A 144,179-nucleotide genomic window follows, 5' to 3' on the forward strand; every position below is an offset into this window, starting at 1 on the left:
TTCTGTAGCTATAATCAAAGAGTTTTAGTTGCTTTTGCTTTTAAATATTGGGCTTCATTTATTTAAAAAAAGAAAATCTAAACATTGCATTAGAACATAATCAGCTACTTTTTAGTTTCCTTTTAAAATCACAGGAACGTCATGTTTGGGAGACAGGGTTGCAAGCAGGAATTAATGAATTGAACTGCTTTCTATATATGTAAGATTAAAATTTTTTAAAATAATGGGTCATGAAAAAAAACATTTTAATGTTTATTTTTTGTCATTAATCTCTTTAACATTAACATTATTTAATTTATGAACACCTTTATAATGAAATGTTACTTGTAACTGTTTTTGTGCTTGTTTTGTACCAATGTAAACTTACTTGTTAAGAGTTTTATAAAACTAAAGGTAAGTTACTTGCTCTAAATTAAGCTATAGTTTTCTGTGTGTCTCCTTTTTTGTGTTTTATTGCTTGCATACATATTGACAGTGTTCTGTACTTACTTGTGCGAGGCCTGTTCAAACAAGTTCTCCAACCTATGTACGCTATTCACAAAGAGTTGGGGATACTCGACTTTCGGGTGAGATGAATGGAAAATGTAAAAAGGTCATGCTACAGTGATATTATATCATGAAAGTAGGACATTTAAAAATAATGCAATGATAATTTATTCATCTCAAACAATGTATTAAAACAAAAGCTAACAACGGGGTTAGGTATTCCACAACAAAAATGTCTCAATAACTTGTCAATTGTTAGGAGTCTTGTGATGTCAAAATGTGAACAACATGATGAAGAGTGCTGTTTAGATACAGATTGTCTTTGAACCAGAACATTTAGTGGTCGATTCATGGATCAGACATCGATTTTTGCGGTTAATCACCTTGTTTGAGAACAGCATGTTACGCAATAAGTACTAAAACATTGAACAGTTGGACATGTGCATTCAAAAGTTTAGATAAGGTCAAATTAAAGGCTACTGTGCATTTTAGGTGGATTCTGAAATTTCACCTGAAAGTGAAATATTCCAAACTTAGTGAGTAGTGTACTTTAGTGTACTTCCTACCTTCTTAAATGACTAACAGGACCATCTGTTGAAATAGCGCCCCCACATAGGGAGGCAGGTGTCTGTTGAAGCTGCACCTCTTTTGGCTCCAGGCAGCAATATGGTTGATAGTGTGACTTACCTTGGCGGCAAGTTGAAGCCAGATTTTCACACCAAAAGACACAAACACACACACACTAAACTGCAAACATAGATGTTTGGTTATGGTTAGGAACAAAGACATTAGGGTGAGGTTAGGATTAGGTACTGAATAAACATGGTTAGGTTTTGTATATGGTTTGCTTCAATTCACTGAAAAGTCAGATATCATGTGTTACACCCTAAAAAACACCATACGCCAAAAACTGTGGCTGCAGTTCAGATGGTAAGGCAGTCATCCAAGAAGCACAGGGTCAGTGGTTCAATCCCTGCTCCCGGCTACATGTTGAAGTGTCTTTGGGCACGATGCTAAACCCTGAGTTTCTCCTGGTGGGTCTGGTGAGCACCTTGCATAGCAGCCACAACCATCAAGTGTATGTGTGAATGGGTGAGTGAAAAGCAAAATTGTAAAGTGCTTTAGATAAAGGTGCTGTAAAATACATTGTTGGTAATTTCTTCAGTTTGTAACAGTCATTTAACCACATTTGTCCATCTTGTCCGAATAGACGTGCATATTAACACTTTCACTTCGCCCTCTTTCCCTCAATGTGCCACAGTTTGTCACGTATTCACCTGCTCTGTGTTTCCCGGCTGAGATAGCAGATGGACATCACCACGTGTCTGAATGGAAAATTAAGATTTCAATCAGCCATGTCGCACAGAGGACAGTGGCTGTTTACAGAATTTCACTGATTGTTTATAGTTTTGCAACGTGAGTCGCATATGCTCCTTGAGCAGCTATCACTATATCAAGTGAATATGTGCATGGACACAAAAGAAGATACGATGACAATCTAGACGCCCTCCAGTACAGGCATGTCAGCAACGTTGTATTAAAAAAATAAAAAAAGGCTGTTTACTGCAAGAGAAGGAATGTCTGGTAGTCTGGCTCCATTATAGGCAGAAAAATTACAGACAGGTCATTTGCTTCAGGAAATCTTGACTACATGCAGTACACGGTTAAATATACATAATTCAACACTTTGTCTTTAAATTGTTATGCTGCAGCTTAATGGAGTTCACCTTTGCACTTGGTGAGGTGGCACTCAGGAATGCCAGCTATTCAAAGAGTTGTTTTACTGATTCGCTACAAGGGAGATCTTTGAAATTGTGACACTTGCTCTGAAATCTCTAGAACGTTATCCATTTATGCAGTAAAAACAGCTTCTCCTGTTGTCACTGACCAAGCCGGTTTCCTTCCTGCCTCTCCTGGCTGTTTGGTTACGGCTAGACTTCATATTGTGGTATCAGCAGGCATGTTTGGACCAGTGGTGCTGATAGGCCAGTCTGTCCCCATGCTGCTCCAGTCTTTGAAAACAAAACCTGGAAGAGGAGGAATGTACCGACACTGGCCTTTAGTGTGATCGCAACCAGTTTGGACTGGAACTGTTCAACAGCAAGGGCAAAGACAAAAACAGTTGATGTGGCAAGACACTTATAATGAACAGATAAGGATCTAAGACATATCGTACTTTTTTACGTCTTATTTGCAGCAGGACAAGTTCTATCTAGTCCAACTTACAATACCATGTGCCTAATGAATTTGTGTGATGCTATAATGCAACAAGACACTGTACACAAATAATAATCCATTATTCTGTTGTAGGATATGTACAGAGTTATCTGTTGCACGGTGGCTTATAAAAGTCTATTTGGACTCAAATAAAGAGAAAAATCCCAAAGTATTTTTTTCCTTCACTTTCTTCTGCAGCTTATTTTAAAAGTGTGTCACATATTGTTATAATCCAAGTTTTGTTATGTTTGCCTTAAATTTGGGGCTAGCTAATTTATATTATGATGTGCAAATTGGTTTCTATGGTGACTATTACTTAATTAATATTATATTAAATTTTAACTATATACCTCAATACCATGAATGTCAAATTATAAATTAAGGTGTAAATTAGATTACACTCAAATTCATTATGCTCTGCTTGAAAATGTGCTCCTGGCATTGCTCGACAGACAGCAACGTCAGTCGGTGAGTCTGTCAACCAGTATGATCCTGAAGGAAATATATCACAACAAGTGTTTGTTGGATTATTGTGGATATTTTCATGTTGTCTATTCATCTTTCCCAGTTTCTGAGAAACACCTTGAGGCTGTTTTTTTCTAATATATGACAATTTGTACTTCAGTTCATGATAGTAATGGTAACTGGTAACTTCTCACCTATATTCAACATTAAGTCCAATTTGACTAATACTATAGTCCACAGCCAAATACCTGGGAATGAATGAAGCTTTAGATTTACTCTATTTCCAATCTGTTCTATTTAGTGCTCATTTGTCCAACCATCTTAGTTCAGTATTTGCATGCAAACTGGTTGCAGTTACTAAACATTATACATACTTGCCATCAGCATGATATAAGCAAGAAGAATGGCAGTATTCATCTTTAATTATTATGGTAGCATGAGGAGCAAATGAATATTTTTAATTATTATTTTTAATAATTTTAATATATATGGATGAAGGTATTTGAGTTGTTAAAAAATTATTTCATTTCTAAATTATCTGTTCAATTGCAATGGATTAGTCAGGTAGGTAAGGCTCACTCAAGCACGTTTAGAAGTGAATATCTCTGCACTACTGTCAGTGTTGGTCAATGATTCTTATCAACATGAGGCTTTGGCAGCAGCTCTTCATATCAGGATAGATTGTGGCAAATTTTAGTAAAAACATTTAGTTTTAATCAATTAAATAATTAGGCTCTTGCAATTTCAGAAGCTGAAATACGATGATTTACTCTCCATTTCCACAAATTTTAACACACTCACTGAGTCGATTACACATTAAGCAATTAATTAATAATTGATATGTCTGAACCCTACAGTAAATGTGTCCACGGAAACTAACAGGCAAGTGTCCGCATAGACCAATCAAAACATCATCCAACATCTTGAAGACAAAACAGGTAATAACATTGTCTATGGACTAAAAGCAAGCAAAACAAAGCAACTAGTGTTATGACAACAGTGTGATTAAGGTAGCAATCTCAATCCCTCATCCAGCCCATATCAGTTCCTTAAGCGAGCAGCAGACATGCTCCTGTTTTTCCTTTGTTTCTTTTCCTCTGTCGGTTCTCTCTTGTACTAAAGGAATTAGAGAGGAATGCAGAAAAGGCATCCTGTTTTCATTCTTAGTCAGCTAGTCGCACTCTGTAGCGCACAGTTGGGGGTCTGAGAGTTCATACTGACGTCAGGGTAAATAACTAGGAAGTCACTACGTGACACAGGTGTTTTTTGCTACTGTATGGCATAGTTTGCTTTTCATCCTACAATTTCTCCACTCCTAAACCTATGCAAATTGGATTCAGTTTCACCCTACATGCCATCATATTACTCTGTGATTAATTGCTAATGCCTGACTTATTGTTCTATCAGTAATTCTTTAAACATTTGACCTGGGATGTCCTGTAGATAACCATAAGTCAGAAGTCTCCAACATCCTCTTTAATAAACATTTTCTGAGCTCACGTCCCCGCTGCAGTAAGGTCTATCTAAAATAAACATCAGCTTATGGAGTCAAGGGGCTCCCTCCCAGGAGGAGACAACCACGGCACGTTACACTTTAGAGACAGAGAAACCCTATGGGTTGTTACCACATACTTGTTCTTATGGTCCTGTCACCACTCCTCTGCAGGTTCACTATGTGCCTGCTGAGCAGTAGTTAAATGTTTAAAACCTTAAAGAAGATACACATACTGTTTTTTATTTTGTATGCACATGGTTGTAATAAAGCCTTAAATGTCTTGCAGGAGGTTAATGTGGCCATTAAATCTTAAAAACATTTTAATGTATAGTGTTATTCCTTCAAACCATTATTTTGGTTTTCCATGCAGCTTCATTTCAAAAGACGTCAAATGCAAAAACCTTCAGGAAGTATCTCTATTTATATCGCAGCGTTCAGCTTTGAAATTGGCACCAACAGGACCTCTGCTACAAGAACAATCTAAAACTGTGTCTTATTTTGGTATTTTCTAATTATTGAGAATATAACTACTTGATGGACTGTCCACAAAGATTTTTTATTAAAAAATGTAAAGTTCACAGCAAAACAAGAAGAAATAGAAATAAATTATGGCAGCATTTAGTGTTGTGGAATCATTAGAAGTTGTTTGTGAGGGCCGATCTTAGTAGAAATCCTTCTTGATGTTTTCACTTGGCCATCTCATATAAGTCAAGTCACCTATATTTTTTATGTTCTTCTTGTTGCCTACTGGTTTGTTAAGTGAAACTCTGGCTTTGCTGCAGACAGATTCCCTCTGCCTGCTACTGTAGCTGGTGAAATGAAATTAATAACTTAAAAATAGGAAATAAAAATAATGCTGTAAGATAATTATATTAATAACATGAGAACCCAGTAGGATAAGCTGTGACAAATAATGGGAGGATAATAACATGATACCTTCGTTCAATACATTTTTACTGTGAATTAACCTGGTAAAGATGGTTTGGCTTTCTGCCATTAGTTCTGAGGATAGAGACAATCGAACGGAGAAGGTATCATGAACATATGGTGAACCTTTTAGATATACTGTCATCAAAGTAGCTTTGTTTATTGTAGCGCAAACTGTCTAATCAGTGTTCAAATAATAGTTCAAATAACTCAGTGAAACATGCAGTTTGTAATAGAAGATCCAATGAGTCACAGAGCAATAAATAGAGGAGCTAAATACTATATTTGTTCATTAAAGAAATTCTGAAAAGTACACTTTCTTGCATGTTTATTGTGTCATACTTAAATCAATGCATCATTCATACAAATATAAATACATCTCTTAATAAGTTAGGAATAAATAAAGGCTTGTACAGTATACTATGTACAATAACTGATATCATTTGGCATTAACAGTAAACCTCTAAACTGGTAAACAATCTGGCATATACAGCAGTAAGATACGAATATTTTTTTTGTTCCAATGATATTTCCCTTTTCACCACTTCCTGGTGACTGCAGTGAAATAACACAGATAGACCGAATGGATCCATGGCACAGACAATGTGCAAGCTAGTTAAATAGCTTTTGAAGTGCATAATACAAGACTCATCACTTCCCGACGGCTAATTACAGAGAAATGAAGTGGACGAGAAAAACAACTGTTGCATTTTTTTTGGCAAGCTGCACTTCATTGAAATCTTCTGGCTTATCTTCAATTAAAACATGAAACAGAAGCTGTGCTAAAAACAGTCCAGCCAAAAAAATAGTCCTACTGTAGTCATTGTGTCCGGAGAAAGTAAAAAGTATACTGCATATGTGAGTGTAGAGGAGTTGACAATTATTTGTCAAATAAATCCCAAAAAGGTGACCTTCATTTCACTTTGTGCCAAGAGTGAACAAGCTGCCATTTTCAAATAAGACTGTAAATTAAAAAAAACAATTTCCTAATTTGCCCTCTGATACAGAGGATTATTACAGACATTGTTTGACTCCAAAATGTGTAATGATCTTATAATCCTCAATGTAGGTGAGTTGGGGATCTAAAATTGTCCGTGTGGATGAGTCAAACTCGTGCTTTACGCCTAAGGACCTGGTCACAATCTGGTAACAGATTGCTCGTTGAAAGGTTTCATGATGAAGTTCACACTAGTCCTGAAGTCAGTTCCCATGTGCTTGGCTTTGAACAATCCCTACTTGGGTTGTAGGATCTTGTTAAGTTCAGTTAGGTTCATGGAGAGTTTCCAGCCAACATTGCTCCTGCTGTAAAGTTTCTGCCATGGGGTAACTGCCGGTGTTTCAAAGTGAGGTTTAGTGGATGAAATGCATGAACCAGTCCTCCTCCTTCTTCCATCTGTAGACCTCTGCATCCCCAAACTTATGGCTTTATTCTAAACCCTTGTGCTGGCATTGAAGCCTGCTTGAGGACTCTCCAGTCCATGAGGTTGAATCCATAGTGACTGAACCGCCTCTCATTTTCACCTGGTCCTCTACCTCCTTGTTCAGCTTTTACGTCTGTTGACTCCAGTCTTTGGATGACAGAATGGCCATGTTGGACTTGAACATGGATCTATACAATTAGAGGAAACAAAAATAGTTACAGGTGCTTTCTCATCTTAAAAATAGCCATCAACATCATCACAGCACAACAGGGACTTAAACACTAATTCTTAAGTTCTTCTTCATTTACCTTAAAGATGAAAGCAATTTGCTTCTGTTCATGTTTTCAGATTTTCCCAACGTGCCCACAACATCAATCTCTGGATTCTCTGAGCTGTGGACATACAGAAAAATATTATTAAAACAAGGACATTACGCTCAATGTGCTTAAGGGAGTTAAACCCCTACAAACAAATGATGTGTAAACCTTCCAAAAATAACACCCCTGCTAACAAGCATTAGCGAATTCTTTCAAGGTCTCCAAGGAAATGCTGGTACTCTGTATTCTCAGTATGACTACCCTCATACATTTATCATTATCACTGACTGAATCATTTTGCCTCCCTGCTGACTCATCCTCTACATCAACATGCTTTTCTGGATCGAGACAAAGAAGCTACTTTAATACTATCTAGCATACTATCTAAAGGATGGCACATGATGTGAAGAATTTGCTTGGCTGTAGGTCTAGGTATAAAAAGAAAATGCTGTAAGGGAAGAGCATTTACCTTTTATGGCAGAAAGTGGAGCAGGTTTTATCGGCTGGGTTGAGGCATTCGCAACGGCCTGCTGAACGACGGCGACGAGACGAGGGGTTACCAAGACCATATGGAAGAAGTTTACTGCAAAAGAAAATGAAACTTTTTAAGACACTGATGGTAAAGACAAGTGTGATTAATTTAGAAATAGTCCCTTTTTACTCTTGGGAATAAAGGTGGGACCGGAGGATTTATGTAATTTAGATCTCCCACTCTAGACCCTGAACTTAAATGTACAAAACTCTGAAACCTTACCTCGGTGTGTTGACCCATATAATATCTAGATGACAGAAGTAGATGCATTCTTTATCATCCCAGCTGTTACAGGAGCAGCGTTTGGTCCTAACATGGAGTGGATGTGGAGCCTGAGCTGGCAGCTCTGCCCGCTCGGATAAAGGGAGCCCAAAACCTATAGCACAAAAAAATGAATTCCAAAATTTAAAAAAGAACCAACTAATCCTTTGGAGTGTGACTGTGCAGTTAGGGATTATCACATGCAAATACAAATAAATCCACCCATCCCTGGTTTTGTTCTGTTGAACCTATTTATCATGTAAAAGATCAGGGAGCTGATCCAAGTCAAACATTTCCTCAGGTTTGCTACAATTGATTGTATCAATAATGCAGTGGTAATAATGTCTTTACAACCACAAGGCTTACTTATCAAATGAAAATATTATCTGGAAAGTTGAACCTGGCTATTGGGTTGTTGACAAGAACAAGACATGTAGTATAAGTTATGTAGTACATTGTTCAAAGCCTGCAATACTAATTTGCAGTATTTTGACAGTTTTGAGTTTAAACCACACAGCCTGACTGTACACCTACAATCTTCTTTTAAACAAATCAAAATCAAGGAAGAACTGGTCATTTACTGCATGTACAGCTAAAAAAAATATTTTCTATTATACATTTTAATTGGATTTTACTTTGTAACTAATTTTGTAAACACCACAAACATAGTTACAGCTGCTTTCAGACTATAAAATCCTAACAAACAACAAGAAAAAAGTTACCTACCATCCTGCAGAGCCATGCACATGATGAAAAAAGTCAAGGTCTTGCACATGAAAGAATCCATGATCATCATCTGTCTGTGTGTGTCTGAAGACCTGGTGTGTAACAGCAGCAGCAGCAGCAGCAGCAGTAGTGGTAGTGTGAGTTGATGCTGGAGAGCAGCAACAGGTGCTTTGTGTTCAAGTTTCTGGCAGGACGTCTACTTATACCCCCCAGTGGGTGATACCATGAAGGCCCCTCCCTCCTCTGTTTACTTGTCTGGCTATGCAGAACAGTACAGTTACTCAAAACACACACACTCCACCTGCCCTCCTTACATTCCAGAGAGGATCTTACGTGCAGCACTGTTAGCGCCCCCAGTCGGCCAGCAAGAAAAGAAGTAAGGACATGAAAGCAGGGTTTGACAAACAAATGAAGATCATTGATTTTTTATTGAAGTGGATTGTGCACAACATTCTTTTCTTATCAGAATGCAAAAGCTGGATATTAAAGATAAACTTTAGTAAATAAACCTAAAAACAAATACACAGATAACACTCAGAAAAGCACTACCTGAGGTAGGATGTAGTTTATATTCTTGGTTGTGTGAACTGAAGTTTGAAAAAACTAATAAAGATCCTGGACAGTCAGATACTGTATAAGAACAGTTATGTAACAGGTATGTGAAAGGAAAAAAAGTGAAATTCAGTTAGTTTGTTCAGTTCTGTGTATCAAATTGCATGTGTGTATGTGTGTTATCTGCCAGTGTTTGGACATGTCTAAGGGAGAGAGAAAAGCAAAGCAAACATAATGTAATGTGGTAAGGTAAAAAAAAAAAAAAAAAGCAAAATTACATAATAGAAAAAAAAGCCTAGATTTAATATAGTCCATGTAATATAGTCCTAGCCTATCCACTCAGGGTTGACACAGCAATTCGTGCGCATTTGTTTTTACACCAGACATCCTTCCTGATACAACCTTTGGGATGTGAACTTAGCAGTTGGGGTCAGGCAGCCTTGGGGGATTCAGAGTCTTGCACAGGGACACTTGAATATATATCCAAGTGGAGTCGGGCCATGAACCGTTGACCTTGTAGTCGACCGGTACCAGCTCTACCAATCGAGCAACTGCTTGACAGTAAGTTGCATTGCTTTAAAAACTAATTATAATATTCCCAATTCTCTTAATCTCGCTCTAAATAGTAATAAAATGTATTTAACATTTATTAGCAATATCGAAACATTACAGAGTTGCAATGTGGTTACAAGCAGTCCCAATCTGAAGAATGACAGCTCTATTAATTATAATAGAGCTGTAATAATATATAACAAGTTATGAACAAAGCCTTACAGTTTCAAGGAAAGAATGAATCAGTTTATACACAACAGACATTGTCATAGCAGGAAAAAGCAGAGGTGTAATGGCAATGAAGCTTTAAAAACAACTGCATTCCATTCAGATGAATTAGTGATGTGGTATTGTGCAGACTTACTCATTGTGAATGTTTTATTGGGACTCTTGATAGACAGGGAGTTTTTGTTATTTTGTTTCCTCGTACTCCTCGTGAGCTTAAAATCATTTCATACTTTTTTGACAAAAAAACCTCTTAAGGTCCACTCATGATATTATCTGTACATAAATATATGTAACAAACAAGTAAAAATTAATATTAATAGAAAATGTGAAATGTCATGTGATCACAAAGTCAGTACTCATTAATTATTTGTTTATATGTGGTGGGACAGTTGATAAGTATAATAATAAATTATCCTTACTTACTTAGATATGTTTACAGCTACGTTATAATATGTTTATCTAATTAGGTATTTATTGAATTTTGATATACACTACATGGAAACTGAGTTAAAGCAGCAACTGTAGCTGGTGACACGGAATGAAGCTGCTTTATTTGTCTGTTTTTGGGACAAGAGGAGGGAGGCGGCATTGGAAGAGCTGAGCAGCGACAGTAGAAATAGACAGAGGGTTCTGCCTGTGCCACACAGCTGATATCTGGTGATGAAGTCAAGGAGCGCTGTCAGCAGCACCCCCCATAGGAAGTTGAGGTCATGGCAAGATCGTCCCACATGTCTCTATGTCACTCAGACTGTATCTCAGCATGTAACACGCTTTGACCTTCGTAAAAAAGATAACCAGTCGCCTGCCGCATCAGCTTTCTGCTACCCACACACACGCCACTGTGAACTTAGTGCAAGTCTACAGACACAACACATTTGTCATATATTAGGAGAAATGTAGTATAGAATAGAGACCTGTTTAAAAAAATGTCTATTTCTTGTATATAAATTGTTTATAAAGTATTTTTTTATGGAATTGAAAATTATCTGTTTTTCCTGTTTTTTAAACGTTGTAACTTAAATCTGATGTCATTGTTTTTTGTTACATTTATTTAAATGCTGTTTCTGTGGTATTAAAGATAAAAAACCTTTCATGTCCATCTCATCTCATCAGTCTCATAAAATGTTTCATAATGTAATAAAGTTTACTTTAGCAAAGTGATTCCTAGTTGTCCATATAGGACCAATATAAACTTCTATTTCATAAATTTTGCCACTTTTGCATGTTTTGTGTTCCAGAAAATAATCATTTCTTTTATCTATATTATTAAGCATTAGAAGAATTTAAATATTTTAAGATTGTGCAACATGTTAACATGTTTACTAGTACCGTACATAAGAAGTACTAAAAAAAATAGAACAATGTAGTAAAGAGCAATGCATTCCAAACTTCATACATTGTCAATTTTTAGTGACAGTTCAATGACATATATGAAGACCAGTATGCCACAGTTGAAAACAGGAAGGAGTGCAATTGCTTAGGTCAATGAAAGGCTTTAACTGAAGCATGGAAAATCTAGCGAATGTGGAGGAATTTTACATCAGAGCTCCAGTGAAACCCCAGAAGACAGAAGCAGACACCTACAGAAGCAGGAAAAAACAGTGCTGAAAAACTCATATTAGTGTGTGGTAATAGTTTATAGCAGTCAATGTGTAAAGGAAATGCCAAAACGATGTCACAATGCAGAAAGATTGGCATTTCACCAACTATTTGTTACAGTGAAGAAAAAAAACTGCTCATCTAAAGCAAATATTTGTCCAATTGTGCAGTGTGCAGGAACGGGCTCAATCTAAAAGAATCCCCCCTCCTCCTCATTTCCCCTTCCCCATGTCCCTTTCCCCTGTTGTTTTATCCAGACAAGGCAGTGGCAGTGTAAAAAATGTGCCCTTATCTGTCTCCCACTTCCGGCTGCTGCTAAGGGCGACAGAGGAATGTGAGGCAGTGCAATGACAAACAAATAGTGGAGACATGACTGCAGAATCCTTTGAAATTCCTCTAAGATGAGGTTGAACATATGGTCCTTGACACAATAACACACAAACAAGTCTCCACATTTAGGACGGAGTGTAAAAGTCCAACACGGCAATTTATGCAAATTCAGGAATCATGATGTGAGACAGCAGTAGTCTGTGTCATTCAGTGCTTAACATAGCAAATTTATAAGCTAATAAACAAAAAAGATTAGAATTTTTTTCAGGGGCTTCATAGGAATATGCTTGTTTGATTTTCAAGTTTAAAAAAGTTCCTGTTTATTTTATAATGGCTCTTTTCGCGACAGCTCACCTGGTCAGGTGAGGGAAATGGTTTGTTTCAGGCCACACTTTCTGTTATTGTAGTTAGCAGGTATAAGAATCTAAAATGCTGGTCCAGTTGTAGACTTCCAGGATTGCCATTCTGCTAGGCATGTAGAAAAAACTGATGCCACCGACCGAAAGCTGGGCTTTTCACTTACAGCGAGCATGTTGACACACATTAGACACATTCACTTCAAGCTTTGGGCTTTTGACTATGTGTAATATTTACAGCCAAGTTTATAGAAGTGTATATGTTCCAACAGCCTAATCCTTGATATGACTAGCACATATGCTCCGTAGCTGTATAGTGTGTCCATATACAGTACATCTGTAATGTCTAGATAACTAGTTTAACACCTTAAGTAGCAATCAATCGCAGCAGCTAACACTAAGCTAAGTATTAGCTAACTATATTTTGAAGTTTACATGAAAATAAAACCCCTGACTACATATATAATTATGTTACTAACTTGCTGTGGAAAAAAAAACAGCGCTGATCATTTCTTTCCATTTTTTCTACATTGACATTTAATGTAAATTTGAATTTTGTGTTAACTTCATAGAAAGCTCCATCCGCAAAAAAACAGTCACTTTATGATTTTGTTAAACATTATTAGCCGAACAGGACAAAAACATCGTTTTGAACCAATACTTGATCAAATTCACTTAATCACTCTCTAGCTGTCACAGACCTGATATAAGAAACACCTTAATGTTTCATAAGTTATTAAGAGGTTTAAGAGGCCTGTGTGTCACTGTTCTCACAAGCACATCTGCCAAAAGGGAACAAAAACATGTGCAGCAACAGTGTGTTCATATGGTTTATAGTTATAGGCCTGAATTGGTTTAAGCTGAATGGAAACATTTGCATCAACCACTGAGTTGTTTATAAGACAGGCATAGGTGGGATTCCTCAACGCAACGATTTCGCTCACAGAGGTTAAAATAAAGTATCAATACATAGTATGTCTGTATCTGCTTTCACTTTTTAAATTTGTAGTTGGTTTTAAATACACAATTCCACTAAGGTAGCTAATTTAGGCTTTAAATGTGTCTAGAAAGCTAGCTGGTTTTCTAGTTCTTCCCACTCTGTCTTGCTTGTGCGAATGAAGCATATAGAAAACACGTGACAAATAGCAAAAAACACGTTACTGTTTGTTTTTTAATTACAGGGGACAAAAAAAATAAGCAAATTTACCTATTGTTAGAGTTTAAGGTAAATGCACTGAACAATGACACACACACACACACACACACACACACACACAAACACACCACCCTGATGTTGAATCAGGTGAGGAATGTGGGCCAAACCTCACTATGAGTAGATGGCTAGTTTGATAGCAGCATCAGCATGTCATACAGACCAAAACTATAAAACTACACAGACAGTTTCTGTCTGAGGGTGTCTGTTACCTGTCTGCAAGTCACATGAAAGAGCTGATACATTCCATTCAGAGCAATTAAAACAAAAAACAGAAGCTCTGAGTCATTTGATGTGTTTCTTCATTCTTTCTAGATGAAAAATAAATATTTAATCTTGCAGCACTCCAATAAACTAAAATTATTATGTTATATTGAATTCAGATTAAATATACTACTGAGGTTTATTCTGATCTTTGGGAACAAAAACCTTTGAAGAAAATAAGATTTTTCTTCGTACCCTAACTGATAAGGCCACCAGTCTCTTACAGGAACTCCATGATCACATGCCCCTGATGACATAATCGGAACTTCTAATAATGAAAAACTCCTCTGGGTGATGTCATCTGGAGGAGTCTTTTAGCTAGAAGCAGAGAAATATTTTAATATAAGGAATTCAGAAGGAAGTTTAAAAGCATTAATTAAACTAAAGCAATAGAAAGCAAGTTGAAAATTGGTGAAGTCGCGGTTCAAGTATATCTCACCTGATGTTTTATGCAGCAGTTAAAAGCTAAAAATGTGATTTACTATTATTAAAAAAAAACATATTTAGTTTACCAATGATTGTGTTAATACTTTATTAATGTGTTTAATTTATTAAAGTCCTAAGATAAACAGTGCTGTCCTGGTCTCTCTCTTTCTCACCCACAATAGCTGCGGTGCCCATAACTCATTCTGTGGCCAGCAGCAGTGTCACATGATGAATTGCACACAGATAGCATTGCGTCGTTTAAGTCCCACCATCAGCCATGTACCTTGAATAAATTAGGTGAAAATTATAAACCACACACACACACACACACACACACACACACACAAACACACACACACACACACACACACACCTTGGTATGATGCCTGCTAAATGATTACCGGGACTCATTATTTCCATGCCCTCAGGCTGTTCTTTCTCTTTTCTCTTCTGGGGTGACTATTGCACAGGAAAGTAGAGCAGTCATCCACCAATCCCGCAGTTGTTGGTTTGATCCCGGGCTCCTCCGGTCACATATCAAAGTGCCATTGAGCAAGACACTGAACCCCAATTTAGTTGCTCCTGGTGAGTGTTGGCCAGCTGCACAGAAGCTCACCAATTGGTGGGAGTGTAAATGAGTGAATGAGAAGCAGTGTAAAGTGCTTTGAGTGCCAATAGGTAGAAAAGTGTTATATAAGTGCAGACCACTTATCATCTTCTTTTCTTTTTTCAGCAGTTTATGTTTCATTCTGTAAAAGCTTTAGAGGACATTTAGCAATATGATGTTACAACATGAGTGTGTGTGGGTGTTTCAGTGCTGGGGACATGTCCCTGTTATCTTGTCTTTCTTTGAGATGTATTATAATACCAGTATTTTATTTGTTTGTTTGTTTTTAGAACTACATTTTTTATTTTTTATTATTTTTTTCATACCAGGAAATACAGGAGCACTCTGTTCTGACTAACATTACAAATAAAAGAAAATGGTCGTCTATAATATACTAACAAATAAAATTTGATGAAACGTAAAATGTAACAGAACAGCCTGGTTCTGTCTGAGGTTTTATACCTTAAAAAGAGTCACCTAGTTGCTTGCTTATAGGGGAACTGTTTGATTTTGTCTATAACTCCGTATAGTCTTGACTTATTGTGTAAAGTTTTAGCTTCGTTGTTCACCCTTGGACATGTTTCCCATTTCGACTTTGAGACTTCCAGCTTGGCACAGATGTTTCTGTACACTATGCTAACCGTTTGGTTAAGGTGTTTCATGTTTACCCTGCTTGATAGCATTTATATGTGTTATATGCTGGATTGTCTCAGGATCATCGTTGCACAGGCTTCACCTGGTAGACCCCAGCCTATGATGCCTGACAGAAGCTTCCAGGTTGTGCGGAGGCATGTGAAGGTGGAGCTGATTCTAACAGGTGGTTAACCCATGATAATACATAAGCATTTATTCATTCATATTATATGAATATTTAAAAAAAAACACCAGGTGGTACTAATCTTACCAGTGTATGTGTGTTTTGTTTTGTTTCATGGTAAAGAAATTAGAAATATTAATGACCCTTTTGTACAACGTAGAAATTATTAAACTGTAAACTATGGACAGAACCTCAGTTTCAAATGAGAGCATTTGAATTTTAATGATTAAAAGAGTCTTTCATGTTTGACCTGTTTTTCCATGATCTTTCTGCCTACTTACTTTGACTTAAGGCCAAGTTTTGTTGATATAAAGCAGAGATAAATGATACTGTAACAGTTTATTTGCCATCCCATTGTAATTCTGTAATTTGCGGGTCTTTCCCATCATGTCCCCTCTTTTCTATCTCCTCTTCTAGTGAACTTCCAACACAAATCTCCTACAGTACCTTGGAATTTTATCAGTTACAACTGGTTTATATTTTCTTTTATTCTTTTCTTCACATCATCATTGTGTAAATTACACAACAACTTTGAAGGAAAATACCCTGGCATCCAAAACATTCCACTTCCTCAAGTATTAGAGGGAAAGTTGCAAAGCTGCATGGTGCTGATAAAAGGAGGAATAATAGCAACTAAAGAACAATATCTTGCGAGTTGAAAAACTGTCTCTTTTTTCCCCACATTTCTGTTTTAGTTTCTTATTGTTTGGGGTTTTCAAAACAAAATATAGAAAATATATAGAAAAACTGTGATACAGTGTGGAGGGAGAGCTGACTAATAAACAATGAATAATAGGCCAGGAGTTTACGTAATACCAGTTTATCAAAGGTCAAACAGTTACTTGTGAAGTACCTCGAGGCAGATGTTTGGCTGTTCATTTTGTTTTTGTGTCTTAATTAATGGTCCACCACTAGGAGCTCACACAGCTATAAATGAACTACATACAGTAGGTCACTGTGCCATTAACAAATTAAGCTACAAGAAATGTTATACACTATGTGTGTTCTGATCAAGTTTACCTAACTGACCCTGATCAGAGTATTTGGTGTCTGTTAATACTAACAATCCAGTCCTTATTGGTCACTAATGCATCTAACATAGTGAAACAAAAGCGTTTTTTATAGTTAACCTGTCACACTTTTTTTCAGAAACTACTTGATACTAGTTCAAAAATATTAAGATTATAAGTATTGATATGATGTGAATTAATAACTGGGAGAATTCAACATCTGAAATTGACAAGAAAGGATCCTGTAGAGTGATGTCATTTAACACATCTAACAATACCGTATAACTTCGTTAAGTTGTGCAGTGTTTTCTTCTTTTTTTTTTTATCTTCTCTCACAAACAATCTTTGACTATAAAGAAAAGAACTTTAACTCATAACTAGTAAATGCAGCATCAGCACTGCGTAAAAAAACGGGGAAAACAGCTAATCCATGCATTTTGCTAACCTTAGTCAACCCTACTGTTGTGCACAAATGATTTAACAATTTACTAGCTGGCAGAATGCTCCACTGGGAAAGGGAGCAGCAGTGCATCACCAACAGGTTGAAATGAAAAAACACACAGATCGGAGATTAGTAAAGAAAGGAGGGCATTTGGATCAGCTTTGTTTGAGCTGATACCAATACTTTCAAATGTGGCTGAATTGGTGCCAGTAGCCTTAGGATACACTGAATACATAAAAGTTAGATCACTGGGTAGAAAACAACAATTTGGAGCTCAGTATAAACAGTATGATAACAGGATCAAGGTATCAGATAAAAGCTAAACTGACACTAACTCTGATTGATGCCCCTACTGAGCAGGTACAAGGGACAAAAGATCTTGGTATAACCTCAGATTGCACATTATAATGGTCTAAAGACATTGAGAGTTTAATGATTACATTAAAGAGGGGTCTGTCAGTCCTGAAAGAGTTTAAAAAGGCCAATACAACAAATCATACTACGTGAAAGAATATTCTCAGTGTTGTAAAAAAACGTGTGCAACAAAGAAGAAAATTCAAATGAGTAGGGTGACAGGTGGAACTTATTACCAATGAATTTTGATTTAGTCAAGATGGGTTTAAATTGTTAACACAATACTATCAAATACAGCAAAGACAAAACTGGTGACAATTTGTGAATGCAATAAAAATGAAATTGTAATTGTGATGTTTATTAAATGTATTGTTGATGTCTATAGATTTTAATAAACATCTATATATATATGCTTGTATGCTTAAGTCAAACATGTATATAAATAATGTGCATGTGCACTACTGAGCATGTATGACCAGAAATGTGGTGGAAGCCAGGAAGAATAGTGCATGGTTAAGGGGATCTAAAGTTAGTCGGAAAAAAAGAAGTTTCAGTTTAATGTCCAATACCTTCACTGATGTCATACTTGTAACCACACCGGCTGCATGATCCATCATGGACGGAAATTTGGTCTCTACTGCCACCCAGTGATTAGACATCACATCTTCAGTGCTCAGGACTAAAGAACATCTGCTGTTTTGCCAGACAGGAGAACACAAACACATTTTAAAAAATATGGAATATATGGAATGTAACCAAATAATAACTGTGTATACGATAGGTTTTATGTAAATAATACTGTTTCCAGAATTGCAGTTTAACAATAATTCAATATTCAGCACGACATTACCAAGGCCACAGGGTGGTGCCACATTCCCCAGTAACAGCAGGATTCAGTAGAAAGAAAAAAACTGGCCTCTCTCGTGCATTATGAAAGAACACAGTGTACCATGAGGAAAAAGACATGGAAAAAAGTCTGTTATATAAACAAAGAACAGCATATATAACACATATCCAAGTAATACTGTTAATACTGGAAACTTGTTTGAAATTGCATTGACAATTACATAACATTTTGTTGAAACCGTTTAAATGACCAGACAGGTGTAATAATGTAAATAATAATAATAAAGAGCAGTGTGCATGTTTTAAGAAATCTGTCTCTCTGACTTATTTTTGAGTGGCATAAAAATGTCCTAAAAAACTTAATATACTAAGAGGATTTCTTAATCAACGTAGCTTCACTTCTGTTGAGACAAAGTAACCTACTTGTACAAACACCGTAGGCAACTAAAAAACAGTATGAAGAACAGCAATAGAAATAGTTGAAAATATTAGATAACGTTAAAAGCAGAGTTATATCATCACTTTATTACAAATGTATCACATTGTGACATGAGTTGCACTTAATGGGTAAATAAAACCTGAGGTCACATCCTTTAGAGTCTTATCAGCACTAATTTATTCCAGTGCGTGGTTTTAAGCCACAATGAGGAACATTTCCACCAACTGTTCTCTCTTTAAATGTCACTTAATTAAAATTAAATTAGACAACAACCTCAAATCTGTTAAATAAAAACAGTGCTGTCACCATATGGAGACTGTTATGTCACAATCTAGATGATAAACTTCTGCTTTGTTATCTATATATATCTATATATCTATATATATCTATATCTATATATCTATATATATCTATATATCTATATCTATATATATCTATATATCTATATATATATATCTATATATCTATATCTATATCTATATATCTATATCTATATCTATATATCTATATCTATATATATATATATATATATCTATATATATATATATATATATATATATATATATATCTATATATATATATATATCTATATCTATATATCTATATCTATATCTATATCTATATCTATATCTATATCTATATATATATATATATATATATATATATATATATATATATAGGCTACCCTGTGACCGTCAACAGTGCGTATGTGAGCATGTATCAGCACTGTGTTTTAACAGCATGTTAAACTTTGTTTCTTTCCCTATGAAACACTTCAGTGCATGGTTCAGTTTGTTCAGCTAATTCACCTGAAGCTTTTCCCTGCAGTGCTATTTCGTGCTGCATAATGTTAAGCTATATTTGTGCGAAACCCAAAAAGGTTCAGTGTAGTGGATATGGGTTAGAGGGTAAATATCCAACAATGAACCCAATGGGTCCTATCAGGACCTATGTTGTGGCACGGGTTCAAACAGAAATTTACAAATTATGTTCAGGTCAAGCTGGTTGGCCTGGTGGCATTTTGTTACGTTTGACAGTTTGGCCAGTTCAAAATACAACTACAACAAACAAACAGACAGCTAGAATACTCAAATGTCTGCTTCTTTTGGCTTAATAGTCTTCATCAGAGTTCTGAGCATATGGAACGAATAAGCCAGACTAGAATAACACTGTACAAACTAACCAGTGGCCAGCTCGGTACAGACATGAAAAAGCTGTCAGACTTGGGTATGGGCAGAAAGATCTGGCATACTCTAACATTGGAAACAGAAATTATGTTTTATTTTTTTTTTCCATTTGGGTGACCTGACCCTTTAACAAGTCATACACTTTGATCCAGATTTCCTTGCCTTGTTTTGAAGAGGCTTTCCTACTTTTCGAACATTTTAAAAAATGGATCAGTAACTCTACCTGACTCAAAAACCACACACGTCACGGTTTTAATATAAATCTGTAAAAATGAGAAGTTTAATGATAAACATGAAAATGGCGAGTGATTGTATTATTTAGAAAAGCAACAACACAAAATACATGTATCTGTTTATGAAAACAACTGCTGCTACCGTGTACATGACAGCAGGTTTCCTCTGGATATCAAATCAGCTGTCAGTGCACTCCAAACGTCTTGATCTGAAACTGCTTTTCTTAAAGATCATAGAAAAGGAGGTGATCATAACCCTGCTTCTTAAAACACAAACAAGACAACAACAACAAAAACAGACAAATAATAATCATAATAATCATAATCATAATAATAATCAGCCTTTAAGAATGACATTTCAAACCACAATCTTGACATAAAATTGCACTTTCAAATACTGATCAGGGCGAATAAATATTTGCAGTACCTTTCTCTATCCATTTTGGTAATACAGTACATTAACATAGCAATAGTATATGAGAGAGCTGTCAAAAGGGTTAATAGTGAAAGTGATTAAAACTTTATCTATTTTCATTCCAGCTGCTTTTGCATATAGTACAGAATTTGCATAATAGCACATAAATAAATAAACACCGATGACATCAAACAAGAGGGTAAAAAAAGATTTACAAAACATACTGCATATCTAACATAGTGTCTATATAGATTTTATTCATATAATTACATAACAGCATCATTCAGAAGCGGTGCTCAAGTGCTTTTTGCCTTTTGTCCTTAGTCAAACCAGTGTTGTGTTTTCAACCACAAACTCTAGTTTTTTGTCGTTTGCACTGTCCCTTCAGACTCTCCCCTATCAGAATTGTGTCTGGTAGGAAGGAGCCTTTTTTGGCCTTGGGTGCACTCAGAGTAAACACACCTCTCCCTAACATCTGTGCTCACCTCCGGAAGCCTTGTCTCTGTCCCAGGACTTGACAGTAGTCGAACGTTGATACATTCTTGAGTCTTTTTGTGTAACAGAGTGTCTGATTGGTTGCTTCCAACCCCTAACGCCTCAGGGACCGGCAGGCTAGTTCGGCCGCTGGCTGTCATCTCTTTGTGAGTATCTTGACGCTGCAGCAGAGAAAACCTTGTCTTCAGAGGATCGCTTAGTCTCCAGGATGCCCCTGCTCCTGCAGGCTTAGCTGTGGTTGCTGTGGGACTGCTTACTAGGCTGTAAAATGGGAGGGGGGACCTTGGCTGAATCATGTGTATGCCTCCAATGGGAATCAGTTGGCTCGGGGCCCTTCCTAGCTGCTGGGAGTGCAAAGGGAGGTGACTCAGGAGGTTGTGGGCTCCCCGAGGCCGTGTGGGATTTGCAGGGATGTGGGTCAGACCAACCTCGTTCACAGACTACAATAAAACAAGATAAGATGAAACTTGAAAGGTTCTGCTTGTAAAACTAGGTCACTAAACCTTGAACAATAACAGAATACAATATAGAAAAGACAGAATGGCATCAAAGCAGATTGAACAAAAAAGAAATACATTTTAAAGCATGCTGGCACAATATGACCAAACCTGATGATGCAAAAAAGAGTTCTGAAAGGAGTTAGAAACCAATGGCAAATGTCTTTCTCTTACGGTCCTAAGGCCATGTTCCCCAGCAAATATCCACACACTGAACATTAGTTCAAGTTTCTAGTGTATTATGCTTTTACTCACCTTCTTTCCTTTATAAAGTGAGAAATTGTCTATGGCCATTATGTGGTAATTATAGGATGCTCACAAATTGACTATTCCTTAGTTTGTTGTGAATCTCTTGAGTCAGTTACTTTAAAGAGCATCTTAACAACTTGGTAATCATGTTTTTCTTGCCGTAATGGTTTAATGCCTTATCTATGTGCACACAAGGACCTTGTTACATCACTACTGGATATGGTCAGTGATGAAACAACCAGACAAGGCAGTGAAACACTGTTTCAACCTGCTGTTACGGTATGTTATTCATTATAGGATAACTTGACTGAAAGCGAGTGGAATGGGACAGCAGGCAAAGAAAACACAAATGTCACTTGGTGAGGTACTTTAATTGAATCTAAATACCTGGAATTCTGTGTATTCAAAATTAATGAAGTTCCCTGTGGGACAGCAAATGCAAGGGACTGTCCAAATCTAAGTCCATATGAGGACTCAATAAGTTTACCAACTTTATAGCATTCATAGCTTGTAGACTAAATGTACCAAAGTTGACTTTGAATACCTTTTATATTAACAATAAAACCATTTGGATTTGACGGTTTAAATCTGAAGAGTTGCAGGCATACATTGAGATTTGAATGTCAAGCATTAATCACATACTCAGATAATGAAAAGGGACATTTTATTGTGCATGGTAATATTCACATATTATCTACTTTATGTAATTTGTGTCTGCCATGTTGTGGAAAGCAGCGCCATGTTCTCAGCTATAAAATGACAACGTGTAGTTTTCTTTCTGCTTTTTACTTCTGCTTCAACCATTTTTTAGTAGAGTAACTTGTGCTTTTAGGGTCATTGTTTTGCTACATGATCCACTTTCTGTTGAGCGTCAGTTCTCAGATGATTACCTTGACAGTTTCCTGTAAAATTTGCTTATACAACTCAGAATTTATAGCTCCATCAATGACGGCAAACAATCCTGGCCTACAGACAGCAAAGCAGGCCCAAATCAACCACCAGGTTTCACAGATGTTCTTATGCGAAAGATACATGGGCATTCACCACATTTGTTCAATGCCCTCCTGATGGTGGACTTCTGGACTAATAGATGCATTGTCCTTGGTGTGATTTTTGTTGGCCGACCACTCCCGTGAAGGGTAACAGTTCACCATTTGGTAAATATTCATCATTTGTACATGAGCTGTCTGAGAGACGTCCATTGACTGACAGAGAAATTGTTTTGTAACCTAACCATGCATGGTTTAGCATTACCAACTCTTCACGGTAATGTCCTTTGTTGGAGCCATGACAAACTTCTACAAACCTGCGTTATCAGACTCCGATAGTAAAGACGGCAATTGCTTTATCTTTAAATAAGGCAGGGCCTCCAGTACTCACACCTGATTTGCAATGTATTAATGGGAATATGTGACTAATTTCCATTTGAAATTAATTGTTCATACACTTTTGCCACACAAAAATATTTGTGATTGGACAATTTATAGGGTTTTATCTTAGTAAATACAACACTTTGTCTTGTTTAATTGGATTCTGTATCCATGCATTCATCCATCAATCTATAAGTTATACAGTACTTAGGCAGAAATAGAGAAAACTGTAAAGGGTTTACAAACATTCAAGTACCAGTGAATACCTCATAACTCATACATATTTATTTGCTATTTCTGTAGTGCAATACCTGGAGTACATATTGTATATAAAGTTATTACCATTGTTGGTCTGCCTGAGTAATTTGTTTACATTATAATATGTAATAGTAGTGTACAAAGTAATGCTGAATTATAATAAACTAATGCTTTTTAAAAATGTACAGTAAGAAAATTTATATAGGGATATATAAAGAAAGTCAATTAAAACAATGTATTTCTAAAATGTTTAAATGCAGTAGTAATGTATTTACATAAGGTCAAACTGTTTGCATCAAATATTTACGCCTAGAAAAATGACTTCCTTTACCAAATACATCAGTTTACATATGTAGCTATATGAACAGAAATATCTATGTGTGCAAAAGTAGAAAACCTGTAGAAAATACAAATGAGGAAAAACACCTGAGAACGTGGAGAGGATAACCACAAGTTTAGAGAAGATATATATATATATATATATATATATATATATTTTTTTTTTTTTCTTTTTTTTTCTTTAATTAGGGTGAACTGAGATCTTCATCTACGTTGTTTTCGTTGTTGGCATGTGGTTCCAATCCCTGGTATTTAACGATCGGCCTGCTTCTCATTTTATCAGCGGCTGCCCAGAGAAAACATGTTGTGCCTATTTGGAGTCTCCTTCATTATTTTAAGGTTGGGAGATGCAGGTTTGGTTTGAGTGATATATAACAAGAGTTGCCTTTCCTTACTTTTCCAATAAATGTGTGACTTTAAAATAACCTCATATGCAAAAGCCTATCTATATTTGTTCTAGATGTTGACTTACTGGGATTAACCCAGCCACACAAAATGTACTTTGCAAGCCAAAACGCTGATTTATTTAAAACTGTAAGCTAAACTAACAGATGGATTAAGTCACAGTTGAGTGAAGACTGCGGTTTGAACAAAGGCCATGTTCTGACCAGTGTTAATTATACGCATGACCAAAAACAGCAAAACTCAGACTGAGATACAAGCAAAAAAAAAACGATGAATATGCTGAACGAGGAAACAAATGAATATGCTAAACAGATGTTATGTAAACCTGTTTGTTAAAAGGAAAGCCTGAAGTGACTCACCAGTCTTGATGTAGACAGTGGCACCCTTGGGTGAAGACAGCTTTGGCACTGATCAGAGGTGTCTGCCAAAGAGCCTGGAGGCCCAGAAGAAAGGCCTCTAATGGGGGAGTCTGGTCCCAGTGGGGACACAGAGACATGACAACTGGAAGGGGAGAGGGAGGAGGGGGGACCTGGAGACTGTTGAGGCCTAAGCGACAGGCTGTGAGGTGGAGATGGCTCCCTTTGTGGAGTAAGGGACTGAGCAGTAGGAGAATGATGGTCTCTGGCAAACACTGATGAAGCACTGAGGTGCCTGCGGCTAAACAAGGCACTCTTAGCACTGGTCGAGCTCTTTTGGCTAGAATCCTTGCAAGTCGGTGGGAAGGATCGACTGGATTCAGGCTTCATCAGATGACCTCGTGGTTGGGGTTTCTCAGTGTCAGAGTAGGTAGCATGAGGATTTTCAATCACTTTGGACCTGTGGCTTTCATCACAGCTACTATCCTTATCCTTCGTGTTGATATCTGCATCATCTCCACTTTTTCCTGGATCAGAGTACTGATGTTCTTTATCTTTAACTGGGTGCACAGCTGGATCTTTACACACTTCTAGGATAGGAGAAAGACACGTTTCAAGACATTTTGCTTGTTTTTTTTATTTTCTCCAGTTCCTTTACTCGACTAATTAACTCAAGTTTCAAGTTAAATCAGTTAAATATCCATTGCACTGGGAAAAAAATGAGCGGTCTTCTGCAACACATATAGTACAACTGATTCCTTCCTAAACTGGCCAATTTTATATTCCATGTGAAGCATTTAATTATGGTAGAAACACTTGAAATGTTTCCAACAATGTCAATGTATAGCAAATAAAGGCTCTCTAGTCAATCATCACAAATAGAGTACATTTCTTTTCTAGGTGTAAAGTCCCTTGTTTTCTATCTCAAACCCTCGCCCATGTATGTTCCATCAAACCTGCACAAACAAATTATGCAAGTTGACCATTCATCAATTTAAAGTCTTCCAAAACAAAATCTTGACAGCACACTTCTGATAATGTACATTATTTTTCTACTTTGAATTTTTAATCCATGGTGGGTTTATCATTTTAAAACCTTCTTAGCACCTAGAAAAGTGAGTTTTATTTTCTCATTATATAGTAAGGATATAGCTGTGACTCAATTCAGGGGCTACCTATGTATTCTTTAAAAGCTGAGACCTTCATAGGCTGCAAAGGCTGAACAGAAATCAGATGAACTGATCTACAGAGGATTCCCTATTTGCATCACCAGTTGTTCCAAGTTGGATGCAAGCAGCTGAATGGCTGCGCTATAGGCTAGCCAACCTAGTGGGTGGCGATAACTAATGCCACACAACTTAAAATATTTCATGAAAACTTGAGGTTTTGATGCCCTTACTGTAAGTTATTTCAACATTGTTCTCATATTGCTCTGTTGGAGAATTCTTTGTACAGTGAAATGAAGAAGGAAATCAGTGAAATCTGCCATATTTGAAAAAGCCTTCAAAATGAGCAATGCAAACTCTTCATTGCTGAGACACAGTCTTCAAATGGAGCCTTTAAAGTGGGTGACCACTTTATTGAGACAGTCTGTGACAGGGGTATTTAAAACTGGAATCCAGGTACCACCGTCCTGCTTGTTGCCCTTTGTTTCATGTTTGTTTCATTTCTGCTTTTGTCTCTTAGCCTCCTGTCACTAACTGGTCAATAAATTAAAATAGAAATTATTAGTGGGAGAGCTGTAAGCACAGCTCTCATAAGTGTGAGAGCTGTAAGCACAGCTCTCACACTTATGAGATCCTTTTCTTTATTATTATTATTATTTCGCCGTTTTTCGGTCACTATCTCCTCCTAGACGGTTTGTCGTAGAAACTTCGTTCCACTTCCTAAACGTAGGTCTCTTTTAGGAGATCTATGCTATTACTTTTCTCATTAATAACTTTTATACTTTTTATTATATTTCACTTTTTATGAACTTTTTTTCCCATAGAAAATGAATGGAAGGCACTTAAAATTTCCCTTCAACTTGCCACTTTTCATCTGCCTCTTGTGTCGTCATACTTTGGAGTAGAAACTTCATTTAAACTTTATACGGGTCTAGTCCCTTTCAACTTTTTCTGGGTGGATCAGCTTCTTTCTATCTTTTATACTTTTTGAATAATCGCAGTTTTAGTTTTAGGCAACTTTTGGAGCTTTTTCAACTTTTCCATTAGTGTGTATTGCGGAATGTTGGAGCAGCTAGAGTGGGTGACATCACACGCACTCTAACTTTTCAGCTTCCACTTTTAGCAACTTTTTTCCTTCTTTTCCTTCTTTCCTTCAGTCAACTTTAATCTTACATAAACAAACTATACATCAGAATGTAGGTATTTTTGTCTTCTTTCAGTAAATGTAACTCTCATAGTGACAGGACTGACGGTTCTTTCTCCAAGTGTCCAGAAGCAGAGAGAGTGCCGTCAAAACTCCCATTGGAGCCCATTATAACAGAGGTTCTTAAATTCTAATCAAATCACAAACGGGGGGCTGTTTTAAAATCGCCACCACGCCTTCATTTTATGGAGTATCTTCAAATAAAGTACATCAGTGTGTTCATTGAAGCCTTTTGTCACTCACAGTTTTTGAATTGTTTCGATAGGACTAATACTTTTTCATATTTTGAGCATTTTGCGAGGCATAGTCTCAGTACTTTTCCAGCCTGCCTTTGCATTTGGCTCACATGACTCAGCAGGCAGGCAGCAGTCATTGTCATGGTAACGGACACAGCTGCATGACGTCATGTAATCAGCCTCAGAGCTGTGTCCACACACTTTACCTGAGTTTTTCTCCCTCAACAGACACAGTGGAGACACACACAGACACACACCCTCACAGACAGGAAATACCCTTTCAAAATAAAAGCCTTCCATAATACTTTATCCACTTTTTAGCATTTAAATGCTAAAATGACTTTGTGGTGAAGTTTCCCTACACACACACCCTCACAGATAGGAAACACACTTTCAAAATAAAAGCCTTTCATAATATTTTATCCACTTTTTAGCATTTAAATGCTAAAATGACTTTGTGGTGAAGTTTCCCTACACACACACACCCTCACAGACAGGAAACACACTTTCAAAATAAAAGCCTTTTATCATTCTTATTTTAATTATTTAGCATTTAAATGCTAAAATGAGTTTGTTTTGAAGTCTCCCTACAGTGGACACACAAACTACCACACAGACACAGACAGGAAACACACTTTCAAATTAAAAGCTCTTTTCAACTTTTTTTTCTCAACAGTTTTTCAGCATTAAAATGGTTCCTTCATTTCTAAGTAGTTACTTCTAGCTTTTTTCTTTACACTTTAATAGCAACTTTTTTACTTTGCTTCTTTTTTTGTTTCTTTTAACTTTGGGAATATTTACCTTTTCCTTTGTTTCTTACTACTTCTTTCCACTTTTGTTAATCAAGTTGTTGCTTTTTCACTTCTTCCTTTACACTTTTAATAGCAACTTTTTTACTTTGCTTCTTTCTTTGTTTCTTTTAACTTTGGGAATATTTACCTTTTCCTTTGTTTCTTACTACTTCTTTCAACTTTTGTTAATCAAGTTGTTGCTTTTTCACTTCTTACTTTTTTCTTTACACTTTCAATAGCAACTTTTTACTTTGCTTCTTTTTCTGTTTCGTTACACTTTAAATATCAACTTTTTACTTATTTACTTCCTCCATTGTTACTTTCTACTTTTTTTTTCTTTTCTGAATTCAACTTTTCTTGGGATTTTGGATTTTTTCCTTTTATTGTCATCTTCTTTCTTTCTCTTTTTGTTCGTATTTATCTCTCTTCAGCGTTTGCGGCTTTGAACGTGCAAACGCCTCTGCTCTCAGCAGCTTCTGAGCGGTCGGCCTCTACCGGGCGACTTAACAGCTCTCCCACGTAATTTCCTTGGAAATTGCCTTTTCTAGTTAATTCTGATAGCTTCCACGGCTTTTGACACATTTCTTTGGGATCCTAGATCCAGACTTTTGAGGTGATCATTATGGCTAAAAGTTGATCTAAACATCAACTAACTGTAACAAAAAACAAGTTAATAGATTAACTTAAACACAGGAACATAAACATTAAATGACTTTGTTTTATTGCTCTTTAAAGAGCAATCAGCAATGAAAAGGATTCATTTAAGAATGTGCAATGCAGAAATAGTACAGGCACCATCCAAGTAGTATAAGAATTAATTAGCAATCACTACACCTTCACCTATGTCATCCTGGTAACAGTGCGTTTCTTTTCCATGAGATTTAGCTGTCCAGTGTTCTGTGAGGCTTCCTGTACATCAAATGACAAGTTTAGCTCACACTGGATGCACAGTGAACACAGACATTAAAAAGATTATTAATTTGTTTTCATTTTATTTCCTTACCTTTGGCTGGGAAAGTGACATTGCAGTGTTTGCAGTTCGTGGATTCTGTGGAGTAATGGGTGCACTTGTGCAATTCACTGGTGTCTTTAAAGTGGCTTTCGCAGTCTTCGCATTGGCACCATTTTGCATCTCCACCGTGCACCATGCCATGTTCCTCGCTTGATCTGTAGGTGTAAGGAGAGCAAGAGGTTTGAGTTCTCTGTCATCCCTCAGGATGATAGTGACAATAAATATGAGTGTAACTGGGGTTGACAGACAGGCTACATGCCCTTTAGCACCTGTAAGCTACATTTAAGTGCCTGTATTTATCCAGAGTAAGTATGCTATCTGTTTTGCTACACAGTGAGCTCACACTGTGTCAGCTGGGCCTGGGGTCCACCCTTCCATGTACACTGAGGGTCTCTCTGAAAGGCACCCACTTCAGCTTCAACAGAGCAGCTTTCATAAGTCAAAACCAGACCCCACCTCCCACTGCTTCAAAACCCCATCACAGCTCACACCACCACTGAGTCCAAACATGGGGGGAGCCTGTGATATGGCCCAAGTTGCAGGGTTTGCTATAGCTAGCCAGTACAAACATTTCAGAGAGGGAGGGAAACCCATGCCCAGACCAGCTGCTGCTCCAAATAAGCATGAAAAAACAGGGGGAAATTAAAACACTTTCCTATGCCAAACAACAGCGCTGATTATAATCAACTGTTTTTTCTTCTATTTTCACTACAGGCTTCCACAGATATCATAAACGATGGCTTTTACGGTCTTGAAAAATGTTTACAGTAAATTAATTTAAGAAACCCACTTTGCTGTCACCTTACTCTATAAATCATCTATGTTCACAGGTTTTTTTTATGCAAGACCCATTCACACAAGGTTTTGAGTTACCTTTCCTTCCCTTAGTGGTGGGCGATATCTCAATTGTTCTGTGATGTAGTAAATGACTATATCGCAAACATGAAGTATAAACTGTCATTTGATTATTAAAGCTGCCGGCATGAGACTTGCTTTGGTCTTTGCTTCTTTTCCTATTGCAGACTCCTGCTCTTAAAATCCCAGAAGTGTTCAATTTTGAAACATTACATCTCCACTTCAGAGCCTATTCCGGTAACGCTGTGCCACTGTCAATCCACATTCCACTTGTTTTACATATGACATTGCTGCTTAAATTATTGTCTGATGTGTTTTATACAAGGTGGATGAGACAATAAGGAGAGAAGGTCACGGTGCTACATTATAAAAGTAACCTGTAAGATTAGCAAAAAAAGAAATAAAAAACTGTTACCCTTTTTTTAAAAATCATGTAAAGTAGTAATGTTTTTAGTCTCAAGCATCTAAATGTAGGTCTAAGCCATTATTGATTTTTATTCATTTAAATTCAATTCAACTTTATTAATATAGTGCCAATTCACAAGACAGTAATCTCAAGGCACTTTACAGAATAAAGTCAACACTAAAAGATGTATAGAGAAAACCCAAGAGCTGTTAACAATTTGCTGTTGTTAATAAATTATAATGAATATAAACAAAGATGTTTTAATCCAAACATATATCCCAGGGACTATTAGAATCATTATATTGTTGTGACTGTATGCATTAAGTTAAGTTAAAATGAGCATTTATGAAATGCTATACATTTATAAATTGTTTTACAGGAGATTTTTGTTTGTTTTGCAATATAGCCTGAAAACATCATGATATTATTCATAGGACATATCACCCAGCCCTAACGTCCCCGATGTCAGCAACAAAAACATCTACCTTTCCGTCTCAGTTTTGTTTCTCAGACAGACTTAACAGGCGGGGAAGAAGAAAGCAAGCAGGCGTGAGGATGACTCACTCTTTTAGGAAGGCTGTGATGAGCGTCAACATGAGTCACAACAGGGATCTGTTCACAGACACACTCCCAAACCAAAAAGAGACACACAGATGGCACCTCTCTGCACTCCCCTGCAGTATTTATTTCAAATTGGTTTGAAAGTACTGAGCATGTCGGGCTTACCCTGGTTGCAAATTAATTTGAGAAAACGTGTGCGTTTTTCAGTTAAGACAAACATGAAGTGTCCTTTTACAAATGCCTTTGAACATCAAAGCTTTTAAAATTTTGTTCTGGGTTGTGTCTACAGAAACATGGCGCCACACAGTAAAGAATTGCCAGTGACAGTATAATACCTATATATCGGCAGCCCTTAAGGGATCATTTAGTATTTCAATAATATTCTCAATGCCTTAGTGTTCTTTAAAACTTCATAGATGATTATAGACACAGTCTTTTCAAAATCTTAAACTGGCTTCTCATAATAACATCTAATATTTTGCAGAGGAATTTAGGTGGCAAAATAGCCACAGGACTGGCTAAGAGTTGGAGATGTGTTATATTGTCAAGTAATTTTGGCAAATTACTGTGAGCTATAGTGACAAGTTTATGATTAGAGGGCATCTACAGTATACAAGAGGTGTTTTTAGATTATTGCAAAAAGTCAATATCCCAAAGGTGCTATTCAGAAAGGTGAACCTCTACACAAATATAGGAAGTCAGTACTATGAGAGAGTCAGTGAGAATAACCACTCTTATTGGCTGTTTAGCTCACCAAATTAGTGCGTGAGAAGAAAAATGGAAGTAACAAAAGCAAGCAAATGACAGTCAAAAAGGCACACATTGCTCAATCTTTATGTTCATCTCAACTGAACATTGCAATACAAGAATATTTTTACAAGATGGCCAACTGTTCGGCTGATTGTATATCATAAAATAGTTTAGCTTGTATATCTGCAGTCCTATGTTCCAATTTACTCATTTCGTTGACAAATACAAGCTGTGTCCATGGGCTGCATCCTTTGAAAGGCTGCATTTAAAGACCACTTGTGTTACAGCTGTCCCATTTCAAAAAAATCCATCAAACGCTGCAGACAAACGTAGCTTACTTTGTCCTAGCAGCGACCTGGCAATAAAGGCTCCAACAGGTAGAACCCAAAATTTCCCACATTGGTGGCATTACATTAAATTGGTGGCTAGCTTTCTACCTAACCACTCTGCAAGCAAACCAACGGGCCTAATTCCTCCGATTTTTATAAAAGAAGTTATATGACGTTAATGAAGTTAATCGCATCCCTCCGGGAGAAACCAATGACATGAATAGACCAGTTCAGCCTTCGCAATGTACAGAGGCAACATGCCACTGAAGACCGCATAGTCCATTGTACGTAGCTGTGTCTCAATGTAGGGGCTGTATTCTTCAGACTACTGCCACCTACTGACATAAAAATGAATTTCCTCTCATGCAGGCACAGAACATACAGTATGTGCTAGTTATCTATTTGCTGCAGGCTTTGCAATGTGTTCACGTGACCTCTTTTGGTCCACTTTGGTAAAAGTAACATAAGTCATGTTGGGCTGCGAGTTAATATTTTAATTGTTATTACAGAACAACACACACACACACACACACACACCTACAGTATGCTCCAACAATTAATCCATTGATAAACTCAGAAGAAAACATCAAATATCCAGTTTTCCGACAGAATTTTCCCCTTCACCGACTATACATTGTTTTAATAGTTAGTCAATTAATTGATCTATCAATTGACAATATTAATCTGCAACTAATTAGATAATAGATCATTGTTTAGGTCATTTTTTAAGTAGAAATGCAAAATATTTCTTAGTTCCACATTCTCCAATCTGATTATTTGCGGGTTTTTTTTGTTTGTTTTTCCTTTACTTGTGTATTTTTTGTATAAACTAATATACAAAAAATACAACTATATAATACAAAAAAATAATACAAAATATGTACCAATCTTTTCTTAAACATTCAGCAAATTTGTAGTTTCCAGCACTTATCCTTTAGAGTTTGTCTGTTTTCATTCCATACAGTGGGATCCCTTTTAATGACTAATGTAATATTGATATATGTTCTACCCATTGGTGTCAATGTCAGAGAATGAAACATGCTTTTGCTCCATGTGAATGGTTGTAATGGTTGGTGTAAATTAATCTCTGCAGGAGCAGAGGAAGTTTAGTATTTTTCTGGCTTCAGCCCCTCAACAGACGGGCTCTGTGCGTGCAGACAGCAAACCCTTGGCCTCAACAACATGTTGGACAGACAACAGTAGGGCTGGGCGGCATGACCAAAAATATTACCACATCATATTTTTTCAAAATGATCGATAGAGATAACTTAGTAATGAACAGCACACATTTAATAAAATTAACTAAAAAATAAAACACATTCTACATGTTTATTAAACATGTGAAGTACCACGGAATGTAATGTGTTGACACCTTTCACCTTTCACCGTTCAAGAAGTATATACAATTTCATACTAAATTCTACATTCATCAAATAGTTCAGTTGTAAACACATATTTATGAAAGAATAAATTACAGTTTATAGTTGATACTCTACACAACCCACATACCATTATAATGCTATTGCTTTGTAGAAGGCAAAGCAAGCATGACGGAGCCATAGCAGCATCCCTAGGGGTCTGTGTGTGTTTACATTGAAACCATTCAGGTAAAAGGTCAGAGTGTAGGTCACTGCACATTTAGGCTTAAAGCCTAATACACAATCACTGTGGCTACACACATTGATCGCAGGAAAATATACTTGAAGTGCAATAAGCTTTGGGCTGCTTCACTTGCTCACAGCTAGAATGATTAAAATGTTAGTGTACAATAGAGACAAAATGCATTCAGTATACACACAAGTGGACAGCACTGATTTGAAATCATTATGTCAATGACTTTCAATACAACTGAAAACATTTTTTTTTTCATGGTTTTGTTTTTGTGTATACACTTTATTAATCCCATGTGGAAATTGTTGTGGACAGCTGCTCTTGTTCAAGGCCACAATATGTGGCCAGAAGGAACCAATGACCCTGGTGATTTGTGGATTGCAAAAAAACTGCTGTTGGGGTTTGAACTATTACACAAGAGCCTTGTTTGTTTGTTAGGCTGCTAGTCTCACATAACATTTAAGCTATAGTGCACCACGTTAACTCTTGGTCATTTTGATTGAGTGTGGGAATCTTTAGCGTGTACACTGGCAAAAAAAGGTTTGTAAACACCTACACTTTCATTTATTTCTATCTACTATCTTTTGTTGTCTTGTAAATTGATCAAAAAAGACAAAAACATAAAATACAATTCATTTTTAAGCATATTTGAGCACAAAATAATGGTCAAATTAAATTTGCATGTTAAATTTTACTTACATGAAAAAGACTGATCCCAGAGTATTCTAGCAGCTACCACTGAAACCTTTTCTTCCAATTTGCCAACTCTATGTTTTTTTAGCAACTTTGCTTATGATGCTAGCTGAACTGAGTCTCCAACACACAGTGTATGTGCACACCTGTTTCTCTCTTGTTTTATTGAATGATGCAGCCAAATCAGGAGCAGTAAGGCATCTGTTTCTCACAGGACACTCGTAAGTTTATGCTGTCTTAGGCAACATTTGGTCCGTCCACTGCATCTTCTGTCCTGTTTGGATCCAGTTGCAGCATGTTACTGGAGACTATAGTGTACACCTTTAAAGAAATCTTTCTTAGCTATATCTCATAGAATATAAACTTATTTTCTTAAAACAAGTATAGAGTTATTGAGATAAAAGGAGATAATGAGTTTCTAAAAAACTGTTTTTGTTTGGCCATTTTCATTTCTAATTTACAATGAAACCTACACTCCACTCTCCCAGTGTAGGAAGAGACAAAAAATAAATCCTATTATTGGTTTACTGGACATAAACTTGTCTTAAGACCAACACTGGAACAAGAACAAGACACTTGGACAAGAGATTAGAGCAGGGAACTGCTTGGATTGACTACAAGAAATTTTATGACTCACACATGGATCCTGGAATGCTTAGAACTATACAAGATCAACAGGACTCTAAGAGCCTGCATTGAGAACTCAATGATTAAGTGAAAAATATCCCTAAAGGCCAACTTCAAGCGAATTGCGCAAGTCAACATCAAGTGTGGCATATACCAAGGAGATGCTCTGTCCTCGCTTGTTGTTCTGCATAGGCCTGAACCTCCTCAGCCAGATCATCACCAAGAGTGGTTACGGATATCGACTACAGAATGGAGAACCCATGAGCCACCTCCTCTACATAGATGATATGAAGCTGTATGCCAGGGGTGAACAAGACATAAACTCCCTGATTCATACCACCATTGGACTGGATAAGTGGTGTCGGGTGGTGTGTTTGCGTGTGTGTGTCTGTCTGTAGATCTCTCTCTCTCTCTTTCTATATATATATCTATATCTATATCTATATCTATATACACACACACACACACACACACTAAATTGCCAAAAGTATTCGCTCACCTGCCTTTAGACCCATATGAACTTTAGTGACATCCTATTCTTAATCCATAGGGTTTAATATGACGTCGGCCCACCCTTTCCAGCTATAACAGCTTCAACTCTTCTGGGAAGGCTTTCCACGAGGTTTAGCAGTGTGTTTATGAAATACATAATACACAGTGCTCGCAGTCTTCGCTGTAATTCATCCCAAAGGTGTTCTATCGGGTTGAGGTCAGTCAAGTTCTTCCACACCAAACTCACTCATCTATGTCTTAATGGACCTTGCTTTGTGCACCTGAATTCATTTATTTGGATGGGTGAGCGAATACTTTTGGCAATATAGAGTATATCTATCTATCTATCTATAGCCAGTTGAATCTCTTTATTCCAAGTGCCAAATGCTTGATAATGAGTGCATGTTTTGTTAACAGAACCCTAAAGCCAAATTTATTTTTTACCTTTATTTTATTTTTATTTTTATTTTTATTTATTTAGGATATATACAATTTTTGGTCTTAAAAGGTCCGTAATATAATCTAGGGTGAATTTCTGAGACAATATGTCATAAAAAAATTGTTATTGTCACAGGCCTACTCATCAGCTTATCATTGTATTAATTCTTTACAATTAGAGATCATTTTATCACATAATCCTAGACACCATTACCGAAACATGCAACACTATATGATAAAAGAGTACAATTATAAGTAAAGATGTACATAAATATAAAAATGTTATTATAGACCTGTCAACAGTGAAAATGTTCCTAGCACATTTCTTATATAGCATAAAGTGTCGAGCTTTCAGAGGGTCATACTCACCGGTTATCGGAAAGACAAACTTTGTGAGATTGTTTATACCTGGAGCATGACACGACTTTCGTGACCTCTCTCTTTATCCCGTCCTGATCTTTTGTGTTAGACTTGCTGTCATCTGCTGAATGCTGTCCTTTCCTTATTCCATCATGGTCTCTGAAGTATGACAGGCTGTTGTATACCTACACCCGAAAGAGACATGGGCAAATTCACCAACTCTGCTCCAACAAGCCCATGGAGACAAAAATTGGGAATTTTCATTGAATGGTGGGTTATAGCATGTGTTAAAACAGATTTGTTTTTTTAATTGTTTTTCTCGTAAATGCAAGATGACCTTTGCATAAACTTTTTCAATCTATTCAACAAAGGATGAAATAGAAGTGCTTGTTGTACTACTGTGACAAGAATGTTAAATGGCCAGGGAAACCTCTGAATATTTGAAGCATAATTTTTCACATTCTTGAAATTAATAGTATTTTTAACACTCCCTATACAGATACTAAAAAATAGAAACAGATAAAAAATGACTGTATGACTGTGCCAACCACTAAATGGAGCAACCAATATTTGAAGAAGAAGATGGGAATTGTTGAATATATGAAAATTTTACTTCAACCACAATTTTGGGAGTAAAACAAAATCAGTAACATTTGTTACATTCAATGTCTTCCATGTCTTGCTACATTTAAATTTAATACAGTACATTATTAAACAAATTTAGGCAGCATTTACTGTTGTAATTACCTCAGTAGAGGATGGTCTTTTGTTGTCCTCTTGTTCCACTGACTCAGTGGTCTTTACTGACATGGGGGATGTTGTGTAGATGGAGGGACTTAGCCTCTGCTTACAGTGCAGCAGAGCGAGAGCTGTCTTGCTGGAAAGGCCAGGTGGGTTAGGGTCATATCCACTAGTGGACCATGATGAATACACCGAGGGCTTCAGCTCATCCAGAGTAGAAGGGTTTGGTTTAATGTAGTTCAAATAGCACCAGCTATTACAGGTGCTGGACAGCAGGCTGGGGAAAGAAGGTCCAACATGTGTGATTGGAGTACAAACATTTGGTGGACACGACTGACTCTCAAGTTTAAGGTTCTGCTTGCATGTGTCCACTGCCTCAACACATTCCACATTCCTTTCCTCTTCCTCTTTTACTCGTTTCTGCTGCTGTTGTGACTCGAGGGGGAGCTCTATACTATTTGAAGGGGAAAGCATACGCTTGTTGCCCCCTGAGCCTGATAACCTCAGGCCATCATCAGACCACAAATTAAAATCTGGACTCGTATTGCTTTGGTTTCTGTATTCAGCAGCTGGGATCGCTAGATTGTATAAAACAGCATCACATGCTTCCTGGGGTCTGCGGGCGATGGACTGAGACAGTGTTGTGTATATGGCGCATGCTGGCATTAGGGTCTCTGTTTGGAGACGAACTGCTACTGAAGGAGATGTGACTGGCCTTATTAATTCCATACTGGAAGTGATGTGAGGACCAGAGAGTTGCATATGGGAGTGACTTAATCGAAAGTCTGAACAATTATCATGATGTAGAGGAATCTCCAACTTCAGCCCTGTAGGCATGGGGAGATAGTGAGCTCTAGCTGCCCCTGATGGTCCATGTGTAGGAAAGGGCTGTGGTGCTTGAGGATGGGGCTGCCCTGTATGGATGTTTGAAGCCTCACTTTTTACAGGATGCACAAGTGGACCATGAGCAAGTGAGTGTTCTGTGCTGCCTGTTATCTGAATTTTCTGACTTAGTTCCCACTGAGTGAACATCCCTTGGGATTGTAATCTTACTGGATTCTGTAAAACTGTATCACCTGATAAAGGAGAAGTAGGGGACCTCCTGCAGTCCACAGATGTTAGGCTTGCTTTAGAACATGTGCTAGTGGTAACATGTTCAGGGTTACGATTTAGAATAGTACACTGCTCCTCTTCCTCCTCCTCCTCCTCCTCATCTGGATCTTTTACAGCAGTGTGTCTCATAAGGAGACATTTTCTTCTCTCCCTCCAGCCAACTGCCGAGCGTTCAGGGGACAGACAACTATAATCAAAAGACTTACTGCGAGTCTCAGCCATTAGGACACTAGGTTGTGGGTCATGAGGAGCTTGCTCAGATGCTGAGCGCCTCATCTCTCTATGCTGATGGACCCTAGGCACTGTTAACATGTGCAGAGCTCTTGATCTTCTTAGCGGTGTTGTTATTTCCATGTCAAGTCTATTTGACTCCTCAAAGGATGTGGAACGACTAGATGCATAAGATGCACTGCTGTCCTGACTAGGGCTACGGGGCAGGGATATAGAGTCAAAACTAGAGTCCCCTGAGGACTGGGCAGCCTCAGCTAGACGCAAGCGCTTCTTTTTCGGGGGAAGTTTTTCAATAGGGAGCTGGGCTAAAGAGGAGCTTCTCTGTGGCCACTGGAATTCATCAGGTTTCTCTACATGTTTGGTGATGGAGGTTGACTCTATTGAGGTCTCTGTGCTTATGTTGGAATCCTCTGTCACCAGTATTTCTGGAACGTGTACACTATGTTGGCGAACCAGCTTTCGGGTTGCTACTTTAGTTGGCTGATGCTGGGGTTGTTTCTGAGGCACCAGTTGATATTCTTCATGGGGTGAAGAGCTTCTTATTGCCTCTGCACCTTCACTGTACAAAGAGTCTTGTTTTTCAAATGAACTAGTATGTTGGATTACTGAACAGGTTTGCAGCATAGGTCTTCTGACGCCCGCATAAGCTACATTGCTTTCGTCTCTGCAATGTTCTGACAAGAGGGCAGGGAAAGATAAGGAAGGTGAAGAAGGATCATCAAATTCAAAACTCTCCTCTTTCCTCCTCTTGCGCATTGCTGAAGCTCCTGCTCTGACTGCGTTGTTAATTAGCTGTGAGCATTCTGTCTGACTATTTACCACCTCATTTCTGGGATGGTGTACTAAGCAAAGGCTTTGTTTGTGTTTCTTATAACCTTCCCAATCATTGCATCCAGTGCCACAAGCCTCACACTTGTATGGCTGCTGTTGACCTTGCTTGTGGTCCGCCACAGTAACTGACAGTACACTATCTGGGAAAAATGAATTAGAACCCTCATGTTCCTCTTTTGTAAATTCAGCACCAGGTGGGATTTCAATAGCTGGTTGTCGTCTTAGCATCCCATAACGACGGGATGAATGCGTTTCAGAAGGCTTACGTTCGTCAAATGAATGACTTTGTCGGAATTTGCTGGGGCAATGACTGGAAGCTTCAAATGCACTAGCTGCAGATGGTGTCGAGTGACTTCTTACCAACGGCGTGGTGGATGTTTGGCTAGCTGGCTGATCTAAATGTAGAGATGGATTTTGAAATTTTTCACATGGAACTCCCATGGTGATGGAGCCACTGGTTTTATAGCCAGTGTCACCAGCTTTAGGGCAAGTTATAGGCGTTTCTTTTAAAGATGTACTCTTTTGGGACTCTGAACTATTCTTTCTGGACAGTGAAAATCGCCTTGGTTTAACACTATCAATTTTACTTGTGTCCACCACAGCCTCATTGATGGTGATGAGTTTGGTAATATGGTCAATGACCTGTTTTTTGGGCACTGTGAATGGGATGTTTTTGTCCTCCTGACCAGAGGGCTGCTGGTTATGACGACACATCCTCTGAAGGTGTCCAAGACGTCCATATTTACCGAGGATGATCTCTGCATAGCTTTTGGCACTTGTGTTTGGGGGACTGTCCTGTGACTGCTCAGTACTTTCTGAGCGAGAGAAATAGCCAGATTCTGTACTGCCTTTACTACCTAAAGCCAGAGAATTCTTTTCATCAGAGGACTCTTGAGTACCTTGCTTTCCTCTGCTTAGACGCAAGGCCAGTCTTTTTTTCACTGCATAGGAACCATCATTTCCTGCAGTACAGTCTTTGGCCCTGTCTGTTTCATGATTACTAATTGAGGCAACAGTGCCCTCTGTATGGCAAGAGACTAATGATTGCTGTCTTGTTTCGTCTTCTGATTCAGTGACTTGTTCCTCTGCAGATCTTAGTTCTCCAAGTGCTAGGCCTGCCTTCACTCTGTGGGTATGTGATTTGCGGTGCTTGTATAGGTTACTTTTGGTCTTAAAAGAGAATCCACATGGGGCACAAGGATAAGGCCTTTCACCTGTATGTGAGCGAATGTGTTTCTGTAGGACACTAGGTTTTGCACATGCACGACCACAATAAGTGCAGACATATTTTCCTGGTCTCTGAGGCTTACGCTCTCGTTTCTGTTTCGGGGTGCCTTCCTGTGTTTCTAGTTTAGACTTGGTGGGGTCACCTGCTGTGGAAGATGGGACCCCTGGTGAACGAGAAACTGTAGTTGTTTTTGTAGCTATTGTTGCTGCATGTCTGTGTTCCAACCCTGTATCTGAGTCAATGCTCTGTCGCTGGTTCCTAAGACGCTTACGTTCAGGATTCTGTCTTCTGGACTGTTTAGTGCCATGGGGCTTAGGGGAGTCAATTTGTTGTTGTTGAGAAGGCTGTGTGGGAGACTTAGGTGGGCCTCGGTGAGGAGACTCTGGTTGACAATGTTCTTGATCTCCAGACTGCTCCCCAGTTGTCAGGCGACTATGCAGGGCCTCCATAAAATGGAAGGACAGCCTTAGGTAGACACGTAAGGTGCGTCTGCCTGTTCCAGGGTATAGATTTCAAACCAAATCATAAACTGGATAATGGATTTGATTTTGGGCAGATCTTATCAGATTAAATCCACTTGAGTTCACTCTCAGGCTTCATAATTTTCACTTTTATTTCTTAAATGTATTGCTAGACAGCATGATGATGCAGTCAATTGTAGAATGGCAGCATTAAATAATGCCGCTGCGATATGTCATGAACAATGAAGGAAGCCCTCAGCCATCTCGGTCTAAAGTATCCCATCATGAAGTACTCAGTCTTGCTGTCACAAACTAATAGTCAGTTGAAATTGGCTGAACAAGGCTTCTTCTTATCTTGTCAACATGAAGATCTGGAGGAAAAAAAAACTCATTACATAGAGTAGTGGATACAGTTGAACACAGATAACCTTCTAACCCTCTGCTTATCAAATATAGATATTTATGTTTCATGGGTTACATAAGAAGTGTATGTGTCAACACGCATATTCAGCTTTAAATTTGCCCTTACTGCTGGATACTTTTAATGATAATGCTTAATGTAATAGTTTTGGTGTAAAAATGTATTAGCATGCAGCATACAAGGGACACCTGGCTGAAGGAGATGGCATGTTATAATAAAAGCAATATTTTTGTTACTGAAAATGGGTAAACTAAGGGGCTGTCAACTGTGACAGTATTTATACTCTAATTATTGCTTTTTATCCAACATGTCTTGTTATATAAGATCAGACCACAATTTTCATTGTCCAATCATCATACTGCCATACTGTACAATGGTGCCACATTAGAATTGATACCTTAACCATTTTATTGCTTTGTATGTTATGGATAATTTTATATGATTAACTGTTATTTTAGTTACCCAAAAAGGTCAAGCCAAGTGAAGACCAGGGGTGACAGTTAGCTGTGAGTATATACACAAGGCGACTTAGTAGAGATACTGAAGAAAACTCCAGTGATTTTTGTACCAGCATACTGAAACAGTAAACAAGGCATCCCACGCACTGACCAGCTGGTTTCTACACCCACATTCTGGTGCAAGACAGAAAAGCTGCTGGATTCTATCCAAATTACTGATAACAGGTTGATAACCATCTTTGGTTTAACTTGTAGGAACAGTATGCATGTCAGTGGCAATATTCAGGGATGCATATTAAATCAACATGGCCGTTCTTTGTAAAAACTAAAAATCATATGCTATCAGCATATGATTTATGCAGAGGATGTCAAAGCCCTGCATATCCTGTGAGACTAATAAGTGCTAAATATAGGTCAGACAGGTAGTTTAACTGTAGTAAAAACTTTTAGGGTGCTGAGAGACATCTTAGTGAAATTGGAGTTCAGACATTCAGATCACCAGCATACTCTACACGAGGGTAACAATAACGCGTGAAATAAACTTACGATGGCGCAAGAACTGACACCTAAAACTAAGTCACATTTTTAAACTTAAATGCTTTTGCTTTTTTGACTATTCAAGTGCAAGTGAACGGTCCCATATTCGCTTGCACCTTTCATAGCTGCTAGTGTTGATACTTTATCACTTCTCTCCAAAGAGATCCCCTGGCCCGTCTGAAATTCTCTCTTGGTGAACCATGGCAAGGCTCTGCTAGGAAACAAATCTAGGTTTCATGTTGTCAGTGTTAAAGTCAAACAGCTGTTCCCTAGTGCATTAGCAAGAAGTCAATAACAGTGAAGTGTTTCAAACATATACAATACAATGGGCAAACCCCCCAATATAACTACTGCTACCCAAGTATATTTTTCCACTCGTTTCTTAAAATCTGTGAGAAACAACACCCACAATCAGTTAACTTGAGGAAGATTTTCGCTTTGCTGTACCACACCTGTAAACTAGGGTTAATTCCATAATTGAAATTGAAGACAGGATAACAAAATGTGTTTGTGTGTTGCTACCTGTGCCAAAGATATACAAGAATGATAATTGGTCAATGTTCTGCACTTATATAGCGCTTTTCTACCTATTGGCACTCAGAGCGCTTTACACTGCTTTTTATTCACCCATTTGCACTCACAATCACCCACACATTCACACACCGATGGGGGGAGCTGCTATGCAGCTGGCCAACACTCACCGGGAGCAACTAAGTTGGGGTTCAGTGTTTTGCTCAAGGACACTTCGACACGTAAGCGGAGACGAGGGGGATCGAACCAACAACTGCGGGATTGGTGGATGACCACTTCCTGCGCCAGTCGCCCCTGTATCACCATGTATCACTATGTGTCAACTCTGCAAATATGTCAATAACAGGATGGTTATTTTATTTTATACTGAGTGCGCTTAAAGGTGCTATATAAGTCTAAGTTGTATATAAACTATGTGGTAAAGAATTGCAATCATTTTCACTCATTTGTCAGTTTATTTGGGAAACCTACAGCTAAAACAAATGTTAATTTAAGTTCAGCATATTTGTCTCTCATTTAATCAGACCACAAGGGGGCACAATCCAGTGTCTTTTGGTTTCAGTCCCTAGTCTGAATAAATGCCAAGGGCTGTGTCAGGAAGGCCATCCGATCGTTAAGACTTCCATACCAAGTCCGACTTCCATACCAGATTGGTCGTGGCCCAGGTTAACAATGACTGCTACCAGTGCTGTTGACCTACAGGGTGCCAGGTGAAATTGGGCAACTGTCAGTTGAAGAAGGAGAGTAGGAAGGCGTGTTCATAGGCAGAGAGAGAAGAGGAGAGCCAAGAGTGTAGGACTGACAACAGGGACTTTAAATGTTAGGACTATGACAGGAAAGGCTAGAGAATTGGTTGACATGATGCAGCTAGGGGAGAGTGCAGCCAGACAACACAGGATGGATGTGTGTAAAATTACTCTGGTGGTGAGGAAGATGAAAATGATTAAGTCAAAGCAGAGGATGAAGTGGTGGAAGCTGAAAAAGGAGGAATGCGGTGAAGTTTTCAGGGAGGCGTTAAGATACACTTTGGTCAGTCAGGAGGTACTTTCAGATGACTGGACAGCTACAGCTAATGCGATCAGGGAGAAATTAAGGAGGGTACTCTGTGTGTCAGTGGGGAAAGAAGAAAGTGGACAAGGAGACATGGTAGTAGAACGAGCAAGTTCAGGAGTGTATACAGGGAAAGAGGTTAGCTAAGAAGAATTGGGACACAGAGGACTGAAGGGAGTAGACAGGAGTACAGGGAGATGCAGCACAAGGTGAAGGTAGAGGTGGCAAAGGCCAAACAAAGACCATATGCGGACTTGTATGCAAGGATGGACACTAAATAGGGAGAGGTGGATTTGTACAGGTCTGCCAGACAAAGAGATAGAGATGTGAAGGATGTGCAGCAGGTTAGGGTGATTAAAGATAAGGATGGAAATGTATTGACAGGTGCCAGGAGTGTGATGGGAAGATGGAAGGAGAACTTTGAAGAGTTGATGAATGAGGAAAATGAAAGGGAACAAAGAGTAGAAGAGGTGACCGGTATGGAGCAGGAAGTAACAAAGATTAGTGAGATTGAAGTGAGTAGGACGTTGAAGAGGATGAAGAGTGGAAAGGCAGTTGTTCCTGATGACATACCTGTGGAGGTATGGAAGTGTCTAAGAGAGGTGGCAGTAGAGTTTCTGACTAGCTTGTTTAACAAGATCTTGGAGAGTGAGAGGATGCCAGAGGACTGGAGGAGAAGTGTACTGTTGCCAGTTTTTAAGAACAAGGGAGATGTGCAGAGCTGTACTACAGAGGAATAAAGCTGATGAGCCACACAATGAAGTTGTAGGAAAGAGTAGTGGAAGCTAGGCTAAGGGCAGAGGTGAGCATTTGTGAGCAGCAATATGGTTTCATGCCTAGAAAGAGAACAACAGGTGCAGTATTTGCTTTGAGGACGCTGATGGAGAAGTACAGAGAAGGTCATAGGGAGTTGCATTGTGTCTTTGTAGATTTACAGAAAGTGTATGACAGGGTGCCGAGAGAGGAACTTTGGTATTGTATGAAAAGTCTGGAGCTTCAGAGAAGTATGTTAGAGTGGTGCAGGACATGTATGAGAGCTGTAAGACCGTGGTGAGGTGTGCTGTAGGTGTGACAGGGGAGTTCAAGGTTGAGGTGGGTCTGCATCAAGGATCGGCTCTGAGCCCCTTTTTGTTTGCTCTGGTGATGGACAGGCAGACAGATGAGGTTAGACATGAATCTCCGTGGATTATGATATTTGCAGATGACATTGTGATCTGTAGTGAGAGCAGGGAGCAGGTGGAATAACATCTAGAAAAGGTGGAGGTCTGCTCTGAAAAACAGAGGAATGATACATGTGTAAATGAAAGGGACCCAGTTGGAGCGGTGAGGTTACAGGGAGCAGAGGTGAAGAAGGTGCAGGACTTTAAGTACTTCGGGTCAACGGTTCAGAGCAAAGGAGATTGTGGAAAAGAGGTGAAGAGGCGAGTGCAAGCAGATTGGAATGGGTGGAGAAAAGTGTCAGGTGTGTTGTGTGATAAAAGAGTATCAGTGAGAATGAAAGAAAAGGTGTTCAAGACTTTGGTGAAACCAGCAATGTGGTTAGGCTTAGAGACAGTGGCACTGATGAAAAGACAGGAGGCAGAGCTGGAGGTAGCAGAGCTTAAGATGTTGAGGTTCTCTTTGGGAGTGACGAGGATGGACAGGATCAGGAATGAGGCCATCAGAGGGACAGCTCACGTTAGATGTTTTGGAGATAAAAAACCGAGGCCAGAGAGGCCAGATTGAGGTGGTTTGGACATGTTCAGAGGAGAGACTGTGAATATATCAGTAGAAGGATGCTGAGGTTGGAGCTGTCAGGCAGGAGGTCTAGAGGAAGACCAAAGAGGAGATTTATGGATGTAGTGAGAGAGGACATAAAGATAGTTGGCGTGAGAGAAGAGGATGCAGAGGACAGGGTTAGATGGAGGCACATGACTTGTTGTAGCTACCACCAAAAGGGAACAGCCGAAAGGAAAAGAACAAAGATTTGTCTCTCATTTGTTATTAAATTGCATTTTAAGTTAGGCAAAAAGGGAACGAGTAAAAAAAAAAACCTATCAGCCTCCCTGGTCTCTCAATATCAGCATCACTGACAAACCCATGTAAGTCCAACCTGTTCTCTCTTCAGAATCTTCGAGTTAAAATTTTCATATTATGTCAAGAAATCAATAAATCAACACTGAGGATCTTTGACACTCCAGCAAGTCACAGCTGCCACTGCAATTCTGTGGGAAACACGGACATCAACAACACCTCTGGAAGAATAAATGATCATTAATACGAGTTTCAGAAGTTCTTGTACACAAACTAAAAGAAATAGTGAACTGCCTTTACAAAGAGGTAATTTCCGTAAGTCTATACATGGATTAGTCTGTGCCATAGACCCCAGTTTTTTTGAATAAATATTAAAAACACATCTGAGGGACACAATTGTCCACTGGGTGACATGTGCCATTTTCAAAAATGCACTGTGGAGAAAAAATAAAAACTTTGTTCTAAATGCTTCAAATCACCATAAATCCACTGGACATAATGATCCTTTAGAACCATGAAGAACCCCACATAATGAGCCGTTTTACAAACGAGTAAAATAATGCCACTCTGCTTTGTTTTTGTTAAATCTGTGCACATATCTACCACCTGCAGGCCCCATGTCTAACTCATGTCCGGGACAAGATAATCTCCAAAGCCTATACAGTTCACTGACTGGCCATAAAGCACGCACGAGGCACGTTCCAACTGTGTCTCTTTTCCTTGCCTTACTTTTTTAATCCAAATACAGGCTAACTTGTACAGGTCTGCCAGACAAAGAGATAGAGATGTGAAGGATGTGCAGCAGGTTAGGGTGATTAAAGATAAGGATGGAAATGTATTGACAGGTGCCAGGAGTGTGATGGGAAGATGGAAGGAGAACTTTGAAGAGTTGATGAATGAGGAAAATGAAAGGGAACAAAGAGTAGAAGAGGTGACCGGTATGGAGCAGGAAGTAACAAAGATTAGTGAGATTGAAGTGAGTAGGACGTTGAAGAGGATGAAGAGTGGAAAGGCAGTTGTTCCTGATGACATACCTGTGGAGGTATGGAAGTGTCTAAGAGAGGTGGCAGTAGAGTTTCTGACTAGCTTGTTTAACAAGATCTTGGAGAGTGAGAGGATGCCAGAGGACTGGAGGAGAAGTGTACTGTTGCCAGTTTTTAAGAACAAGGGAGATGTGCAGAGCTGTACTACAGAGGAATAAAGCTGATGAGCCACACAATGAAGTTGTAGGAAAGAGTAGTGGAAGCTAGGCTAAGGGCAGAGGTGAGCATTTGTGAGCAGCAATATGGTTTCATGCCTAGAAAGAGAACAACAGGTGCAGTATTTGCTTTGAGGACGCTGATGGAGAAGTACAGAGAAGGTCATAGGGAGTTGCATTGTGTCTTTGTAGATTTACAGAAAGTGTATGACAGGGTGCCGAGAGAGGAACTTTGGTATTGTATGAAAAGTCTGGAGCTTCAGAGAAGTATGTTAGAGTGGTGCAGGACATGTATGAGAGCTGTAAGACCGTGGTGAGGTGTGCTGTAGGTGTGACAGGGGAGTTCAAGGTTGAGGTGGGTCTGCATCAAGGATCGGCTCTGAGCCCCTTTTTGTTTGCTCTGGTGATGGACAGGCAGACAGATGAGGTTAGACATGAATCTCCGTGGATTATGATATTTGCAGATGACATTGTGATCTGTAGTGAGAGCAGGGAGCAGGTGGAATAACATCTAGAAAAGGTGGAGGTCTGCTCTGAAAAACAGAGGAATGATACATGTGTAAATGAAAGGGACCCAGTTGGAGCGGTGAGGTTACAGGGAGCAGAGGTGAAGAAGGTGCAGGACTTTAAGTACTTCGGGTCAACGGTTCAGAGCAAAGGAGATTGTGGAAAAGAGGTGAAGAGGCGAGTGCAAGCAGATTGGAATGGGTGGAGAAAAGTGTCAGGTGTGTTGTGTGATAAAAGAGTATCAGTGAGAATGAAAGAAAAGGTGTTCAAGACTTTGGTGAAACCAGCAATGTGGTTAGGCTTAGAGACAGTGGCACTGATGAAAAGACAGGAGGCAGAGCTGGAGGTAGCAGAGCTTAAGATGTTGAGGTTCTCTTTGGGAGTGACGAGGATGGACAGGATCAGGAATGAGGCCATCAGAGGGACAGCTCACGTTAGATGTTTTGGAGATAAAAAACCGAGGCCAGAGAGGCCAGATTGAGGTGGTTTGGACATGTTCAGAGGAGAGACTGTGAATATATCAGTAGAAGGATGCTGAGGTTGGAGCTGTCAGGCAGGAGGTCTAGAGGAAGACCAAAGAGGAGATTTATGGATGTAGTGAGAGAGGACATAAAGATAGTTGGCGTGAGAGAAGAGGATGCAGAGGACAGGGTTAGATGGAGGCACATGACTTGTTGTAGCTACCACCAAAAGGGAACAGCCGAAAGGAAAAGAACAAAGATTTGTCTCTCATTTGTTATTAAATTGCATTTTAAGTTAGGCAAAAAGGGAACGAGTAAAAAAAAAAACCTATCAGCCTCCCTGGTCTCTCAATATCAGCATCACTGACAAACCCATGTAAGTCCAACCTGTTCTCTCTTCAGAATCTTCGAGTTAAAATTTTCATATTATGTCAAGAAATCAATAAATCAACACTGAGGATCTTTGACACTCCAGCAAGTCACAGCTGCCACTGCAATTCTGTGGGAAACACGGACATCAACAACACCTCTGGAAGAATAAATGATCATTAATACGAGTTTCAGAAGTTCTTGTACACAAACTAAAAGAAATAGTGAACTGCCTTTACAAAGAGGTAATTTCCGTAAGTCTATACATGGATTAGTCTGTGCCATAGACCCCAGTTTTTTTGAATAAATATTAAAAACACATCTGAGGGACACAATTGTCCACTGGGTGACATGTGCCATTTTCAAAAATGCACTGTGGAGAAAAAATAAAAACTTTGTTCTAAATGCTTCAAATCACCATAAATCCACTGGACATAATGATCCTTTAGAACCATGAAGAACCCCACATAATGAGCCGTTTTACAAACGAGTAAAATAATGCCACTCTGCTTTGTTTTTGTTAAATCTGTGCACATATCTACCACCTGCAGGCCCCATGTCTAACTCATGTCCGGGACAAGATAATCTCCAAAGCCTATACAGTTCACTGACTGGCCATAAAGCACGCACGAGGCACGTTCCAACTGTGTCTCTTTTCCTTGCCTTACTTTTTTAATCCAAATACAGGCTAACTAAACAATAGCCCTAATGATCTGAACATTCTTTAAGTCAATTTAAATAGAAAAGAAAATGGGACGTTGAAGGATACAAATTTAGCTTCACACAAACCCAAAACATCCAGGTTTAGACAGAGTATATTGAATTTAGAAAGACATCACCTCAGACTCTTTTTTAATTTTAAAAATATATCATGTTTCTTTTACCATAAGGTAAATCCTTTTGGATTACAATTCCTAATGGGTGGAGCACTTTTAACTAGGACCTTTTCCTCAGCAAATGTTTTGATATATTACATTTTACACACATTTATGGCTTGATCCATTTGAGGGTTTTCAGTAAGCCTTGGCAGTGAGTCAGCATACACAATAACAGGTTCATGGAATAGGCTCACATTATTAGAACACAGCCATTAGTAGTGCAACTAATTTGACCTTTGCTTAATAATGCATGCTATGAACATAAGCCTCAATGACAAATTAATGTTGACTGGGTTTTATCAGGTATTATGTAGTGATATGAGTAATGGGTGCAATATGGTTAACAGGCTATAATAGCATACAGTGACAAATTTCAACCTGAACATAAATGCAGTGTGCATACAGTTACAGTCTGAGGAGTGCACTCAAAATCTGCAAGTACTACAACGAGAACCTCAAGTTAAAACAACTCTCTCGGATAAATTTGTGAATTATTGTATCTATTCTCACGCCACACAGAAAGAGAATATTGTATAAATGGCTTTTAAAAAAATCTTGTCAATTTCCTTTTCTCACACTAATGGGTACCCAGCGGTGGTTCCTATGGTAACGGCCCTAAACCATGTGGTAGCAGATGGAAGGAGAGCTGGAGGGCTAAATTTATCTTCCAGCATCCTCACTGACTACACACACACACAGAGAGAGAGACAGAGAGACAGAGAGAGAGAGAGAGAGAGACAGAAAGAGAGACAGAGAGAGAGGGAGAGAGAGAGAGAGAGAGCCGAAGGTGCCTCCCTCTCAGAACATTTTTTGGGATAGAGAATGGTACATATCTCCAAAGAAAATCGATACTTTGGGGGTCTTGAATTCAGACTCAATGGATATGCTCCTATTCTTTCAGTGGGAACAAGAATAGAAAATGCCTCCATGAAGATGACAAAGAACACTGCATGAGTCTACATGAAAAACCAAGCAAACCAAGCATTATTCTCACTGATTCAACTATAAACACTATTTTAACTCTACTTTTGTTGTTACTGTGGTTCTTTCCTATTGAGAGTGATATACAACTGCAGTAATCCAAAAAGCAAATGCGACAGCTTAATATGCAAATATATTTATGCTGCATTAGTACATAGGTGATTTCTAAAATGAGGTTCAGACTAAGACAGACAGGTATTTTATTGAAATTTTAAGATGAAACACAATGAAAACAGCATGCAAATTTGGACATATTTCACCATTATCTGAATTTATCACCTTGCAGACTCTGTTCTAAGCAACACAGCAAATGCCCTCATCTGTTGTTGTGTTTCTACTGTGATGTCAGCAGAGTATTTGCAATGGCGTTGTGTCAGATAGCGCAGCTTCATCAGCAGCCTGATAGCGGCGCTCTCTGGGGACAGAGGAGGAGAGCCCTCTGGGAGAAAGTCCATACACAGCCACAGTGTGTGTGTATGTGCACCTCAGGAGAGCCCTCCAGTCCACAGGAGGACATGCCAAGCATAGGAGGTTTGATGCACAACACAGGGAGCTCATTCACTCCCGGTCTGAGCTGTGAGCTTTAATATATACACAGCCCACAAAACACTCACAACATGCAATCTCCCTCTCCTTCATTCACACAGAGACACATAAGCACAAACACCTTCACTGCAGAATTTGCACTGACTGCACGTTTTGAACAACTTAAATATTCTCTATGTCTCTATTGCTTAGAATATGATTCCACTAATTATTCTTTTTTCCCCCAGCACTCACTGTATCATCAATGTAGCAACCTTTTGCAATGACAAAGACCTGAACGGAGTCCTGGCATATAAAAAATCACCTCACACACATGAAAATGCAGATGACAAAAGGATATCAATGGCTTTTTTTTTTTTTTTTTTTACCTGGTAGCAGGTGGTGCTGTCCTCTGGTTGTGAATGACTAGAAACGAGGAGAGTAGGGAGAGCTAGAGAGAGGTGAAGGGAATGAGGGAGAGAGAGAGAAAGGATGAATGAGAGAGGGGTAATCGAGGCTCCGTTCTACGTGCACTGGGCTGACAAACAGGTAGCTGAGTATATTATGCGTATGAATGAGGAGGAGGGGACACTTTCTCCCTGTCTATCTCCACCTCTTTCATATACAACCCTCTCTCTTAGTGTCTCTCTTTCAGGTCAAAGTGAAGTAGAAGCTCCTTATTTGGAAGCTGACGTAAGCTTGTGTTTCTTTTGGCAGCGGTCTTGGGCTGCACAGCTGGGAAAGCTGTGAGAGCAGAGGGGTACGGTGAGTGGTCAGTGTTTTAATTTGACCGAGAGAGGGGATGGAGGGGTTTTATTTTATATTTTTTACACTGTTTCGCTGCTGCATTCTGAAAAATCCTGGACATTTTGAAAACATATAAGGAATAAGTTGAGAAAAAAAGGCACATGGATCTGGTTTTTAAGAGCAGCTCTGGAAAAAGTCCACAAACCATAGCACAGTGTTCATGCTCCTGCCAGGGGTCTATCTGAAATGAGTCCAGCCAACTCTGACATCACTCTCGGCTCTTTTTTACCATGTTTTTTTTCTTTTTTTTTGCTTCCCTCTGCCAACTGAGCATGCTAAAAGCTTACAGACGAGGGGATACCAGCCGGTGGTATGAAGGCAGGCAGTCAGCCACTCCTCTGGCCGAGTGTGAAGAGGGGAAGCTGAGAGGGGAATGGAAGAGTGCCCAGGGTGTCCATCCTGCACCAAGCAATAGAGAGTGCTTGTGACTATCTCAAAATATATAAATGGTATGTAAATGCAATCTCTGATGCTAACATTTTTGGATTAAGGACAATTTAAGCTTCAATAAAGTATTTGAAATGGGATTTAGACAATTGCAGGAATGCTTTCCAATATCCTCATGTATAAATTTAAGTTAAAAAATGGAATTAAAAAAAGGAGATGTTCTAAAAAGAAGCCTCCACCATGTTCCCCCAACTTCCTGGATTTTGTGAACATGAGCGTGCACACGACACTCTTTTCCCAACCAAGATGGCTGAGGGCCAACAAAACCAGTTGACTTCCTGCTGGATCCCAACAGTCATGAATATGATCAAATAGATAGATATACGGCTCTTCCTCACTACCGACATGAAATAAATGAATGGGTGATGACTATAGGAATAACTGTGTGGGCTTTGAGTTGGTCAGAAAATGTTTCCACTGTTTGGCACCATTTTTTTACTGATTGTCTAGAAGCCAAAGAAAAATTAGGACACTGAGCATCACATGATGAACAGTAAGTAATGTGGTTTGGCCACTACACCAAAACCACTTCTCAACCCATTGCTGTGCCTGTGGGTTAGGCTTGAAAAAGTCTGGTGAAGTCATGTAAGTATTCCATTGTTTACATTTTTGAGTTTGCACTTAGCTCACTGCTGGTGGTAATGAATAAGAAAATAGAAAAAGCATACAGAGCATATCATAAATATTTTGTTTTTGGGAGTACAGGAAGAGAAAGGGATAAAAAAAAAGAGAGAGAGACAAGGTCTTACAATATAGCCCTTTTTCACTAAACCCAACACCAAATTCATTTAGTGCCTCAAGCTATACAATACATTAACACTTAGCAGTGGGTGAACAGACATGATGAGCTATTTTAAGGATTTAGAAGGTAAATCTGCTTAATTTCGCTTTAGCCATCATTTTATCTGTAGAATTGTTTTAACTCTGCTTCTAAAGCCAAAAGGAAAAATAGCTTTTCTGAAATTATTTTTTGTATTGCTACCTTTTGAGTTATACCAGTCATCTACAGGAGAAAGCAATGCAAGCCACACAGGAAAGCAGTTACACATACACAGCACACACTGTATCTCCTAAACAGAGAGGAACTGGTCAGGTCTTTTTTAGGGGTATTGATAATGAGCAAACTGCACACAAGATGAGAATACACAGTCATGATTACACATTAAAATGTTTAAATCAATCGCAGCTTTTTAGGGGTATATAATCACACAGGCTGACACTGCAATTAGATTAATTTTGCAGGACTAGTTTACATAGTTCATTCTTTTATCCACTAATCTGATCAAAGATCCTTAAAAGCAAATGTTCTACTTAAAATTTCTTAACAGCACCATGAAATATTTTTTCTGATAGAAAATTGTTGTCAGAGATGAACCTCCATTAAACTAAAAGAAGGCAGCGATAAGTCAATGTAACCTACAATGCTAATTTAAAAGACACATATAGTGGCCTGATGCTGGTTAAGGGGGTAGTGTCAGCAGCTGGACAGTGCTGGCTCCATTATGCAGCACTTCAGATGAAGTTTCCAGCACTGTGCCACCCGTCAGAAGAAAAAAAAACCCCAGCATATTATGTATATGTATAAAAATATTAATGTTTTGGGGTTTCATATATGACCCTTGACACTGAAAAGCCAGCAGAATCTGTCATTGCGGCTTCAGTAAAGGTTGTTCTGAACTTAGCCTGTAGCATTATCATTAGCTGTTTAAAATGTGGGACTGCATGTCAGTAAAGACACACAAGCCCACTGTGGCAGTGCAGACTGTAGTTCTCGAGTTTAGGAGAAGAAGAGGGCTCTTTTGTAATGTACCTGGCTGTAAAAATAACATGGTGTCTGCATCTACAAGCTTGATGTACTGTTTGCAGCTCTATGCATATGTGTGTAAACTCCCAACATATAACCATAACCGCAGGTCCCCTGGACTGGAGAGCCCTCTCCACCATACAAGGAATGACCAGAAAAAAACAGATGCTCCTGTTAACCTGAACTTCTGTGGCGCTGATGACCACAGAAAACAGCAGTGTGACCAGTACACTGTAGGCCATGATACCACAACTTAAGACCGAATGAAGAAAAACAGCAATGTGAGCTCAAAAAAGCATCTGAAAAAAAAGGCTGCTCTTGCTAAACGACCTGGCTTCCCATCAGTAAACCATGTTGACAGACATTGTGCATAGCTCCGCTGTAGTGGGTGGTGCTGGTTCTAACCCTACCACCAAATGTTCTAATAACATTTGGGATGTAATGCTTACCATAATGTTTACCTGATACTCTGCTCTCTCCCCTGACTGACTGGATAAAACACAGCCAGAGAAGTACCCAAACCTTTCTGCCAGAAAGACTTGGACTCTTTGGTCCAAACACAGACTGGAGTACGCCATTGACCGCTGACCACAAGAATTGCTGTTGTAATCTTTCTGGTTTGCTTAATTGGCTTTTGGTGTAATAAAACTGCCCGACAGTGTGACAGGTTGCCAAGAGCAGGGGCAGCTATAGAAACATTTCATGGGGGTGGCCAGATTGGCCTTTGGAAAGTGATTTAAAAATTTGAAACTGTGTATTAATAGGCTACTCGTGTGTTAATAAAATGTTCATTGTCAAGAATATTAAATATGTAACTTATTTATCAAAACAAACAAATACCATCTTAAATGACACCACCTTAAATTTTGGTCAGTTGTCCTTGTGCTGACAGTTCTACAACAGGTACCTACCACCAGGATGAAGTTTTTCATCCTTGGAAGACATAATATTAACTGAAATTGAAATTCAATTAATTGGACAGTTCTACATATACGTATATTCTCACATGTGCACATACAGTCACAAGCAAAAGCAATGTCAATATTTGCAATTTCCTGGTTTTCTGCATATAGTGCTCATGAAATTTTATCAGATCATCACCAAAATACCAACAACCACGTTATTTCTAAAGAAATAATATGCAATCATGATCTTTCGTGTTATTATTAAACACACCCATTTATGGTTGAAAGTAAAACAAACAAAAAAAATGATTCCTGTAAACCTTCAGAACATTTTGGAGGAATTTTGTAACATCCTTCTTTACAGAACTGCTTCAGATCAGACATATTCTTATGTCTGGTGTAAAAAGTTTGACGTCATTCCACAGCATCTCTATTGGGTTGAGGTCTGCCCTCTGACTGGCCCAATCAAAAATGTGGATTTTGTGTCTCCAAACCATTCCTTAGTATAGGTTTACTTCTGTGTTAAGGATCACCCAGCTGCGTCTTCCAGCTTTTTCTGAACTTCATCTAGCAGACAGCTACCATGAAATTATCATATAATATATCTTGATAAACTTGGGAATTCATTTTCCCCTTTACAAACGCAAATACTCTAGATCCAGAAGCAGCAAAGCAGCCACAAATTCTGATTTTTCTCCCCTGTACTTCACTGTTAGGAGGATGTTTTCATGTTGGTACATGGTTCTGTTTATAGTGCTGTGTGTTCTTCCAAACAATTCTAACTTGGTTTAATCTGTCCACAGGGTGGTCTATCACACACTCTGGCATGCTGCAATGTTTTTGGAGAGCAGTGGCTTTCTTCATGGTGTCCATGTTTCGTGGACGGTTGACTCATGCAGAGAGATGTTAAACAACTTCAATGAATCATTCGGGTCTTTAGCTGTTACTTAGTGTATTTTTTTTTTTTTTTTTTACCTCATCGAGCATTCTGCATTCTTTGTTGATCTTGGCTGGGAACCCACTTTAATGGGCAGTAGCCTTAGTAATAAATCTTATTCATTAATAGACAATATGTCTGTAGATTGATGAAAATTTTTGAGATTACTCTGTAACCCTTGCCAGCTCTTGAATGTAGGTCATCTGAGATCTTTTGTGGGACATAGCTCACATTACCTGTTGCTTTTGACACTCTAAGTGTTTAAATAAGTCAAGATCATTTTAAACCACACCTCCATTTTTGTTTTATTGTTTTATTATTGGTTATTATTTACACCAAACTCCAGGTTCGGTAATAACCGAACCGTAAATGGATAGAGGAATAGATACAACTTTAACATCATGGTCTTTTAAAAGAAGGCTAAGTTTTGGTTGCATTTTCTGTGATTGTTGTAGACTACAATTCCTAATTTTGTGTAATTTTTTCTGAAAAATGAAAGTGAAAATTGAAATAGCAAAAATCTTTGACATGTAGTCTCTGTCACTGCAGTCCCCATGTTTGAGTTGTGAAGAACATCAGGAAAAAGCTTTGTACTGTCTTTAGCAGTAGGTTTTTTAGACACCCCACCTCTCCAAATTAATATTAGTATACATAGGATATGTTTCCGATTCCATTTTTTTAAATATTTCCATGCTTCAACTGGGAAAGCAGATGGACAACATACACAGCAAGATGTAAAATTAATATTATTATTGTATTAATTTATAATTTATTTAAGAAAGTTGGTGTGTACATGCAACAATCCCTCCCTGTCCCCTCTCCAGTTACTGAAACAAATAAAAAAAAGGTTATTTTAAAGGTTGTTTCGTTGAACTTGTGCTTGAAGACAGTATGAGGACAGAAAACACGTGTGAAGCGTTCCAGTGACAGATTTGATATAAGAAGTGTGAACACAGCAATTTAGGTATAGGCTACTTTACTATGTGCTCCTAGATAAAAATCATATCTGATCTCTGACAATGTGTCCATAAGGTCAAAATTCAAATGGTTCTAATAATGTCCAATTTCTTCGTGCCTGCACATATTTCATCAGTCATCATCGGTCAGTGTCAGCATTTCAAAGACTGGTCTAAATTTTTAAAAAGGACTGCAGAATCTGCATGATTTGACCTTTGCATAAATTACGTTGTTGTTATTTTAAGCATGTGGCTGACATTTGTGGATATCTCAGTTTAGGACCACATCTGCATTCATACGGGATTGGGGAACATCACTTACAGGTGGAAGCTGTTCCAGCCAGTTGGTGATGTTGCAGCAGTTTTTCAGTCAGCAATGAAGGCGTTTAAAAGCCAATACTTCATGACTTTATGCGTAAATATAAAAGCAGATGTTATTAGAAGAAATTATATGAATAACTATCCACATGCTGTGGATGTGATATAGTTTAAAATAATCATGCTGGTATTTGTATGACTGTCACAAAGGCAGAATTTGTCTGTCTGACAGAACAGAAATACTATTTATGCTATATCTATTTCTGCTCTTTAAACCTTCCAACTTTGATGTACATCCCAGAGCCAAGCTAAGGGCAATCAATTTATAAATAAAATAGCTTTGTATTGATATTTAGACACCAAGGCTCACTGAGAGATTCATTTATAGGAGTATAAGTGTATTATAAGTATAGAAATTATATATTTAAAGCAGCAGCAAACCAAATCAGGAAAGAAAAGCAGCACAAAGCAGCATATAATGCGGGTCATTGTGCAACCAAAGAAAAAACAAGTTGAGAGGAAATGCTAAATATAGGAAAAATTACCAGCCATTTGCTATATTCATCCCCGCATCCAAGTTTGTCTGTCTCTGTGAGTGTTTGTGGTTTCAGGGTGTGAGCGTGGGTTTTGGCACAGCTGCTGACAGAAACTGTGACACTGTTTGCTTACACTCATCAGCATTATGATGATAAAGGCATAATGCTGAAGGCAACACCTGCAGTCAATATTATTACATATCTGCGTATGAATCAATTTTTCTGGACTTAACAGTTAATTTGTGGTGAAAGCAAACAAGAGAGATTCAAACTACACTACCTTACATAGGGGAAAAATGAGCTAACAAAATTCATGTTTGTGTGATTCATTCAAAAGCAATAATATCAGTTCTGTTTCAGGAAACCCCCACCAACGCTCTCTCCAAAGCTTTTTCCCACTCAGCAGCTCCAAACTTTATATATCTGAATGGTTCTGCTTCTGCAGTTTCTTGCTCTTTTATTTTAAACTCAAACTACTTGAATTCTACCTGACAAGCACAAAGGCATTTTGATATTTGATACTGGATTGATGTGAACTGTGTACTGATACTGTAAGTAGCTGCTTTTGACAAAGCTTGCCTTAATGGAGAGCTATGAAAAAAATGGTAATCATACCATAAGTTGAGATTGTTTTGTCAAATTAGAGCTCTGTGATATAACCAAATTTTCATATTGCAATAACAATATTTATGCTGATAGTGTTTTTATTTCCATATATTCTATGAAATAAACAATTATTTCACACTTTTGTGGTTCTCCTTTCATTGACTCTGTACTGTAACAAGATTCTTGCATAGCAGCTGTGGCTTTGCAAATAACATTTTGTATGTACTGTAGCAATGTTTAAACTAGGCACTGAAAACAAGGCTTGTTTTCAGTTTTTGCTGCACACGCAATTTTCACTCTCACCAAATATTTTGTTCTATTTTGTAACATTTTAACCCCATTTGTTGTCAGGCATAAATATCACTTAAAAAAACAAAACAATAATTTTTTGGCAGAAATGTTTTGTAAAATAAATGTTGACTAAATGCAAACATTATTTCAGTGTATACATAGGAAATGTGTAAATAGTCAAGGTGGAAGATATATCATTACTATAGTATAGAAATACTCAGAAATAGGAAATATAGATGTACAAAGGTACTATCACTACAAATATACTGAAAGAAAAAAATATTTATGATGCAGAATTGCATGCAATTCTGTACGAAAGAACAGTACTTGCACTTAGCTGCTGCCACTGGTAAATAGAATATAAAAATAAAACTCACACATATGTTTATATGTTTAGTTATTTTTTTAAAAGTCTGCTTACTTAATTAATTAATTAAAGTTGATTAAATAACAAAGCTGCTTTAATCCATATTACTGCAGTATCAGTGCAGCGAGACTCCATGGTACATCATTACATTAAAACAGCCAGTGAGAAAAGCTGGATCAGGAAACTAATGGAAACCAGTGAATAGCTGATAACAACCACATGCAAAGTCTTCATGGGAGCCTGAATTCACACAGTGGGCAGCAACTCTGCATGATGTGATATAACTCTGATGGATCAATACTAACACTGTAGAGGCTGATGCATCTGGTTGGGCTGTGTGCGGGGTTAAGCAGGATACAGAGTACAAAGTACATCCCTGCCTTCTTTAACATTATACTATAAATGCAAACCAATCTGCTTGGTTCTCAAGGTGATGTAATGCTGGGAGAGAGTAGTCACATGCTATCTCATTTCACTAACAGTGAATCAAGAGAGGCATGAGGCAGTCTGCCAAAGAGCCTGCCTGTCCAGGAATCTATAACATCCACACACAGAGAGACACGGAGAAGCTAGTGTTACTGTAGGCAGCAGTAATATTGTGACAGACACTCATGATGCAAAGCAATAATTGGCATGTGGATGCCATAAGTATGGAGGTTTACCTAGTCCACCCAGCTGAGTCTGTGGTAGCTCTGTGTGTAACCGGGCTATCAACCAGTGCTGCAGTCGGTATCACAGCTGGATCATGGACAAAAGATCTGCAATGGGACAAATCTAGCAAAAGGGACAACAATGCTGTTACACGACACAAAAGCCCATGGTCTAGTACCTTATGGTCTTCTCTCGATTCAGAGGAAACAACCTTCATTGACAACAACAATGGCAACAGGAGTAAGCAGAGAAGAGGAGGAAACGCAGTGTGGTGTTGATGTCATTGTAATGTATTCACACAGTTTCCTTGCTCAAACAAACTTACTGGAAAGAATAAAATATATGCACATATGTTGCACATATCCACAAATTAAGAGTATTTTCACCAATCTCCATGTAAAACAATAGATGTCTTTGTGCCACAGGTTGTATATAAAAAAAAAAAAAAAACAGCTGTGCAAAAATACAAAGCTGATGTAATTCGGAGCATTTAGGGCATCATACTTTTCTAATTTATCAATTATGCTATACACATTTTGGAATGAAGAAAGGTGAGGAAATATCAATAAACAAACCTATGCAGGGTAAAAGTTATATTAAAAGGCATAAATTCTATATTACTCTAACATGTCATTCAACATCGATGATTGGCTTCTGACACTCCGTTTTCTGGTTCAGTAATAGGTTCAGCTTGTAAAGAAACACACACGTACTGCTGTCAATGAGGAGGCACAACTGGTATTCATGACCGTGATCTAAAACTGAAGTACACTCAGTAAATGGTAGGGGAAGACAAAATAGCAATGTATTATATCCTGTTTATTGGGGCTTTATATACAGTACCTTCAATACCCAAATTCAATTAATTAATATACATTAATATAAAAGCAGTAAACAAACATCATAAACCATTAGGGATTTGTAATGATGACAGCCAAGTAACTTAATATAGCTTGAATGAAATGTTTCAAGCATGAATGTGAGCACATTTTGTGTCTTATCTGTGCGTGTGTGCGTGTGTGTGTGTGTGTGTGTGTGTGTGTGTGTGTGTGTGTGTGTGTGTGTGTGTGTGTGTGTGTGTGTGTGTGTGTGTGTGTGTGTGTTTGTCCACCCTAGGTGATTTCTGAATGAGAACTTCAGCTGACAGGCCTTCTGCCTGACAGGCTGCTCTCTCCACAGGGGTCACAGAAACCAGAGGCCCCTCCACCTCGCAGAGCAAACCAAGCTGAGTCCATATGCTCGCCTCCAGGGTCACTGACGGCATCCAACCCCTTCCAGCAGAGGGCTGTAGCTCAGCCAAGGGCTTTACAAATCACAGCAAGTGTACACATGCTCTGATTCCCATGCACCCCCCCTACACACACACACACACACACACACAATGCAAACATGACACTTAACACCCAAGCATACGGCGTTCACAAAACACACGTGCAAGTTTTTATGCCAACCCGGTTTCCTTTGCACAAGAACATGGCCAAGCAAATACGTAGGCAAAAATGTAAACACACGCATACAAACACATGCAGAAGCGAGTATATTCTTTCCATTAACAGGGATGAGAGTCAATTTCCGCTCCCGTCGTTTTGGGCCAGTTGCTGGCAGGGAGGAAGTCTGTTCACTTATGTTCACTTTGACATTAAGGAAATTGCTGCAAGTGGGGAAGTCCTCCTGACTGATGACTAGGTGGGTGCCCTACTGCATGAATAGCTGGAATACTGTCACCCTTAACTACAGTTAGTGTGGATACAGTATATGTGTGTGTCTGTGTAAGAGCGAGAGAGAGTGAGAAAGTGTGTCTTGGTTACACCTTTGACCATAAACAAAAGGTTTTGTGCAAGGAATGTACTTGGGGAGATCTGTAACAGTATACAATGCACATTCAGCATTATGCACTGTACCCACTATAGGAAAATAGAGAATGGGGTCTTTTCCTTCTCCCTATCTAAACCATAGTAGAGAGTCAAAATTAACAAAGTGATATTCTGAACTGCCTTCTTAATAAAACAATCGGAGATTTTTCAAGGTGGTCTTAATACAACCATCATTATCTGTAATGGCTTATCCTATTCAGGGTCACCGGGGAGGGGAGCCTATCCCATGAATGGATGAAAGGAAGGATACACCTTGGACAGGTTACCAGGGTCAACACAGAAAGACATACACAGACAACCATTCACACCTACGGGCAATTTAGAGTCAGCAATTAACCCAACATTTGAACTGGGGACCTTCAAGCTGTGAGGCAGCAATGCTAACCACTCTGCCACCATGCTGCCTAGGGTTTTTATATGTCTGACAAAAACTTACTTGCTACTTTACTTGCATTCCTGCCCTCCACAGTGTTTGTGAATGTTTTCTGGCAGAACACAAGTACACTGTAAAAAAGAAGGGCCACAGAGGAAAGCCCACTTTATATAGCTTTCAAATTATTCACAGTGACACATTAATAAACATTATTACAGACATTGTAACTGTAAAGGCCACCACTACAGTAATGTGATTAATCTGATTCATATTTTTCAGTGATTTCAATATAATAGGGGTCCAGATTGGCAAAATAATCACGTTTTCTTGGGTAAATACTGCCTCGCCTGAAAGACTGACCTATTGAAGTAAAGTCAGAGTGAATGTTTGCTTGGTATTTTCCCTTCCGTCTCACTGCCTGGTAGTGTGATATGGGCAACATCAACGAAGGTAGATACAAGTGCCCTCACTTCACACCTGCTACCAAGGACAGTGCAATGATTGACACTTGAGGGATGAGGCTCTTGCCGGTGACTCTATAAGAACAAGCTGTATGAATATCAATGTTGTCCTCTTCAGCTCTGCTGCCCTCAGCTAAAAAAAAGGCCTTTGACAGGGCTGAAGAAAAAAAAAAACAAGATGCAACAGCATGCTCTGAGACATTGCACGTCACAAAATATTTCCTACACCACAACTATAAACTATTAGACTTGTTGTTCAAGTGTCAAGAGACCACACATATTACTCTGGCTCCAGTGTCAAACAGTGAAAGCCTCCAAGCCACAATATGACCATGATGTTGCCACTTTACCATAAAACATCAAGCTCCTCAGGAGTAACTCTAACCTATAGCCATCCATTAGACAGTCCATAAGGATGATGTCAATGATGATTTTGTCTATGACTGATACACTGGAAGTCAGATCAAGAGCTTTGTAGATACAGAAGTAGTTACAGAAAGTGCTGGGAAAATGAATTGCAGTGGTCATTAACAACATTTAAGTGCATTTTGCTTGTAGGGGCAGCAAAATTTTTTGTAATTTTTGATACTGTTCATCACCCCCGAATGAAAAACAATAATTATTCAACCTATATCAAGGTCACAAGACCATATCTAAGAAATGATTTAAAGCTACAATTAAATTTTTTCGTAGCAAACATCTGAAATTATTCCAATCAAAGAAGCTTGTTCATTTGAGGAACAAACCAGTGGATTTGGTCTTTGTTTTTTCTTAAAACATAACTGAAACAATGAATTGATCAAAACGTGTGCCAATCCACTACATTATTTCCACTGTAAAAACAATGAATAGGCTGCAAAACTGACCTAAAAGTTGCATAGCACCATTTTAGATGGGTGATACAGCAATTTAATGTTGCACTCTGAGTTAGAGTACTCGTGTGGGTTGTAATATAAAAGAATTGTATAAACTGATTCAGCAGAAGCTGTTGACTAAAAGTTAGATTGTCTTACCATGCTGGTATCTTAGCATGCTGGTACCAACAATTGACCCGATGCAACTTGACTGTAATTTGTGAGAAAAGCCTTGTTTCCAGAAGAATACCCAGGAATTGTAAACTTTTACTGTAACACATGCTTTCCATTGAAAAGTGCGGTCTCCAACCCCAGGCTGGGATAGCCCTGATGACATCATCCGGTCTGTTTTATTCAGAATGCTCACACGGGACATTACACAAATATTGTAACAAGCTGAGTAGAGATCTTCAAGATCATTAAATCAATCAATTGTACGTCTGTGGTATAGACAATTTCATGATTTAATGAATATATTCTGTTTCATAAGTGCTGCATTTTATTTCCAAACACGGCCACCCTATAACAACATATGACAGGCACTGGGCTCTGTTTGCCATGGGGGTGAGTGACTGGTGCAGCCTCACAGCATCACACCTAACTGCTGTAACATACTGTATAGTGGTGAATTGTTATGTCCCCTGTACATCAGCCCTGAGGTGAAGGACAATGCCGAAGGAAGAAAAATGATAACAACCAACCAAAGCCGCTTGGCTTTTCCATGCAGCATTTGAAGAAAGAAATTGCCTGTTGAGAAAGCTGTCAAAATTCTGACGTGCTCACTTTGAAGTGACACAGCAGGACATAATGAGATGAACGAGTCAGCCCTCGGGTATAGGGTGAGAAGACCTTAGATGCTGCAAAGACATGTCAGAGACATCACTTTACCCAGGCCTGAGTCATTATGTGCATCTACAATTATCTGTGGTGTATTATTACTTCCTATCACTTCATATGAAAGGAACAGAATTACAATAAACAGGCCTAAAATGATCAATCGAAATTCTGCTCCATTGATTACCGTTGACTGAGAAAAACTATGTGAAATACTGATACTACTGTAAATTTAATACATTTAGATAATGTACACTTGGTCAGAAGAACTAGCCATTTTAAGCTTTAATACCTTGGGATCCGAGGTCTTGTAACGGCCATGTTTTTTTATAGGCTGAATTAAAATCACAGACAGATAAATCTGTCATGAAAAAATAATACTCATTATTGTAGGTCTATTCAGAACCAAATTTCCTCCACACTTCTAAGCTGTACTAAACAATTTATTATAATGATCAAACACCCAGACAGTCAGCAGTCATTGTTTCCACTGAGCCAAGAGATTGTATTTGCCTTAAGGAAATGAATTGAAATCTATGATACACTAGCCACATTCATATTGAGGAAATGAAAATATGCCCTGTTCTAACCAATGCTTTTTGCAGCAAAAAAAGTTGCAAGCCACAGCTGTCCTCAGATGCACTATTATCTAGGCAACAAGGAGTGTTTTAGAGCAGCAGAGTTGATGTGCACAGTAGGTCATTCTCTTGCCCTCTGTAGGCACATATCCTCATACAAAATTATGGATGCCTGTTTCTGCCACTAAGGGAAAAAAATCCTGATCTTGCATCTTAAAATTAGTTACTAAGTCCAAATATTGAGAAAGTAAGTCAAAGTAATGAGATACCACCAGGAAGTACCATGAAAATCTTTTTAATAAATTAGCTCTCAATAATGGTATGCATTTCTCTCACCCATTTGCTTGTGTTGCATATGAGGATTAAAAGAAAATTTTAAAAGCGCTTCTTACTCTGTTCAGTTACCAAGTCCAGAGCCGGCTGTGGCCATTTTGTTACCCCAGGTGAGATTATGGTTTTTGGCCCCCCCATTAAATGAAATAATATAAACAAAACCAGAGTTCCTGTTTAGGTTTAGGTCCAACAATAAAAACACTAAAAATGTGTTATGCTCAAACAATCCAAAACATTGCAATATAATATAAAAACTGAATACAAAAGATGCAGTGCGGGTTTAACTCCAAGTTCCAGTGACAGTAAATATTTTTTCATTTTCTCCCCCCAACAACATAAATGGTGCTATGGTCAGTGAATACTTTGTGCTTGTATTTGGTAACAATGGGCCTTGTAAACACTGGGCCTTATAGAACCAGAACGTGTGAACAAGACAAAATAAAACTATAATGTAGCACTAAAAATTTACCAAAAGTCTCTGATAGCTTTTATTTAAAACTGCATACATCTAAACTTCCTAATGGCAAAGGCATCTATGGTAACATCACATGATACCTGAAACCTTACGAAAACCACACTTGAAGGCTAGGGCAGCCTTTTTATGATGACAATATCAATATGAGAAATATTAGATAAGATCAAACTTTAATGATCCCACAGCGGGGAAATTCCCTCGTTAAGCAGCTCACAGGAAAGGTAAAAGTGCAAAAAGCATTTTTAAAGTATTTATAAAAATTTAAAAATTAAATATATAATGCATATCCAAAAGCATTTAGAAACAAACACACAGCCAAGAGAATTTATAGTATTCATGCATGATCAGAAGTATTCAGCTGAAGTGTTTACAGGGTGGGAATAAAAGACCTGCATTAATGCCCCTTCCTACACTGAGGGTGTGTCAGTCTCCACTGTCTCCAGTGTCTGATGCAGCGGGTGAGAGCTATTGTCCATCCATCCACAGGTACTGCAAATTATTACTATTATTTATTGATTTATTTTGATGGCTTGCAGGAGTGCCCCCTCCAGCAGGTGGCGCCCTAGGCGACTGCCTATATAGCCTGCAGCTTTGACCATGTCAAAATATCGAGCACGTATCTCATTATTTTGACTTAGTAAATCAAAATATTGAGATAGTATCTCATTATTATGACTTAGTAGCTCATTATTTTGAGATACGGGAACATGATTTTTTTTCCCCGTGGCGGAAACAGGCTTCCATACATAATGCTGTTTTATTGCAGCCGGAACAGAAATAGCAAAACCCTCAGTGTAGCCGAAATCCACAGTAACATGGGGACGTTGAGGCTTCATCCACTTGGCCACTACACTGACATCCAAATCAACCCACCAATTTAAGCTCTGTTGTGGTTATGTAATATTATCGGCGATTTGATCCGCCCCGAACGGGAAGGTTTCTCACGCATGATGTCATGTTGTATTTTTTTTTTCCCTGTGTAAGCATCCTATCCAGAAATGACCGAACATCAGGGAGACATTATGTTGGCTGTGTTGGGCATCGCTAGCTTTCATTTTCTGCTGCATGTGGGTAACGGCTACGCCAAATTAACAAAAACATCTGTGCTTATTAACAAGATGCACACATTATATAATTTTCTACATACTTAAGGTCCAAATGCGTGTTTGGCTTTCATTAAGTGAGTAAATGTGGACCTCAAGCACCGATTTACAAGATGAGCTCACCTCCAGAAAAGAATAAAGAAATACAATGGAGCATGATCCAGCACCAAACAAAGACAAGTAATAGTTTGTGGATGTGGCAGAGTTTTTACCAAAAATACCAACAATTTATAAAACGCCTCGCACAAGAATTCATTAATTTTTAAGTGCCAGATTTATTTATTTTTTGGAATGGAGATTGGATTTGAACACAAAACGCTCTGCCGAAAAAAAGATCAGCAAAAACCAAACACACACCTGTGTCAAAGTGCCTCCTCCTCATATAGAGGGTTATAAAATCGAGTAACTGGGTATTGACGTCAGCTGCTACTATTGCAGACATACACTACAATAACAGAGCTAAGCAATGTGAGTTAACCAAACCCTCAGCTAATGCAGAAGCAGAACACTTTCTCTACATTACGCCACGGACGACACCGTACGCTTGTGCTACTACAACCAGCGTCAAGCTACAAACAACAACACAGCATTCACATGAGGAGTTTTCAAAATAAAACTCCATCACTAAAGAAGGCAGTGCTGCTGCTGCGTGTCAGTCACACTTATGTTCTGTATTTTAAGTATCTCATTTTAATATCACTTCGGCTCATCTACACGCGTGCTTTGCTATTTTACTGCGCACGACTAAACAAACAATAATGTTTATTTTGAACCTGAAGTCAGCACACTTCCTGGCTCGTCATGGGCAACTGTGGCTCGCTTGCCGCAGCTCACCACCGCCTCCTCCCTCTCCCAGACAATGAATGAAGCCAGTTTTGGTTATGGACAAGCCCAGGACCGGTTCAGGTGGCTCACCGCCGGTCTAACATTTCAGGCACAAACCATTCCAGGAACAGGACGTTTCCTCTTAGTCCTGGTTATGCTTTCCGTCTTGACGTTAGCTAACGTTAGAATTTATCTTGCCATTCTTCAACCTAATAACGCTAAGAAAAACGTGCAGAATAACAACGCCAGTCCTGTCACACAATTAACAATGTTATAGTAAAGCAAAGCAACACAACACTGAAAAATGTGTCAAACAGCGCCTCAGTGACCCCCTGTATGAGCTGACATTACCTGCAGGATGCTCAACTTCACTTCTCTGCGGTGCGGCGGCCACGGCTCCACGAGCTGCGTCAAGTAAGAAGAGACGCTTCGCGACGACGCGGGAAATGACTAAATGGCTAAACACTGCTTTCAAAATAAAACTTTTTTTTTCTTTTTTTTTAATCAGAACATCCTTTTATGCGTCGTTTCTTGGCTTTTGACTGAAACGGCATATTTTATTGCAGCTAGCTTGACATTACCAATACCGCCTCACGCAGCACGTCAGTTAGCAATACTAAATGATGTATTATCTTAACATCTCCACCTGCTGACATATTGGCCCCCTGAGAACGCATGTGCATAGCTTTAACTTTCTACCTCCAATCAGACTCTTTTTACAGAGAAACGATGGAGCTGGTACCGGCTAATAATGTGTGCGGGCCCATCCTGGCGGGAGCGGGATGGAATGGATCCTCCTGGAAGTTGATGCTGCAATTTGCCACGGTGCTAACATCACAGCAGCCCATAGACTTTAACACAAGGCATGTAGCATTTCCGGCTAAAACCATATCAATAAAAGCCGATGACCATTGCAAGCACATCTTTCAAAACATCACTTAGCGCGTGCAGTAAAAACGTAAATGTGAATGTCGCAGCATGAATACAAAAAAGGGGCAAATGATGACGGAACGGTTAAATGAGCAAGTCTAAAATCGTTCTCACTATAAAATCGGGTATAAACAACATTGCCAAGCCAAGCCAACTATTGATTTAAGAATCATTCAATTCAATTCAACTTTATTTATATAGCGCCAATTTACAACAAAGTAATCTCAAGGCACTTTACATAATAAAGTTCAGACTACACCAGTATGTAGAGGCAACCCAACAAATCCCCCTTGAGCAAGCCCTAGGCAACAGTGGAGAGGAAAACCTCCCTTTAACCGAAGAAACCTCCAGCAGAACCAGGCTCAGGGTGGACGGTCATCTGCCTTGACCGGTTGGGGTGAGTGGAAAGAGAAGAGAGAAACGGAATGAAAAGAGCAACAAAAAGCAACAACAAAACATTATACAGGCTGTTAGGACGAGTTGCTGTACATTGGAAACACACAGCTCCAAAGCCAAGGACAACTGCAGGAAGGGACAAAGGGAGGGAGACAGAGGGGGAGAAGCACAACTACAGGAGAGAGAAGACACAAAATTAATAGCGTGCAGTGGTGACAAATAAATGTATAGAGAGAAAGAGCAGAGGAGCTCATTGCACTTGCGGGAGTCCCCCAACACTCTAAACCTGTAGCATCTTAAGTAAAAGCTAATTCTAAATCATGAGAATTCATAAAGCCTATCAATGAATAGTGATCAAAATAGTGATCAGGCGCGGGCCGAGCCGCAGCCTGATATCTGATCACGCGGTTGGAGGAGTTTTTAATCTTTTTTTTTTATCATCGCGGAACTTTTTGTGCTTCTAGCTGTCATCAGCGCGCAACAGCTGTACTGTCGGGAACAGCTGATCGGGCTGCAGCAGACCTGCACTGTGGATTTAAGTTTCGTTCGGACTTTAAACATCCCGTAAGAAATAAGGAGGAAAACAGCGAGAAGTCGCAGAGCTGGTAAAAAGCGGAGGGGTGGGAAAGAAAACAGGCGAGCGAGGGAGAGAAGATTCAGGCCGCAGGACAGTATGTCCGAAACATGCATCAGTATTGACGGCTTCAGCACAGTGCGGGGCGGATTGAAGAGAGAGGAAAGGAGGCGGCCTGGCCATGTACATCAACAACAGGTGTCATACTGTAAATGTTACTGTGAAAGAGGCTCTGATATGCCCAGAGAGTTCTCACACTCAGACGGTGCAATGTGGCGTCATACACCTGGTCGCAGCCAGACCCGACATCCTGACGCCGTCGTTATGATCTCAGGTGACTGAGATCATAAAGTATACCTTCAAGACCCTCCCAACCTTCACACATTATGTGGATCGTCACACAAGGCGGGAGAAGACACTGGACCTGATGTACTCTAATGTTAAAAAGGCTTTCAACACTTCTGCCCTCCCCTACCTGGGCAGGTCTGACCACAACCTGATCCACCTCCTGCATGTGTATAAGCCCCTGGTTCATTTATTTTTACTCCTCTGGCTAGGTTTTGCCTTACTTATCTTGGTGCTTTTCAATATCCAAGATTCAAAATCTTGATCCAAGATTCAAAATCTTGAATCTTGCATCTTGAAAAGTACCTGTCACGTTTTCGCAATTATCATGAAGGTACAACCGCCTTCTTTCCGGTTTGTTTGTTTTATTCGTAATAGCTTGACTACTGCTACTGTCCCGCCACAGCTGGAGCGCGAGACAACACGCTGCTGCCTCAAACCCACGCGCACTACCGCGAGACACCGCCCCCTTGTATTAACATTACAAACACGCATTTTGTAAAATACCTGTTTACTTTAGAGATTTAGGCCATACATAGCGTTGCCACATTGATTAGAAATATTAGGATCTCTTTGTGGAAACAAACTGACAAAAAAAAAAAAAAAAAACGTTAATACTGTAATTTAAGATGTAAAAAAAATCTACTTCCTTATTATGCTGTCATCATATTCCTGTAATGTTATTGTGTCCTTGTGCATGTAAATCTGTGTGATTTGAACATCATACTGCAGACTAATGAAGACATCTGGGACCTTCGAGTGTCAGGGCTCCGTTTAACTTGTTTTTGCACCTGTGTTTCCAGGTGTGTCAAACCTTTCGCGTTGAAGGGGTGCGGTTGCTGGTGGTTATGGCGAAGCCCTCTCAGGGCGAGGAACAAAATAACAAACCATGACAGGCACAGGGAGCATTGTGAGCGAGAGAAGTGAGAGAATGAGACTATAACTGGCTTAAGAAACTGATCAAGCATTCAGCATTATGTAACAGCATTAGGTCAGCCTGCTGCTCACAGCTGGGCCAGGGACTACCAGCTCTCATGAGAATGTGGCTCAAATCACAACGTAAGCCAGAGCTATAGTGCTCAAATTTGGCTCATAGTGTGTGGAAATCATGCCGAGGTGCTGCTGGAGTATCATCGTCTCTGAGTGACTGTCATTAGGCCCCAAAATGCTAAGTGTTATGTGAACGTGCAGCAGGCCGAATGTCTGGACAAATGAGATGAAGAGCGGATTAGTGACATAAACGGTCACTGTCCTGAATTAGCCTGCTCGATGCTCTATATGTTAACGAACCCATCACCCAGAGGGCAGTGGATTGTGAAGTACAGACTTCACCTTCTTCCTACTTCGCCCTGTTCACCGTAAACCAGTGAGAAAAATGTATTAATATAATCTCTAATGTAAAATAACCAAAACTGTTGCGTTTTTGTGTAGGATCCCATTACTTGTCATAAGAAGCTGACAGTCAAATGTTTCATAATGTGGAGCTGTACAGGAGCTTAAAAATAGCTGATAGGCCCTTTAAAATGGAGTAGAATAGTTTGAAAGCAGGCTGTTAAGGCATTATGGAAAATGTAGTATCCAAGTCTTTGAAGCTTGACCAAGAACTGAAAGTTAGAACATTTCAGTCTCTGCCGCTTTGATTTGATCATTTTTCTATTTAGCTATTCTGGGAGCATATAGAAATTAGCACACAAATGTAAAATAAGTTTTAACAACTCAAAACATTTAATGCATACGTTAGTTTCTGTGTTTCTGAAGGGATATTTTCTAGTTATTTCATGGCCAAATACGCAGATTGACTTACTATTGTAATATGATGCCAAGGGGAAGTTACTTGTGTAAAGAAATGAGATATTACTCCTTGGAACAAACTCTTCTACATTTACTGCATCTGGCATTTGCCACCAGATGTCCAAGTACGACTTCAGAGTCCGGTCGCTTATTGTTCCTCGTCTAAATCCTTGACTGAATATTCTGAAATATAATGAAAGTGTTGTGTTTAGCCAGCTCATGCTGATCTTGTGATAGGGGAAAGCACATTCCCTCTACATTACTTTCCAAATGTGTGTGTGTGTGTGTGTGTGTGTAAAGAAGGAACACAATAAATCACATTTTAGCACAACCATGTGATTAATGCAAGGAGGGCATAGTAAAGCTGTGGAAATCCCTGCTGATCAGACTTGAGGGCATAGTAAAGCGTGTGGAAATCCCTGCTGATCAGACTTGATGACACTTGAAGTGTTTGCAAGTACTGAAGAACATATGGATCAGTTCAGAAGGTATCATGCATAAAAAAAACATATTCAGGTTTAGAAATATTAAAAAACATGTCTAAAACAATTGTAAATCTGACTGATTTGACAGACAATAGCCCCATCTGCAGGGCAGAAATGTCACCTACACTCTGACTAGAGAAACAGCCACCTTTATTGATTGTATGAAAAAGTGCACATACAGTACAGCGAGGAAGTAACTTCACACTGAAAACATAAAGATAGCAAAAATGGTCCCTCTGAATAACTTGTGTGCAAAAAAAGGCACCTTTGTTATAAAAGTAAAAACAGACCAAAGCTGTTCAGTAAAAATACAAAACTAGAAAAAAGAAATCTCACTAATTCAAACAGTTTTTTTCATGACATCAAAGTTATTTTGAGAGTACGATTAAAAAACATTGGACAAGTGCAGTCAAACAATTTTTAATTTTCAAAATTTTGTCATTCAAGATTGATTTGGTCTTAGCCTTTAAAGGAATGTAGTGTTCTGTTATTCCATTATACATATTTGTAACAGTGCAGAGAAAAAAAAGAAAAATAACCTGAGAAGAAAAAAAAGGTGTGTGATTAAAGCTCATCTCCAACGTGTTTTCTGCAAGACTGCGCTTCCTGACTGGAAGGAGAAATGTAGTTAACACATACAGCTTGTTTTGTGGTTAAAACACTCATTTCCATTTGATTGTCTAGTTTTTAATATAGAGAAAATTAAACATTTAAGCAGAATGACAGAATCTTCAAGATTGGTTTCCTCAAAGCGCAGACAGCAAGAGACTAGCAAACAGACGGTTTTTAGCTGAACTCTCTGTTGGGAAGCACCAGAGGGGCCACCAGTGTCCAGAGATATAGGGCCAGGCCGAGCCAGCTGGAGCTGATCTTCACCCAGACAGCTGACATGGAGGTCTGCATGAGCTGATAGTTTGTGTCGGGCCTAGTGAGCCAAGAACAAAGTCAGAGGAAGTCTGCGCTGGGAGGCAGGAAAATTGTACTTGTGCAGGCATCAGACGAGAACACCAAAACATGGTTACTTACATGTACCAGTTGGTGAGAGTCATCATTATGTAGAGAGAGGCCAGAAAGAGGCAGAAGTGGAAGAAGGAGTAGCTGTAGGTTACTCCCTCCTCTTCATTGTCCACAGCCCGTCGGACACCGTTTTCACCTGTGGCTGCATCGTATTCGACTGTCAGACCCTGGCCCTCCTCAGTCTGCATCAGCTTGTTCACCTGGGCGTTGTTGGAGGAGCGGATGCTGGTCGAGGACATAGCATCATGACAGAACATGACCTTGTCTGACATATCTTCCTCAGACAGTTGTTGTAATCACACATGACAGTTAACGCTCTTGTTTTTTTCTTAATCTGTTTGGTTATCATTTCCTCAGAATTCCAATGTGTTTTTAGATCCAACACATATCCAGAATTTTAAGGTAATGAAAAAAAAAGACCAATGATATTGTTTTTCTCACTTTGCTTTTCTAAAGCTTGAGTAAGTGAGGTATAGTATTGATGAATAGTAAGTAGAAAAGGGGAGCTGCTGAAGCATAAGCACAAGGTGAAACTAAGCAGCTTCATTTATCTCTTGGCATTCACTGGTTTCTTTTTTCTCTTTTTGGTCTGTTTCACTCAAAAGGACTTGACCAGCAATTCTCCCAAGAAACTGTTCAGCTTCTAGAATATTCAACTGAAAGCCTTCCCTAAAGCTTTTCTTTTGCAATCTCCCTTCAGTGACAGAAAGCAGTACACTAAACTCAACTTCAATGCAACATGCCCTCAGTGATGTATGCAGTTCTGCTTCAGGTCATTTGTAAACATGTCTATATCAAGTCATAATGACATGGACAGCGACAACAATAAATACCTGGCATAAAGAGTGCAGAACAAGAAAATGATCAATCCCACAATGCCCTGTGCATCCCACCACTGAATGTTTCCAGGGGCAGAGGTGGGAGGAGCCAGTCCTGGTGCTGGAGTTGGACTGCTTGGTTGGACCAAACTCAGCAGACTGGGGTTACACTGATGGTCTAAGGCGAAAAACACGCACAGACGTGACAACAGTTAAAAACAAGAGAAGTGTCTGTTAAAGCCATAGAGGCTTGTTGTCTTTGCCCTTTTTCTAAATTCAGCTACCCTGGGTGGACTTACTGGGGTTGTTGGTCATGGCTGACCAGGTGACATACATGGTGTAGACAGAGATGACGGAGGCCTGCAGCAGGCCTGAGGTGGGCTGAGCCTCCTGTGGAGACATAGGCAGAGTCATAACAGAAAGTGAGGTGACCGATTTTTTATTTCATGACAACATACTGCGCATACATTACCAGTTGAGTGTAATATACTGAATGTAATAGTTAGGTAAAAATAAGTAGCTTAGGTAGCTTTAGTTCATAAATACCTACAAACATATTTCCAGAAATGTTGGGACGCTGCATAAAATGTATATTAAAAGAGAATGCAGTGATTTACAACTAATTTGAAACTTCTATTCAACTGTAAATAGTACAAAGAGATATCAAAAGTTCAAACTGAGAGGTTTCTGGAAGATTATTTGCTCATTTTGAATCTGATGCCAGTAACACATGCCACAGAAGTTCAGATGCTGTTTAATAGCTAAATAAAAACAATGCAAATAATTTAAAGCCAATATTAGATTAGGTCCCCAGGCCTCAACAGTTTTTAAAGCAGACATGGATTCTGTAGCGAAAATCACTGCATGGGATCCGGAAGATCTCTGAACACCACTAAATTATCATGCAAAGATACAACCATACATAAAAATTATCCCATTTAAAATGGACTGAGGTGAACTTAAAAACCCTCCTGGTATCTGATGAGTCAAAATCTGAAATTCCTATTAGTAATTATAGGCACTGAGGCCTCAATGCTAAAGACAACAGGAACCATCTGTCTTAATATCAGACCACAGCTCAAAAGCCAGCATTCTCTTTTATTTACATTCTACACAGCATCCTAACCTTTCTGTTGGGGTTTGAATATTAACATATTTCTCATTGAATCTACATTACCTGGACTTTGGGAAGAATAGAAACAACAGACACGATGATGCAGAATATCAAGTTAAGGCTGATGAAGACCTTGTGCTCTGTGCAGTCATGAACTTGGGTGTAAAACACGTAGAAGATCACAACTGCAGTGAACGTCAGGGCGTAGTGAAGAATGGTGAAAGACAACAAAGCTGCAAGAACAAATGTTACAAAAAAATAATGGATATTGCGTTGGTTGAAGAAGAAGAATTTAGAAACTGAGGTCTGAACAAGAGTTTGTACCCCCTTATTTTAAAATAGCAAAAATAGAAAAAACTGAATAAAACAAAAATAAAACAGAATCTTCTTTTATCAACAAATTTTAATTTAATGCATAGCTGCTATAGCTATAACTGTCTATTCATCAGAAATTACTTTTTGATTAGTTGATCATTTTAATTTTCATTTTTTTACTATATCTTTTTAAATACACTCCTTAACCATTTTGTAACTGATCTAATGATGAATGAACACTGAATATGCATTATTATTATGATGTTATATGTGTATAGTTAGTGAAACATCCTATTTGGAGTTCAAAAGCAGGAGAAAATAACTTCTAGCAAGTACATTTCAAAAACACACTAGATTTTATATGGACTTTGTTTGTATAAATACAATATATGTGCTGCCTTTCTAAACCACCTGCAAACCAGCATTTGCTGTTTCCGTTCTCTGCCTTCTCCAGCCAAGCCTGGTTCCAAGAATGGACAAAGTCCACCAGCAGGACAAGTTGGATGACGATGAAGATGAACGAGCCAACCAGGCCGAAGTAATACCACACTGAAAAAAATACCAAGAACCTTAATAGAAGAGCTCTGTGCAGTGCCAGAGGTTTCAGTTCCCAGCACCAAGTGGATTCTAAGTACAGTGTGTTTAACAATTTCAATACTTGAGGTTAAACAGCAAGCCCTAATCGTGACCTGACTCACAACATTTGAACTCAAACCAAGTGGTGTAGCAGCTGTGTGTGTGTGGCAGTGAACAGCTGCTAGAGGGTTCAGTTAACATATAATCTGGCAATAAAAACTAGATCAATTCTGGCCTTACACTAAATGAGACACAAAACATATCCAGGCTTCAAACCTGTATTAAAGGTGCCATCTGGAATGAAGAAAGCTCCCACAGTTATGCCAACCAGCAATAGGAACTTGAAAAACCAGAACCTGTGAAGAAAAAAGTAAAGTTATTCCAGGTATGTACAGAACATAATCTTAGATATGCAGTGCCCATGTCTGGCCAGAAGAGCACAGTGTTCCCACATTGTTCAGTGCTGTGTGCTGAGGCTGCACTACAAACCCATTTTGGATTGAGGCCCGGGGGTCCTTGCTGCTGCGCACTCTGATCATAATGATGGAGAAAAGGAAGAAGAAGCAGGCCATGGCGAAACACATTCGGTACACGGACTTGTAGCCAACGATGATGTCACAGTTTACCTTGTTCTCTATGCCAGGTATGGTTGTGCCACCCGTGCAGAAACCTGGAATCTGATGGTGTGAAACCAACCACACAAAGGAAATAATGAGTGGAGTACAGGCAAGGATTCAACTGGGTCAACTGGAATGGCTTTGGAATATCTTTGAAAAATTACTGAATCCTCTGAGATTTCTGGAAGAAAAACAACAAACACATAATCCAAGTATCCTGTGCTGCTGCTCTACCAGACCACTGTTGCTGGGTTACACCCTTATGAAACCAATCTGAATTATTTCCTCATTGTACTCGAATTGGAAATGATATGTGGGATGAGAAAATGTAGTGACACTTGGGCCCTATGAGATGATGGTAGTGCTTCCATTTGGATCATTAAAATTGATCTAATCTACGCTTATCTGATGTACCTTTTTAAGATTCTCCTCCATGCCTGGGAGAATCATAATGACAGAGACCAGAGTCCCGAGCAGGAGCAGGAAAGAGAAAGCCAGCCGGCTCATGGTTGAGTTGTTCGTCGAAGGGCAGCATGATGAAAGGAGGCAGGAGGCTGAGCCGCACAAACATGATGCCTAGAGAAAAGGCAATGGAAAGAATTAGCAGTGAATATACGGATTTATTTTTTATGAGGCTCTGGGGTGTCGGATAATTAGGGTAATGCATGCATGGCTTTGTTTGACTGGCCGGGATAAAAAAAATAAAATAAATAGCAGTATTTCTGCTGTCAGGGCAACCACTTTCCTTCTCCTGCACAGCTCAAGAAAAGCAGAGACAAATGATGATTTACAGTGATTTAGAGGGCAACTGTGGTGCAAGAGGTAGAGCGATCGTCCACCAATCCCCCAGTCGCTGGTTCAATCCCCGGCTCCTCCAGTAACATGTCGAAGTGTTACTTCAACCCCAACTTAGTTGCTCCTGGTGAGTGCTAAATCTGCCATCACAACAAATCTCTCTCGGTCTGTTTCTTATCCAACATGGTAAATGAGCTCACATAGGATTCCTACATGATCCAGAGGCAGACTGCTGAGAGGTGTGTGCAGCACTGAAGCAGAGACTATGGCTGAGATCAGCCATCCTTTACTAAATATGATCATGCACCAGAGCACACAAGCTTTGGGTATGAACACTGCAGAATCTGGTTTCCATGGTCATAATGGTCTGTACCTTACTACCTTAGAAATACATGACATTCATCCTAAAAACAGTGAAGGAAAAAAATCACACCATAACAAAGCTCTAGGTTTACTATGGAATGCTAAATGGAACACTCAGTGTGCCCCTATTACACTTAAGGGCGTTGTCAGTATTTGACCTAATACTTTATACATGCAATAAAAAGCTCTCCATTCAACTATGTAGTTGTAGAACTACTCCCCAAACAAAACACAGTTACCCTGACAACTGGCTAACCAAACCTTAAAGGCATATACTTCAAAAGTGGTTATGTGATGTCACTGATACAATTATACATACACATCTTAATTTACCTAACCTTTCAATACACAGCGACTACAGAAAAAAAACAAAGCAGAAGAAACACAGAAAAAACTTGCCGTTGGCTCATACAATAGTCTTTGTCATCACCAGGATGATTCAATGTTGTCACAAATAAATACTAAAAAATTCCAATGGAATTAAATAGGATACACAAGAATTCGATTTAGTATAAGGCAAGCATACTGACAGTAAGTACAATGTCACTACAAAAAAAAAATAAACACAAACAGTGACGGGTAAAACGCGGAAATAGCGTCTTTTGGAACAAATTCTAAAACATTAACAGACTCACAAGTCAATAAGATAACTGAAAGACGCAATAAAAACAGGACCCTATCGATCGAACCACCCTTCAAAGATCTGGCAATTTCTCCTTACTTGTAATGTATATAATTATTTACATTTGCCTGAGGATTTTATAACTTGTTTATAACTGGGTTCAAGTGCATCTAAACTTTAAAAAGTGACACAGATGTCTCAACAAAATGTGGAATACATGCTTTACTTTTAACTCTGCACAATGGCAGAATTAAAATACTAAGTCAGTAAGCACCAGAAGACTGTGATTTTAAAGCTAGTTTCACATGACGTTACGTCGTCGATACTGAACCGACGCATGTTGCGTTAACTCTGCTAAGCTAACGTTAGGTTAAACAAGCCTAACAATTAAGAAAATGTGAGAAATATTAAGTCTACATAGTGTTGTACAGTAACAATATCAACGGTAAATATATACTCACACAACTAGCGAGGGAACCTAGTGCTAAACAAGCCCCCATGTTGATTTAAGTAACAATTCCGATTAAAGTCGTAAAAACTTGACAAGTTCAGGAAGAAACTATTAAATAGCTGCGTCAATTCGGTTAAAAAGGACAGACGGAAATCCGCCTACATTCTTCACAATAAAAGATTGAAGGCATGCAGAACGTTGATCACAACGTTAACAGAAACAGGTTATCCTAAAAATCTAGTTCTTAATTTTAAAGATATTGCATTTTCTGGTCTAAACGTCTAATAGAAATAAAAAGTATCAGATGACTATTAAGTTAGGTGTGTTTTGTTTGTTGTTGACGTCATCGCCTACGTTAACGCTATGACATTTATTTTAATGACCCATTCACTTAACTTCCGACATTGGTCGGTAAAGTTTTTCCAAAGCTCATCCGTGAGGTCATCAAGGGCGTTGCTTGGTGGGAACAAAAAACAAAAACAAAAAAACACCACACTGTGATTGGTTTAGAGAGTCGTCACTCCGGTTTGGCCAATAACACGTTGATGCGCAGTTGAGAATCCAACCCTTTCTTGTGGCCTCATTATTTAGTAATTCAACACTTATGATTATAAATATACTGCACTTTAAGTTCAAACAGGCTTTTGTGATTTAGGTAAATAATGCATTTTCAATGCTAATTATAAACATTTTTAAAATTTCTACAAACGTTATGTTTCAACACTTGTCACCTATGGATAGAAAACAAAATCTATTAACTTTTAACCAATAAGACTGTCGAAAAACACATAGTGGCTGTAATGCTGTAGAGTATCTGAACTGTAAACTACAACTGATAACTACAATCATATTGAAATCTATTTTATTTATTATAAATTTTATTGTAGCAATTTTATTTCCAAATTATCATTATAATGTTCTTCAAGACTTAAAACAGTAGCTATTGCTATTGTATGGTACTTGGAAGAGTTTGTTTCTCCTGCATATTACATTTTTCTAATCTAAAAAATGCAAACTGCTTCATATTGGAGCCTGCAAATCAGTCTTGGCATGCTATAATATACCCCACCCCACCCAAATATGTGTTGTCATTCCTAAAAAAACCTCAGTGTCTAGTTCTGTTTTATTGCGTGGTTTACACAAACTGCAAGTCCTCAGACCTGGGACATCCATGAGTCTGTTCAGAAATCCATGGTGACAACCACTTCACATCTGTTCTGTCATTTAACACCCTACCACACCCACCCTCTCCTCCCATTGTGGAAGTAGTATTCAAGATTCTCGCTTGCATGTGTTATGAACATTTATGAAGACATTAAGCCTGAAAACGATTAACTATACCTGATAAATGTAGTAGAACTATAGTATAAAGTGCATTTAAATTGTGGATTCGTTGAGTAAATTTACTTTAAAATATAATACATCTGTTCTCACACTGGCCTTGGTGGTCTAGCCTGTTTTCTAGTTCTAGTCTTTACTATCAACATAAGTGGAAGTGTGATCTGTTTGAAAAACCAGGAACCTCCCTGTTTTGTCTGTAGGGAATTTCCGATTGTTACACTAGAAAGTTATCTTTTCCAGATAAAAGCAACTTTGTTTAATTAAATCCACTCAGAGGTTTTGTTGCTACTGGTCTACAAAGTCTGAAACCTGCTGAGCTACCACTGTATCTGTATCTTCCCTGCTGCTGTAATTCTTCACTGTCTCCAACGTCAATTGTTAAGAGCAAATGTAAAAGAACCTTCATGACTGAAACAATTGCAGCTTTGTTGACATTGCTATTTCTACACCACTGCTTATCATGACCTACTGTTTTAAGCAGGTAATATTGACCTGTGATTTATAGCTTTATTATTACTCCATTAAGACTGGTCAGAGGACACAAAATAAATTATCTGCAAACCTGGGATTGGAGACCATTTACTGACTGATCCAATTACAGGTAATAAGGTGAGTCCATTTGTAAACATTTCATCTGTCGATGTGGTGCACCCCTAACTAAAAAGACAATGGTATAAACCTTTGAGCGGCAGCAGCGGAGCAAATGGGAAGCAGTATCATGATTTCAAAATAAAATGCAGTAATGCAAATGTTCAGAAAGAGATGGATAAATATATGGATTTATATATTGGATGGAGTAATATACTAAATAATATAATCCAAACTTAAATACTACCTCGTCCTCCTACTATGACTACACCTACTGTAATAATAATAATAAAAATAATAAGAGCCAATAGTAGGAACATTAAAATTGTTATTAACTGGGCTTTGTCACACACTTATATTCACAAATAATATACTTAAAGTTAGTGCAAGTTGAAAAAGATTGTGATATGATACACTGGATTTACCAGACACCCAGGCCTTTTACCAGGCCTTATTTTATTTCTGATTCTGATAATCAATACCGTGTTAATGTAGCCTAACTTTTGGTATAGAATAAAGCAGTTTTATCATTTGTATTTAGTTTTCTGTTATAACCTCATACAATTTTAGCGTCGTCCTTTTCTCTCTACGCATAGTTTCTTTCCTTTCTTCTATTACGCGACAGATGTTGTGCTTTTACGTTGAAGGCCACAGGCCCTCTTTTCCTGTTTGCTCGTGGCTAACTGTTGCTGGCTGGGAATGCGCGCACCGTCCCTGTGCTGTTGCTGCCGTGTAGTCCGCGCCGCCGCCGCTTCAGCGGTGTCCTCTGGGATGAAGCCGTGTAATGTGTCGCCCCTGACGGACTCATCGACACTCCGTATTTTCTCTTCTTCGTCGCTCTACAAGATGGTGCCTGGCGGCTAGTTCCAACTTCGGACTCATTGTTTTTTTTATTGTCTGCTTGTGTGTGTCCTCGGCGAAGCGCACTGAAATCAGCTGGTGAGTGACCGTCGTTGCACGCGCTCACTGTCACCTGTTCGGCTCCACAGGTAGGACATGACACTGGCTACTGTTGCTGTGTACATCTCCAAAGCTCCGACACTGGCACAAGGGTGACTGCTGGAGGAGATTAGAGGCGAGCTGGGAAAAACCCACGAGGCGTGCTGGAGCCATTATCTGCACTGAAACCTATTTTTAAAAACCAAACAAAAGCGGCTTAAACAACAAATCCTCATGTGATCATCTTCTCCGCCAAAACCACCCATAGATCATACACCATCCGACACAGTCTCGTTCAAATTTAACAGCATCACATAGTAAGTGTTAAAAGCAGGCCGACTGCACTGTCAGCCTACCTGTCACCTCCATATGGGCTCCCAGCATTGTGCGGATCAGCTGCCTGTGGCTGCTCCTTACACACAGCTCTGTGGCAGCTGCATTGGCCGCTTTGCTTTGTTACAAGGTGCTTAAAGTGTGACCTTCACACGGTTTTCATGATGTGCTCAGAATTCATTATGCTGTACCCAACATGTAGGGCTTGAAATGTTTGTGTTAGAAAGCAGAATCTGGAATAACAAATGAAAAATGTAGTTTTTTTATTACTTTTCATGATATGCAATAGGAAAGTGCGTTGGTTCAGTGAGTCACTGTCAGGGGTTTAGGGCAAAATCTAAGCTGTTTTGTGTCTTCAGGGTTTCAAGTGTGACATGCTTTAAAAAACAGATATGGTAGCAGCTTAAGGTATTTATTGGCTAAATGTCCTCCCAAAAAAGTGCAGAACTACAGTACACTTTTTGGGTCATGTGTAGTTGCTGTAAAAACCTTAACCTCTTAAATGTGCCCTTGGATGTCAAGCAGGAAAAATGAAGCATGGTTCTGCCGGAGTACCAGGAGCTTCTCCCGAGTTTTAATATTTATTTCTTTACTTGTTAAAGGACACCTTCACTGATTTTGAAGTTGCTTTTTTTGGTTCTGGTTTGGGTAGTACATGTACATAAATGTCATTACACTTCCCTCTGACTTCCCTACATAAAAAAATCTCTCTACCTTTGCTGCAAAATGCCTCCAGATGACATCACTTGGAGGAACCTTTAGTTCAGATTATGTCATCTTGCTTCTCACAATATGGAGTATGTTATCAAGGTCTACCTGCTTTTCCAGTGCTCCCCCAGATGACATTATCTGAACTCATAATGATGAAAATCTCCTCTGGGTGATGTAATCTGGAGGAGTTTTTCAGCTAGAAGCAGATAAATAAGCCAGTGGGAAGTTAAATGCATTATTGTACATTTACATTTAAACTAAAGCCATGGAAAGCAAGTTGAAAATTGGTGAAGTTGCCCTTTAACCCTCTGTCAAAATATAACAATGAAGTTATCTTTGATAAGAAGCTTGGTTACTTGGATTTGGTTTCGAGGAGTGGTGCAGTAATTCCCGTCACAGAGTGAGAGTAATATGAGGACTTTCCTTAGATTCTTTGAGATTCTTTGTGACTCTCACTGATCATACTATCTTCTGAGTTCTTCTCTTTATTACAAAAACGCTATCATAATACACCTAATCTTCTGTATTTTTCCAGTGTATGACTTTACTAATCTGGCTACAGGTCAAATCACTGATCAGTGAAGAAAAAAATTACAAAACTGAATGCATTAAAATGTATTGTATGTAAAGATGCATTTAAAGCAGAATTAGCTCTAAACACATTATGATTTTAAAGAGTCATGGCAAACAAATAATCATATACGTATGAAGCAGTATTAGCCACACCAACAGTATATGTGCCTACTCAGCAACTATATGCTAACTCAGTCTGACGTTCATGGCAGGGCGTGTAACTGACAGGTGTCTCATGTGAGAGCGATTGTTCAAACAATAAACAGCTCTACATGACCCATCCTAGCCTGGGTTTTACATGGATGGGTTGTTAAAAGAATTGCAGTCTTAACAGGTAAAAAAAACAGGTTGGCACAGGAAAACAGTTGAAGATAGAAATTGTTTGAAAGCTGTGAAGAAAAACCCAAAAACAATAGTCAGTAACATAACAACCTCCACAGAGCAGGAGTGAGAGTATTGCAATCCACCATTTAAAGAAAACATCACTGAGTAGAAAATACTGAGGCTACACTACAAGGTCAGCAGGGAGAAAGTGTAATAGGGTACAGAGATGATCCACAAATTTTCTGGAAGAAAGTGTTTTAGACTGATGAGACCAAGATGAACCTCTAACAAAGTGATAGAAGGACCAAAGTGTGGAGGAAGAAAGAATCTGCTCATGATCCAAACTATACCAGCTCATCTGTGAAACACAGTGTCTGGATGTAGTGTCCAGGCTTCTGGAATAGGCTCACTGATGTTTATTGATAATATAAGTCATAATGGCAACACCAGAATGAGTTCAGAGGTGGACAGAAACCCTTTGTCTGCAAAGTTACAGAGAAATGCATCTAAATCTATTGTTAGGAGCTTCATTATTCAGCAAGACAATGAAACACACTGTCCTCTAAACAAAGGATTTCCTCAGAGTGAAAAAGTGGAAGATTTTAGACTGACTGAGTAAGTCAATCACCAACCTTCACCTAATTGCAGTTTACTTTAACCTACATTTAAATGATGTTTTTTAGTACTCACTTAAAATTTGTGTTATTTCATACAATTCTATGTTATTTACCGTATTAAGGTAAAAATTATCAAATAAAAGCTGAAATCCTAAACCATCCTTTGAGCTTACCCACACAAATGAATTGGCCTTGCTGTTCCACTACTTTTGGAGGGGAGTGTATGTAAACAATAAGCAAATATCAAGTTGGTCCCTGGCACCTCTGATTACATGTTGTTTCAGATGGCAAGCTGTGGTTTCTAGGGGATCATGTAGCCTGCCATATCCTTTATTTCCTAATTCGTCACAGTGGCCATCTTATCTGTTTATTTACCTGGCATTCAATTGGTCACGGGAAGTGAAGGCTCATACAGTCATGGTAGGCAGTCTGCTCTGCTCTGTAACCACTAGGGGGATCATCTGACTTCGTATATGTGCTCTACTTCTTTGTCCTCCCCTTTTGTGAAAATCAGGCTTCGTCTCACTGTGCGTTAACACAGATGACAGCAAAGAGATGACATCTTCCCTCCACCCAGCCATTCTCATTCTGGGGTGCTACAGGTGCCAGATGCACCTGGCTGCTTAGCCTTTTATTGCTAACCTCCTGAACAGCCTCAGTCAGCTTGATCTTTATCAAAGAACAAAGGCTGCCAGTGAATTCAGCAAACGGGATTGCTTTACCTGTAATCTGAGCTACTAGTCAGCAGCTTATCTTAATCCCCTATTTAACTTTCCTTTATTAGAGAGCCCAGAAGGACAAATACTGTAAACAGAATGTGTATGCACATGAACTGAGTGTTAACATTTTACTAGCACAAATCTGACTAGTCTTTGTTCACATTGTGATTATTGGTTCACAAAGGCCAGCATGGTAGATTTCACCAAGTGCAAATAGGGAATTTAATGACTGTACAGGGATTAGACAGAATCAAACAAAATGTCTAATTTCTAAGGTTGGTTGTAGTTTTTTGCTATGAACCAAAAAAAATTACCATTGCACACATCATCAAAAATGAAAAAGTAAATTGTCAGCTCAGATCCAGATCCACTGTTTTAAAAATTCTGACCAGATTTAAATCAAATTGTGGCACCCTGGTTCTATATTCCTAAAAACCTCCCCAAATGTTGGATTCTTTCTTTCATTCTTTCTTTCCTATTTGGTGTGGTGCTGTGCTCTTTGAGAGCTAAAGGATCCAAAAGTGCTGAATTAAAAAAAAAAAAGAAATAAAAAATGAATTGAATGAACAAGTCAAATAAAAACGACATTTGTCACAGAAAGACATTTGTCAGGGTTTGCCAACCAAACAAAGGCTGACATAACAGAGAGTCCAGACGACATTTAGGAGAGAGGTTTGGCTCCTTTGGTCAAAAATGTGGAGGATGATGTGTTGTTTTTGATGTGCTAGCTGTCATAAAATTGTAATTGAAGGAAACAAAGTGTTTAAAGTGCTCTCCTAAAAAGTGGCTGTGGGAAGACAAATGGCAAGTGTCACTTACAATTTTACCACCCGGTGCTCAATTTAATTCCCATTGATTAGAGGCCTCGCCACTTTAAGGATGGCAGCAGTAATTTGCTGGGCTAAATGCTAGTCATTCATTATTTGTCTATTGACCAGTGACCTATAAGAGATTAGTCTGAGCCGGTGCTTCTGTAAAGCCCACTGCCCTTTACTGTGACCTATAGCTGGCTGCCTTTTTGCTACTGTTACTTTTATCTTTCTGCCATTAAAACACGTTTGTCAATTCTTTCTCCACCTTGGTGTGGAGGTCACATAAGACGCCGGACATGTTTTTCAGCGATGTAGAGGATGGAGAATGATAATAGAAACCGAGGGAACGTGGTTCTTTTACAAAGAATCTGTTCTGACCTTAACCTCATCATGGTCTTTTTCCCAGCAGCCCAGTTGGATGAGAGGCAAAGGGGGTGGCAGCACAACACAATACTTTCCCCAGGATGCTCAGGCATGGCTGCATAAGGAAGAGCTGGGGTTTGTCAGTGTCGTCTCTCCTGCTGCCAGCCTCTTCATGCTGCTTAGATGGGAAGGCAACAGTTGGTGAGATGAGATGGTTCCTTTGTGGAGACAAAGAGTTTATTGTGATTCCCAAGGCATCCATTCAGTCCACACATCAGTGACCCTTTCAGCATATCAGACCAAACAATAGAATCAGCTGCTTCGTTTTCTTCCTGTAATTACCACGTGGAATTCTGTCTGCACTAGAAACATGCACAGCATCTCGTCACAGATTGTCACACATCAACCATTTGAAGAGTTCATTCTGCTGATTGGCAAATGAAGAGGCTGAAAGAGGGTGAGAGGTGCTGTTGCTGTTTCAATTGCATTTCAATGGGCGCCATCAAGAGTGGTTTCCACTGGAGATGCCTCTCTATAGCTGCACCTGTGAGTTCAACACGTTTGCAACTTTAAATGGCAGCAATAGGGAAATTTTAGAAAATTTTTAACATTCAACTAGGAATCGAAATTATCCTCAAATTAGATTAACTTTAGATTTATCCAGAGTCTTAAAAGAGCTTTAATTGCTTCAACACTGACTCTAAGGCTGTATCAGAACTTAAAGCTGCAGCAGTCAATAGTTTTTGGTTCAATAATAGATCAAACTACTTGGTTCATTATTAAACATGGCTTTTTATGAGAGATCCACAGAGGATTATCAACCCAGTCCGAGTTGCTCAGCTCTGTGGAGCTTTTAAGTGAAAACAGAATTTTAGAAATGTCTGTAAATGTCTAAAAAAATAAATAAATTAAATATCATACATACAGAAATATTAATACCCTTTCCTCAGTAGATTGTTAAAGCACTTTTAGCAGCAATTACCATCTTTTTAGGTATGATGTGACAAGCTTTGCACACCTGGATTCGAGGATTTCTGTCATTCTAAATAGCAAATCGTCTAAACCTCCGTTAAGTTGGATGGGGGCCGTCGGTGGACAATTATCCAGCAAGTTACAACTAAGCAGGAGACACTTGGGGGTTTAGTTTCTTGCTTAGGGACACTTTGACTTGGAGCTAGGATGACCGGGACACCAACCACTGACCCTGTAGTATGTGTCCTGTGTTGTCATGTTGGAGGGTGAACCTTTGGTCCAGTTTGAGGTCCTGAGCAATGAGGAACAGGTTTTCATTGAGGATGTCTCTGTACTTTACTCCATTCTGTTTTTCATCAACCCTGAGCAGTCTCCCAGTCCCTGCTGCTGAAAAACACCCCCACAGCACAATGCTGCCACAACCATGCTTCAGTGTAGGGATGGTATTGGGTAGGTGATGAGTAGTGCCTGGTTTCCTCCAGACATAACATTTAGAATTGAGGCTAAACAGTTCAATCTTGGTTTCATCAGACCAGAAATTTTTTTTTATGTGTATGTGCAGAGGGAGGGCTTCCGTCTTGCCATAAACCCACATTGGTGAATGGCTGCAGTGATGGGTTGCTTTCTGGACCTTTCTCCTATCTCAACACAGGATCTCTGGAGCTTAGTCAGATTGACGATTGGGTTCTTGGTCTGCCCCAGTTGCTCAGTTTGGCTAGCTCTTGAACCAGAGTCCTGGTGCAGTCAAAATGTTTTGTCAGTGCCTTGCAATAATCCTGTGTCTGAGCTCTGCAGGCAGTTCCTTTGACCTCATGGCTTTTGTTCTGATAAAGTATCCACTGTAAGCCGTGAAGCTTTCCAATTCAAGTCCAAATGGTTTAATTTACCACAGGTCTTACCTGTTTACATCTTAAAAAATGGGGCACCTGAGCCATGCACTTGTGATATTTCAAGTTTTTTTAAATACATTTACACATATTTCTAAATTTCAGTTTTCATTTTGTAATTTTAGGATACTGAATATAGATTAATCAGGAGAAAAATAATTTTAACAACTGCAGTATCGGGCAGCAACATAACAATATTTTCAAAACTGCAAACTTTCTGAATGCACTGTACACAGATCTTTCTGAAGGTTGGGGAGTTTTTACTCTTGCATCTTTTCTTCCTCCATGCTGTTTACTTTCATCAGAAACAACACAAGAGCTCAACACTTCTGCTGATGTAGAGTGGCAGTGTGTGTGCTGGCAATACGTCTGTTACTGCGTGTGTGTTTCAGTCAATGCCCCATTTGCTAGGACTACTGTCAGAAATGCCAGAGGCTTGGAGTTTGGGGGCAGCACGTGTAGCTGCAGCCACCTTGGCTACATGGCCGTTTACATGATAGTCTAGTTCAGGAAGCACCCGGGGTGGAGGATAGCAGCACACACTGGCCTGTGTCACACACGTGTAGGTTGTGTGTGACACACACTGTAGATTAAATATGTAGTCTGCTGCTATAGGGTCCAAATGATCCAAGGCTTCTGAAGGCTGATAGTTTTGAATGAAAAACAATTTCACCTCACAGACCGTGTGTATCTTCAAGCATATTTTCATACTGGTACGAAAAATTAGGCATCATATTTGGATACACATATTAAAAATCTCTTTACTACCTGCACTAAGACTACTAATAATATTAGTGATATTCTTCAGTGCAGTAATGCTGATCTGAATGCTGAAATGCACACCTTTACATAAGGCAATTCAGTAGTCAGTTTGTTATGCTTAATAAACTCCACACTTTGTAACATTGGCTTTTCACTATTTGTCATCCACAAGCCCAAGCCAGGATAACCCTGATATAAGTAAGATTCAACAAAGCTCATGCAGAGTTGAAAGAAGACATACTCTACTACAGTTTATACAGGCTCAGTACTACTTCTATTCACAACTAATCTGGCATTGATGCGACAAATCTGTGGATTTTCTCTTTAGAGTACTGCAATCGAACCACACACCTAAGGTTCAGAATCACAGGCCAATAATCTACTCTGCTCACTCAGGCTAATTAGCCCCAGAGCTGCATCCATGACAACACACGGTGCCACGATTGCTGACTACCACCAGGCAAAAACAGGAGATTCTTGGAGGGTTAGTGGACAATGACATTTTCTCATGTTTGACCTCTGTGATGAGGCACCACTTGTGTATGGTCAGAATTAGAGAATAATCAGCAACCCAAAAGAGTCTGTTCTTGCTGGACATGGTCTGTTGTTTAGATCATCCCAAAGGTTTCTGCCAGCTTTGCCTGACAGACACTCTTTACAGTTCTCTGTCAAGTGTGCTAATTGCTGTAAATAGCTGGGTGCTCTGTTATTGTGGTTGACCCTTATGAAAAGCCACTCAATCTGTCTCGTATTTGGCAAGATGGAGGCCACTTTGTCGGCCTAATTTGATGTAATGGCTTGTTGTTATTGCACATTAAATGCAGTTAATTACAGTGAGGGTGGTTTGCTTTTAGATGCAGTTTGAAGGGCTGCTGCAGGAGGTGATTTCTGGACCTGTGTAATGTGTAACAAACAGTATAGCTAAATTATATTACTGAACTCTTCGAGTAGTTTATGACACAGATTCTAAAGTTTAACAATGCCAGGTTTCAGCAGATTGAGGCTTTGTGAACTGGCTATTGCTTGTGTTTTGCTTTGTATTTTAGTAGTCAGTGATTCATGTCTCATATGTTTTTGCTAGAGTGTGTCTCTATCATATTCATAAAGTACAATTTATAGAGCTTTGTATGTGTATGTATATGTAATGAAATACACATCCTGAAACACCTGCTTTTTTCTGCTTTACTATGATTGCTGTTCAGGGAAGGGTTTGGCCAATGAATTGAATGAAATGTAAAATGTAACCCTTCTCTTTTAATAAAATAAAATAGTAAAAAAAGTTAAAAAAAGTTGATCTCTCTTAAAAGACCTAGAAATTTCGAGACATTTTTGTTTAAACTGTAGCTACTTGCTCAGAAAATCGTAATGATGTCCCTTAAAAAATGATTCCAAAACAGATTGTTCAGTAAAAGCCTGCACTGATGCCCTTTTGTCTGTGAGTATTGGCTTCTGAAACATGAAATCAGGCAGCTATAGTGAGAAGGGGAGCTGCACAGATCAGCGGAAAAGAGGGGAAAGATCTGCCCGATGTTTGTGAATCTGGAGAGAGGCTGTGATCACGCTGTCTCATTAGATCAGTCTCACCTCCCTGTTCCCCTCTCTCTGTCTCTTTCTACTGCTGCTCAAAATTAAATACACAGCTCCAGAAAATGAACGCCCGATATCAGAGTCGTGCTTCACCTTGCAGCGTTTGTGCATATGCATGACCTTCTGTGCACCTGTTAATGTGAATATGATGAGTCAAGCCTATATCCTCTCTTCAAATTCCTTCTCAGTTGCAATATTTTGCATATAACTTACTGGTTTTTTACTTCATTAATGCTGCATTTACATCAGTGTTTTTCAATATATTGTGCTTCAGTAGTAATTTTTAATTCTTACATACCAAGTTCTTATTGCTTATGCCTGCAGCAACAATATGCCAACTACATGGTAACATAACAGAAAAAAGTAATCCCAATGCAGCATAAAGATAGTCTGTGTCTTCCTTGGTTACCCTCCTCCACTATACAGCTGCCTTTATACTGTAACAATTGTGCCGTTTCCATGGCAGCTAGAGCATTTTAAGCTTTAGGATAATAGTGAAAAAGTGGGGAGTATGACTGGGAATAATCACAGGGTATGAGGCACTAAAAATAGCAAGGGGCTTAATCTCAGGCATTATTTATTCATCTAAAACTTCTTGTGTCTGCACCAGCCCTGCTAACATCATTCCTTCTGCAATTCCTCGTCGGACAAGCGGGTGTTTTTTTTGGGGGGCGTAAACCCCCACAGACTTAGTGACTGACTAATACCATGACTATAGGAGGAGATAGATAATGTGGACACATAACAGCTGGATTTGAGAGGGTGAGACTGGTGAAGGAAAGCAAACCATTATTATTCAATTCCTTGTATCGTGAACGGGAAGGAGCAGAAAACATCCACAGTGACAACAGTCTCCTTATAAATGACCAGAAATTGTAGTAATGTTGAGTTCCAGTTTGGATATTCAGTGCATTATTTTTGTAGATATATGACTTGAATGTACTGTATAATAGGCTGTAGTCTATGCTGTGACTGGCTGCCTCTCTCTGGCTATCACGCTGTGAGTGTTAGACTTATGAGAAGCAGAATAGAGGTCAGCCTCAGGCAGCAGGCAGGGCCTGGCTGCTTTGTCACAATCCTGTTCCCTGAGTTCAGTTTGTCCCTGCTTCCCCCAGCTTCCCTTCCTGTTTCAATCTTTTATTTTGTAGAGCCTCAGCCTACATCCTGTCTTTCAGTTCTCTCTACTACCTGTCATTAGCCCTGATTATTTTTACCTGCAACCCTATCTACTTAACCTGGCTTTCCCCTCAGTTCCCTGTTTGTTGTTATGTTGGATGCTCCTGGACTGCAAGCCTCCAGATCTTTTCACTGTTGCACTCCTGTTTCTGTTCTGCCTGTTCCCTCTATTTGGACCCTGTTTCTGCTATTTTGACCTGAGGTTTGGTTACTTATTTGTCGCCATCATTCAGTCTGTGTTTCATGCTTAGTTTGCTTGTGTGCTTTCCCCTGTTCGTTTACCTTTAGTTATATAGCCAGTTTCCTTGCTTCCCCGGCACTTTTACATTTTTATTTTATCCTCCCTTTCCTTCATATTTAAGATAATGTTCTGTTTTACTTTTTTTATTTAGTTGGTACCTTTTACTGCATATGTTTTCCCGTCCTCCTTGTGGAGTTATTTTTCAGTTGTATCCACTTCCCCAGTTGCCTACAATAAACCCACTTGATATTAAAGCCTCCTTGCCATCTCCTTACTTGGGTCCTTAAAATGTAATAATCAATCTGTGATATCTTAAAGAACTTATGGGTATCACTGTCTGTCGTTTGGAGATAAGAAAGCTTTGCTGTATGTGGCATATTTCATATTTTGTTCTGTAACTGCCACTAACAGAGCTACAGTATTATTTTATTTGAATGAACCAGGTTAAAATGTTTTTGGAAAGTACTATTCTCATGTGACTCAAAGCCTGGAGAGTGCAGTTACATGTGCCTTAAAGAATGACTGTCATTTTCTTAATCATATCTTCAACAATCCCCATACATACACTGAAACCAATAATTATCTCCTCTGCTCGTGGTTCATGGCGGTCAACTTGCAACTTGAAAGTAATCGACCACACCTGTGCATGTGTAACCGCTGTGGAACGTTATAGGAAATTCTGGAAATTTTTAAACAACTCACCGACCAACGGTTTCAGCACGAAGAAACCTATAATGGAGTGGAGCTGTGTGTCTGAGTAATGTGGTTTTTAATTGTGTTTTGGACAACAAAAGATTACAGCGCAGCCTTGTTGCAGCAGAATTATTGTTTTCAGTGTCTGTATGGGGACTGCTGAAAATACAATTAATAAAATGACCAAAGTTATCCTTTATCATTTGGCTATCAGGATGCTCCCTGTAATATTTTTTTAATCAGAAAGCTATTTATTTTGCTTATAATTTATTAAAAATTTAATTCAGAGGCAGCAGAGTGGTTACCACTAACACCCCACAGCTAGAATGTCCCGGATTCCAATCCACCAGCCACTTGGACTTTCTTTCTGAAATTTGCATGTTCTCCCCACACTTCTGCAGGTTTCCTTTTGGTACTCCAGTTTCCTCCCAGATTCCTCCAAATGTTAGGTTAATTGGTGACTCAAAATTACCCATAGGTGTGAATGTGTCTGTCTGTGTATTGGCCCTGATATAGACATGTCCAGGGTGTACCCTGCCTCTCACTCTATGACTACTGTAATAGACTCCAGCTCCACACGACCCTGAACAGGATAAGCTGTTAAGATTATGGATGGATTTAATTTTGTGAAGGCTAATCTTCGACTGCCTCTGAATTAACAACACTGTATATTTTAAAAATGTAGCTCAACACTTCTGTTGTTTACAGAAGTGTTTGAGTTTTTTCCTCTATGTAAAGTATTGAAAGTAAAGTTAGTAAAGTAAAGTAAAAGTAATTTTGAATGATACCCGAGGTAAATGAAAACATTTCCTTAGGCCCTTCACCAATGATTTGACAAATGACTAAGAACAATTCGTAAATTTGAGTGTGTCGTCATTGCTGTTGAGTTGGTAGTGGAAGTTTAAGTGAGCACCAAACCATTATAAGATCTCGGTGTATTAGTTCAACAATGAACGGAAGAGTGGATCCCAACTGTTTTTGAAAGGTCTCCATCCATGTTCTACAAACATTTGTCAGTACCACAGCTAATATATATTGGGCTGGTTGCGAAACAGTCTTTGGCTTAGACATTTTCTACAAACAAAGAGAAAATATGTATGTGCTGGTTGCCTGGATGCAAAAAGCCCCAGTTATTAAGCTCTCAGCATCTTTCTTTTTGTTGCCTTTTTTCTTTTACGCTGTCCATGGTGCTGAAAGCCTCCAGTCATTGAAAATGTTTATTGAGATAAGCTTTCTTACTGAGGGACCAGCGCTCTGTCCAAAAGCTAGCAAGGCACCTTCTGAATACAGCAGATCATGCCAGCATTGAGAGCACTGCAATGTTTAATTTGACACTGTGCTATTGTTGTTCTAGCAGCACAGGTTAAAGAAAAACAAAAACCTTTGACCCAGAATCTGTGGCTGTTCACTGACACAGACCTGCTATGAAGTCAACATCGGTGAAAGGGTTTTTTTAATTTCCAAATGTCCAACTGACAAGATACGAGAGGATAATTTTAGCTGCACTATTATTTACAAAGTGGCCCTGCAAGATAGAGGATGTTGTCAGGTTTTTTGTTTAAAAAAAGAAAGTTAGCCTTTTTGTCTTATTTTACTCCACATCTTTGCACCTTCTCTGTAAACAAACCCTGACATCAGTTCTTTCATCAAAGGCTTCTCTAACTCAACCTTGCGTAACATACCTGCGGCTTGTTCCTGTATCTGGCTGAGCCAGCTCGGGCATCATAGCATCTAGGTCAATTTTCCTGACAAGATAATCCCATTTCAAAACTGTTGTTGGATTGTCAACCAAAATAAACCCATTCAGATGATGGGTCACTGTCTGTTCAATGTCTAATCCGATGGCTTAATGAAAGTTACCAAACAGATGTTCTAATTAGGAATGGACTAGTGCTTTTCCAAAGCTGTTAAGGACACTTGTATCTCTAGATAGGTGTGTGTGTGTGTGTGTGTGTGTGTGTGTGTATATATATATATATATATATATATATATATATATATATATATATATATATATATATATATATATATATATATATATATATATATATATATATATATATATATATATATATATATATATATATATATATATATATATATATATATATGTATGTGTGTGTATATATATATATATATGTATGTGTGTGTATATATATATATATATGTATGTGTGTGTATATATATATATATATGTATGTGTGTGTATATATATATATATATGTATGTGTGTGTATATATATATATATATGTATGTGTGTGTATATATATATATATATATGTATGTGTGTGTATATATATATATATATATACACACACACACACACACACACACATACTGTACATGTTTCACATAATGTTTTAAAAATCATCTACTGTAATATTTAAAAAAATAGATACATTAGAATCTTTATTGAATGCTATAACAAGGCACACAGCTTTCTCCACCTAGTGCACATTTTGCAGACTAAACTCCTGAAACTTGAGGAAAATCATTCCACTTTGCACTGAAAGCTGTCATATCAGCAGTGGGGGATTGTGGCCAGGGAATGATATTAAATAAAGGGCCTGACATTACATCAAGTCAGTAGTCTACTTTTCATGTCAAGATTAATAGTCAAATTAGTCCAGCTACAAAGGCCTGTCAAAGAAGGAAAGCAGGAGGAAGAAACAAGTGGTGCTACAGTTAATGCTCTTTCTGCTGTTTGTCCTTGGTCATACTCCTACTGCCTACCTTTTAGCTGGACCATAGCCTCAGCTTCAAGGACAAATAGCCACTTTGACAGAGAGGCCAACAAGGGAAAACGAAACGGAAAAACTTGGGTTCCTTCCTGGATGCCTACAGTACACTCCTACTGATATTGTGACTACAGACCACTTCACAACAGAAAACTTCAATTTAAAGACTTGAAATTAAGTGGTTTTACCATTGAGGACACTGACTTCATGTTGTTGATGGGAATTCAGAAGGAGAGTTTACATTCATGATGGGTAATTGTTTATTTGAATTATGATACAAATGTTTAAAAGCATGAAACAATGAAATGTTTTATCTATGACCTGTTTTTACGTCGAAAATACAGACTTTGTCTCTGAGCTGTATCTGAGCTCTGCTGACTGCTGATAGACTTATGTTGTCTCTGCTAACAAAAATGGAGAAGGCTACAGAACTTATTAGTTCAAAAAGCTGAAACTGGCTATAGCTACAACCGAGCATGTTGAGGTTATGTTTTTGATATCCCATGATGTTCTGAATAGCAAAGACAGTTCTTTGCTGATAGAAACTGGAGTGAACTAGGTTAGACAAGTAATGTTTGAAAGCAATAATGGTTCTTTGCTGATGCTGTAAAACTCTCTACTGAATTTAAGCTTGACACTAAAGTTAGGAAGTAAAAGTATTATGATATGAATATGTCATAGCACTATACGGTTCCTTGAATATACATTGAGCATTTTTGACTCAGTACAGGTAAGTTACAGGTACAGGTAAGTTTGACTTATTGTAGGCCAGAAGAACAATACTTTAAATAACCATCTATTATTTAATTAGCAGAGTTTTTATACCCCCCTTTTTGAGCAAATAAATAAATAAATACTATTTAGATATTTAAAAAAAAAAAATAGAAATAATATAATATATCATAATTGTAACAGAGTGTGTCTAAAATTCTGGCCAGACATTGTGACACCATTACTGCATTTCTGATGTATTGACATAGAAATATTTTGGACATGGGGTTTGAGTAATATGGTTATACATTTACAGTTCTGTTAAATAATTTATTTGTGGTGAGATAGCACAGTTACATGGGCACACCGTACTATAAAGTGCTGTCAGACACACAAAAGCTGCAATTTTACTGTGTTTACATTGCCCTGCTCTCAGCAATTATTCCTCCCCTTTATGTGCCGAGTCATAAGATTAGTTGTCAACATGATTATGTGAAAGTGTAGAAGGAAATATGAGAAAGTATGATTGTGTTCTTGGAATCAGTACCGAAAATAGGCCAAATATGCTGCTATGGATTATACAGTATGAGCCCAGTGGCTAAGTTACAATCATGCTTAAGGTTAACAGTAACCAACCTGTGGCCTTTTTCCTGGAGATCTAGACTGTGTGTTTAGGTTTATAGCTGTAGCACATATTAACTCACGTCATTCATTTTGTTGAAACAGAGCGATGGGAAATGGGATTTTGCTTCGTTGAAGGGTTTGGTAAACGACAACAGAGGGAGATTAGGAAGAGAAAGTGAGATAGCGAGAGCAGGGATTGAGTTATATGTTTACCTGCCAGGGGTGCTTTTCTGTATTGTTGCCATAGCAACAGTGGCTCGCTGTATTTCTGTGTGTTTGCTGTGCTTGTGTCTGACAAGGGATGTAATTCTGCCTGTCATCAGTATAGCTTAGAGCTGATTTCCCAGCTGGTTGCCATGAGACCAGACAGACACATCCTCTGCTTCAATGATGAATTTTTTCTCTTCAGGCTCAAATCACTGAACACACACACAACATTTTATGTCCTGTTATAAAGTCACATGGCCAAAATATAATAATAATAATAGGCTAACTATACACATTTTTGTCGTTGAGGATTACTGCTTATTTTATTTGAATAGCTACAGTTATTTCCCATTTGGTTGAAACATATACACTTTCACAGTAAACACAAACAATATAATTGTAACTACACAGCTAAGGTTAATTTAGCTTATATGATGGATATTATTATATATTTATTCTTGCCTTGGTGCTTTCTTCTTCTTCAACACATTCACTACTTTGCTACAGCTCATTCCTGCTATCAGCAAAAAAAAAAGCACAAAACTATGTTGGTTGTGAGCTGAGTTGGTTTGTGATAATATAGAATAGATTTGGATAAATAATGATAATGTAGCTAATTTTACAGGAATTTATTTTGCAGTTTGGGTGGGCAAACGATGTAAGATTGAACTTTTTTTTTGGCAGAGAGGTTCTAAAATGACGGAAGTGGAGCCAGTGTTGGATTTTGCCTCCTCGGGGCGTGCGGGGAGGCGAAATGCTCTACCTGACATCTTGGGCTCCCCAGCGGGCGTAAACCCTGGTGACCTGCCTCTTAAGCTGGCTGAGCTGTCCCTCAAAGGTAAGTACACTAGTTGTCTTTTTATAGGCTACGTTCTGTCTAGATTCTTGCCTCTCAAGAATTGTGATGTAACAGGCCATATCTGGTTGTTGTTGAAATGTTCTCTCCTAGGCACAGTTATTCCAAAATAATGAGGCACTCTGAAATGAATGATCATTTTTTATAATTAAAATCCAATCCAGGTATGGACCAGGTAGTTGAGTACAGTATTTCTGCACTCTGCCCCTGGTCTGGTTCTGGTCCATATACAGCTTCCGCATGTTTCAAGAAATATGGGGATGAAGACTAAGGTTGTTTAGGTCTGAACTTTTTCTTTAGTTAGATGCATTTGGGCCATATGTGGGCTCAAATTGCCTCTAGGGAACATGGTAGTCATCCTCATTGATCAGTGAGTGGAATGGAATCATTCACCATGAATTAGTGTGGCTACTCCCATATTTAGACCACCGTTGAACTTTTATTCTAAAAGCAAATTTGTCTTGCATGTTCTGCAATTCTGACTTTCATGTTTCTCCTTGAAATCCATTCTCTGTGCACCCTCAGATCTTGACTGGCAGACTATTTGCCATTTCTTCTGTCTGCTTGTGCAAATTGCTTTACATAGTGTGTTTGCAAACCATTCAAAGCAAGCCTACCCCCTATTCATTTAGCTATGTCTGAAATCATTTCTCTCTTGTAGGCCCAAATTAGTCCCAGATGTTTTGGTGCTATGCTGATTCTGTTGCTTTCTTAGTACAATAGACCTAAGTGGTGTAATGATGAATTCATGGTATTAATTAACAAAAGCTTTGGGCAGCCTTAAGTCTTTATATTACCCTTACTGCACATATATATTATTGTGTCTTTTTGGGTTTGTGTGCAGATGGACCAGGAGGGGCCCAGTCACCCACAGCAGAGGAGCCTCCGGCGCCGCCGGAGAGCTCAGAGGAGGGCGAGGGATCATAGGGACTCGTTTATTTACTTTACCCCAGAGACCTGCAGAGATAACGTGAGACACAAAACGAAGAGAGAGATAGAGGGCGACCCGTGGGAGAAAGAGTAATGATCGGTGGAGAGTCAGTCTGTTTGTGAAGCAGCTGAGCCACACAGGGGGAGCGATGGACCCACTCCCCAAAGGACTGGAGCCAGGGGCTAAAGACTGTTTAACACTCAGCGCTATCTGAAATAAGTCACATGTCACTTATTTATGAACAAGTGCGTGTGCGACTTATATGCTCGCTGCAGACACTACAGTCCAACACTAGAATCCAAGGGACCATGACAAATTGTATACCGTCCTTTACTATTTTTGTATGACTTATTTCAAATTAAAGAAAAACAGGAACTCACATTCAAATAGTAAAAATGTACCGCTTGTTTCCTTTTATAGTGATGTGTTATTTTACATGATCAATGGCAGGAGGAGATTTGACAGCAGGATGTGGTGGATCAAAGCTTTTAAAATGCAAGATGCTACATGTGACATAAGAAAACAATAGATTTAAGAAAACTGGGAGCTCTTTGTGTTGTCTTGCTAACTTAATGCTTTGACACTAAATGTGTTGCCCTACTGTTTTCAATGATAAGGCTGTTGCAGAGTACTGTAAATATACACTGTAAAGTTACAGTTTTTACCCCTCTTAAACACCAGACTGTTTTGATTCTAGCAACAACCACCAGAGAGATTAATCCATTTTTTTAGATGTCCATATGGTGCAAGATGGTAGTGTGGAAGAGCCATCCATATCTTTAAACATTCCTTAGAGAGTAGTGTCCCACTGCCAACAATGTACACACTGCTTCATTGTAATACTGCAACAAGTCTGAGATTTCCTTTTGAAAGTCTCTTAATTTCCCAAATCTCTGAAAATGTGCCTAGTGGCAGTTTACAACCGAAATGTGTGTTGTGTTCTTTATCTGTGAAGTACTGTTATCCAATATTTTGGGCTATTGATATTTCCTCAGTTTTAATAGGAGGTATCATAACACATCTTTACTGGTTAAACTGTAAATGAAAGAAAAATACACTTTTTGTAACATTCTGCAAAGCTGCATTTGCAGATCCTTGTGTCCACCAGGAAAACTCTTCAGCTTAGTGCAAAATTTACCAAGTGTTCCCTCGCAGTGCGATGCTCTTTATCACATGGTTCTTATCACAGCATATGCACGCTGCCTGGGCAGAGGAAAACAAGCATCGAGCAACACCACCACCGCCACAATGTGTTTGGGGTGCCGAAAATGGCAGCACACTCGCCTTCTGCCTCTCCACACAGAGAGTCTGTTCACACTCATCAACACATAAGCCGAGCTGTGAATAGGACGACAGGCAGAGAGCGAGAAACACAGCAAGAGTCCAGTTTGTCAGATATCAACTCACTGCTACTGTATATATATATACTGTGTTGTACTATGATCCATGTGTGTCAAACATGCTACCTGTTGGATTACCAGCCTTTATTCACATACTGTACCCACAAAGAAACAATGTTCTGTAACTGTCGGCAACAACGTGTTGCCAGTGGCAGTGTCTTCATATGGATGTGTTTTCACATATGTAACAAGGAATGCCTGGTGTGCTGCTGCTCAGGCTTTTGTTTTGATGCTGGACACTACAAAAACTGAAAGTGTTCATCTTAAGATGTGTGATCAGCAGCACTTTATGGAGGTTGATGAATCGGAGGGTTATTTTATAGTGTCCTGATCTCTAAGTGGTGCATATATTTTACTTAGCTGGATGGAATCCCTTCTGTTGATTCTATCTGGTGGTGGATATTGCCATATTAAACCCACAAGATTTACATATAACTGTTTGGTGAATGGTGTCATTTCTATGCGAGGATTTCTATTTTGTTCGGCCTGTTTACATATTGGACATCAATATGCTATTTAAAAAATATGATATATTGTAGACTAATATTCCTGTACTCTCTAAAGTGTAACATAAAAAGTGTTAAGCTACACAAACTTTTAGCATCCATAAGGCTCTACTGAGCAGTAGAGTGGTACTTAAATCTTATACAAACCAAAGATGTAAGTAAATGTCATAATGGCAGTGCACAAATACTCACAAGTCTTATATTGGAAATAGAAGACTATTGGCATTACAATATACTTACCAGCAACAGTACTCGTGCAGAATGATATATAATTCCATATAATGTTACCATGGCAACAGGCTAAATTAAGATGAACTTGATAAACTTTGATGGAAATCAAGGATGCATACTTTTAATGCTTATGTTTAGTCTAGTTGTACTCATGGAATGTGCTCATAACACTTGTTAAATATAAGTAAATAGTCACAAAGAGCTTGTGAGCACAGCATTAACATTTAGCAGGTCTCACAGAGCAGCTACTTTGGAAATGGGCAGTATTTATCATCATGGACCAGTAGCTGGTGAATCCTATAATTTTATTATAGCTGCTGTCACCACTGTAAATTCATTTTGTTGACGAGAGAAGGAGCAAGCCTGTTAAAATGGTACGTGGAGCAAAAAGGCTAGTCAGGGGCACTTCATTCATTTTACGCAATAAATAATTCTGTGAGGTATCCAACATCAAAACCAAGTTGAAACCTAAAGGCTGCAATTACTAGTCTTTATCCTCTGAGTGCATTGTTGTCTGTCTATCTTATTGTTTCCTGTATGTTTGCGTGTATAAAGTTCTCCCTTCAGTGTAATGGCTATTGCAACACCAGAATTTCGCTTTAGAATTAATTTATGTTTTTTTTGTGGCTGGAAAGAGAGAGAGGGCCAGTGGCGTAATGGGTAGAGCATCAGGTTTGGATGCAGAAGGCCCTAGGATCAAATCAGTTTAATAACAATATTTCCATCTTGAGACTGCGGTAAAAATTATTAATAGTACCTAAAAAGCTCAAATGAGTCCCAAGATTATTTATAGATTATGAGACAATGAGCCCCTGGGCAGAGACAGACAAAAGGCCCCTTTTATATCAGACACCCAGACTAACCCAGACACAAATTAGTTTGTCACTACAAATTAGTTTGTCATATCATTTTTAATAACTTTTGTGATTGCTGATTTTTTTCCTTTAGATGTCAAGTACGGGTTGACACTTTTTAGTAGTTTTTCAGTAGTTTTTCATCATTTTAGGTCTTTTTGGTAACTTTTTACTGTTTTGTGGTCATTATAACGCTTTTTATTGGCCACTTTGGTCTGTTTGCGGGAAGTTTGTGTCTCCTAACTGAGTACTTTGAAATAAGAACTATTAACACTCATACGGAGATCCCTGACGTGTCGTTGAATAATACGTTCATGCACAAAGTAGCAAACCCTGCAGACTCGGCAGCCTCTCACTTAATATTCAAAAAAACTTTTACAGACAAAACATACTGTATAGCACTTTGCTTGGCACTTGTCTTTAACTTAACTTTTCTTTTTTTGATACTCTGTAAATTGTAAGTCACTTTTGATAAAAGCATCTGCCAAAAGACAATGTCACTAAGTTGAATTTCTTTTTTTTTTCCCCACAGTCGGAGCTGATGCTCCAGCTTACCTGTCAAACACTGAAGTGAAAGCACACTGTAGACAGTGACTTTTCCACAAAAGAGCTTTTGAAATCTAAAAAGCAATTTCCCATAAAAGGATTTATACTCACAAGAACATAATTTTTTTTCTGCTTTGCCATCTCAAAAGAGTTTTCTTGAGCCCTATATTCAAAAAATGGTTCAGTACATCCAGTAGCCTTTACTGTTTACAGTAAGCAGTGCTGCCTCCAGTGGATGTTAGTACAGATCTATAGGATTTCCAGTTTTATAAGTTAATATAAGTTAATTTATTATAGCTAAATCAGGTGATTAGTAATGCACAGCCAATCCAGGCTGCATATGCTGCTGCTGCTGCAAATATACATAATTAGATGCTGACCACATAAAAATCATCAACTATAGTAAATTAGTAAATAAAGAAAAAACCTATGTGGTGCCAAACACGACTTCATTCTATTACATTAGATTACAGCCATGATCTTGGATAAAAGGCTTTTGAAATGGCACCAGTCATTTATTGCATAATTTAAAGTGCAGTATGGGAGCAAACAGTGAGCACTTGAAGGAACCACAAGACTAACACTCTATAATCCTTCCAGAATTGGCTGTGTTCTTGTTCACCCATGTTACACAATAGAGCAGTTCCTCTAGGTGTGCAGCAGATGGAGACATTTGCTAGATTATCATTCACATCATGCTTCTACACCTATGGGAGAATGTCTTTGTTGTGTCTCACACAAAGAAAACTGGTTAATTTTAATTTCCAAAATCGTTTTTACATGAATAGCTTTAGTCACATAACTATGGTGACAAAAACATCACTTCGAGGTTTTTACATTCCTACACACATGAGATTTGCACCCAGTCAGTGAGAGTCCGGATATGGACACACCCAGTATTGTGTTGATGCTCATACAACAGGAGGGAGTGAATTGTTGAAAATTGACAATGGGTTTTGATTTAAACATCTTAAATGCTGTTCCTAACCTGTGGAGGTGGATACCCAAGTCTGTGTGTGTGTGTGTTTGTGTGTGTACTGATAACCTCAATGAACCTTTGTGATCATGCAGGCTGCCTGTGTGGCTGTGTCCCAACATCCCTGTTGACACGAGATGAGACCATACATACACACACCCAGGGGCTCTTTGTCTCAGCAGACACAACAACACTTAAGCAAAATGCGTTACGGTGATTAGCTAATGCATTATGTAACTGAAACATTATTTATTAGATGCATAACAATGTCTCTGCACAGGCGACATTTATGCATTAATCCTGGTCATTTATTCAAGCAAACCAAAATGTGTAATAGATTATTTTTGCAAAAATATCCCAGTTAATCCCCACCTCCACTCACAGGCATCCTCCTCGCCTCTGAGGTAACTCCCTCACCCAGACTGCTGCTACGCAACTTGTTGCTAGGGTAACGTAGCCTTGAGAGAAGCTTGGACCTTATTGCATTGTATGCAATTACTCCTTTTATTGCATGATGAAGGATGAGAAATTGATTTGAAAGCTTTGGCTGCAATAAGGGCAGAAAGACATGCAAGATATCCTCCGGGTATAGCAAGGTGTAGGGCATGTTTGCCTAACATGAGTTCAAGGTCTACTTTTTTTAATAATTATAATTAAGCATGAAAAAAATGAAGAAGTCAGTATGTTTGGATATAATAAATGGAATTTAACTTACAGTCTTAACATAAAAAAAATGTAAATCTTCAAGAACAGCAGAGCTTCTAAATGCACAGAATAGTAGAGCAGCAGAGAGAGAAACTCTGTCTTCCTACATAATTAAATAGAATAGTATAAGCGGTTCACTATTGGCTTTCCTCAAGGAAATTGTCATGTAATTGCCTCAGAGAAATGCACTGTGGTTCCGCGCACAAAAAGATTAGAGTCAAGCACTGTGTTAGCAATCGAAGCTAAGTGAATGAACAGTAGCAGCAGCCCTTAGGCATTCTCTATTGCTGCTCTCTCACCCCAGTGACCAGGCCAATGAACTACTGTGGAGGAGACAATGACTGTAAGCGAGACATATAGAAAGAGGAGTAGGAATAGAGACAATAAGACTGGCATTGAGGCCATGCAGACATGGGTCAAAAAAAGGATGCCAGGCAGGCAGGCGGCCCAGCAAGTAGAAAAGCCTTCACGTGGAAGCCAACGTGCCATTTCCAACACACAGGACCCTTAGGAGGAAAGATGGAGAAAAGAAGAAAAGATGTTAGATCTGAGAGTGACAAAGTGAAACAGAGAGCAACAGAGAGAGAGAGAGGGAGAGATGCAAGGTGCAACGGGAGGAACGGGTTTGTAAGCTGCAGGGAAATTCAGTAAATCCCTCAGGCATGGCAATGTTCACCACCAAACTATTTTTCTACTTCTTGCTGTCAACCAGTTCCAAATAAACAAGCATAAATCTTCATTAAACCAGCTCACAAATATACAGTTTAATTTTCAAAACACAGAAGTAAAAGGTGCATTTGTTGGGGACTACTTACAGCTGCTTACAGATTAATACACATTTGATGTGCTGTTGACAATTTCCAGCAGCAGGTAAGTGTATATTGTGTTAGCTCACAATAGCTCTCAGTGCCCCTGCTTATTGGAGATCATTTATGTGCGTTATAGATTTTTGGACATGCTTAATGTTAGCATTTATCTCTAAGCATTACCATGCCTCCTCACAAAGCAGTTAGTTTTTTTCACGAGAGAGTTGTCTGATATTTTATCTCTAAAATAATTTCAACATGCTGGGTCCAATCAATACTCAATAGGGTAGATCCCACAAATTCCCATAGATATGCAGCCTCTGACATATCATGTATTTTGTCAACCCAAAGCCTGGATTTCATGACAATATGACAATCATACATGTGGTTAGATCTTTTTCACTGTGTTATCTATGAACGCTATATCAACCACCAGCCAAGCATCAGTCAAGTTAAACAAATGTAGCCAAAAAAGAATTCTAATCCCCTCTGCTCAATGTATGGAAGACACTAAGACTGTCAAGAACTGAGGGGTTTGGAAACTGAGCAAACTAATGTGTTTATAATTAGTTCAGCTTTTTTAGTTACCTACAGACATTTTTTCCTGTATTTGGTTCGCTTCCGTCTTCGTCCTACAGCGTCCAAGCTTGGCAGTGAGTATATTCTTTGTCCAGATCACAAGGCACACGCATGCAGACATATGACATCACCCATGCAGTGATGGGGCGGAGACTGGCAGCGTAAGGCTGGCATCAAACACATATACCCAGTGGGAGAGCACAACTCCTCTTCCCTCCCCAAGCTCTCTGTCAGACAGCTCAGCTTGGCATTGCTTTCTCCCAATAAGATCAAACGAGCTTTGGACTGACCTCGTTCTCACGGAGACCAAGTCACTTTGCAAAACATTTCTGTATGTGCTGCAATCCCTGTGGTCTGTCGTATCTGCTTTTTATAATATCCCATCTCATGCCTCTTCTTAAGCACTGGTGATAAAAGCAATACTCAGAAGAAAAGGACAGCTTTTCCTAATGCCTAAATCCTGACTTCTAATTGGTTATTAACAGCAGCCCCTGGGGAAGAACTGCCCTGTCCCTGTTTCAGCTCATCAATATTCTAATTGCACAGCATTAGGTCATGTGTTCACTGTCGGCCATGGTCTACAGACTGTCTTCTAGCCAGAATATTGGCCTTTTCTGTATTGTTGTTCTTTGTGTTCTCTACTTGTTAAAACTGCAGCATTCTCTCAGGAACAACAAACACTGTGTGAAGGAGCTTGTTTAGGCACAAATGTCCTCAATAGCTATTTTAGGATTTTCTACAGATGAATAGAATTCTGGCAGGTTTCCAGACATGTAGGCAGTCAGGCATACAAAGCAGGGAAAGAAGGCACATTCAGAAGCCACTGTCCGTAGGTGTGTACATACTAGAGGAGCTAATGTGGTAATGAGCTGCAGGTGTGCAGGTGGTCTGGAGGTCAGGAGGAAGCAAGTGGCGGGAAGACTGGGTTAACTGCAAGTGGGACTGGCAGGTCTGACAAGATACAAGCAACATAGGACAGATGCTGTCTGGATGTAGTGAGTCTGAGGACAATATTGGTGAAAGGTTTTTCAGAAAATGCTGCGTGAGCTCCTGCAGGTAATGTTTAAAACCACCACTGTAGTTATTTCCTATCCTGTCCCTTGCTTTCGACCACAGCATGCAAGTAAATTTCAGCATGCTCCCTAAATTGCAAACCGGCCCCCTTTCTTTCCAGCCACCTGACTCTTAACAATTTCCACATGCACGTAGCTTGATTATCCATTGTGCCATCCCTGCAGCTGTTTTTCAGCCTTCCTTAGCTGACTTTTCCTGTCCATTGCCATATGTGTTTTTTAAATGGTTGCTTATTTTTGAGGACTTTGCATTCTTTATGTGCTCATTTTGCCTTTTGTATAGATTATTAACTGCTTGACTTTGTTGTGACAGTATGTGCCGTTATCAGTCCTTATCAGCTCAAAATTATGGCTTAATGGGTGACCTTCTAGGAAGTCCTTGTAGAGTCACTATAGGTTCTTATTTTGCCATACAATAAAATCACCTTCATCAAAAGGTTCAGCAGGTTCTTATTATGTTCTATGGTGAACCCAATCATTGCTGTTGCAGTTACAGAATGAACACATAGCTATTAAACTTGAAAGCCATCTGCTTTCATACCAGCTACCCATTCCAGGCTCCTCACTCTATCTTTTTAAAAATATGTCACCAACAGTCATTGGCGCTGCTGAAATACATCATACCTACTACGGTAGCAAGAGGTCAACTCTCTATGACATGTCTGGAAGGTAAAAGGCTACCTACTGAACCATAAGTATAGGCTGATTAAAAACTTGAATGGTGTGATAGCAATCAAACTGCCAGTTCTTAAGGCAGTTCATGCTTTCTGCTTGTGAGAGGCATACTGGATGTGCCTGTGTTTCTATTCATACTCCAAGCTGAACTGCATACAGTGATAAATCCACACAGGAGACTACAAAAAAGGATGGCACCTTCTGCCAGTAAGAGACTCCAAGATTAAGCTGTACGAAGAATCTCAGTTGTTGTTATATGTGAGTGAATACAAAAAATTAGAAAAAAGAAAATAAAAACATCATGTGCAAATACTTCCCAAGAACAATGTCACTCATGCTGAAATAAACAGAGCATACCTACTATGGTGGACAAGACCAGCAGCTAGTTTACTTGTCTTGCACAAGCCCGGTCACTGCACTTGCAGTACAAATAGTGCTAACACATTTTTTTGCATTGCACATGGTTTGGTAAAGTCTGCCTTACAGGCATAGGAAGTTATGAAAATTTCATCACAGGAAATAGAAAAAATAGAAAATACTGTACTGCTTAATATCCTAAATAGCTGTCAGGCAACAGTCATCCAGTATTTGCAAAGATAAAGATACTTCTTCCTCTTTTCACACCTTTGATATGGGGTATATTTTCCATCTCACAATATGGCTAAAGAGATCAGTGTCATGTAAATAGGCTGAGAGCTAAGGGTCACTAAAATGCTCAGAAAGCCTCAGATAATAATCCGAAATGAAGTGAGCTGAGCTGAGCATACAGACATCTGGCTTGTATGAGTGCATGCTGATAATATCAGGATAACACTAATCGCCCAGATTAAGATTACGATTATCACTCACCAGCACACAAACCAAGTACCCTCCATACCTCTTAATAATCTAACTGTAGATGTGCCAGTTTCCGGAACTGAGTTAGTCCAAGTTTGGGCCAATCATTAGCAAGAAAATAAAGAGCAGTACCAACCCATTAAAACAAATCACCAGAAGTCAATAACAAATATCATTCTAGTCAAGAAACTAATTTGATCATGGGAACTAAAATCTGTTTATCAGGCTCACTACTACATCTCCATTGTCATCTGGTGTTTGCCTGCAGCATTCAGCAGCCATCTGTGGATCATCACTGCAGGTCTTCTTTTGGCAACCCCCCCCCCGTGGTTTCCTTCACCATCTCTACATCCCTCTCATCCTTCTCCTCCCTTTGTTCACCTCCCCTCCTCTCTCAGTCCTGGGGCTGACATCACGGTCCCAGAGGAGCACTGTGATGGTAACAAGCCCTGAATCAGCACCAACTAGTACCTTCTATGCCCCCTTCTTGCACCACTTTTCAGTCAGTGGCTGTTCCCTATCTATACTGAATCCCTCTCCTCATCTTTCTTTTCATCCTACTAATCCTACTCCCTTCAACCTTGTCCCTGTCGCCCCCCCTTCACCCCCACCCCTCCAGGGCTCAGACTGCTTTTACTGTGCAGAAAACAAGCTTTCCCAAGTGGGTGGGGCTCTTGTTTCATTATAAGCTGTGCCTAAGATGGCTACAGTACATTACTGGGAAACATCAGGGGGAAACCAAAAGAAACTAGAAAGGATGAATATTGAGGAGAACACCAAACTATTCATGCTACCACATCTGGGCAATCCACTCTTTTGTAACTTAATGTAAACTCTCATTTTGGATATTTTATTGGGGAAATATGATTCTTCCACATTGTAAGACAAATGGCCAGCCACTAAATTTGAGACCTTTGTAGTTTTTGACTCAATTGATCAACGCTTAATTTTAGCATCTGGAAAACTACAGCTTCATAACATAAAGCTACAAGCTCATCAGAAAATGTTTTTACATTAGCACAGAGTAGTTTCATCCATACCTCTAAAACTAAAACTTTTTCTATAAAGTACTTTCTTCAACCTTCAAATCGTAGTTGAAAAATAAAAAGCTGCAGGCATGATGCACCTTCTGTAAGAAGACCAGAGCCAGCACCAATAAATAAATGAATAAAACCTAACCTTAGTTTACATGTCTGGTGTTATTGCCCCTGTCCAAAGTAGGTACATTTTACATTCATTAGATCTCAGTATAGGTACAGGTCATCAAAAACATTCTGCAACAACTGCATTTTGCAAAATAACTACAAAGCTGAATCACCTTTAAAAACAAACAATTGACAGTGACAGTAGGAGGCATCGCAGAACTGTTATTTGAGTCTGTTTCTTTTCACTAGGTGTATAACTGGAAAGTCTATGTTTTAAATTCACTGAATTTCACTCAATTTGATTTCTCATTAATGATAGCAATCCTATGTAATGTTGTCACACTAAGAATTTAATAAAATTGCTAATGACCTTTACAAAACAAAGTCTTCTAACATAGCAAATGTGATAAATCACATTCTTCATTCACATTAAAATTAGTTGGACCTTGAAAATTACTTTTTAGCAATGGTTTAAAGAAAAGGTCATTTTACAGTAATTTGAATATGCAGTATTTTTTTTCTTTTTTCGTGGTGGTTAATAAACTCCACTGTGTCAGCTCTTATTTTGAAAGAACAGTCTTTCTTTCCAGCTCTGAATGCTCTCTGTTAAATGTTACACTTACAATCCCTGCCAGCTCTTTCAATGGCTGTGATCCCATTCGTTGGGACTCAGTATGGGGAAAAGACAGGACTATTGTGTAAAGACTGAGACAACAGGATGGTGGGAGGTCAAGGCCAAGGTGGGGTGGGGTAGAATTCCTACATCAGTAATACCAAAGGGTTAGTTAATGGGCCTCCAGAACTACTTGCTGCTAAAGGAGGGATGTAGCTGAGATTGGGGCTCCGAATCTTGACAGTGTAAATCTCTTTGACCATAAGAGTCAGTAGGCAGATCAAAGCTTGAGTAAGAGACTGCAGACTCCATCTGCTTATTCATAGGTCAACTTTTTTAACCATTCTCAAGCCTAGTCTAAATGTACACAGGTATATTTAAAAATGCAAACATTCTGTTAAGAGCATTTAAAACCAACAGGCAGCAACATAAGCCTTCTCCTAACTTTAAAGCCATGATGGTCAATTAAGAAGCTTAAAAAAATTCCTTCCTGCAGGTGGGAAAGCTGATGGTCGATGTTAGTCCACCAGTGACTATTGGTTGCCATAGCTGGGATGTGTCCTACACTGCTGACACTAGCTGAACCTTTTTCTGTGACCTTCCAGCTGATTAGACATGTTGCATTGACCTTTATTAGCTCTTTCGGTGAGAGGATCAGTGGACAAGCAGAAAAAAAGACCAAAGGAGGTAAATGAAAAAAGAAGACACATGTGGAAGACACATGTGGAAGGCTCTTCTTATTTTTCATGAATTTATTATTGGAATATAAAGAAGGGCAGCTCACTCCTCATCTCTGCTCAAGACAAGAGGATTGGGGTTCCATTATCTGCTACTAAAATAACAGGTAAAATTCCCTAATTAAAACCTCTGGGTGGGGTACACCCTGGACACATTCTAGGGCTGACATGTAACCAACATGTAGCCAGGAGGAACTGGTAGTCAAACTACTGACCCTTCATGAACGACTGCTCTACCAGCTGATCCACAGCCGCCCATTTTTGGTGATTATTTTTTTACCCACCTTCAGACAAGGATGACAAGTACCCTCTTGTTTTAAATCAACACAAATCATTTCTAGTACATTCTGCACATGACAGACACACGTACACACACACACACACACTTGTGCACACACACTGAGTACACACATGCTGAGCAAATGAGGAGTGGGGGTAGGAATGCTAAAACCACTTCTAGAAAGCATGCAACCTCCCAGAGCGGAAAGCAGCTGAGTTGGTGATTATGTAACCCACAGTTACATAAAAGTTATCACTACACTTAAACATGACTGCCCCATAGATTTAGTGTCATTGCAACAGAGGACATACTCTAACATTTTACATACAGTATTTTCAAAAAGGGCGTTTTATACCCCCTGTCGATCAGTGTTACATTACTCAGAGGTTTGAATTCTCAGTCCTATCTCATCAGTGTTCATCATGAGCAGCAAATCTTGGTCCTGTTCTTCATCAACACTTACAGCTCATGAACTGTAATGTGATATTTGTAATTGCTGTGTTCTGGCTACCTGCACATTCTCTGCATGCCCAAGAGACTGCACCCTGCAGCAGGACTATAACACTACAAACATGGAGGACCCCACCCTTTTCTGATCAGCTCACTATTGGATCCTGCTGGATTTGGTTGAGAAGGGGTGGTTAGGCAGAGAAGTGGCCCACGCCATGATATTGTGGACTTAAAATGGGTCAAGCTTCCAGTTTCAGTCCCAGCACAAACCAGTATGGCTGATTGCTTCTGAAAGGAGGGTCTCACTCCTCCACCGTCTTACAATGCTTCATGTGGATCAGTTGCTATCGGGGTGTGTGTGTGTGTGTGTGTGTGTGTGTGTGTGTGTGTGTGTGTGTGTGTGTGTGGAATGAGAGGGAGATACACAGTGGCAGACCAGTAGGAGATGCATAGATTAATAATAAACCCCCGTGTTCCCCCATCATGGAACCACTTGTCCTCTCTTATCACCGAGCTTTCAAAATTCCATGCAGTTAACACCATGTGCCACTTTGTTGCACAGCATCTGGCTATAGCAAATGTTTTCCAATATTTTCACAATGAGGAAAAATCATTTCTATAGAAACAGCACTGAAAGCTAAACTGCTTGTAAACATATTAACTAGAAGTTAATATTTTTTAAAAAGTCACAAGCAAGCAGATTTCACTCCCCAGTGATCAAATTAGACCATAAATCATTTCTGCCAAGCTGCTTTTGGAAACGTAAGTAAAGTAAAGTGTTTGGGTCTATGGGTAAAAAATTTACTGAAAATGCAAAGTAGTAAACGAATCTTCTAATTCAAAGTAATGGCCTGAATACCAAAAGGGACTTTTTAGAAATTTCTGCCACAAGGCTGAATGTATGAAAAGATAATCAGCAACGTAAACACCCACAAACAAAGTCTAAACCCAGACAAAATCAAATCCTCTTCCACAGAAACATACACATCTGCAAGTTTTGGCTGGTGCTGCCACTGGGCCTTGCTGACAGACAGCTGTCCTGTGTCTCCCCCTTCCCTCCCCATCTCTCTGTTTCATTTGTCCGTCTTTGTCCTGTGAAGCACCAAAGATCCAGTTAGTGGGGGGAGACTGATGCTGGCAGGCTGTGAACACCATCTGCTCCTCTTCACTAAGACAGAGTAGATCAGCCACACTTGCTGAACTGGTTGTGAACTACAGATTCCTAATGATGATAATGTGAAAATATTGTAAACAATTGTGCAAAACAGCAATGTCAGGTATGGCTGAGTTGAGCAAACTAATTTACTTAGGTATGTTCAATTTGTAGAGGGTGAATAGAAAATGAATCATTCCTGACTAGTTTAAGACAGACTGACAAGCAAGGAGAAAAGCCAGTCTGCTTTAACCTTTAGCAATTTCACATGTAAATAACAGCTATAGGCAGACTCAGGGAGAGCAGGACCGGAGACTGTCAAACAAATCACCAGATCAGTGATAAAGTTTACTCAAAGGTGCCCTCATAGTAGACCAAAGACAGTAAAGTGCACCTTTAGATTTTTTGACCAATACTGCTACAGTGCACATACAGCTTAGTAATGAAAGAAATACCACGGGAGTTCAGGAAATATATACATATTTGACTTCTGCCAAGAGTTAGATGACAGGATTGAAACAACGAGTTGGTGCCCCAATGTGATGCTACAGCCAGCAGTTAGCTTAGCTTAGCACAAAGCCTGAAAGCATTATGTGTTTAAGCTAAGCTAAGCCTCTGCTAACTACAGGTTCAGATAAAACTTATTTACAAAATAGCTATCAATCTAGTTAGATGTCAAACTAACCTTTAATATTTTCAGTTTAATGTGTATTTGTTTATATAAAAGTTGCACTTTATTAACCTTGAAAGTTTTCAGATGACGCACGTTGTTTTAATGTATAGTAACATGAAGAATGCATGTTTTTTAAGAGTATTTCCAATACCATTATTAAACATATGAGAATATTATGTTAACACTAACTAAATAAATACTGCAAATTTTGCTTTAGCAACAAGCCCTGGGCATGGCTTTACACCAATGGTAGAAGATTTTGAGGCGATCTTACTCATATCTAATTGTCCACCAAGTACTTCACTACGGAGATTGTTGTATGACGAACATTGAACATTTATTGTATTTGTTTCTCAACTTAGCCGATAACGGACTAATTGTACATCTCACAAACACTTTCACAAACAGTTTCATTAAACCAGTTTCTCAAAGTATGGCTAAAACCACAGAACCTGGTAAGAAACCGTGTGCCTCCAGAGCCACACACTGACCTTTTCACCTCTACCTTGTTGCGGTCCCCACTTCAATGTAGTCAGTTCCTCTGCTCCAGTTACCCTCTCTTGTAGTCCCCCACCCCCCCACCATATGGGGTAAGTCCCAGTGTTGGAAATGAAGAATCATGTCTAAGACTTTATGGGAATGATTATTTACTTTAGACTGAATCAGGCTGTCTGTAACCATCTTATCGGTCAGGCCAGAGAATTATTCAGTGACCCAGAGTCTCCACATGCATCCAGTGGACAGTAGGGATTGATTTCTTTATTTTTCTCTCTCTCTGAAAATGCCTTCAGAACAAATATAAATCATTGGCCTAAATCACAAGCTGAAATCACATCCACATGGCAACAGTAAAAATAGATCTAACTTTAGGTCCTGTGGTTACAAATATTTTCAGCACAGCATCACTGGGACTGAACAAACACTGATTTGCTCCTCTTGTCATCTGAATAATGTTATGCTAAAAATACTCCAAAATCCAATAGACTGGGTTAGGCCCACTGGAGCTGAACTGAGTTCAGGTGTTGGCTTGTAGTTTTATTGAAAAGCCACACAAAATCAGTCAGCCCAGAGAATATAAGTATAAGTCAGAGTTAAGGTCAGATAGTATTTAAGACCTATAGTTTGTATCTGAACAGAAATAACTGATAATAACTGATTTCTGGAAAACAAAGGAGCAACAGTTTTTGAACAATTTAACGAAGGAAGACTAAGATCTAATTTTTTGCAAACACAACACAACACACAGTACAGAACTGTTCTTATGACCAACTATGTGTCTGAATATATATAAAGAAAAGGCAGTGAAGTGGAACATGAGCATCTGCAAAAAAACAAAAAGGAAAAACAGAGCTGTGTTCACATGGAACCAAACAATACACTAATAATCAGATTAAGATCTCAGTCAGAATAAAAATGTATCATGGTACCACCTCAGTCAGAACAGACTGGCCTGACCCAAATGAATTTATATTCTGAATTATTCTGATCATTTGTCTGTTGTTGGAATAAATATAGTCATTCTGAGCATGTTTGCTCCACGTTGGGGTGCTGAAATGAGTCTTTTTTTTTTTTCCCCTGGATACAGATGAGCAGGAGCAGTATGTGCCTCTGAGATTGCTGCTTTAAGAGAAAGAAAAGCAGAAATGCAGATACTGTTTCCATGGCATGGTCCATCATGGTCATCTTCTTTTCCTGACTTGAACTGATTTTTCCCTTTTAAATTCATTTTTTACAGACTGAATTTGTATATTACTTCTGCAAAACCCCTCTTTACTTCTAACACTGTTCTGCTTAGAACACTGGTTCTCCAAAATGTAGCAGCATCAATAAACCATGCAATGGTTGTTATTGCCAATTCAGCTTTGTTAAGTTACACAGTTAAGTCTGTGTGCACTGATGCCATTTCAATGTACAGTATCAGCAGAATAGTGTAGAAACAGTGGGTTGCAGCTATTTGCTCCCAACAGATCCTATAAAACGTTCCGCTGTCTCATGTCTCATGTCAAAAACTGGGCCAGGAATAGAAGTTCAATCAGAGAAAACACAAAGTATCTTTTGCATACAAATCTTTTCATGGTCCTGTGTTGCATATGTCACCTCAATTTATATCATAAATTAAATACTAGAACTGCATGCATTTGAATGTAATGTAGCATTTACCTTAATAGATACCTTATCCTTTTCTGCTCCCTCCCCCTCAAAAAGGATCAGAGGTCACAGTCAGGGCTGCTGGGGATGATATTATTTGTTGATATAGGTGCTGCAAGGTCTTTTTTAAGAGTTGTTAAGGTCTGTCTCTTCCATTCTTGATTTGTCTATGCCTTAAATGTAACAAAAAATACCAAACATTTAAAAATCTGGATTGTGAGCTCTTTTAGGACAATGGCAAATAAAACCATATTTTAAAGCCTGGGTCCGTGCAAGGATTTTATGGTTTTATTTGGAAGGCATATTCTTTTTAGGTTGTACCAAACATTTGTTCATGAAAACATTATCATATCAACATTATCATGAAATTAAGCAAAAATTCATTTTACGTTAATTCATTTTGATGTCACAAAATCATTATTATATTACACACTTAAAATTCTCGTTTGAAGTAAAAACTGGAGAAACTGTCCTCGTTCAATGTGAAAGCAGACTATCATTCATCATTTGGCACAGTACAGGTCAAACATTCAAGGAACATACCAATAATAAAAATGCATTTTTCAGTGGAACCAGACTTTAAAGGGCAATTTAAATTTACAGCTATGCCAAATGAAAAGCATAGAAACGCCACAAAGAAACGTCCAGAATTCATTATCATACACTGGGTGTAACCATGAACAGATCACTAAGGAACAATTATTTAAAAAATATCCATAATGTGTTTTTCCTATGAACTGCTTTTATTTGGTTGATATTGAAACGCGGTTGCATTGCAAAAATAAACTCTAAGTAGCTGTATTTTTTACTAATAAAATAACTGGAGCGTATTGTGTAAAGCAATAGTCAGAAATAACTGCAATTCCCAGAAGCAACTCGGGGTTCGGAATCAACCAATGATTGGCAGCGAACGGCGTGACGGCACGCTCTTTGGTCAATTTATGTGCGCGTTTGCCGTCGTCGCGCACAGAACTCGCGGTAAAATCTGTGAGAGAGGAGCACAGCGTCCACATCTTGATTAAAGGTGGGTGTGACACACAGCATCTTCCTCACAGCGAAAGCTCACGGGAATTATTCTGTCGCCTGTAAGTACGAGCATTATTGAATATTTTTAATGGACTCAGTTTGTACAAATCTTCTTAACTGCCTTTATTTTTTATTTTTTGAAAAATGTTGTGTCGCGTCTTGTAGCGTAGCACGTGAGCTTACTCACCTTATGACTTGCAGGTTGTTTGTGGATATGGTCCATCTTGTGAGAAAGTCTTAATTCATTTGAAAGAAAACAGTGAGACAGAAACGGCGGCTATTGCTGCTTTGTGTGGCGGGTTGGCTGATTGTTAGCCTATTGTATGCTGGGAGACTCTGGCACAGTTGGCACCGACAGACAGACAGGCAGGCAGACAGACAGAGGTGAGGACAGACTTGAGGACTTCTTTCATGTCTGTGAAACATCTAGGCGGCAGCAATGCTTTGTCAGTTCCCAGTCCCTCTCAGTAGCCAGCAGCATGTGAAAGGGGGGGAAAAAAAATCCTTATTCTTCGACATTTTCAGTGCAGGAAACCTGCTTTCAGCGCTTCTTTGTTTGCAGCTGCTGGTCACGTTACTGTCAAAAGCGCCTTTGTTCGCTGCTGCTTGTTGTGCTTGAGGTAACGACACCAGCGGCTTCTCAGAAAAACGTCCGAGTGATGGCGATCTGAAATTGCTATTGTCAGTAAGGACATTGTTGAGACATCAGTCAGCAGTTCACAGAAATGCCACCCGTGGGTGTCACTCTGGTATGACGAGGTGTGGGCATTCACCACACCTCATTCTAATTATGCCCACATTTGAATGTATGTAGTGTTTTCTAATTTATAGGTGAAATTTAGTTGGTTTCGTAGCCTTTATGAAATGTAAAGGGAGGTGGCGTTTTTTGTTTTGTTTTTTTTTTTCGCCTCACATTCAGTCCACTTGACATTTTACTAAATTACATGAGGGCTGTTGTTAATGCGCCGTCATTTCTCCACATATTCAGTTTTTATGTGATAAATTATAAAGTGACATTACATTAGTGCAGCAGGATTTTAGTTACTCGACATGGCCTTGCATGTTGGGTCGACATGTTTATTCCCTCCCTACCTCCTGTGGCTCAAACACATGGCGCAAGGAACAGGTGCTCGCTGAAGATAATTTTCCCCGGATATGCTCGTCGTTCCCGAAGCTAATTTCAGATTGAGCATATTTGCTGTTTAGCGGACTGAATCTAGGCCTGTCTGCACCTGGCACTGCCTGCTGTACCCACCCTGATCAGTCTTTTGTTCAACACCATCCACATGGATGGTGGCGTTGATTAACAATGAACGCAGCGGTAGATGTGCTCTTGAAAAGCTCCCCCCTCCTTCACTAAAGTGATTTGATTGCTTGCATATCAGTGTGACTGTCAGTGCTGACACCGGTTAGAACATAAACAATGGTGTACAACATGCAGGCATTGTATGGCAGTGCCGTTTTATTGTGGAGTGATGGGCGGTGGTTGGTGGCTGCACTACAGATGCAGCCCACAGGGTGTCGCTATGGGACCGTGATGCTGGACTTGTGGCGGAGGTGCTTGTATTAGAAATTGTGTAGACTGTCCGCTAGAGGTCACCTTTTTAAGTTTCACCTTTAACAGTTATGGAAACAATGAATGAATGATAGAAGGTTGGTTACGAAAGAAGTTGTGTAGCTCAGCTACTGGAAAGAAAAAGCACAGGTATTGAAGCTACAAGATACAACTGTTGGAGTTAATGGAAGGAACTGACTACAAAGTTATGGAGGGTGACAAGGTAGCTGTGGAGGTACTTTTTTTTTTTTAACCTTTTTTTTTAAATGATTTGTGGAATTGCTATTAGTAATGTTGATGGAATTGAACAAATGTTCAGTGATCTCTGGAATGGCTAATCTTTGGACCACCGAGTAAACCCTGCCTTTACACTGACCTTTTCTCGTCTCTTCCTCTTTAAGGTAAACTGACCTGCAGCACACTCTTAAGATGGCAGCCTCAGAAGGTAATTTCTGTCAGGATATTAAAAATCAAATGCAAATCATGGCTAGAAATATTTAAGGCGCACACACACAGTTTTCACCTCTTTGTTTCAGATATCCAGGTCAAAGAGCTTGACAAGAGATCCTCTGGCCAGGCTTTTGAGGTCATCCTGGGTGCTCCTGCCCCAGATGCCAAGGGAGAGTTCCCCCTGTCTCCTCCCAAGAAGAAGGACGTGTCACTGGAGGAGATTCAGAGGAAGTTGGATGCTGCAGAGGAGAGACGCAAGGTAGGTTTATTCCATGTTACAACTTTAAAACCACTGTCCTAGAAACACATTTTTAAAATTAAAACCAATTTAATTCTGCAACAGTTTAAGTTGCACATCAGGCTTGCCAGCACATGAACAACTGTAGTCAATTCTGGGTGGGGAATAAATGTGGTGTGCTGGAGATGACCAGGAGTTTGTAACCATCCCTTTACAGAACCATGAAGCTGAGGTTCTGAAGCACTTAGCTGAGAAGCGTGAGCATGAAAAGGAAGTGCTACAGAAAGCTATGGAGGAGAACAATAACTTCAGTAAGATGGCAGAGGAGAAGCTTAACCTGAAGATGGAGGCCAACAAAGAGAACCGCACAGCGCTTATGGCAGCAATGAATGAGAAATTCAAGGAGAAAGTCAGTGGTAGACTTTGTTTAATAGATGCACTTTCACCATTTTGCCACCAGAATGCTCAAACTAACACCTTTCCTGTTCTGCAATAGGACAAGAAGTTGGAGGAGGTGCGAAAGAACAAGGAAACCAAAGACCCCTCCTCGGAAGAAGGCACTTCGGAAGACTGAAAGTTGCAAAAAGGGGATTGTATAGGGTTTTTTACGTATCCAAAGATTGATTTATTTTTTGTTCAGCCAGTATTTTTGTTGTCTTCACTACCCACCTTTTTGAAATAAGAAATACAAGTTCCACTTTGTGAATTTTTCAATTCTCCTGCTATAAGTGTACTTGCGCTGGTTTTACATGTGGATCATTTTCCCCTCTTTGAGTCTAATCCATTTGATATGTAGCTTGTCAGTGCAGCTTCTGCCCTTTCGAAAATAAGCAGTGTGTACTTATCATTTGAGGAAGCATGTTTCTACGCATAGGTCCTTTATCCCTGGCTATTTCAGTGTGTTTTGAAAATGTCCTTGTGAGCCACACCTGTTCCCTGCACTTACTGTATGTTTAAAAAGAAAAAAAAGTAGCACAAAGTTGAATCAAGGTGTGGGCTGTTATACATGCAGGTGTTCAGTGCAGCTTTGCTACCCAGATTCTGCTAGTTTGCTCCTGCCGATTACATTTTGTGCCACTGCTGATTTGCTTTTGTAAAAATATGGGGTTGTCTTCAAAGCACATGACTTCTTGCTGTATAGCTGTGAATTAACTTGCCAAACATGAAAATGGATGCCACCTTGAACATCAGTGAACAGGGGTTTACACATGGAATGCAAAAGAGCAATACACTTTGGCATCTCAATAGATACCTTGGCTAGGTGACTTGAGCTGTTGTACTAAAACTAATAAAAAAATTTAAAAAAACTTTTACTTGTGGTTAAAACTATTTCGTATACCAGTTTATTGTGGTACGTTGACAAATGATACAGAACTGTGAAAAACAAATCTAGATTCTTCCAAAAGTTTATTTTTTCTTCGCACACACTACGACTCCAAATGGTCTGAATGTGACCCTGAGCATTAGGAAAGCTTGCCTGCCCATCTTTCCTAATGTTGTCCTTGATGTTATCAGAGAATTTAAAACAGCTGCTTTTTATACAGCTACAGTGTGGAGTGTGTTGCTCTCTGACTCCAAACCCTTAAAATACTAACTATATAGTGTCAAACTGCCATTCATTAGGACAGATATAGTGAATAAACACCAGTTACTTGTACAAGAACTACCAAGTGAAAGGCTCAGCTCCTTGGGTTCAGCATCTCACATTACTATAATGGACCAGCTTTACAGAAACTGCAGTCCTTGTCTCCCTCTGGTGGTAGTTGGCATTTAAAAAATGGAACAAAAATGCATTTTACAAAATGTCTGATTTATTCTAGCAAGAATGATCAATCCAACAATGATGTTACAACTTTGAGAAAGGAAACATGACTCAGTGATGCTGAGATACAAAGTATTGAGTTGCACTTATATACATGGTCTGCACCTACATTGCACTGCTTCTCATTCACCCATATATACTTACACACCAATGGGGGAGCCAACACTCACCAGGAGCAACTAAGTTGGAGTTCAGTGTCTTGCTCAAGGACACTTCAACATGTATACGGAGGAGCCGGGGATTGAACCAACAACTGTATGTATGTATGTTCAGTGAGATCTTATTTGTCCTTATCTTCATATGAAAGTAGTAAATGCAGCCATGAACAATAGGGTAAATAAGCTGCATACAGGCCTCCAAGGTGGATTTCATGAAAAGTAAGTCAAGGGGTATCTAAACAATAGATTTATTGTTAAGCTATCTTTGTGTCAAGTGGTGCTCTCTATTCATAAGTCCTTTCTGTTAGATTAAGAAAAAATCTCCCGAATCCTTTTCAAAAAGAACCTTATTAATGACGACTGCTGCTCTGAGTGGCAGCCATACATAGAAAAAAGACTTTTAGAAAGTGGTGGAAGAAGAATACAAACCATTTCCTGCCATTCAGACCATGATCTGCCTTCATAATTTAAACATAAAAACAATATAATGAGGTACTAAATGCTTGTTAAATAATAACTATTTAACTACTTATATAATTAATGGTGGAAAAGAACGCCGGTTAAATCTAATTACTGGGTGAACATTCACCCATAGGCGGAAATCTGTTACCAGAACTAAAAATAATACACTTGCAAACTGTTCTATTCAGCTGTAGCTCTTTATAAGTTCACATATAACTATTTATACCTGATCATTATGAATGTGTTTATTACTTATTGTTATATATAGTTTGGTAGAATCAATAATTCATTTGTGAAAGTTTAAAGTCACACTTTTTTAAAAACCATACAGACATACCTGACACTGGTTGTTGGTATTAGGTAAAACTACTTACCAAAACTAAACCACCTTCTTAAAGTCCACCCACCAGTCCATCCATCTCAGAGCTGGCTCTAGCCATTTGGTGCAAAACAGTTTAAAAACATAGGTTGCAGTGCAGGTTTAACTCAAACTCATCCTCAGTGACAGTAAATATTTTTTTCCTTTTTTCCTCTTTTAAATGGAAATTGTGGAGAGTGAATAGTTATAGAAGAAGAGTGTGCAAACAAGACAACATAAAACTATAATGTAACACTAAAATCTTTACCAAAGTCTCTGATAGCTTTCATTTCAAACTGTACACATCCAGACTTCCTTGCAGCACAGGAATCTATGGTATCATCAAATGATACCTGCATAGAAACCTCACAAAAGCCACCAAGGGCCAGGTCAATTAAAAGAACAGGAGGTGGGGTTTCTTGTTCATTTTTTCTTTATCTGTTCATTTTTTATTTGCAAGACAGAGCCTGACGAAAGGGCGCCAGTTGGGCTGCAAAGTATTATTTTCTTTTTTTTTCTTTTTTTGAAGGCTTGAGGCAGCACCCCTTCCAGGAGGTGGTGCCTTAGGTGACTGCCTATATGGCCTGTGCTAAGAGCCGGCTCTGCAATTACCTGCAAGATTATCTGTAACATCTTATCCTGTTCCTGTCAAGGGGCTGGAGCCTATCCTAGCTGTGACTGGGTGAGATGCGGGGTTAAACCTGAACAGGTCATAGTTAGATAAAAATAAACATACATATACCTAGGAAATACCTCAATGACACTACATCAGAATCTAAAATGTGTGTTGTTTTTGTTCACACACTGTGTGGGGAGAAGACTTATTATTCTAATATTACACCTCAGAGTGTAGAACTATTCCTGTGTGGTGTGGTTGTTTTGTTAATCATTGGTTTAACAGGCCAGTAGAGGGCAATGTTGTTCTTCTAATCATGTCCCTGTTTCTCCCTGTCTATATCCATAGATGTCATATGAATTAAAACGAGGCATTTCTGTCTTTAGACCCCAAAATCTATCTCCTGTTTTTCAGCTGCTGTGAAAAATCCACAGTTGGTTTGTCTCACAAAGTTCTGATGCAACTAAATATTACAGAGCTGGGAAAATGTCCTGCAGTGATTTATAAAGCATAAGTATCTTGTACACTTCTTGGGTAGTTTCAGGATTAAGTACTGTGCTATACATCTTTTATGGTCAATACCATTATTATACTATATGCAACTAGTATTGTCAGCAAAATAGTATGTACTGATAAACTAAGTACTTATGGAGAGGGCTCTAAAGTATTGGTTAAGTTCATATTTAATACATATAGTATTTGATTGTTGTTATTGACACAGTAATACAAGTAACATTTTACCGTGTGGCTGCTCAAAATTTAAACTCAAGGTCCATTAACTTTGAAAGGTAAAATTTGGTACAAATTATCCTGTAGTAAGCATAAAATAGAAATTCTGAAGTTCAGCTACCTGAAATTGTATTTAAGTATGTGAATAAATGTGTTCCTTTTTCCCCACTTTTGGGGAGACAATAACATGTAAAAATAAATACACAGTAAAAAGGAGAAATAAAGCATTTATCACTGGGTCCATAAATCTCTAAAACACAGAGAACCCCTGGGAGTCCCAGTTTGGGAGCTGCTGTCTCAGCTTACATAATAACCATAAAAAATCATTTAAAGCCTGTAGAATTGCTGTCAAACCATATAAGCCCATATAAAAGCCTTGCTGTTAGCTCCTCACAGTAAGTACCTGACTGAACACATGCTGTGTGTAATCCAGGTGATGATCAGTGTGTCACTGAAGAACCTGGCAGTTCCCTGCCATTTGTGAAAAAATATTCTGAGAGGTAAAAAAGTTAGAAATATTATGGCTGTTAAAGTGCTTGTTGGAGAACTTAGTGTCACTGACTGATTTGCTTAGGGGTTTGGGACAAAAGTGAGCCACATGGTTAACGTGTCCAACTGTGGAGTTTTAATATGGAGAGAACCGAACCTGGAAGGCGCTGGAATAACACACTGTAATACAGTTGGCACAGCAGGAGTGACCCCAGACAAACTGCTGCATGACAGCTCAGTAATGTTCTGTTTGCACAAGAGACCTGATAATTACAGATACACACAATACGAAGGCACTGTTCTCTGTGTTATATACGCACATTGTTAGCTGCACAAAGTCTGATGTACAACTGGCTTTAATTGGCATAACACTGCAGGCCTACACTTTGAATGATTTTACTGAGCTGAACAGTGTTGACAGTATAGACTGGGTGCACATTATGACTAATTGCTCACTAGTGCACAGCCTGCCACTTTGCTTATCTCAAAACCCAGACCTATTCACTCTGAAGAAGATCTTTTATCGTAGCATTCTGTCATTTTTGGCTTGTGACCTCCTCTCTCCAGGGGTACTCAAACAATTTTACACTTAAAGGCCAACTTACTAGTCTTGGTAAGCTCATACTGTGATCATAGCTTCTGTGGTATTGGAGGACATTTGTGAAAGAGAAAAAAAAACCCTGATGGCACATCAACATTCCCACCATGTTGGTTACATGCTGGATCTACTGTAGTAGCTTCCATTAGGTTCCTCTACCTACCTCAAATTTATATAGGGAATTTCATGGCAATAATTAAAATATATTTAAAGGGGTGGCTGTTTCTCAGTTGGTAAAGGCAGTCGTCCACGGACCACAGGGTCAGGGGTTCGATCCCTGGCGAAGTGTCTCTGGGCAAGGCACTGAACCCCCAACAGCCCATTCCCCTCCCTGGCATAGCTGGGGAGGTCAGGAAGGGCATTCGGTGTAAAAACTGTGCCAAATCAACATGCGGACTTTGTGGTGACACTGAACTCACTCAAAAAAAAATTAATAAATAAAAACAATTAATATATATTTCAGTCTGCTACTACAGTAGCCCCACAACCAACATCACCATCTACAGAGCCACTGTGTTAGCATGCATTTAAACTGTGGTAGAGCCACCCACCCACACCTCCAGTGTTGTTAGATCAGGAGGAGGATGGAATGAATAAAAGAGACTTCAAACAAAATCTGCAAACTATGACATTTTATATGACAGCCAGGGTTTGCTAATTACTCCATACAGCATTTGATTGTATCTGCCCTGGATTCGAAATGAGTCATGGAGATCTTTCATTGTTTAACAGAAATAAATAAAAGGAGGCATTTTTTACATGGTTTTGGTTTATGCCAAGAAATAATGAAACAGTTAACACAGAGAAACAGGATTAGTACTTGGAGCTGTCTTTCATATTGCTTATAAGCCAATGTAGTAATCTACAGTGTAGTCTGTTCTATGCTGTTTCATTTGTGTATCTTTATTTTTATTTAGTTGCATCATGGGAAATGTGTTTTTGGAGTCTGACCCACAGAGCTTATTTTATTATAATAATAAATCATGAGCAGTTAATATAAAGTGTGATTTTTCCTAAAAAGGTAAAAATCTCACTATGAAAAGCAAAATGTGATGAAGATTGACAAAGAAAAAATATTGTGTAAATACCTTATTTAATTATGATACTATTCCAATATTTGTACTCCATCAATACCTTTATTTTTTCATTCTCAAACAATCTCCACCACATGCAAATTTTACTGTACATAGAATTATATGTTTCCTTAAATGTTTTATTTTATTTATTATTTTGTTTAAAGACAGCTATTTTGCTGGGATAACAACAAAGATGAAAGACCTTCCAGCCTGAATCTCCTTGAGTAAACATAATGCAGAATAAGTTGAGTCTATCCTGACATCATCTTAATGAAAATGTCTGTGTGGAAATAACAAATAGGGCCAGGCTAATGCTTGGACTCCAGGGAGTGTAGACAACGTGCAGATAGGCTGAAGCGAGTAGGGATAAGACGAGTGGAGCTGAACAGGGTCAGTGGAGGCGGCGTAGAAGGCACATTAAGGCTGAGAAACACAGATCAACAGAGATGATGAGTAAGGCTGAGATAAAGCAGGCGGGAGGAGGGAGGATGATCTCAAACATGAAAACACTATTACAGGGCTGGCTGCGTATTTTAATGTGGCAAAGAGATGCTTGTAATATTAAAAGCAGCAGGTGGTTGAACACGCATGCTGATAAGGGAGGGGATGTTAGGCTGCTCTGTGCTATCAACCAGGGCTTGACCGATGTTGGCTTTTTAAAGGACATACTGATATGGAAGAGAATCTGCTCGGCTGACAGTGACTGATGTTTTTTCTTGTTTGTTGAGTTTTTTGTTCAATATTGATGTAGCCTTCTGAAAGCTGGCATAGCCACAATTACATACAGATATTTCAGGTTTGGTAGACATCTAGAAGTCTTTCACATAATGTAATCAGGTCACATGACACCTTAATAGCTGCCATATAGAGTGTCACAGGAATGAGTCCTAAAGCCCAGAAAAGATCAAATGCATTTTTTGACATCTTTATTTCACTTGAAATGTAAAAGATTTATTAAATTAGTTTTCTCAAACCTGTATTTTATTCTACAGTATATCCCCAAATTCATCAGAAAATACTTTAGTAGTTCGAGCTTTTATATGTCTTACAAAAGGTGGTTTCTAACAAGAGATTGTTACAATCACAAAAATATGCAGATACATCCATTCTGCGTTTGATGATAGTTCATGTTTTAAACATGTTTTTGTGATTTAATTAGAAGCAGGATGGAGGCACCTTTATAGCTGTCTGAGTTTGTAACTTGCAATTATTTGCTACATCAGGTAAGAAAAAGGATTTTGGGGAAAACATTAGCATACTAAGTCAAATGACAAATAATAGGTGTAGCTGTAGTGATAGTAAAGTAATGCAATCAGGGTCTTTATATTCTAAGAATAGTTTTCTATTTCTAGTGATTTATTTTTGCTTAAATACAATCATAAAAGTGTTTTTAATCTGTGAAAATGATCTTGCTGAACAAAATGTGTAAACATCATAAAATTCTTAGTCCAGAACTAATTTAAAATTGTTAGACCCTGACCCATGATAAACTTTCCACTCAATCCCTGCTACTTAGCAAGCTACACTCATGCCACATGTTCATATGGTGGCCAAAAACTAAAGTATGACATGGTGTCATAGTGAAAAAAAACCTCTGTGCTGACTCCATGGCTATATTAACAAACTGGGAGCCTGTTCTCCTCATTAACCTTATCCTACACCCACTACCTGGACAATGTTCTGTGTTGGAATTCTGCCTTTAGGATCCTTGTCAGCTCATATCTCATATCTTTTTTTAAAATTTGGTTCTCAAACAAGCTCAGATAAGTTGAATGAACACATGTCAGATAATTCACTTAACTCATTCATCTAAACTGATATAAACACAAAACTGAGATAAAAGTAGAATTCCCAGCATGCACTGTTTCACTCCAAATATTGTTCTTTCTTACAGTTTACAGCAAGCAGTCATGGTTGATAGACTCAGAAGAGTCTGATTAGGTCATGATTATTTATTTTGTTTTATTGAAAACAATGTAAACCATGATGAAGGTTGGTGTTGAATTCAGTTCTCACGAAATTTATGGATGCTTAGGTTTACAAACTTACCCAAAATGTTCCAAATATAAACAGATTTAATCAAATAAACCAAAGTAGACAGAGCTTTACACAATTTAAATCAAAGTTCAAACAACTATGCTAACTTGCCCAATAAACTAACAAATCCAAATCCAATAAACCACAGAAAGGAAATCATTTACACAAATTTATTCAACAAAATGTTTACCCTTAGAAGGAAAAATTGCATTTTTCGACTTGATGTAAAATATTAAGAGAGACTTTTGACTCTGACTTGAAACAAGTTAAACCTAATAGTCTCTAAAGTTACTTACTCAGAATCAAAAATCAGAATAGCTTTATTGTCATTGAACATGCGACATGAACAACAAAATTAGGTACCTTTCCTAGTGCAGTATTAGATTACTATATTATTAGATGTTATCATATATTTATATACAGTAGTAGTATTACAGTATCCACAGTTACATTGTTCTCACATCTGCAGATATTTATTTAATAAAGGCAATAGTTGTGTTTTAATTGAATATGGTTGTTTTTTCCTTTTAGAATGCAGAAATGAACAGCTTTCTCCAGTATTTGCTAGTTGTTTTGGAGCAACTAGAATTTGGGCCCATGTTTCTTTAATTTCAACGAGTTAACACCAGTAATGCATGTTAGAAATTCTGTGTATGTAAGTTTCTGCTGGGTGTGAATTGGCGGTTTTGTTTATCCAGTGTATCCAAGTATAGTGTACTGTATGCATTCCTCACTGCATTGAACTGCAAATGCTACACTGCTCTGCTGATGTCTGGGTGTTTTATCCTTAGGGTGAACAAGCTTCTGCCTCAGCATGTTGCCAGATTTGTTGAAGATCAGAGTTTTTCAGATACTCCCGCAACATACAATGCAGAATGACAATGTTGTTCTTTTCTGTTTGCTGAAGAGACATACTTACTGGATGTTTTTAAAGTTTTAATAAAAGCCCAGTTAGGCTAGTGACAGTGTGTGCTTAGTGTGTATGTGGTCCTTGTCTTTCCTTTGGCCAGAGAAGAACTGAGATTTGAAAGAAGGAGTGAAGTGAAGTAATCTACATCAACCTGGAAAAAACAAACAAACGAGTCTAGTCTACCACACTGGTTCTCAACCAATTAGAATGCAGTCCTGACATCCATTTTCACAACATTCCACTGGGTGATACATTATTTCATTCTCGCCAAAACATTTTTAACAAATGTTGCCCCCAAATGCTCTGAATCACCACCATAGTAATATTTTTATTTTGCCTATTAGGGCAAAATAACTGTTCTTGCACAAAAACATTCCATTTTATAACTATAGCATTACAAAATGTTTAACCTTCAAACAAAATCAGACTCTTTTTGCTTTTGTTATCTAATCATAACAAGACGTAGGACTTTGGAGACCAACCATCACCTTGTTTGTGTTTCTGTTGCCTTCTTACAAGAACATAATCAGGACAGCAGTTAATATGCAAAGGAACTTTAGACTTATTCAGGACTGTAACAACTGCAGATAAGTTCAATACCTGGAACTCTCCACCAGTCAGCAAGAACTGAAGAATGACATTTTTTCAAAATGGAGCTATAGAATTTGGGTTGTGCAATATAAAGCCTGTAGCACACGTTATGTTTTTATTTTAATTCCATGACCATACTGTAAATAATTTGGTTAAGATAAGTATACATCTATGAATAATAATAATACATAAATAAATAAACAAATAATACTAAGAACATGAAGTTGGACTTTAGTTTGTTTTCATTTCTTGCTTCCTGTTTTGTACATTTATTTTGTAACACCTTATTTCCATTTCCAGTTTGTCTTTTTGGTTGCTTTTTTCAGCTTGTTTGGATTCCTTTTGTTGGGCTCTGGTTCTCCTCTTGTTCTTTGGACTGAGGTTTGGTCCTTTATTTGTCCCTGTTTGTTTAACCCCTTTTCCGGCGAGTTTTTTGGTTATCTGTTCGTCTCTGCTAGTTTAGACTCTTTACTACTTACTGTTACTGTTTAGACTTCTTGTTTAGTTTTTATTTATCCCTGTCGTCAGTCTTTGCTACGTGCTTCTTTGTTAAATTTGTCTCTGTTTTAGACTTTTTTCTTTTGTGGTGTCTGTATGGGTGTGTTTATTTCCATTGTACATTGCACACTGGACACTAGACACTGATCCTTGTTTATGCACAACCTGCTTAGCTAATTATTTCTACTTATTAGGTTCATTTCTGTTTTTAATATTAAGTTCTATTTCACAGTTTTGCCTAGTCTGTTTGTTTGCCCTCTGTTAGTGTATGTTGTCTGGTCCTCCCTTTGGAGTGAGTTTTTGTTTGTTTGCCCTCTGCATGTCTCTGTTTTTCAGCAATTAATAAATTCCTTTTTCAATTCCCCTCCTCTCGCAGCTCCTCACTTGGGTCTTAAAAAAACAACAACTAATTATTACAAATGTCTATGTTTTAAATGGCAGCTACAACCACACATTCTTGTATAATATGTAGTTTTTTTATGGATTGACCCTTTAAAATGGGATTTTAGTCCCTTTAAACCATTTTCTGTCACCGGAGGTGTAATGCATTGTTGTTATTGCCACCCACAACAAATGCGAATGTTGATTGAAGTGATGTTTTTATTTGTAATTATTGTGTTTGAAGTTGGAATGGAAACAAAATGGAAACTTATCAGCCTTCATACACTGCAATAAAAGAAAAAAACATTTATGTGATAATATCTGCAACCCCCCCCCCCCCCCCCCCAAAAAAAATCGCTGTACATGCTCCATCTGAGCCGCTTCTTAAAGTATAACTGTTAAATAAGTGATGTCAAGCGGAGGAGGATGTTTTTATGTTACGTTTCTGTGAGCATCGGTTTTTGTGTGGGTGTTAGCAAGTCAAGTATCTCTTTACTTGAAGCCGCATCACACATATTGATCATGTTTGCAGAGGCCCACAGTGTGTTTATGTGTTATCACTCACTTTTCACATAGAGCAGTCCCATAGAACAGCAGTGTAGGAGTAGCTAATCCAAACGCCTCAGTGCTTAAAGGAGATGACCCACTGTTAAGCAACTAAAATCTCACCCGGATTTCAGGCACAGTGCGCTGTTGCTACAATTTGCCGTAAGTATTGAAAAAAATAATACGTGATTGTTGGGCTTTATCGTGGTTTAACCTCAGTAATGCGCCCCCTCCCCCAGCCCCTTCCTTCAGGGATCACTTCCAAAGTTGATTTATGCAAATCCACTGTGGAAAAGTCAACTAAATCCTGACTGGTAAACGTAGAGCTCTTTTTTTAAAGAGGTGAAGCATATTCCTAGAAGCTGTGTCAAGTCGAAGCAACTCTGAGCTGGAATGATAGAGGAAGTATGTAATGAAGAGGAGATAAACACAAGTGTGAATGGAAAGAGGAACTTTACAGGCAGAAACACTGCTTGATGTTTCTGCCTGAAAACTGAGTGGCTTTCAAACAGTGAAGAAGTGCGTGTGTTTGTTTGTGTCTGATGTCTGATGTCAGGGTTAGTTGATTAAACTGCAAGAAAGCCTAATTACATCAAGCACAGTTTGCTTGGGTGAATATGTGTGTACCCAAATACACTGAGGCTACATCTGCAAGTTTCAGATAAATATTTATCTGAAGAGAAAAGTAAAGTAAGTGAGATTCCAATTAACCATTCCGTGGTGAGTGTGTATACTTTCTGGACACTGTTTTTGTCAATGGTTGTAATACAGGGAATGTAGTTGATTTCATGTTAAGGTCTTACGGCTCCAGTAAAAATTATTAACAATTTTAGTCTTTATGTAAAAGCAGCAGCAGGATGGAGGCTCAGGGTAATAATTTGCTCTTGTCCATCATTAGTGATAAATGATGGACCTTTTTACTGCAATTGTACAGTTAGTTTAGCTGCCTCCCCTCGAAGCCAAAGAACAGAATAAGGGAAAACATCAAGAAACGGTACAATAAATTTAAGTTAAGAAATCTATTTAGCAAAAGCTACTTGCATGAATAACATCCAACCTTCCATTCATTATCTTTACCGTGTATCCCATTAACAGTTGTGGGGGTGTTGGAGCTGATCCCCACTATCATCAGGAGAGAAGGAACGGTGCATCCTGCACAGATCACCAGACCATTACAACCATTCAAACTGACATTCAGCTAAAGGCAACTTATAGTCACCAATAACCAAATTACACACAGGTAACTCACACAGGCACAAGGAGTAGATACAAACAAATTTAAACCCAGGACCCTTTTGCTGCATCATGTCATTTGTGTGCATATTGTTTTTATTCACTTTTAGGTAGAATGGTTGCCAAAGGCTATCAGCATGTCTTTTCGTTTGGAAGTGAAGGGTTACTGGAAAGAGAGTGCAGCAGCAACTGTGTAGGAATAGTACAGTAGAAACATGGCACCCCTATTACAAAGTAATCCACCATGTTTACAGCCTGCAGTAAATGCAGCGTAGTAATGACCCACTGTGAGAAATTTGCAACATCTCCTGTGCCACTGCTTACTCATTGCTTTAGGCTCAAGATTAGCTTGCTTGACAGGAACTACAATGTAAATGAGCAACATAGGCAGCAGTAGGGGTGGGGCTAAATGACTTACCTTGCAATTAAACCAGGACTGGCCGCATTGAGTTCTAGCTCTTACGCAGTCGCCCAAGTTGACTGTCACCATTCTAGTCAGTCCTTGTGATTCGCACGTCTCTGAAGCGTCCCAGAAGCATCTCTCTGCTTCACTCCGCTAAAGGAACATGCCAAGTCTATTTTTGATGCAGGGACAAACAGAGGAACAGTCAGCACCACAACAGCTGCTCTGCTTCTAAAACGCTCCCGATGGGACATGGCTCCCTGCAGAGAACAGAACACAACAGCACTGCACATGCAATGTTACAGATCTGCACCCAGTGGAATTACAGGGTTACAAGACTTACAACAGTCCCAACATTAGATCATGTGATTTGTGGTAAACTAAAACCTGTTTGTTTAATTCTTGTTTTCCAAATTGCTTTCCCCAATTAGTCCCAAATTATCACAGTAACCAAACAGCGCCAGTAATTACAATTTACAGGACACAAGTAGGGGACACACACCAGGGAACTTGGTGTTCTGTTTCGTGCTCAGGACACTTCGATAGGTAAGTTCTTCAGCAGAGCCCACTCAACCGACACCTGGCAGTGCTGTCTCTGTTACCAGCCAGCAGCCAAACAAAGTTGAAATAAACCTAAAAGTAAATGTAGGTTATTGGTACCTTTATCTACTTCTTTGTTTTCCTTCTGCACAGCTCAGGTTTCAGGTGTCTGAAAAACTGCTGAATAAAAATCAAAGTGTCTAACTCCATCCACACAGTTTTAAGGTCTTGTTCATGGGTCATTTGAATGTATGTGTTTGTATATGTGCAGTTCTGCTGTAGTTAGGGTCAAGGGTTAAAGTATATCCTTTCAGTGTTTCGTGTGACATATGCATAGTATTCTTGTATTTATCGTGTCTCCTGAGCTGCTTGTATGTATTAATCTGTGTGTTTGTCACAGATTAGCACCTTCACATTTGATTCTGCAGCCATTCTATTCATTACCATTTTATTTCTTGCCAAGCTTTAAAGTTTTGCTTGTAGACTATAATATACGAAGCAGCCATTGCTTAAACAAGTTTCTGTCTCTTCCTCCTGTTTAGACGTTTCTTGTGACAGATTTATGGTTATTGTTTCTAAAACTGGAGGTTTGGTATAAACATCAATACCATGCTGCTGTATATTACTATAAGTGTGCATTTGTTATTCTGCTGTGTGGGTTATTTAAATAGATATGCAACCAGCAATTATAATACATCATCTTTTGGGGGGGTGTGATGAGAAAAATTTGTTCACTATTTAAAAGCAACCTATTTTCCAATGATTTTACATAAGGAAACATGCTTTTTGGGCCAGTGTGCCTCACAAGGTGAAAACGGAAGTTCTTCATCAACATTGCTTCACAGCATAACGCTGGTTATGGTGCTTGATTGTGCATGTTCCTGGCTGTCTGATGCTAGTGTTAAGCTCACCGACTAGCAAATTATCCACATCCACGTCCAATTTTCTACCACTACTGATTACACAAAAGCTGGAAATGGTGAACTTAGCTGTGCCACTTTCTGGTGGAGGAAAAAAAGACTTCCGTGTAACTCTGTCCTCTAAGTTACTGTACATTTAAGGTTATATGAGTGGCAGAAATGAAATACTTATCTGTGGTTCTGTCCAATTAAAGCATGATATGGAGAACTCATGCTTAAATTACAAACTTATGACTAGTTATTTGAAAGTAATTGCATGCAGGGAGTTACTGCACATCATATTTTGTCAGTGCTGTCCTCTGAAAGAGATTATTGCTGGGTGCCTGAGAAAATCAAGGGTCACAGCTGCTCCACAGAATGGATTTTTCAGGATATTATCTGTTTACTTGTAGAGATTCAAGGTTTTAAATCCCATAAAAGACAGAATCAGTAGGAGAGAGTGAAAGAGAGAGAGAAAATGTGTTTTTTCATTAGGAGACACTTCAGTCAATTAATGTCTTTGATGTCATATATCATGTTCCTTGTTATGCAAATTGTTCCCTGTTACAAACACAATGAGGATTATTTATCTGCCTGAATCTGGATGTCTGCAGTGAATATGTGAAATGAGAAGGATTAAAGAGAAAAGAAATAAATAAAAAAGAAATGGTAAGATTGAAGGGGAGATAAATTTAGGAGAAATAATATTCCCTTGTAAAATGGAAAGCTTGTGAAATGCTTCACAATTTTCTGCTGAAATGATTTCCTCTTCTCCTGGACATGGTCCCGGTTAGTCACTGATCCCCTGTACAGTGCAGATCCACTGTCATAAATTGGCAAAAAGCATTTTTTTTTGTTGAAAGAATTGGAAATTGAAAACGAAGTCAAAATGTCACAGATGACTATGTACAGCACGATCAGCTGGATGGGCTTCTGCATGCTGTGACTTGTATAAAAAGTCTGATAGTTTTCTCCAAGTCATTCAAAATGTGGCTACAGCCAGAACTAGAACTGAAAGCAAAAAGTGTAGTATGAAGACTAAGCTCACAGACCTTATTTACATTGATGAGGAAGAATAATTGAAAACCAGACCAAAGCTTTAATGAGAGATGTTATAGAATTAGCTTTGAGAGAGTCACGTCAATGCAGTACCAGCAGGCAAGCTGAGTGGGACTAAAGAAAGTTAACAATGGTTAACTTTAGCTTTGGTATTATTGCTTGTGTTCTAGCAATTAAACTCTTAAGGATTTTCCAAATATTATTAGTATAATATCTCTCTTCTCGATATTATTACACACTAACTTTCTACCTGACTGTTACATCAAAGGTCTTAATAAAAATGAATACAGTATGTGGAGAAGAGCAACGGTTGTGCATGTGCTCCCATCATACGGGGATACATCAACAGGATGGGACATGTCAGGTAATGGTACAAACCTCCAACAGACCCAGTTTGGAATAGGTGCTAAACACAAAGGGGAATTTTCTTTGGAGCTGTCGACCAAACCGAGCCAAAACTGTGGGGTTAAACAGTTTTCTCAGCGTATGCCACACATGCACTCGCCCACCTGTTGTAAATAAGGTGAAGGATGACTCATCTGATCATCTGACTTGTCTCTCTGTAAACCAGTGCCCACGGTTTCAGCATTACTAAACTTTCAAATGTGCATGGACCTTTATAATGATGGGTTTTTTGCACTGCAACCCTGAGGAAGAGTTGCTCTTATGCTTCACTCACACTAATGGAGACCATCACAGTCACCAAATGTGAACTGTCAGCCACAGTTTATGACTCTATTTACTGTTGTCTTACCCAGAGATCTAAATGCTGATGTGACTGCAGTCACTGTTCCTACACTGGCCAGGTGAATAATGTCAGTGATTGAAGCTCTTGGCATCTGTGCCCCAAAAATGAAGCATCTTCCAAAGCCACTTAGACCTTTTCCTCTTGCCACCCTAAATCAGAATCTGCTTTTTTAAAACTGACTGGATGTCATGTGTCTGATTTTATCATTTTATGAGGTGAATTATCAATATTGTGACATTTTGTTAAATTGTTCTATCCTCTTCGAAATGTCTAATTGTTTTACAAGACACATTTTTGCAGGCACAATTGCTCGGTCGACGACTGTCTCGTCATATTAGCCAGGGAGGTCTGCCAAGGGACAAAGACTTGAATCTCCTGCTTCCTTGTAGGTACAGCCGTGACACTGCAAATGAAGCGGTGTCAAATTGACAGGTTCAAATCCACTTCCTTCACCGTCTCCCTTTTTCTCATAAGGTTTAAGCACAAGCAACTGGACGTAGTGTATGGGTGCAAACACATTTTTCCCAACAGAATATAATCTGTGGTTCGTTTCGAGTTTTCACGAAAGCTATATCCACCGAGTCTCCATCCACAGGCATTAGGGCAGATGTTTTATCGGCTAAGCGCTCTGCATGGCATAAACAAAATATCAATTTTACAAAACCAAGCTGTATGTTATGCTAACACATGCCAGGAAACATATGGTGCATCAAGCATTCAGCACCTTCTACCTCACTCTGTGGCCTCTCTTGCTGCACATTTGACTTTAAATCACCCAGCAGCCGTTCTCCCTGCTCCAGTTTTATTTTCTGACTGAACTTTGCAGTTGTGGCAAATTGATGGTGTTGCAGCGAAAGGCTTTTACAATGCTATAAGTTACAGTGGGAGAAGGCCTTAAAACAATAGGGCATTAGCATACTCCCCCCCCCACCCCCCATCCATCAACAGGCAACGCCAGCAGCTGGCAGCCATTTATCACACCCATGCCACTGAGTAAACAGGCCTCAGGCCCTCCCTGCACTGCTTATAAAGAGATGTATGAATACAACATGAACACGGTGGGCTAAAGATAAAGACTAATATAGCCCGATTCAACTGTGACCGTGAAGATGAATGTGTTAAAAGAAAACAGTGACAACATGACGGATAGTTTTAATACAAGCGGTGAATAAGCAGTCTGCGTTGAGGTTAGCTTAGTGTGTTTATTTTCATGAACTGTGACTATAATGTGAGCTACTGTAAAGCCACTAAAAACAGCGCCGCAGCTTCCCCAAGGTATTAAGTCTTGGGAGGCTCCTACAGGCAGCTCTAATGCAGATTAAGTTTCTCAGACGGTCGTGTGTTTGTGTCAGAGCTCAGTTCAGTGGCTGCTAGAGCTCCTGTCCATTAAGCCAGCTCTGGGGAGAGACTAAAAATTAACCTTAATGGAGACTTTTCTCTTTGAATACTAACTAGGGGCTCTTTACTAAGCACTGCTGTATCTCTCCCACTGTGTGTTTGGCCATTCTTATTTATTTATTTTACCACTGAGAAGTTAATGTTTAAAAGTCATAGAGTTGACAGACGAGCGTAGCGACTCTGCTGAGGCCCCTCATTCACAAACTTACCATCCCTCTTTCCTGCTGAGCAGCTCTCCATAAATGCCAATTAGCAAAAATTTAAAACCAATTAGAGCTGCTTTGTGCTCAGTAAATCTGATTATTAAAAGCCGTGTACATCTTCCGTGCAATCAGCGCCCGGTGCTGTACTACAGACAGCATCCCATGCCAAACCTATCAGACTGCTATCCAAGCCAGTGACTGCTTCACTACCCTCGGTCCCCCTCGCCTTCTAATCTGACTATAATGACATTTGCGTAAGGCAATGAACAGTGTTGCCACACTTTTCCAAGACTCCACCACCAACGACACACATCACAGACATTTTTATGACTCCTGGGTGTAATATTTCCTTCATTTGCATAATGATGTCCCCTGTTTATTATAAACCTGTGCATCCATCTCACTAAGGCCCATTGAACAAGCAGTGGATTTGTACAAAATTAGAATGCAAATGGAATGTAATGCTATTGCACTACCAGTGATGGGCTAATAAACTACCTGATCCCCCCTTGCTCACCCCCCACCCCCTTCTCTCAGCATCTAGAAGCAATATGCACCGCAGTCACACGCCTGTGCAACACTTTAAACAACAGAGGTGTCATCAATCAAACTTCTGGAGTAAAGTTTTCAGCAGAACAGCTGCAAAGTTCCAACTGTAAACTCTACTTTTGACATTGCTACTGTCGGTCTGACCTAAAGTTGAGGCTAACTTGCTCAAAAAAAAACCTGCCACCTTGCATTTATGGAAGTCTTTGATAGTTAAATCAATAGATGAATATATCATGTGAATAAATAATCCATCTGAGTGTTGAATCTTTCTTTCAGAGGAGAGGTGAAGCCCCTGACCATGCAAGGTCTTACTTTTGGGGGCTAAGGATCTTAAACCATTGCCTGAATAAGTCTATCTGTAATATATTCACACACTAATTAAGATGCACGTTAGAGACATATCATTTCATGCATGGCAGACACAGTTTTGATGGCGCTTTATCAAATGCCACTGCTAAATAAGAACACTTGTGGTTATACAAAGAAAATGACATTCTCTCATGAAATATTAATGCCTGTGTTCTATCTTTGTCCCTTTAGCTGGGTCTGAATATAAACTTTTTGGCACTCTGGCACTCGTGTGCGCCACAGGCCTCACTCTCTGCTCCTACGGCATTTAAATTAGATTACTGGCAAGATAAATCCAACCAAGTCTGTATTGAAAATGCACTGTGACAAATGCTGACTCAGGTGGCCACAAGCAAATAAAGACAAAAATCACCTATGCAGTTCAAATGAAACACACCCTTTTTATTTTATTTTCCTTTCCGTGCCAGCGCACTCTGAAGCAGGCTTCTTATAGAAAGGAAAACACAGCATTTTGATTGGATTGAAATGACTGTGCTCTGGTCATTTAACATTCTTTCTGCCTTTCCAGAGGGAGAAACACCTCTGTGGAAATATTGCATGGTTAAAATATATTTAAATTTAGCATACTGTAAATATCCCTGCTGCAATGGTATAAGATTAAAATTTCAGGTGTTGAAGAAAATATTCCCCCTGCAAGTATTCTGCTGTATTTTAGAGAAATAAATCTACATACTGAGGAATTTAGACTTCTCAGGAGGGACTTTTCACCTGCCTATGGTGAAATGCATCGACTGGGGTTACAAACTCGAGATTCCCGGGCCGTGAAAAGGCTGTCGTTTCAAACAGAAGTCATCTGTTCAAATACGAGTAACAAGGTGCGAAACATATTTGAAGCTGTAGAGAGGTCTATGGCAAAGCACCGTTAGACACTTTCCACTTAGGAAAAAAAAATTAACACCAGTGTCAGTGGATTGGATGAAGGCCAGCAGCTTGAGACTGTGTCAACATTAAGCTGGGTAAATCTCGTAAGGCATCCTCCTCTCTCTATTTTGGCTGTCCTTCCAAACTAAAACAAAGTTTATCTCACTCTACAAAGAAGCTCTTTCAAAACGGCCTCTGCAGTGTGTAAATCTGAGACCACCGGCTTGGCGTTGTAGTGTGTTTAGGGAAAAAGAGCTTTGTAGGAATCCTGTTTTATCTATACCCAAACAGACTTTAGAAAAACACCTTTAACTTTCATTGTCCTCACTCATTTTTTTATGCGAAAATAGCAACTATACACCAGGCCTGTTGCGATTAACCTAGATTTACATTGATTTCATTAGACAACATTCTGAATATAAATTGAGTTTTTCAGCAGTGCAGTAGCCTCAGAATGACTCCTGGTTTACATGTAGTGTTTATGGGGCACAGTTAAATTCCTATTTTACATTTGTTCAATCGGTCAACAGAAACAGAAACATATGTAAATGACAGCAACGACGTGGTGAGCTCTGCTGAATTAAAACACTGTAGGTGTAGGATGCCGAATGGAGGAGAAACAGAATGACACTGAGCAGAGTAGCTGACTCTGTCTACCGGGGACTTTGTGGCAGCAAAGTCTCTTCATCTCTAATGTTTTCTGTGATCAGACATTTTAAATGATATACTCCATGATACAGAACAGCTGTTTTCATTACCACATCTTTATGTCAGTTTTGTCAGAGATCATCACAGCCATGACATAATGATTTGGTCTCCTGCCACTCTTTACCAGATGTTTGCTGTGATGCAGTCTTATTTTTTTGCCAGGTGAAACAAGGATGGACAAAAAGCAATTTTACTGTGAACAGAGGCCTCTAAAAAGCTGATCATGTAATTCTAAAATGGACCCATAATTTTTCCACAAACATTTACTAACATTTAAACAACCTAATGTAGATACTGTCTTACAAGTCTCTGCCACAACATTATGACTAGTGAAAAGGCAAGTGGAATACCATTGATTATGTTGTTACAATGAACTACAATTGGTTGGGAAATATTAGGCAGCAAGTAAACATTTTGTTCGAGAAGTGAAAGCAGAAAACGGGCAAATGTAAGGATTTGATCAGCTTTCACAAGGGCCCATTTAGCTCTTGTGGAAGATTCTCAGTCTGCAGTGGTCAGGACCTACCCAAAATGGTCCAAGGAAGGCAAACCAATCAACCAGTGACAGTATTATGGGTGACTGTGGATCAGGAGGTTGAGCAGTCTTCCACCAGTCCCATGGTTGTGGGTTCGATTCCTGACTCCTTAAAGTGTTTTTGAGCCACTGAACCCCACTTTGTTGTTTCTGGTAAGGTAGAAAAGCTCTTTTTACTCATGGCATTCCATCCAGTTGAAGAGCGACTAGTAGCTTAGATTGCTGAAAAAGTTAATGCTAACTCTAATAGAAATGGGTCAGAACACATAGTGCATCGCAGTTTGTGGCGTATGGGCCTGCAAAGCTGCAGACTGGTTGTGGTGTCCATACTGACCCTTATTGACCGCCAAAAGCGCATACAATGATCAATAGATTTACAACTGAACCATGGAGCAATAAAAGAAGATGGCTTTCTCTGATGAATCATGTGGATGGCCAGTTGCGTGTGGATCCGATATTTATGTAAGAGATGGCACCAGGATTCACTGTGGAAGGAAAGAAAGCAGATGGAGGTAGTGTGATATTCTGGGCAATGCTTTGCTGGGAAACTGGATGTTACTTTGACATGTACCAGCTAACTACATTATGTTGCTTCATGGAAACAGTATTCCTTGATGGCAGTGACCTATTTCAGCAGTATAAGGCTCCTACCACATTGCAAATATGGTTTAGGAATGGTTTGAGGAACTCAAGAATGAGCGGTTGACGTTGCTTGCAAACTCTCCAGACCTCAAGTCAGTCGAGCAGATGGGCTGAACACCGCTAGTTGAAAAAAACCTCTTGCCAGAGCAGAAAAGCATCCAATATCATTACCTTTAGTCCACAATGTTCAGTTTGTCGGATTACAATGGTATAAAAGATACTGTTGTGTTTAGGGACTCACAGGAGTTGGTTTAGGTTAGAAAAACATTGCATTCTGGTTTAATAAAGAAAATTTCAGCCTGAACCATTTTTTGAATTTGTATTTATTTTTCTGTTAAAAATAGTGTCTTTACTGAGCAACTTAATAGTATTTTGTTAATACATGCAAATTTAAAGTTTGACACTCAACAACACTCTCAAAAAAGTTAGGACAGATGTAAAATAGGATTGAAAATGTTTTAAAATATCTAATATATAAATAATGCTCTTCTGGGTAATTCAAATATTAGCAGGTTAGTTTTCTGGTAACACATGAGGGGACTGACTGCTAAAGGCTCCACCTTTGCTGGTTATAACTCACCATTTTGTGCCACTCAATTCACCATCTACAGTCCATAATATTTAAAAACATTCTTACTTAATATTATCTGCCATTGCACAAAGAAATGGAACATCTTGAAAATATTTTGCATGGAAGAAGTTCTCTGGGCCAGAGCTCATATCCGATCAGAAGAGAATCCACCAGAGGACCAGAAGAGAGTCCACATTACGGCTTGTTGTTTGGAAAAACAGACATTGGGTAATCCATCTTAAAGATGAAAGAGATGATCCAGACTGTTCGTGCCTTCAAAAACAAAAAGTGTGTATGTTTTACTGGTCAGCCTGCAGTCTAGATCTGTCTTCTGTTAGAAATTCATAAAGAGGAGAATCAGATAACAGTGACGAAGAGCTGTTGAGCAGCTGAAGTCTTGAATCAGTTCCCCATTGATTAAAAAGTGTAATACGGAAAGGTGATGTAACACAAAATAAAGGTTTATGTTTTTTGGATTTGAACAAAAGCAAAAGATAAAAGAAAGTACAACCTCGAAAAGTTGGGACAATGTGTAAAACATAAAAAAACAGAATGCAATAATTTGCAAATCTCATCACCCATATTTTGTTCACAATAGAACATCAACAACATATCAGATGTTGAAACTGAGAAATTTTACCATTTCATGGAAAATATGAACTCATTTTGAATTTGATGACAGCAACAGATCTCAAAAAAGTTGGAAGTGGGGCAACAAAAGGCTGGAAAAGTAATTGCCACAAATCAAATCAAATGGAGTATTTGACAACTAATTAGATTAATTGGCAACAGGTCAGTAACATGACTGGGTATAAAAGAAACATTTCAGAGAGGCAGAGCTTGAATCTAAAGAGGGACAGAGATTCACCAATTTGCTACCAAACTGCTTCTAAAAATTGTGGAAAAATTTCAGAAAATGTTCCTCAATGTAAAATTGTGAACGCTTTGAAGATCCCACCATCTACAGTTTATAAATATCGTCAAAAGATTCAAAGAATCAGGGGGAATCTCTGTGCGCAAGGGACAAGGCCAAAGGTCAAAACTGGATGTGTGTGATCTTTGTGCCCTCAGTTGGTACTGCATTGAAACAGGCATGTTTCTCTACTGGACTCTCACTGCATGTGCTCAGGAACACTTCCAGAAATCAGTGTCTGTGAACATAGTTCACTGTACGATCCACAAATGTAAGTTAAAGCTGAATCATCCAAAGAAGAAGCCATATGTAAACACACGATCCAGAAACGCTGCCGTGTTCTCTGAGCCAAAGCTCATTCAAAATGGTCTGAGGGAAAATGGAAAACTGTTCTGTGGTCAGAAGAATCAAAATTTGAAATTCTTTTTGGAAACAAAGGACACTTTGTCCTGTGGACTAAAAAGGAGAGGGACCATCCAGCTTGTTTTCAGCAGACAGTTCAAAGCCTGCATCTCTGATGGTATGGGAGGGCATTAGTGCTTATGGCGTGGGCAGCTTACACATCTAGAAAGGCTCCATCAATGCTGAGAGGTACATAGAGGTTTTAGAGCAACATATGCCATCCAGACAACGTGTCTTTCAGGGAAGGTCTTGCATATTTCAGCAAGACAATGTTAAACCATTTGCTGCATCCATCACAACAGCATGGCTTCAAAGGAGAAGGGTCCAGGTACTGAAATGGCCTGCCCGTAGTCCAGACCTTTCACCAATAGGAAACCTTTTGGTGCATCATAAAACAAAAAATCCAGCAACAAAAATCCAGGACTGTTGAGCAGCTAGAATCCTGCATCAGACAAGAACATTCCTCTACTAAAACTCCAACAACTGGTCTCCTCACTTCCCAGACGTTTAGAGACAGTAAAATAAAGAAGGGATGCTACACAATGTTAAACACCACCCTATTAAAACAGTTTTGAGATGTGTTGCTCCCATCAAATTAAAATTGAACTAATATTTTCCAAGAAAGGGTAAAATGTCTCAGTTTCAACATTTGATATGTTGTTTATGTTCTATTGTTAATATTGTAAATAAAATGTGGGTTGATGAGATTTGTAAATTATTGCATTATGGTTTTATTTACTCCTCATTTATTTATTTATTTACATTCTCCCAACTTTTTTGGAATTGGGGTTGTATTTTAAACAGTAGTTATTTTGATGCTGTTTGTAATAGAAAAATGACTAGTCCAGATTAGTTTAAAAAACAGTTAGAGATTTTGATATAGAAGGGAGTAAATTTAGATTAAATAAATAATTGTACATAGTAGCAGACTTAAGTAATGCTTCCTTTACATGCATTTCACTCACTTATTCACCTCATTTTAAACTGTACAACAGATGAAAACACACATGCAGCCACTGTGCTAGAACTTCTGATAACATTCTGCAGGGGGCAGTGGTTGGACACAGATACACAGCCAGAGCAGGTACTCATCTCCCACAAGCTCCAACTGCAGCAGAGTTGAAGCTGTCTCATGGAAAGGTGAGATGAGATCCCATGATTCAATCACAACAAATTAATATCCACTGCAAACTGTTATTTTGCTGCTTGTCCTGCAAGCATTCTCACTTGTTTCCATGTCACAAAGCCAATGGTGTTGTCACCTCTGTGCAACACACACCACTTAAGACATCTGTGTGACGACCCACATGTCTGATATATTTATTTGGTCTTTTGTAGGATAAAGTGCAGGCAGATACAGTAGTAGTGATGATGGTGATAACTGTGTTTAAGATAATGCCTCACTGTTCCTTCTTGTGAATCCTGGGAGTCACATTACACTCAGAAGATGTGTCATTGAGATGAAGATCCCACGAGAGACCTCTCAAGGACTGAAAGAAGCAGTGATTTGCTGATTACATCATTCATTACAATGCACTAGAGGAGCTACGTTCTTTGACAGGATGGTAGTTGCTGTAGAAACAAATTCAGCAGGTTTTAAAAACAAAATAATTCCGTATTTGTATCGTATTCTGCTGGGAGAAAGACTCACTGAGGGAAATAATCTAATCCTTCAAACACCGGTATCCACTGGGGACATTCTTCAAATGGTCAAAAAATATTGCACAAATGATTGCGTGCCGGCTCGTAGAAAAGCATCTTCATTTATTTTTTTCAGTTTTGTTTCCATGCTGCTCTAACATCCAGCTCAATGAAAATGCTTGCTGAGCTTGTTAGAAGATTTCTGCAACTTTGCAACTGATCAAATGGCATCTGAATGCTCACAGTCCCTCAGCTGTCTTTAAGTTCGTTCACAGCTGCCTCCACTTTTTTCCCTTTTTTTTTTCTTTTTTTTTCACGCTCTCTTGACTTGTCGCCCACATTTATAGTCATCACTTTAAACTTCATGCCTCCATTCTGGTGTGAGGTAAAAATAAAGAAAAGTTGCAGCACACTACGATGGTGCTGAACTGTGCTTCTATTTTGGACGTTGTGAGTATACCTTTTGCACTGAGCTGGAGAAACAGTGTACCTCTACCTTCACCTGCACGTTAACACCACCCACTGAGGTGTAACTTAAGTGCTTGAGGGAGCTCATCCTATCAGTCATCTCACAACCCCAGCTCTGCCATCCCATCATGAGACTCTCAGCTCTGCTCCATGCTTGGCTCCCCCATCAATGCAAAGTTACCCATGTAGAAAAGTCTACTGATAGAGGGGACTTGCAGGGTGACTTCTGATTTATTACCCTATCCTATAAGAGCTGCTGTCAGAAACACTCCACAAATACAAGCTTCTGTTTCCCCTCGTCTCTGTGCTCTCATTCCATCTCATTCCCTTACATTTGATTACATTTCAGCTTATTCTTTAATCCACCCATTCTTCTTCTACTCTCTCCTGCACCTTTTTTGAGTGTCATCATATGATGCTCTCTATGCCACCTGATTAGGAAATCTGATCCCACCGTCCTACAGAATGTTAAGCACTCATCTTCTCTTGCCAGAAATAAAGCTGCATACACACTCAGCATAACCCCACTCTGACAGTGCTGTCTGCTGGATAAGTGCAGGCAGCCTAGAGTAACTTGCACTTAGCCTTGTAATTATGCAATGGACAGTAATAATTTACCGTTTGAGAGTAGAGAGGTGCATAGAGGTCACATAAGTGGGTGCTGTCACTGCCCTAAGATGAATGTCCTACACTGCACTGTGTGTTCAGATAAAATGTTCTATTCTTCTCACCTGTTTTATTGCATGTATTTCAGACAGCGTGCCATGTAGCATACAGGTTGTAGACATATGGTTCTAAATCTAGGCCCCTATAGTTGTATGTGCAATATCTGAACATCATTTTCACTTTGGCCACTTGTGGCCAAGTCTCTGTTGTAGACAGCAGCATGCCAATACAAGTGAGTCCAAAGCTTTGCATCCCCTTACTTTGAAATGTCAAAAAGAGTAAAACCAAAGCATTCCTGTGTTGACTTTGCTTTAGGCAGAGCTCCTGTGCCTAATGTAGACATACAGGCCCCGAACACCAGCAAGCCTCCACCATGTCTGACTGTAGGAACAGTGTTCAATTTTCTTCTTACTACACATACCTGTATAATTTAAACTTTGGTC

The 144,179-nt window shown here is 39.0% G+C and overlaps 5 protein-coding genes and 1 long non-coding RNA gene across 19 annotated transcripts; 2 read left to right on the forward strand and 4 right to left on the reverse strand.

Moving 5' to 3' along the window:
* Positions 1-5,286: 5,286 nt before the first annotated feature.
* edn2 (endothelin 2) lies at positions 5,287-9,025 on the reverse strand. The gene is made up of 5 exons (XM_067508555.1): positions 8,848-9,025; positions 8,083-8,236; positions 7,798-7,911; positions 7,320-7,403; positions 5,287-7,199 (listed from the first exon to the last, which is right to left on the reverse strand). The coding sequence occupies exons 1-5, from the start codon at positions 8,915-8,917 to the stop codon at positions 7,139-7,141; spliced, it is 483 nt and encodes a 160-aa protein (XP_067364656.1). The 5' UTR covers positions 8,918-9,025; the 3' UTR covers positions 5,287-7,138.
* A 10,544-nt stretch (positions 9,026-19,569) lies between these two features.
* hivep3a (HIVEP zinc finger 3a) lies at positions 19,570-67,815 on the reverse strand. 10 transcript variants are annotated; one of them, XM_067508629.1, is made up of 9 exons: positions 67,438-67,815; positions 51,141-51,202; positions 42,940-43,094; positions 36,965-41,193; positions 36,227-36,402; positions 29,087-29,250; positions 28,918-28,992; positions 24,690-25,276; positions 19,570-21,652 (listed from the first exon to the last, which is right to left on the reverse strand). In XM_067508629.1, exons 4-9 carry the CDS (start codon positions 40,808-40,810, stop codon positions 21,074-21,076), a joined length of 5,427 nt encoding a protein of 1,808 aa, XP_067364730.1. In that variant the 5' UTR covers positions 40,811-41,193; positions 42,940-43,094; positions 51,141-51,202; positions 67,438-67,815; the 3' UTR covers positions 19,570-21,073. The 10 variants fall into 10 exon arrangements, with proteins under 10 accessions (XP_067364730.1, XP_067364677.1, XP_067364686.1 ...); XM_067508576.1 differs by lacking the exon at positions 42,940-43,094; XM_067508585.1 differs by lacking the exons at positions 42,940-43,094; positions 67,438-67,815 and adding an exon at positions 59,388-59,475.
* Positions 67,816-71,740: 3,925 nt separating this feature from the next.
* On the reverse strand, positions 71,741-78,463 carry serinc2 (serine incorporator 2). The gene is made up of 10 exons (XM_067508662.1): positions 78,306-78,463; positions 76,479-76,640; positions 75,937-76,124; positions 75,724-75,803; positions 75,283-75,420; positions 74,620-74,789; positions 73,742-73,832; positions 73,458-73,620; positions 72,634-72,849; positions 71,741-72,532 (listed from the first exon to the last, which is right to left on the reverse strand). The coding sequence occupies exons 1-10, from the start codon at positions 78,342-78,344 to the stop codon at positions 72,394-72,396; spliced, it is 1,386 nt and encodes a 461-aa protein (XP_067364763.1). The 5' UTR covers positions 78,345-78,463; the 3' UTR covers positions 71,741-72,393.
* Positions 78,464-80,874: 2,411 nt separating this feature from the next.
* Positions 80,875-99,836, forward strand: pkib (protein kinase (cAMP-dependent, catalytic) inhibitor beta). Of its 4 annotated transcripts, none has more exons than XM_067508708.1 (3): positions 80,875-81,213; positions 96,899-97,052; positions 97,915-99,836. In XM_067508708.1, the coding sequence occupies exons 2-3, from the start codon at positions 96,911-96,913 to the stop codon at positions 97,995-97,997; spliced, it is 225 nt and encodes a 74-aa protein (XP_067364809.1). In that variant the 5' UTR covers positions 80,875-81,213; positions 96,899-96,910; the 3' UTR covers positions 97,998-99,836. The 4 variants fall into 4 exon arrangements, with proteins under 4 accessions (XP_067364809.1, XP_067364818.1, XP_067364798.1 ...); XM_067508717.1 differs by having other exon boundaries at positions 80,876-81,083; XM_067508697.1 differs by having other exon boundaries at positions 80,884-81,163.
* Positions 99,837-101,235: 1,399 nt separating this feature from the next.
* On the reverse strand, positions 101,236-115,778 carry LOC137129503 (uncharacterized). The gene is made up of 3 exons (XR_010914723.1): positions 115,602-115,778; positions 114,401-114,561; positions 101,236-103,725 (listed from the first exon to the last, which is right to left on the reverse strand). It is a non-coding gene; the product is annotated as an uncharacterized lncRNA (long non-coding RNA).
* stmn1a (stathmin 1a) lies at positions 115,304-118,407 on the forward strand. 2 transcript variants are annotated; one of them, XM_067508685.1, is made up of 5 exons: positions 115,304-115,412; positions 117,371-117,414; positions 117,506-117,678; positions 117,875-118,066; positions 118,154-118,407. In XM_067508685.1, the coding sequence occupies exons 2-5, from the start codon at positions 117,399-117,401 to the stop codon at positions 118,229-118,231; spliced, it is 459 nt and encodes a 152-aa protein (XP_067364786.1). In that variant the 5' UTR covers positions 115,304-115,412; positions 117,371-117,398; the 3' UTR covers positions 118,232-118,407. The 2 variants fall into 2 exon arrangements, with proteins under 2 accessions (XP_067364786.1, XP_067364777.1); XM_067508676.1 differs by having other exon boundaries at positions 115,332-115,473.
* The last annotated feature ends 25,772 nt before the right edge of the window (positions 118,408-144,179 follow it).

This window comes from Channa argus, chromosome 1, assembly GCF_033026475.1.
Source record: "Channa argus isolate prfri chromosome 1, Channa argus male v1.0, whole genome shotgun sequence".
In the NCBI taxonomy this organism is placed as follows: Eukaryota; Metazoa; Chordata; class Actinopteri; order Anabantiformes; family Channidae; genus Channa; species Channa argus.

What these genes read in the sequence shown, in the direction of transcription:
- edn2 (XM_067508555.1), bottom strand. Translation starts at nt 8,917, where the DNA reads ATGATGATCATGGATTCTTTCATGTGCAAGACCTTGACTTTTTTCATC. An exon ending in GTGCATGGCTCTGCAGGATG is followed by an intron (nt 8,237 to 8,847) that starts GTAGGTAACTTT and finishes TTTGTGCTATAG; the next exon opens with GTTTTGGGCTCCCTTTATCC. An exon ending in ATATGGGTCAACACACCGAG is followed by an intron (nt 7,912 to 8,082) that starts GTAAGGTTTCAG and finishes TTTCTTTTGCAG; the next exon opens with TAAACTTCTTCCATATGGTC.
- hivep3a (XM_067508604.1), bottom strand. Translation starts at nt 40,810, where the DNA reads ATGGAGGCCCTGCATAGTCGCCTGACAACTGGGGAGCAGTCTGGAGAT. An exon ending in GTTTGTCTTTCCGATAACCG is followed by an intron (nt 29,251 to 36,226) that starts GTGAGTATGACC and finishes TTACACCTACAG; the next exon opens with ATCAAGCGAGGAACATGGCA. An exon ending in CACTGTCTACATCAAGACTG is followed by an intron (nt 21,653 to 24,689) that starts GTGAGTCACTTC and finishes GTTTTATTGTAG; the next exon opens with TCTGTGAACGAGGTTGGTCT.
- serinc2 (XM_067508662.1), bottom strand. Translation starts at nt 78,344, where the DNA reads ATGGGGGCTTGTTTAGCACTAGGTTCCCTCGCTAGTTGT. An exon ending in CGGGCCTCAATCCAAAATGG is followed by an intron (nt 75,804 to 75,936) that starts GTTTGTAGTGCA and finishes TTTTCTTCACAG; the next exon opens with GTTCTGGTTTTTCAAGTTCC. An exon ending in CTATTCTTCCCAAAGTCCAG is followed by an intron (nt 73,833 to 74,619) that starts GTAATGTAGATT and finishes ATGTCTCCACAG; the next exon opens with GAGGCTCAGCCCACCTCAGG.
- pkib (XM_067508708.1), top strand. Translation starts at nt 96,911, where the DNA reads ATGACGGAAGTGGAGCCAGTGTTGGATTTTGCCTCCTCGGGGCGTGCG. An exon ending in GGCTGAGCTGTCCCTCAAAG is followed by an intron (nt 97,053 to 97,914) that starts GTAAGTACACTA and finishes GTTTGTGTGCAG; the next exon opens with ATGGACCAGGAGGGGCCCAG.
- stmn1a (XM_067508685.1), top strand. An exon ending in CTGCAGAGGAGAGACGCAAG is followed by an intron (nt 117,679 to 117,874) that starts GTAGGTTTATTC and finishes ATCCCTTTACAG; the next exon opens with AACCATGAAGCTGAGGTTCT. An exon ending in ATGAGAAATTCAAGGAGAAA is followed by an intron (nt 118,067 to 118,153) that starts GTCAGTGGTAGA and finishes GTTCTGCAATAG; the next exon opens with GACAAGAAGTTGGAGGAGGT.